The sequence below is a fragment of the Ylistrum balloti genome, unplaced genomic scaffold (assembly GCF_031769215.1).
Source record: "Ylistrum balloti isolate Yb309-2 unplaced genomic scaffold, AGI_CSIRO_Ybal_v1 Utg369874, whole genome shotgun sequence".
Taxonomy (NCBI): Eukaryota; Metazoa; Mollusca; class Bivalvia; order Pectinida; family Pectinidae; genus Ylistrum; species Ylistrum balloti.
The window spans coordinates 1,464,761-1,591,240 of NW_026782015.1; the positions used below are offsets into that span (position 1 = coordinate 1,464,761).

Here is a 126,480-nt window from a genome sequence, read left to right on the forward strand (position 1 = left end):
ACTCAAGGTGTAAGTACATTTCCGCTAGTCAAGGTGTAAGTAAAAATCCGCTACTCAAGGTGTAAGTAAAAATCCGCTACTCAAGGTGTAAGTACAAATCCGCTATTCAAGGTGTAATACTACTGGAGAGGCGGTATTCACGACCAAGCTTTTGACTTTTGCTTTATTTTATTTTCTAGGGAGATTTCAATAATTTGTTCTTCCTTTTTTAAGCTTCCCTAGCCCAAAGAGCCAAGTGAGCTATTGGCACACAACTGCATCTGTAGTTTATGTGTCAACATTTTCTACAAATCGCTACTAGTCATGAACAACTAGGCAAATTCTGACCAAATTTTGTCAGAAGTATCCTTTGGGGGAAGGGAAACAAAATATAAATGGTAAGTCTGAGCCCCTAGGGGCCTGAGGGGTGGGGCTCAAAAGGGGAAATAGAGCAAACTCTTTAAAATACAACTCATTCTGTTGGTCCAAAGTGTTGTCGAGGAAGGGGAATCGATTTTGTATAAATGATGAGTCCCGGCCCCCTGAGGCAGAAGGGACATGGCCCAATAGGGAACTGGAGGATAATAATGCATCTTTTTTAAAATCTTATTCCTCCTTAGGAATGATTAGACTTTCTCCAAAGGTCTGAAGTATTTTTGGAGGAAGTGGAATCAATTTTGTATAAACGGTTGGTCTCAGCCCCCTTGGGCAGGAGGGGCAGGTTCCAAAATGGGAAATTGAGCAAATTCTTTAAAATCCTATTCATGTAAGAATGATTGGGTTTTGCCCAAGTTTTGTCTAAATTAAGCCTTCTTGGGTGAAGGGGAATACATTTTTCATGAACGATAAGTCTTGTTTTTTTCTCACCAGTTCCAAAATTAAAATGCCCAGGGACCAATAATAGGCCTACATATTGCAATTTGAGATCTGTCCAGCATTTCTCAACAAACAGTGGTTATTGGTAAGAAGAATTGTTTACAGGTGGGCGGACATAGGACAAATTGATCATGAATAGTCCACCATCATCAGATGGTTTTAATATTAATTTGAATGAAATACATTTATTTTGCGAAGTTTTGTAACAACACAATTTAACACAGACTTTAGTATCTAAACCTGTGATTTTAATTTACACTACATTTATGCATTACTAGTAAACCAGAGGACATTTGTACTAGTTCGAATCCTAAGAAGCAGAGGAATTGAAATAAACAATGACCTCTGTTGCATGAATAGCGAGACCACAGTGTAGAATTTCCACAAGATGCCAAAAATGAAACTAAGATCAGGGCAAATTATGTAAAGCTGACATGGTACATGCTAAATGCTGTATGCAAATACCAAATGCTAAAAGCATAATGCCAAATCAAATATACTTAATGCGAGATATGTTTTGATAAAAAAAAATTCTTTGGGGTTAATGGAACTGAAAAAGAAACACAAAGCGTACCGGTGCCTGTAGTTAGGCATACATTTAGAGCAGCTGTACTGAAGTAAATGAGAGCATTCAGCATTTCAAATCATTGGGGTATATGTTTTCATAAAAATTACTTCACATCAATCATCCGTTTTTCACGTTCAGCATAACATATTAGGCATTTAGCATTTCCCATGAGGCGTTTAGCATAATAAATACAAAGAACTTTAATATAATGCATTTTGCATTTTGACATTTACTATAATGCATTTGCCATGTCTACCTGCTTTTCTTGTCTACCAGAGTTGTCGTTCCTTAGTTACCTTGTTGAAGTCGTCTCCCTTGTTTATTGCTTTTTCGTAGACGGCGCTGACAGCGTTTCTAGAACTTCCTGTAGTCGAAGGAGAACGAATTAGTTCGTTATAACAAAGTGGAAGATTAAACTTCATGAAGGTAAGTTTTTAATGGTATATTGGAGAGACGGAGACTTGAGTTATTGAAGTAGTAAATGAATGAGTCACAGCAGTTTTATAGACCCATTGTGCCCAAAATTTTCACCTGACGCATGACCTCATGATCGTTTTTTGATATGTGTTGCATTATCCATTCCGTGAAACAATTCAAATATTATATGGGTTTGAAACCTACTGCAAACATCTGAATAGTTGTAATATATTTAGAATATTCATTTTATTGGGAATTTTGGTCAGGACAGAAATTTAAAGAACTTTTAGGAAAACAAATTACTGTGAAGTTTGACTACTCGCTGGTTTTGAAGAAAGAAAGTCAGTGCGTAAGGATGAGAAATCCTTTCAAATTCTCACCAAGTCCAGAATAGCTTGGTGACAAATACATATATTTTCTAATTCCCAGCATCGTTAAACTCATGTTTGACTGTAATTATGTAGATCTTAAATTGGATCCACTGTAATTATTTAGCATTGTAAGGTTACTTTCGTTTGAAATATATTTTAAAAGAATGAAAATATGTCTCTATAATCCAGGTAGTGATTGGCAAACCCAGTGTTTACAATGCAGTGTCAACATACATAAAACATTAATGCTACCTCAGAAAGTTGCTTCGCAGTTTAACTTTGATAAAGCCTTTGAATAATTATGGACATTCAAGTTGAAATTTCTATTGATATTTAATTCAAAAGAATTTAACAAAAAATTATATAAAAATTGCTGCTGTACACAAAATTGATATATAGTGTCTCAAGAATGAGATTTTAATTTGAACATAATATTAATGATATAAATGTTAATTAATTGTTGTAATTGGTTACAATTGTTAAATACAATGGATCTTATCTTTATCATTTTCAGAAACATTTCTGCAAAATTTCTTAATTGCATTAACAAGTCATAATCATTAGACTCTTATAGGAGTAAAAGATATGAGTAATACACAACTAATCAGATGAGAGTCTGACATCTCATTATCTTCTGTTGATCACTTCAATAAAAAGTGTCTTGAGATAGGAAGTTTTCATACATAAAAGGTTAATATAGTGAGTTTCCATAAAGAAAAAGGAAGAACATTTTGAAAGTCCTATTGTCATTGGACTAACTTGGGATAAACACAAGATGCCAAACGATGTCATATGTTGAACTGTTAGTCAGCTGAACATTACAACAATCTTGAAAACATTCTTAAGGACTTGACTTGTATTAGATTGTTGTAATGATATCAGTTTTTATCAAATTGATAAATTCCAATGGCAAATGTAATAAAACAGGCTTTTCAACATACATGACCATGTACAAATGTAGGTTTGTAATTTATATAAACTATTTTACAGGTAACAGATTGTTTTATACACCTGTGAGAGAACTACTTGACCAACTAGGACCATGCCACCCAACAATCCATTGCCTATCTGGGGCAATGAAAAGACCATGAACATGAACCCACTGATATTAACAAATATACAGTCTTCTCCTTACTTCAAGGTCAACTTGTATGAACTGAAGACATACCATGAAGTTATTGATGAAATTTACTATAGAGTAAGTCATTATTGTATTGTAGATCCTGTTGTGTTGAGGGCATAACTTGTGAATATGTAAACAACAGTTATCAATGGCTCTAGTTTTACATTTAAAGATAATTAAAATTATTGACTACACTAGCTTTAGCTAATATATGTATATGATATCAATGGACATGTGTTACTGTATTACAGTAAAATAAAAGTGGTCACTGTAGCTATGTTCGTTGTATATTTGTATAAAATACTCTGTTGAAAACTGTTTTCATGATCAGTAGTTGGTTTCGATAAATGGAGTACAAGTGTATAACTTAATTAGTTGCTTAGTTGAAGAACTAAGCAAACAGGGAGTCAATTGTCAAACTCTGAACATGAAGAACAAAATTGGTCTATTTCAGGTGGAGCATTTAGAGCCTTGGGAAAGAGGCAGCAGGAAGACAGCAGGGCAGACTGGCATGTGTGGAGGGGTAGGTACATCAACAGTTTCTGATGCCCTGTTCACAAATATGATGTAAATATAGCAAATATTAAAAATGCTGACAGTATTACAGCTGTTTGCAAGGACGTAATAGTAGATGTTGTCATCAATATTTGTATGCACAGCGATGAAAAGTAGAAATAGAATATGTGTAATAAAGCAGTATTAGAAACATTGTATGAGCAGAATGGGTAGTGTCCAGTGAGTGTAAGTGATCAATACTATGTTGGAATGATCAATATAAGTAAAAGGTATGGGCTGGATGGATAGTGTCTAGTGTGTACTAGTATGTAGCATGCCTATAACTAATGTATCGTACCTGTATTGGAGTGATCTATATATGTACGTTGTACAGACTGGATGACTAGAGTCTGGTGTGTACTAGTGTACAATAACCTGTAACTAATGCATCTTACCTGTATTGGAGTGATCTATATAGGTATGTTATACAGATTGGATGGCTAAGTTTGGTGTGTACTAGTATACAATACCTGTAATTAATGTATTGTACCTGTATTGGAGTGATCTATATAGGTATGTTGTACAGACTGGATGGCTAGAGTCTGGTGTGTACTAGTGTACAATACCTGTAACTAATGTATTGTACCTGTATTGGATTGATCTGTTTTATAGGTACGAGGTGTAGGAGCTGGAGGGATAGTATCCAGTGCTTATTGTCTGCTGTACAAGCTGTTTACATTGAGATTGACACGTAAACAGGTGACAGGACTTATCACACACCAGGATTCTCCTTTCATACGTGGCCTGGGATTTATGTACATCAGGTGAGACTGATATTATGTTGTATCAACTGGCACCCTGTGTTGTCATACTCTCCTCCTGGGTTAATTACACGTCATAAACCAGTTTTCTGTTGATAAATTTAAATTTTCTTTAACATCGCAGAATGGTCACACTACAAGCTGTATTTATCAAGTGAATTTTAGAGGATTCATGAACTTACCATTGTACTCAAAGGATAAAATCTGTAAACATTCTACTTCAGTAACATAATTTGACATCCCGTGATTTCCTGTGGATAGGTAGAAATTGTCAGTTAGAATTTTAATTGTTTCATCAGAGAAGTATTATTAAATTACAGATACACACAGGACCCTAAAGAGCTTTGGGACTGGTATGAACCATACTTGGAAGATGAGGAGGTATGTTAAACACAAACACACACCCCTCCCCATCAAAGTCCAGGCCGCTCAAGCCTATTTTCTGGAACTTATGATATGCAATAATACTGTTAAAAGAATCATAGAAACTTTTATCTTTTATCAATGTGTGAATAAATGCCAAATAAGATGCATCTTTTGAAACAGTGATTTCTTATCTATATATCGTCACTTGATAATTTGATAGAAAGTAAAGTTTTTAACTGATCAAGAAATTTCTGTTTACATAAGTGAAGTGAGTAAGGTAATGCCCCTCCCCCTTCCCCCCCACACACATGAGGATCCTCTGGCTGACTGGAGGCTTTTGTATAGTGGTGAGTATAGTACCCCGCACTTTGTACTTATAACAAAATTTTAGTGATAATGATACTCTTGTGTCACTGCCTATGAATGTGTATTATCATACCAATTTCTTTTTATGTTCAGGAAGTACAACTAAAACCATATTCTTGTGTAAATCCTTGAGCTTACATCAATGTTTATTAGAGAAGAGCAACTCCTTCAAATGAAAAAGATCTCAGAAAGTGTTTTCTAATGCAAATTTAAAGGTAAACTTGAGCATTTGTAAGAAATGACTGACGATGCCTTCACTATAGACTTTGTTTTGTATTACTGCAGGGTGTTGCTCTAGATCCCGATGAGGGCTGGTCTCACGATAGCAAGTTCGCCAATTCACCGTGGATTGACCTTTGACCTCTGACTTGAGGTTATAATAACATGCATACACACACAAAATCACCTTAATCATATCACCAATTATCTACAGACAACAAAAAATCACTTTGTTGAAATTAACTATTACATATTTTATATGAATGTGGTATGAAAACATGCAGTATGTAGTAAAAACACATCTCAGTCCAAAGTTAATGTTCTGTTGTTTGAATTATACACTGTCTGTGCTCACTCCGTTTCAACTTTCAATAAATCATAACATTTGGTAAATCACACCTTTTGGTAATTGATACTGTGAAAAATGGAGTTTGTCATTGATATTTATAAACAAATACATTGTGTTGTGATTATGTTCAGAATAGACAAAATATCAAAGAAAGCTTTATACTTGTATAAAGTTGTTGGTGTGAGCTTGGACAGATTAGGTAATATCAATTGTTTGCAATAATTTACTGACTACCTAGGATTTTGTTTTTGCTTATTTATTCGAACCCAGTTACATTGAAATGCTTGATGAAATTCTTCAAATTAACCTAATTTTAGCTGAATCTGAAATCAACCATGATTCCGTAATAGGAGATAGTAATAAGAAATTTATTCTAGCACTGCTGAGGCTCAAACAAGTGATTTATTGCTCTCAAGGCAAGCACTTCTCCACTTCACTAAACGGGAAACCCCACAAGTCAAGGCTAATATGGAGACCTGTGCTCTTTCATACAAGAAAACGACAAATTACAGTGTAAAGTCAAAGAGTTTCTCATATGAAAGTAACAGAGAATAACAAGGCGTTTGGATAGGACTTTGATTTTACATGTGGACACATAACGATAAATCCATGTTCAAATTAATTGGGTTCGATTATTGCACAAACAAATTTTCTCTTTTTTTCTCTATATGTCAGTGGTTTGAAATGTATTTATGTAGTCAAGCATCTAGGAAATCTCGTAACTTCCTGCTGCCAGGAAGATTTACATGTCTGGCTCATGTGTTCTTAGTATAATATCATACAACAGATATTTACCTTTCAGCCCACTGGGACACTAGAGCAAACCCATTTAGTACAAGATAGCTAACATTTGTCCGAGTTTGTCACATGGTTCTGACATATTACTCATGTTTCACTTTTGGTCTCTCATTACAGGAAATAGATGTAAAGGCAGGTGGAGGTCATGTGATGCCAATCGGTGAAATGATTCGTCAGTGGATGACTAAGCTGGAATGGTACTCCACCTTGTTTCCGCGTATCCCTGTACCAGTACAAAAAGATCTTATGCAGAAGCTGAAGAATCATCAGTGGTCCTGTCCAGCAAAAGAGGAGGAAGAGCTAGTCACCACTCAGCCACAGCATATACCTGATGAGGAATTGAGCTTTGGGGAGGCAGAGAGAATGTCGCACAGACGAAGGTAGGTAGAGAGTAATGGGTAACCATTTCAGTCATTTGTTATAGTTTATACATTGTAAATGTCATCATTGAAAGGAAAAATGTCTATATCATTTTAGAAGGTAATTTATTTGTTTTGAATCTTTATGATATAGGTCTCCCGATAGAGGAACATCATCTCCACAATCACGCAGATCTCCACGACGATCACCTGTTCGACGATCACCCGTCCGACGATCACCTCATCGACGATCACCGGACCGACGTCGATCACCTCACTATAGGTCATCTCCTGATCATCGTAGACATTCACCAGATCATCATCGATCTAGGGGAAGGCGACCTTCACCTTCAAGAAGATCTGCACAATCAAGTGGGGGTGACTTTGCACGGGACCTGCAAAGAGAGCGTGAGAGACAGAAAAGGGCCAAGGACAGAGATACACGGCCAAGGAGTCGTGATCGCAAACGTTCACACAGTCGAGAACGGCACCTTAAAAAAAGTTCTAAACACTCACATCGTGATAGAAGATCAAGATCACGGAGTAAGGAACGACATCGAGACAGACATGGACGAGAAAGACACCGAAATGGAGATCTTTGATTATTTATTTCAGACTAATTTCATATGTTCATTAAGACATTTTCCATTGCAGTCAAATGATCATTTTCGAACCATGTAAAAATGTCATGATGATTCTTACCATAAAGACAGCTGTTGATTGTGAACTAGCTTGTTAATGTTACATGTACATAGACTTCCAATTCCCTTGTAAGTTTTTGCCATTGTACTACTTCATATAGTTGTTTTCTGTTGTCCACAGAATGTTCCTACTGACTTACTCCTATGACCAGAACTGGTACTACCAATGTAGAGTACAGATTACAACTTCATTTCTTGGTCTGTGCTTGTGTCACTGTCCAGGCATACAATTGATCAGGCACCTTTGATCATGGTACATCTCAGGACATTTTTATGATCTGTTATGATGATGTTTCTTATAATGACCATGTTTTGGAACATAAGACAGCTGTTAACAGTCACAAACTTCAGTTAGGTTTGCCTTTCAGTAGTTATGGCCTGTTATTCATTTTTCAATGATGAACACTTGTGATAAGACTAACTCTATATTACTAACTTTTACTTGTAACAGGTAAAATTTGTGGTCAGTGTATCTTGAAATAGAGAGTTTAATTGTTTAACGTGGTCAAGCTGAAGTCATGCCTATCCACCAGATAGACAGTAAAAGTACTGAAATCAGTTGGCGCAAGTCTCATGTATCAGATATGAGCAGTTACAGTGTTTTATAGCTTATTAAAAATAACTTTCTTACAGGTAAGTAATTCTAAATAAGTTTGCTTTCTTACAGGTAAGTAACCTAAAATTACTTCGCTTTCTTTAATGGTTTTTAGTTGAAATGAAGTACAATGGCAAAAACTCAGACGGGGAAAAGTTATAGATACTGTCACATGACCATAATCAGGTAATCATTATTTTGTGATATGATGTCAGTAGTACCACATACCTAGTAATATGAAAATGACTAATATTTTTACAGAAAAAAATAAAATGTTTGAGGACTAAAAAATCTTCTGACATATGGAGGCATGAATGTTGCCTCATTACACCTGAAGTGTGTAACATATTTAACGTAGCAAGGATTATGTGATGTTGATATGTCATATCAGCCAATCAGTAGTATAATGTATGCCTTATATTGTAATGCAGATGTTGTGTCTAAGGGACTAAAAAGTTCAATAAATTTACTGGTGTTGGTGCATTTGTAGTTACATGCAGACATAACAACACTGCATTCAAAAGCAAATATTTTAAATTGTCAATATAGTATGTAAAATTTTGAGATGTTTTTCTCTGTTTATGTAGGTAAGTGACTTTGGCAATATATGAAAATTGTAGTTTACTAAACAGAGACATGTATTAGATCTGTGGGTGAAAAGAGTACAACAGTAGAAATACCTTTACAATTTATCAGGTGAAAATAGAGCATTGGTACCAGAAAGTATCATGAACATATTTACAACATGATCTGCTTTTTTTATTTGCCTTGTTTATTTTTAGTAAGAGGGATTACATTTAAGGTAAAGTTTTATACATTATTGTAATGATAGTTATTTCAAGAGAATTGCTCTGATTTACACAAAGTGTAATGTAAATTTTTGTCAAAACATTACTTCACAGAGTAAATAGAAGGTTTCCAGCATTATACAAATAGACCTTAGTGGATATAATATTTATAGAGTAAGGAGAAAGGTTTCTGGAAAAGAATTCTCTGCTTTTGAATATTTATCATTTCATCAACCAAGTGTATGAAAGTTGAGGATGTTCATCTACGAGGGCATGCTTGTGTGATAGTTTGTTTTTATAAGGGTGTGTTTGTGTATAGATGTGCTTGTAGGAGAGTGTGCTTGTGTGATGATGTTTACTATTTAGTGTCATGTGTGTCTGGAAGTTAAACTTTTAGGATTATGCTCGGTTGATGGAACCAAATACTTAAGTGAATCACTGACTTAATTTAAGTTAATTTGCATATGTGTTTTGATTTTAAGTTGTGCTGTATAAGTAAACTGGGAACTTTTTAAACTTGCCATCTTTAGATTGTTAGCTTTTTAACTCGTCCAACATTTGTGGTCAGTCGTCTGCATGAAAAACAATGTTATCCCTACTAAGACTAAGTACTAGATGGAGCTTCCTCAAATTTCATGTGTCGTTGCCCCTTGGTCCCTAGAAATATACTTTTGATTTGGGACTGATCTGGAAACAAAATATTTGACAGGTGGCCATCTTGGATTCTGACTGTGAAAGTTTGTGATCACTGTTTCTTGAGAAGTACTGAAAGGATCTTTCTCAAATTTCATATGTAGGGTCTCTTGGTCCCTTGCTGTGGCTTTCTGACTATGGGACTGATCAGGAAAATAAAAAGGCCAACACTTGACCTTCTTGGATTTTGCCCTGAGAGATTTGATTATCACTTTTCAAATTTCGTGTCAGTAAGAGCAAAAACAGAAGAAAGAAGGGAACAAGATAAAACTTTTAAAGAGCAAATAAAAATGGGTGCCAAAACCTCTCTTGGATCTCCTGTTTAAGCTTGTTGTAGAAATTCCATTTGAGCTGGTTTGTTTTGTGAATGTCCTGTGGTTTCCGTATAGCACATATGATATTGTAATAACAAAATGTTTATAGCTTCGATATGTTGCGCATAACAATACACAAACTTTCATTCAATTATTTTCAATATAATACACTTGTTGTTAGTAATGTTTAAGTAACTTAAAAGTCAACTACAATACAACAAAGTATAGGAACAAGATGCCAATGTGAAGTGTATTTGAAATATTAATAAAAAATTGGAAAAAAAAACCAAACGGATTATGATAGAAGTCTTTCTTGCTTGCTATAGGGAATGTTTAAAATCATGCATGGCAATGCAATCAGGAGGCAATATCTTTAACAACTGGTGTGAGCATGTATAATTAATGTATTGAAATAACAGAAATATTGAACTAAAGGCTAACACCAAAATACATACTATGTCATTATGAAGTGTATAACTTGTGACTACCTCACTAGATATCATGCGAGGTTTGTCTCATGCTATTTCAGATCTCAACTTCCTGAGAAAGCAAACCAACCCAGGTAGGGGTAAAATCATGCACCTTGGATGTTTCCTCAAGATTGCATTTGTCTGACATTCTAGCAGCTCTCACAGCCTCCATAAATTGTGATTAATTTTACACTATATGTATATATGGGTATCATTACCTGGGACCAGCTGTAGTGATGACCTAAAATTGAAGTCATGGTTACATACGACTAAAGACTGACTGTATTGATGACCTTGGATGGCAGTCATAATTACCTGTGATGACCCTAGACTGAATGTAGTGATGACCTGAAATGGAAGTCATGGTTACATTTGATGACCCTAGACTGACTGTTGTGATGACCTGAAATGGAAGTCATGGTTACATATGATGACCCTAGACTGACTGTTGTGATGACCTGAAATGGAAGTCATGGTTACATATGATGACCCTAGACTGTTGTGATGAACTTGGATGAAAGTCATGAGTACATATGATGACCCTAGACTGACTGCAGTGATGAACTTAGATGGAAGTCATGGTTACATATGATGACCCTAGACTGACTAGTGATGATCTTGGATGGTAGGCAGTCCTGGTTACATATGATGACCCTAGACTGACTGTTGTGATGACCTTGGATGGAAATCATGGTTACATGTGATGACTCTACATTGGCTGTAGCAATGCCTAGAGTTTCCAGTCCTGTTACATCTAAGATCAGTTGTTGATATGACCTCAGATTAAGATAAGGTTACCTAAATACCAGTATCAGTGTGATGACTTAAAGAGAGTGGATCTATTTGTCACTTTCTTGTTAATTTTACTTCATTATTATTTTAGTTGTTGAGTGTGAGAAAGAATGAAAAATGTTCTTTTACTCCAGATTGATGCAGTAGTCACTGTCAACATCTTCTCATTAGCAGAAAATTTATATTGTATACAAGTAAGAGTGATGATGATGTATTGAATTACCATAATGTCGAAATATACATTGTTCATTGTGTTGTTCACAATTAAACATCATCTTGTTTTATACTCTAGATTCTCTCATTTTATTTCTATGAAATGGTAAGGTGCCATATAAAGTTTTCTGTTTGTTCACATTTCAAATATAATTAAGTCAATTTCACGATGATCGTTTGCACAGAGGAAAGTGCTTTCAAGTCCAACATTTAAATTATTAAGTCAGATTTAGAATTTGTGAACAAAAATGAGTACAGTACATGGCAGTATTATGTCCCTGTTTGTATAAACAAGTACTAGATGTCCCACCATCTCACTGTCTGTATTGACTGTAGTACTAGATGTCCCACCATCTCACTGTCTGTATTGACTGTAGTACTAGATGTCCCACCATCTCACTGTCTGTATTGACTGTAGTACAAGATGTCCCACCATCTCACGGTCTGTATTGACTGTAGTACTAGATGTCCCACCATCTCACTGTCTGTATTGACTGTAGTACTAGATGTCCCACCATCTCACTGTCTGTATTGACTGTAGTACTAGATGCCCCACCATCTCACTGTCTGTATAACTAGATGTCCCACCATCTCACTGTCTGTATTGACTGTAGTACTAGCTGTCCCACCATCTCACTGTCTGTATTGACTGTAGTACTAGATGTCCCATCGTGTCACTGTCTGTATTGACTAGTTCTAGATGTCCCACCATCTCGCTGTCTGTATTGACAGTAGTACTAGCTGTCCCACCATCTCACTGTCTGTATTGACTGTAGTACTAGATGTCCCACCATCTCGCTGTCTGTATTGACAGTAGTACTAGCTGTCCCACCATCTCACTGTCTGTATTGACTGTAGTACAAGATGTCCCACCATCTCACGGTCTGTATTGACTGTAGTACAAGATGTCCCACCATCTCACTGTCTGTATTGACTAGTTCTAGATGTCCCACCATCTCACTCTGTATTGACTTCAGTACTAGATGCCCCACCATCTCACTGTCTGTATTGACTGTAATACTAGCTGTCCCACCATCTCACTGTCTGTATTGACTGTATAACTAGATGTCCCACCATCTCACTGTCTGTATTGACTGTAGTACTAGATGTCCCACCATCTCACTGTCTGTATTGACTGTAGTACTAGCTGTCCCACCATCTCACTGTCTGTATTGACTGTATAACTAGATGTCCCACCATCTCACTGTCTGTATTGACTGTAGTACTAGATGTCCCACCATCTCACTGTCTGTATTGACTGTAGTACTAGATGCCCCACCATCTCACTGTCTGTATTGACTGAAGTACTAGATGTCCCACCATCTCACTGTCTGTATTGACTAGTACTAGATGTCCCACCATCTCACTGTCTGTATTGACTGTAGTACTAGCTGTCCCACCATCTCACTGTCTGTATTGACTGTAGTACTAGATGTCCCACCATCTCACTGGCTGTATTGACTGTAGTACTAGATGTCCCACCATCTCACTGTCTGTATTGACTGTAGTACTAGATGTCCCACCATCTCACTGGCTGTATTGACTTTAGTACTAGATGCCCCACCATCTCACTGGCTGTATTGACTGTAGTACTAGATGCCCCACCATCTCACTGTCTGTATAACTAGATGTCCCACCATCTCACGGTCTGTATTGACTTTAGTACTAGATGTCCCACCATCTCAATGGCTGTATTGACTGTAGTACTAGATGTCCCACCATCTCACAGTCTGTATTGACTGTAGTACTAGATGTCCCACCATCTCATTGTCTGTATTGACTGTAGTACTAGATGTTGCTCCATCTCACCGACTGTATTACTAGATGTTCCACCATCTCACTGTCTGTATTGACTGAAGTACTAGATGTCCCACCATCTCACTGTCTGTATTGACTGTAGTACTAGATGTCCCACCATCTCATTGTCTGTATTGACTGTAGTACTAGATGTTGCTCCATCTCACCGACTGTATTACTAGATGTTCCACCATCTCACTGTCTGTATTGACTGTAGTACTAGATGTCCCACCATCTCACTGTCTGTATTGACTGTAGTACTAGCTATCCCACTGTGTCACTGTCTGTATTGACTAGTACTAGATGTCTCACCATCTCACTGGCTGTATTGACTGTAGTACTAGATGTCCCAACATCTCACGGTCTGTATTGACTTTAGTACTAGATGTCCCACCATCTCACTGTCTGTATTGACTGTAGTACTAGATGCCCCACCATCTCACTGTCTGTATTGACTGTAGCACTAGATGTCCCACCATCTCACTGTCTGTATTGACTGTAGCACTAGATGTCCCACCATCTCACTGTCTGTATTGACTGTAGCACTAGATGTCCCACCATCTCACTGTCTGTATTGACTGTAGCACTAGATGTCCCACCATCTCACTGTCTGTATTGACAGTATTACTAGATGTCCCACCATCTCACTGTCTGTATTGACTGTAGCACTAGATGTCCTACCATCTCACTGTCTATTGACTGTAGCACTAGATGTCCCACCATCTCACTGTCTGTATTGACTGTAGCACTAGATGTCCCACCATCTCACTGTCTGTATTGACTGTATTACTAGATGTCCTACTATTTAAATCAATACAAAGAGGCAGTTGGACATCTAGTACTTCAGTCATTTAAATGGTGGTACATCAAGTTCTACAGTTAATCATATAATGAGACATCAAATACTAGTCAAGTACCCAGATTGGATGTCCAGTTCTACAGTTAATTTTGTGGGGTTTCTTTTTCATTCTAATTTCCCAGAGTTATTGCCCTTCGTTTTCACTCTGTCAGTACAGGAAAAGCAGCACTTTGATGTAATCCAGAAATTATCGCAGGAAAACCCAGAGAATGGTATAGCAATAAGCTTGACAGCCAATGGTGGAGAATGGTGTTTTTTATTGATCTTGAATTATGTATGACTATAATCTACAGTGGCACTTCCCACCTGCATCAATGCTTGAAAGATCCAACACTTGTAAACTTAATAATTCATCAGCACCCGACACACCCAATGACTCCACACAGAATTAATAACACACTGCAGTCTTGGTAGTGTTGAAAAATCCATTGTTAGTAAACTGTGTGTTAATTTTTAAATGGTATGTTGAAATTGTGATCAAAAAAGGTTTTTATACAATAGTTTTGGCCATTTCCATAATTTTGATAATTTCAAACTCTCAGTCCTTTGTTTTCAATTCTATCATTTTCTGATAGATTATTATATCCACTGTATTTATACCATTTTTTAAATACTTGGAAGCATGAATTTTGCCCAGTCAATGAAACATCATGTACCTTTTATCCAGCATCAGGCAGATTCTACATACAATAGTGAATCCCTAACCCTTAACATATTGTTGAAACAGTGTAAATGTAAATACATGACAATTCTGTTTGAGGCCAAAACATAATCAAGCAACAGATTTCAATTACACAATTTTTTTTTGGATGTAGAAAAATTTAACTCCCATTTTCATGCAAGAAATCAGCAGTGGCTTGTGAAAATGTAGCCTGCCTTAATGTTACCCTGTTTGTAAGGAATGAGATTCCCAAAGAAGCCTATTTCTTCATCTAAGAGAGGAATGATTATTTTTATCATACCCTTCTGAATTTCTACATAAGTAATGACATTGACTATCAAAATGCTTGTCATTGTTTATATCATCTCACAAGTCAGATACAACTGCCCATGACAAAAGGAATTTTCATCCAGGTTAAATTCCATGGATATCAGTACTGTTGATACCTTTGAAGATTTTGAAACAGTAATATATTAATACTCTTTACATATGATGTGCAATGACCACATTTGATAACACCTAACAGGACAGCGATTGACTGAAGTCTCCAATCAATCTCATCCTTGTCATTGTGATAAGTTGCTACTTTTACATTTTCTACAAGCCTAAAACCAGAGATCCCAGAGACAAGTGTATGTGCCCACTGTTTGGTGTTTAAAAAGTATATTTTCTCTTCTTTCTGTTTTTGCCATTGATTATATGGAATTTGCTTTCAAATCTCTTTTGGTGATGCCCTTGGCACCGTTTGTATAATTTTGAATGTCCACCACCTAGGATGCTACCAGTCAAAATTAGCAATAACTAGCAAGTAATTGGTATCAAAGTCAATTTTGCCCTGCCATTGTACAACTTGGTATGCTTACCACCTAACTATGCTTCCATTCAAATTATGTTTGATTACAATCCATGATTAAGAAGGTTCTAATTAGTGATTATGAAGTTTCTATGCTGTTGCAGCTATCCACTGGTCCACTATGAGGAAGAATATCAACTAAATGAAATATCACTTATATTTTCACACCATAAAAACTTTAAATTTCACTGGAAAAAATGCAACAACATGACAAATCTTTAGGAACTGATGACAAATCACAGATGCAGTGCGATTTGAACAGCTCACCATCTGATATGGTAGGCTAAGATAAAACCAAGTAAAAGAAATAATAATAATAAAAAAGACATTTTACTACAGCGTCTTTTGTTATTAAAGTTTTATTACACACATCTTCATTCTAAGTTTGACAATATGTCATTCCAAGACAGGAGTATTTCTGCAACGGATTCCGTTGATAAATATGAGTTGGATTTTTGCTATGTTAATGACTTTAAATTTTTAATATGTTGAGGCAATTCATGAAAAGATGCAGGTTAATATCCAGATCTTTATTTTTTAAATGAATAAAAATCTACAATTCATAAATTATCTACAGTCAATAAAAACATATATTACTAAAGTTCAGTATAAAACACCCGCCTCAGTCAACAAGAAAGACAACAGATGAATGAACAGTAATGGCTGGATGATGACAAGGCATTGAGGTGACATGGTGCTAGCTTCACTTCTTTGCTGCTTTCTTTCCCTTTACTGCCTTTTTTGCTGCCTTCTTTGCTCCTTTCTTTGCTGCTTTCTTTGCAGGGGCTGCCTTCTTTGTGGCTTTTTTCACACCTTCATAAAAGATAAATTCATACTCATTTGAGTTGTTAAAAATGATATTTTTTCGTCTTTACTTTTTACCTATCGTGGAAGAAGCACAAGCGTACACCTTTTTGATAGTAACTTTCAAACAGAACATTTACTATGAAAAATGACAAATTTGTTGTACAGGAATTCCTAAATAACTAATTGTTTTGTACAGAGTAAATGGAAGCTATCAAATACACCAAAGATTAAATACAAATATACCTGATGCTGAAAACCTTATTGTGATACTAAAATTGATATATGCTTATTACTCATTAATAAAGCAGTTTATAGAAAGTGGGTTTACTGAAAGCTTAAGTATTATCTATATTGCTATATGGGCTTTGACTTACAAGGTATGCAGTATGTCCCATTTTACTAATGCTACATTACACATAAAGCTTAAAAATTTCCAATATTTTACATCTGCTCTTGAGTATCAAATCAGATCAGAATCCATAACACTAAGTAACACTATTTTGCTAATAGTTTATGAACATACCTCCTTTCTTCACACCCTTCTTTGGCTTGGCCGCGGCCTTCTTTGCGGGAGACTTTGCTGCTGCTGCTGTTGAAAACAAATAAAATGAATCATTCAGTTTCACAGTATAATTACAACTCATTTTCATTTACTTCCGTTAAACATTCTTTCATCAAGATGTTATCAAGAAATCATCAAAAGTAGTTTTCATCATCAAGAAAAGTACATCCTATAAGCAACAACTGTCAACCGAGAAATGTAGGTCTTCTAGCTACGTATGGCTACAAATACCGTTCATGTATAAATTTACTGTTAAGGTGGTGTGTTTTACACTTTAAAGACTATACGATCACGACGCACCTACCACAAACTAAAACAGAAACGATACTAAAACTTGCAAACATTGACAAATTCAATTTCCATATGATTTATGCAATAAAATACGGTTTTCTGAAAATTTCTCTTACCTTTCCTTGCTGCCATTTTGAGCTTTTAAAAACTTTCAAGTTGCTGAAAAATAATGTAATAGAAAATTAACAAAATAATTTAGATACGGCATTCAAAGTCGCATGATATGTTGTAACTGGTCTAGGCCTAACTGTCAAGCAGCCATGTTTGTTTTGATAACGCCATTGATGCAGTGCCTTTTCGCGATGTTATTTTGTCACCGATTTCTTCTTCTTCTGTAATATGTATTGAATTAATCACTTAAAGTAATGCCAGTAAAATGAACATGAAATATACATCCATGCAGAATTTTCATCACTTTAAAACAGTAAATGAGCAATATGGTAACAGGCAAGCAAACTTAAGGCTCTCGACTCGTCAAAAACATAACCCGACATGACCCCTAAAAACCGAGCAAGACTTTTTTTAGCATATAATACCAAAAAGTCTAATACAAACACTAAAACATATATTTTTCAAAATAAACTTCATCGGAGACAACTTATCCATAGCTTTTTCAGTCAAGAAAAACTGTAATTACATACCAAGAAGACTTGTTTGTGCAACGGTAAACTTGCAAACCCGGGAGTAATTTTCAAGTGACGCTAACGGTTCAGAGCAGGACAGAGAATGAAAGCCGCGTACCTTAAATTTGACCAATCAAAAAAGATTTTACAACACACTAAAATGTTCTAACCAATCGAATATGTTGTTATAGCATTTCGGAAGACGCGCACGTTCTGACACGCCCTTTGACATCGAACGCCATTGGTGGATCAATATGCGCCAAAAATAGCCATCTTTGTTTACATCGACAGCGTGGACGGGACTTCTAGGTCATGTCATGGGTCATTTACCCCACTACGGAAAATTACCGCAGGCGAAAAAACGACGCGACTTGCTTTAAGAGGTCAATCACTCATCTTATCGATCAAGTCTTAGTATAATGAAGGAAAGTGCGAACTTACATGGGTAAAATCTACGACACGTGTTTTCACAGCAAACTGATCTTTTTTCTACTGCCTTTCGGCTAGAGCTGGAGATCTAGCAGATATTTGCCGATGGGTATTTTATTTATCATTTATGTTTAAAAAACACGTAGGCGAGTTTGTGGTTATGTCTGTGATGACCAGGGACATATGTCCTATGTAAATTATGTATGACATTGCTTTTAAAATATGAAATCAAAACATTCTAGTCAACTTCAGTTTAGCGATATGATCATTGTACTGTAGTGATCCTAATGATGAATTGCGATCATATTTTTTTCCAGTTTGATTTGCAATCTTGGGATATGTCGGAAATACCTCAACATATATTAATATAACATTAAACAAACGTTTTGAACCCAAGTGTATTACAATTCATTCTCTTCACATGAACATATAAAACAACACACCTGACCTCGACAAACGATTATCACCGTGTTTGCCAAGCTAGGCAGTCGATTCACGGATTTCGATTATCGCTTGTGATATTATGATTACGGATATCACCGTGGTCGTCGATAAAGGCAGATATCTTCTAAATAATCGTCGTGGTCTCCAGTTATTGATGATTATTGTTGTCTCCGTCCAAGACAGACAATCGATTATCATCAAGCCTGACTATACATTAGAATTCCGTGAAGACATAAAGGGTATTCATCCTCATCTGCAAATGCGTTGCCACATATATTTCTGCTGCATTCGGTAGTTTCGGAAAATATATGTATTTTTTAGCGCATGCATGAATTCCACAGAATTTCCTCTAAAATTTACTTAGATGACATTTGAAATATAAATAACTTGTTAAATGAGCAATTATACATGTTGTTAAGAACAAGTTACCATTTACGTAAATTCGTAAAATTGCTGTTACACCTGTTAAACTTAGGAACTATATTTCGCGCGGAATAATTATTTTGGCGTACATTATCCGGCAAGATTTACCATAACGTTAATGTCAAGTTATACAAAGATTAAATAACAAGTTTTTAACGTTTCGAAAACCTGAATTATCAATCAGTGTTTCAGTATAAATATAATACATGACCAGTGTCTTTATATATAAGCTGTATTTTGAATTGGGACAGAAAGACAAAAGTGACTCGCTTAAGTATATTTTAAGACACTGGCCATTTTTTAATGGTTTCCCGTTGAATATCACTTGTATATTTTACGAGTATGAAAGAAAAATATATATTTTTTCACAACTGAGAAATATTAATATATTCTGTCATCATACGAGAGAATTATATATATCGATATATATACGATATTTAAAGGCAAACCATATATTTTCCCATTTTAAAAGGTGAAAAGTTAAAAAGATCCGAAAATGAACTGCAGCGATGCTAATGATAATTTGGAAATACTAGCACACTCTTTGACGTAAGATAGTTTGACTTACGCTTGACAACAATACGACACCACTTGAATAGGCTGCTTTACGTTGTATTCTACCATTTTTATGCTGTTATCTGGTTGGAATCGCTTATATTTTTTCTTATTTATACAAAATAAGAAAAACAAAAACAAAAAACAAACAAAACAAAACAAAAACAAACAAACAAGCACGAGAAAAAATGTTGAGAATGCTGCTGAATTCCAACTTCGTTATAAGAACTCTAAGATAATATCGAGCGGTTTTATTATTGTTGTAATTATGTTAGCACCTTGTGTGCGAATATATAAGGTTAAAACCTGACTACAGAGTGTTGTTTCAAGTGACAAACTTCCGGGGCAAACTAACACAAGATCATAAAACAAAAACAAAAAAACACCTCTTGTCAATTTAGGGTGACACGAACTCCAAAATGCAAATATTTACCGTGCTCGTGAGGTAGATATATTCACCTGTATGATCGTATCCAAAGTATGATATTTCAGTTTGACAGCACTATAAAGACAACCGACCACCGTCCTTGTACTTCTTCAGGTGCCCTTGGCTGTTGCGAGGACACAAGACAAATTACATTGCCCAAAATTATTTTCATTGTCAAATCAAATAAAGTTAGCCACGTGCTTCGAAGTGTTGATCGCAAGCATCAGTGGTATAAGTTGTCAGATAAATGGCCAATTGGCATGATTTGATAAAATGATGTGGTTAGGTCAGACTTCCGATAGGAGGAAAAGACTGACAGGGCACTGGTGTATTACATCCGGATGACTGTGGAAGATACCATGTGTGTATGTGGTCCGAAGAAGATATTTCGAGGTAACTGCATAGGTACTATGAATCTAGGTGTTTTAAGACAATTGCGTCATACACTTCAGGCGTAAGCCGACTTCGGTCGACATTAGCGCATGAGTATGGGCTAGTATTCCAACTGAAAAGTGAATTGTTATCATTTTGACCGACCTTCATCAGAAATTCGCGCGAAACTAGTTGTAACTTTCCGTAAATTCAAAAATGTACAAAGTTATGAAAATATATGTATGGCAATTGAGTACTTAGCAGTGTGACGCTGAATGTTGTAGACTTCATTTTAACAATTCCATACCAATATCCATGATTTAAAGAGCTGACGGAATCATATGTCAACGGAGGGGACACAAATAGTCTGCCACTATTTGGAATTTCTGCTGAAGTGTCCCCTCCGCTGAAAAAAAAGCTTTCAAATTTTAACAAATTTGGCGATATATACTGTAAACTAGCAACATTTGTAGGTATACTCTGCATACTATCATTGCTCCCTGCCCGCTTTAAATTCAGTTTCAACATCCGACTTGGAGTCAATATTGCTTAAACTTTGAAGCTCGTTTGTACCCTTTTCACTGTAGATGATGGTGTTCAACTCTTCTAGTATTTCTGAGATATCCGTTGCTGAAAAAATCACAGCAACTCATATAGCAGTATTTAATCCCTATTCATAGGAGCTGTAATGATTGTGACCAGAATGTCGGTAACATCCTACTGTTCCGTAAGCTTCGTTGCCGCCATCTTGAAATATCCTCTCCGGACATTCAATGTACAGGGTCTATTTGATAGCGGTTCATTCCAAACTAGCTAACCTTCAATAGTTTCCTTCTTTCGACATTTTCTACAAATGCACCAATTATATGACCTGTAAACCTGGTCATCTGTGAAAAGTAAAGAAATATTGTCTTACTTTGCAAAACAAAACATGTTTCTAAAAACACTTTTTTCGTCGACTTCAAAGAAAAAATATTGATTCTAGTGAAAAGTTAAAGATCCTTTCAGTTATGGTTCGGTGAATGTATATTAAGTTAGTTTAAACCTATTTTATTGCCATGAAAGAGAAAACATGATTTGGCACAAGTTCGTACAACATTATTTATGCCCTCTCCGATACTTATATCAACTATACATAAATATTGGACTTGCGTGGTAAGATCTTGAACGAACTTAATACAGAGGCCAAGGTAGTTTTGGATTAATATTTATTTAATGATTGTGAAGAGAAGATTTCAAATCCATGTATTTCCTGTATTATTGCCGTAAAATTGTTGTCAATTGCTCTGTTTCAACCGGCGGACTAAGAAATAGATCTATTTTCAGTCAGTATTTTCACTTTCACAGAAGTCAAGGCTCCTCATCACTATTAAGGAACTGGCGTAATTTTCTATTTGCACGTCCTTACTACAATCAGGCAATGAATTTCTCCCTTTCATTCAGAATTGAAATATTAATTAAAACACTGACGGAGAAAAATTGAAATTTCTAAATCAAGATTTTTAAAACTATGAATATTGGGACGTGTATACATGAACATGAACAGTGACATTTTGATAATTTTCCATGAGCCTGTACAGTGGAACATATAATTTATGAAGGATTTTTTTTATTTGGTAACGAATTCAAGAAATTCAGGGTGACATAGCTTTTGAGTGGAAATGTGTTTTGGTGGCGATATAGGTCTAGATGGGATGTTATGGGAAATGAGGCGATAGTTTCCATGTAGCGAATCTCAAGACAGCCCACTACACACCAGTTACCTCCCCTGCGTGAAACTCTTCACACCGGGACCGATAACACCGTGAGATCTGACTCCAAGAGCGAAAGAAAGGGCTGTTTCATATTCGGTAAGAACAATACTAAGGGCATCTTGTCATCAAAATACTTTATTGCAAAGAGGTCAACCGCGAACTCTTGGGTCGATGGATCTAATTGGATCCTAAAGATGATTACGTGTGTTTAGTAAATAGATATCGGTCAACATATGCAAGGGTCAACTTCCATTTCCAAGATTTTCACACCCTGCTGAAATAAAGTAGCATTGATACTGAAATACGTTGGCTACGACAATGTAATTGGAGTTCACATTTATACTTTATAAAAGGAAATGCGAAATGACACGTTGACTGTCATGAAATTTCTTTACATAAAACACGTGTGCACAGTTGTGATCTTTGCCCTTGCATGTTGATGAGTGTCGGCTAAAATGAAGGAAGCAGTTTTCTAGTACGAGACATGAAAATCGCAGTGCTACTCATCCCAGTGCTAGATTTGTCTGTCTCGTCCATTTCGTTTAGTACCTCAATGTCATAATTAAAACAATGTTATGACCAGTAGTGTCTCTGACCTCTTAATAAAAAATGGAGATATATGTAATCTAGTGAAGTTGGAAATCAAGATTTTGTGAGTTTTACACAAAAATGTACGAGAAATAGGATCTTTTATCTGTATGATAGTTCAAGATCGATGTTTCTCAATCACATTCAGACATTCTGTAAAATCTTGTTTTTGGCTTTAACTCAGATGAATTTTTTTTCCACATATTTACATATAGATGAACAACATAAATTATCAAAACTTGTGCTATTTTCAGAAGTGACATGTAAAATCAATTGAATGACAAAATCATTTGTTCATGTATAATCACTAGAATGTAATTACACAGAAAATCACTGAATACACAGAATCACCACACTCAGAATAACTGCATATACGTAAACACTGCACATACATAATCACTGCACATACATTGCACATAAATAATCCTACACATACATAATCATCATACACACAGGATAACTGCATACACAGAATCACCACACACACACAATCACTACACATACAGGATCACTGCACACAAAAATCTTACTGCATACACCGTATCACTGCAAACACATGATCACCAAACACAGAATCACTGACCACACAAAATTCTTGCACATACAGGACCATCAAGCACATAGAATCACTGTGCACACATATTAAACATACATAAAAGGATCACTACACACACAGGATAACCAAACACACATGATCACTAAGCATTCAGAATTGCTGCATACACAGAATCACTAATCGAAGAGCATCACCAGGTATAGAATCACTGCTGACACAAGTTCATCGACAGCAGTCAGACAGAATCAGTGGGCAAATACAGAACCACCATGCACACAGAATCACCTCACACAGAATTGCCATACACTCTGAACCTGTTGGCCCAGCCATGTGTCAGGGGTTTGTTTGCAGATAAATGGTAGTTCTGAACAAAGAATTTCTGTTTTCTTAACTCATTCAGTAAGGTGTTTCTGATTTAAAACTGTTCTTTGACAGAATATGTTAATACATATTTTAATGGCGCCAGATGGAGTTTGCAATATGGCTGGTGAGCTTTGAAATTATCTGAATCACATTTTGATCAATCTACTTGCATGGTTGTGTGAAATTAGCATGCAGAATTGCCTCGCAAAAACATTTTGCTAACTTTTTAAAAATTTTATAAACAAAAGCTAAAAGTTAATCAAAATTATCAAAAATCAGGATATGAAACTAAAATTGGCATATGTTTGGTGCCTTTGGTTTTAAGGAACATGGATATTGAAGCTGTCAATATTTGGCCAATGAACACTAATAACTGTCATTCTGAATTGACCAGTCATATACTAAATAGTACTCCATGACCTCAGAGTTATATTAGTACACTATGACTGACTTACTGACTTCGGCCATAACATAGATAAAAAAACGGTCAACCTTCTTTCGAAAATACCAGATCATTCCATTTGATTTTAAACTGTAACTATGAATGTTAAGTGAGGTGGTACAGGTTACAACCTATTCCAACTCTTCCGCTATTAACCTGGCTGATTTACCGTAAGTCATCATCAGTTGACTTAACATGTTTTTGACAATTTCATTCTTTTTTCAGGAATTTGAAAGAAATGTCATTGATAATAGGTAAATTCATTGTTATTTTCCATATCAATACATGTTATGTGACTTGGAATATTTAGTTATGTTTTGGCTTCAGCTAAAAAGTGCTAAGGATTTACCATAAAGTGTACAGTGTATGAATAAAGTAGGCAATAGTGATTGAATAAAGTAGGTTACTGTATAGATAATGAAATTGGTCCATTATCAAAATATTTGATGGTAATGAAAAACATATTGGCTTTGAATCTATATATTGTTAGTATTGCTTTCTACATAAAATATACTTACAGAACAACATCAGAAATACATCCAACAGAAAAAGCTTTACTGAGATAAAAAATGAAATGAAATTTATATTTGAATTATTAAACAGTCTAGAGGGAATAAAATTTATATTCAAAACTTAGGATTGATCATCACTATTTCCTAATTGATCCTTGAGAGAGACAATAATAAAGAACCAGTTTACTAATACAACTTATAAAATGCTTATAAAATGCTGTGGTGAAATATAATGAATGATAGCCATTGCCTTGTCCATCGTCTTCTTTTGTATTAGAAGGTAGGGGGCTAAATATAATTGTAATTTTAATGACCTTGACCCACTTTCAAGGTCACAGGGGTTAAAGTATACAAATGACTTCTTCTCAATAAGCAAAAGTCCATGAGTGCTGATATTGGGTCTGTAGCATGCTTGGATGAAGGGCTACCAAGTTTGTTCAAATGAATGACCTCGACCCACTTTCTAGGTCACAGGGGTCAAATATGTTAAAATATACAAACAACTTCTCTTCAATGAGCAAAAGTCCAAGAGTGCTGATAATGGACCTGTAGGATGCTGGGATGACATGCTACTTAATTTGTTCAAATGAATGATGATTAAATATGTTAAAATATGCAAATGACTTCTCAATAACCAAAATGATTAGAGTGCTGATATTGGGCCTGTAGGATGCTTTGAGGAAGTGTTACCAAATGTGTTCAAGTGAATGACCTTGACCCACTTTCAAGATCACAAGGTTCCGATATGTTAAAATCTGTAAACAACTTTTTCTCAGTAACCAAAAGGCTCAGAGTGCTGATATTGGGCCTGTAGGATGCTGGGAGGAAGGGCTACCAAGTTTATTCAAATGAATAAAGCCCACTTTTTAACGGCAGACTCACTGTTGTTAGAGTTTGGCTTGCTTTTTGTCAGATGACCGTTAAGGCCCATGGGCCTCTTGTTGTTGACAAGTCTTAAAGTCTGTTCAAGATGTCTGAGTTTTCAAGTAAGCAAAGTTTGATTGATTGAATTACACTGGGCTTGATTATTGATAATCGGGTTAACATGAATCTCGATAACAAGACATTTTTTAAGACTGGATATGTTGCTGTACATTTAATGTGCAGCATAAAGAAAACTTGTTTTATGGAGATCTTAACTTGGTATATTGACAGAGCATTCATATCTGTATATCTGAGGATCTTCAGACGGCCACATTACACCCTGGAATGCTCTATGATTAAATAGTATAGACAATCTTTTGTTATATCCACTGCCCTTTTCTTTATTACACTACAAGCTGGCATGATAAAGTATATGAAGAGGGAAAAAAATACAGGTATATGATAGCGCTTGCATATAAATGTAACTGGTTCTTTACTAAATTGCCATCACAAGTCAAATGATGCAAAATTGTGGAGGATCACATGACGTAGAGTTGATATGGAACTGATTTGAATGGCAGCTTGTGTGTAAAATGCTGAAAACCTGAGCTTAGGGACTCTGGATACTACCTGCTGTTGACGAGCCTTTTAAGTTAAGATATTCCACTTCAAGCAGGTATAGATTTTGATGACTGTATTACTCCAACAATAAGCCCAGGTCTGGTGTTAAGTCAGTTGTTATCTATTGTTGTGATTTCACCGCAGACTTTGAGTCGGAGGTGGTTTGTTGACCTCCTTGCGTCCTGTGATAGTATGATCCACTCTCCTGATTTTGAGTCAGAAGTGAATTGTTGACCTTCAGGAGTCCAGTAATAGTTCCACTCCCCTGACTTTGAGTCAGAGGTGATTTGTTGACCTCCAGGAGTCTAGTCATAGTTCCACTCCACTGACTTTTGAGTCAGAGGTGATTTGTTGACCTCCAGGAGTCCAGTAATAGTTCCACTCCACTGACTTTGAGTCAGAGGTGATTTGTTGACCTCCAGGAGTCCAGTAATAGTTCCACTCCACTGACTTTTGAGTCAGAGGTGATTTGTTGACCTCCAGGAGTCCAGTAATAGTTCCACTCCACTGACTTTGAGTCAGAGGTGATTTGTTGACCTCCAGGAGTCCAGTAATAGTTCCACTCCACTGACTTTGAGTCAGAGGTGATTTGTTAACCTCCAGTTATAGTTCCACTCCCCTGACTTGGAGTCAGAGGTGATTTGTTGACCTCCTGACATTCTCGCAATCTTTTTTTTATATCTGTCAATAGAATGTCAGAATAATTTGAACTATTCTAGGACCTGCATGAACATGAATGCTATAGTAATCTTTGATGAATGTGGAAGCATTGAGACATACATATGATGTACTGCCAATGCTGTAGAAAAGTGGAATGTGTGTGTACAAGTATTTCTAGTTATATATAATGATGAGAAAGTTTTAACATGTGTTCAAGAATTTGGTGACCCTGATTGATATCTGTTTATACCTATGTTTTTCGATGAGACAGGACCATGCAGAGTTGCCTGCCCGGAGTGGGGAGAAGTCTGTGTTTGGCTTGCAGGCAATTTACACCTGTGAATAAAAATCTCTCTAGGTTACAACCGTTTGCCTGTATCCTAGCAACACAACAACATGTAAGTCACTGTGTGGACTGCTTGACCCGCAACTGAGGCAGAGATTTTCTTTTTTCCTCTGTTTAGTTGATCATTAAAAGCTAGGTTTGTTTATCAGGCTGATGCTAGTTGTTTGTTTGGTTCCTGTTCGGTAGTGACTAGTCATTGCAAAAAGGTCAAAGTTCGCAAGATATCTGATGAACCCTTGAACAGATTTTGTTCATATTCACACCATATAGTATTAAGACATCAAGTTTTATACAGATTTCAGTGGCCATTGGTCAACATTAAAGGGTCAAAGGTTGCACTTGACCACTTTTGAAATAAAAATATTTAGAGTAGAAAAGTATATATATATGTGAGCCTAAACTTACTTAATTTTCTTCCTATGACATCCAAAAAAAATAATATATTCATAAAATGCAAAGAATCCTCTCCTTGCTTAGAGAATTCCTAAACTGACAAAGACGGTAACTTTGATATAATGTTTAACCAGATATTCAAATAATTTGATAGTAATTGAATCTGTAAAGTTTGATAAGAACTAATATCGACCAATCGTTAGACAAACCTAGCTGTCATTGTTGCTCTGCATGTGTCTTTTGATGTAATTACTAACAACATTGTGGGGTTCTCCTTCACTGTTTTGGTTTTATTATTGACTTTTTTGCTGTGGTATGTATGGCTTGTCACTACACTAACTGTTCTATAGCTGTGGGTCCTTAGAATGGTACTAAGACCATGTCTGTCAGCTTCTTACTGGACATTCATGCATAGTTTGTAGACATGCTGTATGTAGACCTGTCTCAGAGAGAGCAACTGTTTTGAAGTTAAATCTCTTCAGTACATTTACTACTAGAGCTGTAGCTGTTTAGATATAGCATACTAGTGTAAATTGGATGATGGTAGAATGCTGTGTACAGTTGGTTCCTTTATAATCTTGATTTGCATGTTTCACCCCTTGTATCTTTTAGTATTGCAGGGTGTAAACTCTGATCTCCTGTTGATTGTAACTTCTTTCCTCTTACACAATCAAATGTAAATGACCTGTCAGCCTTTTCCTAAAACTAATGACCTTTGTCCTTTCCTGCTCTTTTTTTCAGTGTTTGTACCTAGCTCTCTTCGACTATATCATAAGGCATAAAACTTCATTATAAATGTCTGTTCTGAGAGTTTGTGAAAGTTTAAACAGCCTCCTTTTTTTCAGAACGCCTTTTTAAGAGGAGTCAAACTTTTGAATAAATTTGTCCCTCGATCTACAGCAGTGTAATTAATCTTCCATACTTATGAATTTAGTAGTGGTGATGTTCTATAGCCAATCTGTTCTGTATGACTGGATCTTGCCAACAATCATGATACACAATAGTCTTATGGTCTGTATTCTCTTAGAATGCCACCTTAATGACCTGTTTTAGTATATGAATGATAAGGCATGTTTCACAGACAAAACCTATGGTTTTACTTTGATGATATATATATATAACCTCTATTTCTGCTGTTATTATACATGCAGTTGCACATGGTTCTCTTGTAAAAATGGAAAGGGTCATTGTGCTCTTGCTATTGGGCACATTTTGTAAATTTTAAACACAAAATAGTGAATGTCAGTGGTTCTACTGTAAAAATATTTTATTTTGTAATTTTTTTTTCAGATATTTGACTTCATTTTAAAACATGACAGTGACAAAAATATATGTATCAACACATGTATGCATGCACACGTAGGCACGCACACACACCCCTACACACACACACACACACACACACACATATACACACCCACACACCACCACCACCACACACACACACACACACACATGATACACACAATCATCATCCTCACTGCACTCAATCATAATCATAATTATCACCTTTACTATTTATCATCCTCATTATCATCATTTATCATAATTAATCATCTTCATTATAACCATGAATCATAACCATGAATCATAACCATCATCATCATCATCATCATCATCATCATCATCATCATCATCATCATCATCATCATCATCATCATCATCATCATCATCATCATCATCATCATCAACAGCAGCAGCAGCATCATCATCATCATTACATCATCATCAACAGCAGCATCATCATCATCATTACATCATCATCATCATCATCATCATCACATCATCATCATCATCATCATCATCATCATCATCATCATCATCATCATCATCATCATCAACAGCATCATCATCATCATCATTACATCATCATCATCATCATCATCATTATCATCATCATCATCATCATCATCATCATCATCATCATCATCATCATCATCATCATCATCATCATCAACAGCAGCATCATCATCATCATTACATCATCATCAACAGCAGCATCATCATCATCATTACATCATCATCATCATCATTATCATCATCATCATCATCATCATCATCATCATCAATCATTGCATACATGTACATCGTTCACACTAACAACTCACACAAATACCCTCTTTCACCTCTCACCCACACATCCACTATTTATGCATTTCATTTGCTTACACAAAGAAAGACGATAGTAAATGTATTAGAGAAAGAGATAGACAGACAGACAGACAGAGACAAAGACCTAGGATCCATGGGATGATGGGAAAAAACGTCAGCATGAGATCACGATGAAATACTTTCAGTTTCAATTTTGACGAAGTTTTCCCATTTGCTCCATTCATTTGTAAATTTTAATCTGAATATATCATTTTCACTGTTAGAAATATACTTTGGAACAGAATAATGACTGTATAATCTTCACAAAGGTATTGATATTTAATGAACTATATAAACACCTTGTTTTATAGATATAATGTTTAATTAATAGAATTATTTCATTGTTGACTCTGAAACTAAGGCAATTGTAACTTGTAATTCCAAACAGAAAGGATTGTTTGTTGATGGAAAACGGTATAAACAGTGCATCAGTTTTTAGATCTTTAAGAACTTAATGGACTTTCTGACATTCCCAAAGAAGATGAGTGATTGATTCTCTTTCAGAATTGCATAGCTTGTGTAATGGACTGATGACTAGTTTTACCTTAAAAAGCCTGGAAGTTGTAGTTAGAATGTGGTGAGAAATCTTCAACTGGAGCCAATGAAGCTTGGTATTTTTGTTACCTGAAATGGTTTTTTATAGAAAGTTTACCAGTCTGTGTTGGTTAGTTCAAACTGTTCCCCCTATTTTGTTTTACCAGTTGGCTCTGTCTGACTGGTACTTTAAGAATATTATAGAAGTCTTTTGTCCCTTTGACATTTCTCAGAAAAATCTGAATGAGAACTGGTATAAGTGGCTGCACCACAGTATTCATTAAGATAATTTCATTTAATAAGATGTTTTTAATTGATGATAGTATCCCTTGATGTGTAAGGAAGTTGGTTGTCACATTCTATGTCTGTAGGAAATCTTCAACACTGAGAAAAGATTCACTGCTATCAGCCTTTAACAAATCAACTATTGTCACATTCTATGTATGTAGGAAATCTTCAACACTGACATAAGATTCACTGCTATCAGCCTTTAACAAGTCAACTATAGTTCATATTCCTTTCCTATACCGTTGCTTATAAAAATCAGATTCTTTTGATATGGTTATATTTTTATTAAACCAAATCAGTATTTCCAACAGTGACTTCTCCATTTCAATGGTCATTTCTCTACAGATATGTATTTTATACCACACTTTAAAACCATCTTTCCAAAATTAATTTTTACATGTCTTGTGGCAGTTATGTATAAATACTCGCCTCCAATATCAAGTAGGATGTCAGTGTTTACATGGGTATATCATATTGAAGACCACTTACCTGTATGTGGTTACCTATGGTTCTGCTGTAACTTGATGAATGTATGGTTACCCATGATTCTGCTGTAACTTGATGAATGTATAGTTATCGATAATTCTGCTATAATTTCATTTATATGTGGTGATCCATGATTCTCTTGTAATTTGGTTAACATGTGGTGATCCTTGGTTTTGCTGTAATTTGATGTGAATGTGGTGTTCCATGATTCTCCTGTAATTTGATACATGTTTACCCGAATGTCACAAAGTACATATTCATTAGGTAGGTTGTCTTGTATGAGCACATTTACTACAGTGTCCTATATTGATATTATTAATCCCTTTACTTATTGATTGATTAGAGTGACCTATGTTGCTTCCCACTCATTATTTGACCATGATCAGGAGATGTATAACTTCACACGTACCCCATCATATTGTCTTGTAGCATGTTTTATATGACTTGTTTTGCACTGCAGCAGTCATTTCGTACAAGGTACATACAAAGTGGGCACTATTGGATCAATGCATTTGCAGCCTGCTTTCTTGAATGATATTTATCATTGTTTGAACTTTGCTGTACACTGCAGCCATTATTTTGTATAAGATTCATACAAAGTTTACACTATTTTATTGTTGCATGATTGATATTTGTTTGATTTGATTTTGGATGAAGTAGTGGTTGGTGTGTGTGGGCATGATACATGTTGGTGTACTGCTGTGTTTGTGTCTGTCCACACGATGACTTACCATGTAAACAGCACTAAGCCTATTGTACATTGTTTTATACAGACATGTAACAGGTATGAGTAATGTGTAGACCGGTTAATAACTAATAGATATAAAATGTACTTTTCATTCTTATTATCATTGTCACTTTGTCAGCATTATCAGAGGTTCCTCGTTTGCTATTACATGTAATTATAAACACACAGAAGGAAAAAAAAAAAAACACAAAAAATTATTGCAAGTTGATTCTCATGATATAGGTACATAACATTAAACGTAATAAATATGCATTTAGAGGGGTGCGGAGTGAATTAATTTTGTCTACTGCTAAATCAACATAATGGTTTTCCTGTCTACAGTTTAGATGTCACAGAAAACATGGAATGATATATCAGTTAGACATATTGATAAAGTAAGATATATTAAACCAACTACGTCAGGTCTAAAATTAAACTGCTATTCCATCATTACCAGGGACTGCACACATTCTTGTTGAACACTGGTAGACATTATCACCAATTTTGTTGCTATTGGTAACACCTATATCATTGTTCTGGTAATGATATTGTCATTGTTATGGTAGATGTAATAAGAGCCTAGCTATATGGTGTCTCCGGTACTTAAGCAGAGGTCTTCAACGTGCTTAATGGTTCAGTGCTGCACAATATAGTTAAAGGTGTATCTGGTATCAAGGTAAATAACGACGAAGGTAACTGTGCTACATCCACATGTATATTATCTGTGTTTCAGAGAAAAATGGCGTCTGCAAAGATTGGAATGGCTAATAGACTCAAGGGAACAGAGAAGAACATATGGTGAGCTTATGATATCTAATATGACAATTGATTGTGAGTACTCACAATGGCTGTGTTATGCGGAGGGTTATTGTGAGAACTCACAACGGCTGTTTGGTGTGGTGGGTTATGGTGAGAACAGGAAGAGATTGTCAGTAACATCGCTAAAATCTGAGTTAAGAAACAAGGAACAAAATTAACAAATTAGTGAGTGACAGAAAAGTCTATTTAACAGTAGTAAAACTGTTGAAAGGTAACAGACTGCAAACATAGCAAACTCATTTCAAGTGAATGACATAAATTTGCTCAATTTAAAGATGTTACACTCCAAGTTTCACTTACTACCTTGAACACTTTCATTTACTCTTGTAACTACATTACATAACAGTGTTATGTACTTATATGTCTGTACCAAAATTTAAGCTAAATTTTTTACCATATTACAACTTCTCTATATATGACACATATAGTTATTAGATGCGAAATACACTTGTTGCGATACGTCTGTGATGTCAGGTGGTATCTAATTGAAGCAGATGAAGAAATGATGGAATATTTAAGTACCGACGAATAAAGACAGTGTTTAGACATAAAACATACATTTTCTGTTCAATTCAATGCTTAATTCATTACTGAGATGCACATGCATTGGAATGATCCTCATTTAGTCATATGATTTGAAAATCATAAATAGCATATTTTTGATGTTGAATGGAGGAATGCCCTTTCAATGTAGAGGGTTATTCTGAGTACTCTTAATGGCTGTTCAATGTAAGGGTTATGTGTAATTACTCACAATGCTTGTTTAGTTTTGAGAGTTCTTATGAGTGCTCACAATAGCTGTTTTGTATGGAGGGCTATCTGTGAGTACTCACCATGGCTGTTTGGTGTAGATAGTTATGGTGAGTACTCCCTCTCAATGGCAGTATGGTGTGGAGGAATATGGTGTGTACTCACAACAGTTGTTTGGCATTAAAAGTTATCTGTGAGCATTTACAAAAAACTGTTTAATGTGAGTACTCAATAGCTGTATTGTGAGTACTCACAATAACTTTTGTGTGATGGGTTTTTATGAGTACTCACAATGGCTGTTTTGTGTGAAGGGTTATTGTGAGTACTCACAATGGCTAGTTTGTGTGAAGGGTTATTGTGAGTACTCACAATGGCTGTTTGGTGTGGAGGGTTATCTATGACTACTCACAATGGCATTTTGGTGTGGAGGATTATTGTGAGTACTCACAATGGCTGTTTTGTGTAAAGGGTTATCTATGACTACTCTCAATGACTTTTTGGTGCAGAGGGTTATTGTGAGTACTCACAATGGCTGTTTTGTGTAGAGGGTTTTCTATGACTACTCACAATGACTTTTTGGTGTGGAGGGTTATTGTGAATACTCACAATGGCTGTTTGGTGCAGAGGGTTATTGTGAATACTCACAATGGCTGTTTTGTGTAGAGGGTTTTCTATGACTACACATAATGGCTGTTTGGAGAGTTATCAATGGCTACTCACAATGATTGTAGTCCTGCTGTGGAAAGCTATATGTGATAAGGAATATCAGTTTGAATGATTATATTTTATGTAACATTGTGACAGTGTAAGAAGATTCAAATAAAAGACATAATATTTTCAGGGTAGAGTTTGGCAAACTAGCCGCAGAACATCAGGCCCTAAACCTTGGTCAGGTAAGACATTTATAGTTAGATGATATAAAAAATGCTGTAAAACTGTTTCACAAATGGCAGGGATCAATTTTCAAGAAATTTACCAAATGAAACCTGTTTTAGTTCTATACATACTATTTAGTTTGATTTTTGGCCCTGTTAACAGACAGGTACATTTTTAGGCAGTCTTCTTTTAGAAGCTTGTGGCTACCTTGTAGTCCAATATATGTACCGTATTTTTGCTAGCGAGACATAACTTTTGTAGTTTGGCCAATGAAGCGACCAGAGTGGTGCTCTCTAGTCACAGTGTTGAAATTGACTGATTTTCCAGATGCAAATGAAGTGATGGTTGAACAAGTTTGGTTCCCATCAAATCTTTTCTGTAAACATTTTGTGTTTTCAACAATTTCGTGTTTACAAACAATTTTGGAAAAGACAGAAGCATAAAACTGTACCATGTAAATTGTCCAGTTCAAAATGGTGTTGTAAAGTTGCCAAGCATAACATCAAAATGTTTGACGTCAGAGCATATGCTAATATTTATCAAATGTTTTAGAGCATCAATTTAATTTGATATTTAGATAGACGTTTTTCTCTTTTCTTTTTTTTCAACCCAATAAATAGAAAATAAATTTTGCCATTAAGTATATATATTTTGCTCGAGTCTTATGGCAGAATATTTTATATTTTTCAGAAGTACTTTGCAAAGTACTTTGCATAGATTTGGATAGATATTTTATTATGCTCCTTAAATATATATGATATTGAACAGGAATACCATAAAATTTCTTCTGTTGTTCTTTGGTATTTTCAGGTAATGTTGATTCATGAAGTGATTTTCTGCTATTCAGGGCTATCTGACAGGGTTGTGTAGAAGAACCTTGTCTTACTCGTATTAATATTTTACAGGGTTTTCCTGATTTCAAACCACCTCAGCACATTATTGATGAGGTAGTTAAAGCTGTGAACTCTGATAATGCTCTTCTAGCACAGTACGCACGTAGTTATGTAAGTATCAAAACTTTTTATCAGGAAATTCATAGCATGTCAATGTTCCTATTTACTTCAACTTTATTACAAAATGTACTTTTCTCTCATACTGAGGCAATTTTCACACCTGTAGGACAAATTAAACCTCCTAATTGAGACAAAGATAAAGTGAACTGAAAAAACCAATGTTTGATATACATAAAATTATGTTGCTTACAGTTGAAGTATTTAACATAGTATGGTCTACCCAAACATCAAAAGTAGACTGTATTATCTACTTTTGTGTGTGTGTTTGGTAGTGTTGATCATTGCAAGCTACATGTCTGCATATTTTGGAAATTATATATAAAAATATATGTATATCAATTTGGCTACACACATATTAATGTATGTTTTCAAATTTACAGAGTTTAACAAAATGATGACTCATGAACTTACAATCGTTTTCTTCAGAGAATACTATATAGGGGTTTTTATATACACTGATGATTAATTACATAACTTTCATTGTGTTAATGTTTACATATTCTCTGTAGATATGTTTACACTTGACAAGAAAGAAGTAGGATACTTATATATTGTGTGATTACAGGGACACCCACGACTGGTCAATGTCTTGTCCAAGCTGTACGGCCCTATTATGAACCACACTATCAATCCAATGACAGATATCACTGTGTGTGTCGGTGCTTACGGTGTCCTCTTCTGTGCTGTCCAGGGATTGGTCAATCCTGGTGATGAGGTGGGTACAGTCAGATCTGCATGTTTTTTCAGGAAGAGTTAGGTGTGTTCAGACAAGTATACATTATCAAGGAGAGGTGACTGTGGTCAGAAAAGCATATATTATCATGGATAGATGGGTGTGGTCAGAAAAGCATATATTATCATGGAGAGGTGGGTGTAGTCAAACTAGTATATGTTAACAAGGAGAGGTGGGTGTGGTCAAACAAACAGATGTTATCATGGATAGATGGGTGTGGTCAAACAAACAAATGTTATCATGGATAGATGATAGTTGTCAAACAAGTATGTGCTATCAATTAGTGGTGATTTTGGTCAAACAAGTATATGTTATCATGAAAAGTTGAGACTGGTCAGACAAGCATATGTTATCAGGAGAAGTGGGTGTGGTCAGACAAGCATATATTATCAGAAATAGGTGGATATGGTCTGACAAGCATATGTTTTCATGGAGAGGTGGGTGTGGTCAAACCAGCATGTGTTATCAACAAGAAGTGGGTGTTGTCAGATAGAAAAAAAATCACATCTGATGTAGACCTAGTAGGATTTTGTATCACCAAACAGTTGACGAATGTGCTTTGTATAAATCAATTCATTTTTTCGATGGCATCTGACCTATATGAAGTTTGCTGATACATATATGATAAAAATTCTCTATTGTTAAGTCTTCTGAATGTGATGAACATGCTATCTATTTTGTAATTTATGCCTGATTTAAAGATGATATCATAATTGCTATCATTTCCAGGTGATCATTGTTGAGCCCTACTTTGACTGTTATGAACCCATGGCCATGGTAGCTGGGGCAACACCGGTGTTTGTACCTATCAGACCAGTGAGTATCAATGTAGCTTGTTGTGTGATTCTGTCTGCTCTGATGTCCTGTATATTTCAAACAATGATGTCCTGTGTTTGTGTATTTCAGTCTGTGATGTCCTGTGTTTGTGTATTTCAGTCTGTGATGTCCTGTGTTTGTATATTTCAGTCTGTGATGTCCTGTGTTTGTGTATTTCAGTCTGTGATGTCCTGTGTTTGTGTATTTCAGTCTGTGATGTCCTGTGTTTGTGTATTTCAGTCTGTGATGTCCTGTGTTTATGTATTTCAGTCTGTGATGTCCTGTGTTTATGTATTTCAGTCTGTGATGTCTTGTGTTTATGTATTTCAGTCTGATGTCCTGTGTTTATGTATTTCAGTCTGTGATGTCTTGTGTTTCATATTTCAAACTGTGATGTCAGTTTTCATGTTATTCAGACTGTTAAGTCCTGTTTTAAGTTAAAGAAACATGATGGAGGCTTGTGATTGGTTGATATTGAGATTATCTGATTATCCTAAAAAGGGATTTGCTGAATGGTGATTTAAGTGGTACTGTTTTCCAAAACATCTAATGTTATTTGATTGCCATGGTAACCATATAAATCCTTTGATAGACAGATTTTGTCCAGACTTCTCCTAAATTTAGAAACCAATTAAATGTAACTATACAGAAATAAAATGGCCCACATGAAGATGTGCATGCATTGGAGGCCTTGAAAACAAGTCAAAATTCTGTCATATTTTTGTAAAAGCAGATAGCTTTTATAATATGTACATATTGGTAAGGAGATGGGGCATGAAAACAGAATGGTATATATCAAGGGAAATTTGAGGTCATACATGAAATGTTTAGGTTCCTGGAGCTGAAACTAAAACAATTGATGTCCAAACTCTTTGTATCTACAGATGAGAGGTCTAAGTTATCCTCAGGATGACAGTTGCAGACCAGATGATATTGTCTTTCATTCAATTTTGTGTTTCAGAGCAAAACCGGTAGTATGTCCAGTGCAGACTGGAAGCTTGATCCTGAAGAGTTGGCCAGCAAATTTAACAGCAAAACAAAAGCTATTGTCATCAACAACCCTAACAACCCCATTGGCAAGGTAAGTGGTTAAGAGACTAAGAGGAGGTGCTTTTACCAGAATCTAAGGGAAGGTGCTGGTACCATAGTCTAAGGGAAGGTGCTGGTACCATAGTCTAAGGGAAGGTGCTGGTACCAAAGACTAAGGGAAGGTGCTGGTACCATAGTCTAAGGGAAGGTGCTGGTACCATAGTCTAAGGGAAGGTGCTGGTACCAGAGACTAAGGGAAGGTGCTGGTACCATAGTCTAAGGGAAGGTGCTGGTACCAAAGACTAAGGGAAGGTGCTGGTACCATAGTCTAAGGGAAGGTGCCGGTACCATAGTCTAAGGGAAGGTGCCGGTACCATAGTCTAAGGGAAGGTGCCGGTACCATAGTCTAAGGGAAGGTACCGATACCATAGTCTAAGGGAAGGTGCTGGCTTATTTTCTCAGGAAAGATGCTGATGTCAGTGTCTAAGGGAAGATGCTGGTACCAGAGTCTAAGGCAAGGTGGTAGTGCCATTCTCTATGCGAATAAGCTGGTGCTGAAGTCTGAGGGAAGTTTGATATTAAGTAAAAAATATTTTGATGTGTTACAGGCAAATTTTATTCTGGATGCACATAACGTGTTATATACAATGCCTTGAGGTAACATAATACAGTGGAAACCACTTAATGCCACTTTCCAGTTGATATGATGGTTTCTTGAAGCTATTATTTTTTCTCTACATATTCTTTGTAAGGCAACATCTGATAATGTCATTTATTTTCATGTGGACAATTTTTATTATCACTTAATATTGTTGATATCTTGTAAGAAGTGATCTTGTGTAATTTTAATGTAACTATTGCATGATAATTCACAATAATTTATGACAGCAAGTTATAATATTTCAAAGTATAAACAAACAAAAGCTAAGGAAAACTGAAATTGTGGAAAGAAGCAACTTCATCTTCATCTAAGATGTGTGAGAAACAAGTAAGTTTGGTGCATCAGAATGTTTACTTCAGGGTTTAAACATCAGAAAAATAAATTCAACTGTTAATGTCATATTCTGGTTGTTATCACATTTTCTCCTGATAAATGACACATGATATTAAGCAGTTATTAATTTACAATAACTTCTCTGACCTTCTGAGCAGTCTTGTTATGCTCTAATGTAAATTAATAAGATTCTTAATCCAGTTGATGATCTCAATAGTTTTTGTGACCTTTCACTAACCTTGTAGAATGATTTTTGACCTTGTGATGTGCTCAGCCGGCAGTTTCTATTAGGGCTCAGTGATGTCCGTGTCCAGTACTTTTATTCAGTAATGCAGCAGTAATTTTCCTTTCGATGACCTTGTACAACATGTTCTTTGACTTTGTGATGATCTTGTCCAGATCGTTGTCAAATATTATGAATAAATCAATTTCATGTTCAATTTGTGATGACCTTACACAATAGTGTTGTACAATAGTTTCCCTGGCCTTCTGATGACCATGTTCACTACTTTTCTCTAGGTTTTCCAGAAGGATGAACTCCAGGTGATTGCTGACCTGTGTATTAAGCATGATGTTATCTGTATAGCTGATGAGGTGTATGAATGGCTCATCTATGACAACTGTAAACATGTCAAAATTGGTGAGTAACATTTATGTAGTCTTCAGTTAACACTTATTATGTACTACCGTTCACGATACAAATAGATTGCCATTTACACTAAATATGGTCTACAGTTTAACTACATATGAATTTCAATTCACACTAAATTTCTTCAAATATTATAAAGCAGTGAAGAGGACAATTTGCTTTAGAACCCAATATTGCCAAAGATAGTCTTTTTTAGGTTAAATGTAAAGCAGTTGAGGTTTCAGCTTATTGTCAGTGATTGTGATGTGTCTTTAGACACTATAGCCTAAAATACTCTAAGCAATTATTGTAAATATGGTTATGATACATCCTGATACCTAGTATCATATTGATATTTTTAAAATTGGTTGAGTTACAGAGAGATAATTTTTCCTCAATCATCGATGTTACACATGTGTATGTGTATCACACTTGAGAGCAGTGTCGTCTTGTTCTAAGATGATTTATTAGCAAATAAAATCAATTACAAGAAAGAATACATCCCATAATCATTTATAAATTTTATCACAGATATAAATATAACGCATAAACATCTGTGGTTTAATATTCCTGGTCATGCAATAATAAACCAGGTAATTTTGATCCCCGTGTGTGAACTTCTATTTATGTTCCTTTGTCACATCTGATAATGAATAAGTAATTTGATAATCGTAAAACTCACAAACATGCTTTGTAAACACCAATGAGGCTGAATTTAATCAATAACAAATCTGTAGTCATAAGTCCCAATGCAGACTCAGCATATTAATATGTTAATGCTAACTTCTACTGATACACAAGCATACAGACAAGTGCACATGGCTTCTCTGTTGTGATATCCAATGTGAAAGAGAATGAAATGAATCCTGTCATCCTTTATCAGTTGAAAGTGGAAGTGTTTCAAAAGATAGTCATATATAATCAACATGTTTTTCAATATTCCACACAGGCCCCTGTCTGTTTCCCATCTTGCTAGTTGCTATCAGGTTTTTAAACTCTGCATCCTGATTTTGGATGATGTAGACTCGGATAGTTACCATTAAATTATGTACAGTATAATAATTTGAAAGTTTGGTTTTGTATAGTTTTGTTTTGGGTTCAGTATCCAATGCCAATGCCAGTGGCAATCTCTTGATTTCGAACTGTAAATTGTTTCTGCAAATTGTACATTTTGTACAAGTTTCTCTGATATGATGGAAATTATATTCAAAATTTCAAATTTAGCAATTGATGATCCTCCGTCCATGGTCCGTCTGTCTGTAAACAATTTTTGTTTTCGCTATTTCTTGAGAAGTGCTCAATGGAGCTTTCTCAAATTACATATGTAGGTTGTACCTATTTGGTTTTGGGACTGACCAGAAAAACAAAATGGCGGACAGACAGCCATCTCAGATTTTTTCAATGAAATATGTTATCACTATGTAATTTTAGGCCTGTTTGATTATGGAACTGATAAGAAAAGACAAAATGGCTCACAAGTGGCCATCTTTGATTTTGACTGCGAAAGTTTGCTATCACTATTTCATAAGAAATACTCTATAGATCTTTCACAAATTTAATTTACAGGATCCTGTGTGTCCGTAGTTGTGCCTGTTTGAGTTTGGGACTGATCAGAAAAACAAAATGGCCAACAGGCAGCATTTTGGATTTTTTACCTAGTAAAGATTGTTATCCGTATTTCTGATGAAGTACTGAATGGACATCTCTCAAATTTCATAAATATGTTCCCTTTAGTCTCTCCTTATGCCTGTTTGATTTTAAGATTGATCATAAGCAACAAAATGGCTTCCAGATGGCCATCTTGGATTTGGCAGGTAAAGATATATATATCTATACTATCAACATGTTAAGCCTTTCAGTATTTCAGTTCTTTAATTTCATCCTATAGTTTTATGGTAATGTCTGTTGATTTCAGCGTCACTACCTGGTATGTGGGACAGAACTGTTACTATTGGCAGTGGAGGTAAAACCTTTAGTGCTACAGGCTGGAAACTTGGCTGGGCCATAGGACCTCAGAAACTCATTCAGCCAATGCAGATCCTACATCAGAATTGTATCTACACGAGTCCAACACCATTACAGGTAAAACAATAATGTACTGTACCGAGTCAAGGTAAATTATCTTACAGGTAATATAGCCCTGAGGCAAGGTAAAATATCATACAGGTAATATAGCTCTGAGGCAAGGTAAACTATCATACAGGTAATATAGCCCTGAGGCAAGGTAAAATATCATACAGGTAATATAGCACTGAGGCAAGGTAAACTATCATACAGGTAATATAGCACTGAGGCAAGGTAAACTATCATACAGGTAATATAGCACTGAGGCAGGGTAAACTCATACAGGTAATATAGCCCTGAGGCAAGGTAATATGTCATACAGGTAATATACCACAAAGTCAGTGGTCGCAGGTCAGGGGTATGAGTTAGATCTGTATACTACATCTCTATTATTAACAGGAGGCTGTGGCTGCTGGTCTGGAGTATGAGCTAGATCTGTATACTAAATCTCTATTATTAACAGGAGGCTGTGGCCGCTGGTCTGGAGTATCAGCTAGATCTGTATACTACATCTCTATTATTAACAGGAGGCTGTGGCCGCTGGTCTGGAGTATGAGTTAGATCTGTATACTACATCTCTATTATTAACAGGAGGCTGTGGCCGCTGGTCTGGAGTACGAGTTAGATCTGTATACTACATCTCTATTATTAACAGGAGGCTGTGGCCGCTGGTCTGGAGTATGAGCTAGATCTGTATACTACATCTCTATTATTAACAGGAGGCTGTGGCCGCTGGTCTGGAGTACGAGTTAGATCTGTATACTACATCTCTATTATTAACAGGAGGCTGTGGCCGCTGGTCTGGAGTATGAGCTAGATCTGTATACTACATCTCTATTATTAACAGGAGGCTGTGGCCACTGGTCTGGAGTATGAGTTAGATCTGTATACTAAATCTCTATTATTAACAGGAGGCTGTGGCTGCTGGTCTGGAGTATGAGTTAGATCTGTATACTAAATCTCTATTATTAACAGGAGGCTGTGGCCGCTGGTCTGGAGTATGAGTTAGATCTGTATACTAAATCTCTATTATTAACAGGAGGCTGTGGCCGCTGGTCTGGAGTATGAGTTAGATCTGTATACTAAATCTCTATTATTAACAGGAGGCTGTGGCCGCTGGTCTGGAGTACGAGTTAGATCTGTATACTAAATCTCTATTATTAACAGGAGGCTGTGGCCGCTGGTCTGGAGTACGAGTTAGATCTGTATACTACATCTCTATTATTAACAGGAGGCTGTGGCCGCTGGTCTGGAGTACGAGTTAGATCTGTATACTACATCTCTATTATTAACAGGAGGCTGTGGCCGCTGGTCTGGAGTACGAGTTAGATCTGTATACTACATCTCTATTATTAACAGGAGGCTGTGGCCGCTGGTCTGGAGTATGAGTTAGATCTGTATACTACATCTCTATTATTAACAGGAGGCTGTGGCCGCTGGTCTGGAGTACGAGTTAGATCTGTATACTACATCTCTATTATTAACAGGAGGCTGTGGCCGCTGGTCTGGAGTATGAGTTAGATCTTAAAGACAAGAATCAGCTAGATGATTGCTACCTTTATTCTCTTGCCAAAGAAACTCAGCCTAAACGTGACAGATTGGCTGCCATGTTAGAGGACATCGGTATGGAGGTGACAATGCCAGAGGGTGGTTACTTCCTTATGGCGGACATCTCCAAACTTAAAGACAGTAAGTATCTTGGACAGTAAGTACTTGAATGGATGTTCTTCAATGAATGTTGATGGTAATCAGTTCCCGTCAATTATTTATTTAAGGAGGTGTCATTCATTAACTGCAAAACAGTTTGATTCCTTTATGAAAACATTGTTAATTTTTTAAACCATGAGTCATTTCCTACCTTGACCTATTACTGTTTACTGCTGATGTTGGTGTTGAGCAAACTTTAGATCACTGTAAACATTACCAAAACAGACAACTGTGAAATATATATATATATAAATATACCTGCAAAATTGACTTAAACACTTGCCAATCAGTTATTGCTGACATACACTGACATGACTTTGACATGTTACATTCACTGACAGTATACCGACATAGTACACTCACATGATTTGCAAAGACTGTACACTGACAAAGTACGATCACATGACTCACAAAGACTGTACACTGACAAAGTACGATCACATGACTCAAAAAGACTGTACACTGACAAAGTACGATCACATGACTCAAAAAGACTGTACACTGACAAAGTACGACCACATGACTCAAAAAGACTGTACACTGACAAAGTACGATCACATGACTCAAAAAGACTGTACACTGACAAAGTACAATCACATGACTCAAAAAGACTGTACACTGACAAAGTACGATCACATGACTCACAAAGACTGTACACTGACAAAGTACGATCACATGACTCAAAAAGACTGTACACTGACAAAGTACGATCACATGACTCACAAAGACTGTACACTGACAGAGTACACCTGACCCACACAGACAGTACACTGACAAAGTACACCTGACCCACACAGACAGTACACTGACAAAGTACACCTGACCCACACAGACAGTACACTGACAAAGTACACTCACATGACTCACACAGATTGTACACTTGACAACACACTGCTAACAACACAGACATACTAGGTTAGCTTAGTCTATGACTATGACCCTGATCAATGTTTAAGTTGGGTAAGCTAACAATAGATGTAGAACAGCTATACAGGCTTCTCTCTTTGTAAGATCACACTTTACATGTTCATTTGAAATTGTCTCATATTAGATAAAACTTAACATCATTAACATTTGGTTGCAGAATTTCAGGTACCCGATGATGGCAGTAGCGATCCTTATGACTATAAGTTTGTTCGTTGGATGACGGAAACCAAGGTTTGTGACAATTTTTATAAGAAGTTGAACTTTCTTTCATTCTAAACTGTCTTTGTGCATCAATGTCAACTTAATCTGGCATACTGTCTTTGTGTATCAACGTCAGCTTAAGGGAGGTGTGTCTTTGTGTATCAATGTGAACACTAGCTTGTTGTCTTTGTGTGTCAACATCAGCTCCGTCTTAGTGTGTCATGGTTTGTTTTGTAGAAATGTCATCTCGATCTATGTCTTGTTGTGTATTAACCTTGACTCAATCTAGATGTGTCTATGTATATCAATGTCAAATCAACTCAATCTAGGTGTTTCTTAATGTATCAATGTTGACTCAATTTTTGTCTTTACTAATGTCAAATTAAACTGAATGTAAATAAACCTGTGGAATATAACACTTACGGTACTTTGTTAATTCGATTACATTTCAGAAATTAGCAGCCATTCCGCCATCTGCCTTCTACTCCAAGGACCATAAGAATCTAGGAGAAAACTTTCTAAGGTTTTGCTTCATCAAGGTAGGCACGCTACAGTTGATGTGCTTAACACTGTAATAGAATGTTAAAACATTTTGTATGTCAACAAATATCTGAGTATTCGTTCGGTTGTGTTCTTCTGTGCTACATTTACAGACAGTAATGATAAGATATGGGTAATATGAATTATCCAATGGCATCTTCCAGCAGGTATTTTACCAGGTATTAGCTACGGTGACGATGATGTACTTCGGGAAAAATTATGATAATGCTAACGAATAATGAGAAAAATTCTTGTCAATTTCTTTATAAGAAACTGTTGTATGATCAGCCATTTAAATATTAGTTTTCATTCACATTTTCCTTTTCTGTGAGTTTGTTTTGGGCCAAATTATCACATTTCACCATCGTACCGCATGTGAATTAGATGTTTATGCCATTTCCGTAAATACAGTAGTAGTAGTAGTAGTAAGATCATTTATGTTATGAAGTACAGCGGCTAATTTTGTATTGAAACAGTTATTTATATACATTTTAAGAACAATACTACTTTAAAAGTTTTGGGATGTGAGAGGATCTTTTTATGTCTTCACATCTTAACATTTTCCATGACATATTTTCAAGTAATTTTTGCATTTCTAAACCTGAGTTCATGATGAAGACAAGTAGGCATAGAAATTGATCCTGTTTCTTACAACAGACATCTGCTTTTAAATTCTAGTTATGTGCTACATTTATCATATTGGAGTAAACATCTATTACACACTGGTAAAATGTAACTGATAGAGTAGTGTATTATGACTCCGGGTGAAAAGTTCATGTCTGCCATATTGAAATGACATGAAAGCAAATATTCGAATACGGAATCAGGAAAACGTTTGAATTAGAGATTTCTATCAAACTGACAGATATCTCTAGTGGAAACAATGATCGATTCCTCAGTAATAAATGGAATGCTTTGTAATTTTGTGCTTCATACAGACAATACTATTATGTTACCCTAAGTGTTATGGTGACAAAGTCCAGGCTGTTTTCAGCATGATTAATACCAATAGACCTAACTGTATGTTATTGTATGATGTTTCAGGACAATGAAACCCTGAGGAAAGCAAGCATTGTCTTTAAGGAATGGAAAGAGTCGCTTTAAGAGGCTGATGATACTGGAGTATACTCATCACTCCCTGAGGGAGGGACCCAACACCATTTATATGAATATACTTAATGGGTACAAAATTCGGTATATAAAGTGAACTTTAGGGGATGGTATAAAATGTAGACAGACAGTGTTCATTTCAGATGTAGCAGGCTTTATGAAATTTATTTTTCTGTTGGAAGTCATGAATGTTCAACCTTTTTTTGGTCTCTAAATAGTGTTAAACTTTAACAGTCCTGTGATCTGAGCAGTCATGTGACCTGTTCAGTCCTGAGATCTAAGCAGTCATGTGATCTGAATGGTCCTGTGATGTAGAGAAACTTTATAAAACATATCGTTGGCTCAGTCTAGCTTGTAGCAGAGGAACCCTTAAAAAAGGATGTGGTAGAAAATGGCAATACAATGTATTTGGTTTTACCAAGAATTGGCATGTACAGTGTATTTAGGCTAATGTTGAAATTTGTTGACAAAGGTGAGCTGGGCCCAGTATCAATGTATCACAGATGATATCAAACTTAAAGTAATTGAGATTATGCTTGTTTTACTCCAGTCTTGATGTGCCATGCTATTTCTTTGTCTAGAAAGTCATTAATTTTCCAATGTCAACTAATTTTGAGTAAAGTTAGAGTTGGCAACATTTGTACATTCACAGAAGTCTTCATAGTACACAGTGTTTAATAATATATAGATATGTTGCATCGTAATGTATAAACATGACAGGACGAAAGGTGATATGACATTACACATTTTATGGTAACTAGCAAAAGTTACTGCAAACGGAAAAAATTCTGAACATAAATTTTGCTGTGCATTTATTTTATGCATTTGTGTTTTTACTGATTTTGATATATGGTTTATAGAAGTTTTGCTCCCATAACTGGGTTGTTAATACATTTAAGTAGGGGCTGATGAAGAGCAATTTGGTAGCTGCTTCCTTAGCCTCCCTTGGATTTACTGCTGGTGAGGATGGGTTGTCTCCCCTACAATGAGATAACTTGCGACTGCCCGGTGTAAATGATATTGTTTTACATACTTCGAAAGACTTTTGATTAATCAGGTTCAACTCTTTGCTTATTGAATCATTTAGGTACTTCTCAGCACTCTTCTGTACAATGTACAGGATGTAGGTTGTCTATACATGAGTGTCTGTACCAAATACTATTAACTGTAATCTGTTGTGTACATTAACACAGATATATTTACTTATATCACAGAATAAAAGATATATTAAGGTACTGTTTTGGTAGTTTTCTTTTTGGGTTTCAGATATACCACATCAGAAAGAAAGTCTTAGCATTATATTCTTTACCAAATTTACCAAATAAGTCGAAAGATATTCAGAATGAAATTCCACACAAACAACAACCCATTTAGTCACAAGCCTTAGAATGAAATTTGCCTCGAAAAGCAACGACATAGCTCGCAATAAGTATAGGAAAACTTTTCTCTCAAACAACAACCGTATAAGTTGCAATAAGTCAAGAATGCTATTCTTCTCGAACAACCATACAGGTCCTATTAAATCTCTTATGGTATTCCTCTCAAACAACTGTAGAGGTCAAAATAAGTCTAGAATGATATTTCCCACAAACAAAAATTATAGGTCAAAATAAGTCAAGAATCATTCTCCTCAAGCAACATTCATATATATCGCAATAAGTCTAGAATGATATATTGCTCATCAAAGTTCTCAGTTTACAATAAGTATGGAATGATATTCCCTATGTATGTAATACAACAACCACAAAGGTCACAGGAAGTCCAGTACAATTATCCCTTACGACAACCACAAAGGTCGCAGGAAGTCCAGTACAATTATCCCAAACAACAACCACAAAGGCCACAGGAAGTCCAGTACAATTATCCCAAACAGCCAAAAACATCACAGGACATCCAGTACAATTATCCCATACATCAACCACAAAGGTCACAGGAAGTCAGGTACAATTATCCCAAACAACAACCACAAAGGTCACAGGAAGTCCAGTACAATTATCCCTTACAACAACCACAAAAGGTCACAGGAAGTCAAGTACAATTATCCCTTACAACAACCACAAAGGTCACAGGAAGTCCAGTACAATTATCCCTTACGACAACCACAAAGGTCGCAGGAAGTCCAGTACAATTATCCCTTACAACAACCACAAAGGTCGCAGGAAGTCCAGTACAATTATCCCTTACAACAACCACAAAGTTCACAGGAAGTCCAGTACAATTATCCCATACAACAACCACAAAGGTCACAGGAAGTCTAGTACAATTGTCTCATATTAAAACTATGAAGGTCACATGAAATCTGGTAAAATAATCATGTGCTACAACCACAAAGGTCACAGGAAGTCTGGTATGTTGGTTACACAAGGATCTAGGTGCTAATGCACAATTAATATGAAATAAAAACTGGTGTGTTAGTACCATTTTCAAAACAACCCTTTGCTATGTTTGAAATTGTCCTTTTCAAAAGTTAAAATGTTGCCAAACTTAATGACAAGCACGCCATGGGTACAATCTTGAAAAACAGTTTTTAAACTTCTTCTCCAGTTCCACCAGTGCTATTGAGCTAAAAATTGGTGGGAATGTTAAGGAAAGGCAACCAATAAAGTGTTGTTATTTTTCAACCTCGTCAAAACTTTGATAGGGCAGCTAGGGAGGTAATTTGGTAACATGATTGCGAAATCATGGTTTTCCTGTGCAACATCTATTTCAAACTTCTTCTCAAGTTTCACCGTTTGGATTGATCTCCAACTTTAAGGTAAAAAAATAGGTAACACTTGTTACAGTTACCCACTCTTCACCAAAACTACCATCTGCACCATGCAAAACAGCTTCTTAGTAAGATTTCATTTAAAGCAGAAAAAATAACCCTTCTCCCTGCTGAAATTGTTTATAGTCAGATGACCGTTAAGGCCCATGGGATTTTGAACAGATATATATATATATATCCACTATTTTTCAATTATTTCAATAATAGAAAAAAATATAAGAAAGGACACATGAAGCAGCTAAGATTTTCAACACCTTTGTTGAATAAGGGTACATAATTTGATATTTGTAAATCCATGCATCCTCATTGCATATATTAAAAATACCTATTAGTATCAATAATGAATAAATATATCAGAATCAATCCAACAGACTAGAGGCGGGTTCTAGTCTGTTGGATTGATTCTGATATATTTAAGCTCACCCCTTCTCATCAATCCCCTGCATACCTTCAGGTATCCAGGAGAAATGTGAATAACCTCAATGCCTCCATTAATGATACTACGGTGTTGGCTCTACTCTTAGCACAATAATAGATAAAAGTAATTGATACTTGGTCAAAATATTAGCACAAACTTATTTCAGTCAAATTCAACACTACCGTAAGGGTGCCAGCAAGCAGCACTAATTATGAACGTTATACATATTTATAAAACATGCAAAGGAAAAATTTTAGTCCCACACAATTAGAGTTGAATTAATTGAACTCGGCACTAAGAATGTTTTTTTTTTTCAAAACAGGATTTTTCAGAAGGCATATACCATAACATGAATACACGTTTTCTAATGCAACACAGTTGATTTCACTCGTTCTTTACTGTAAATGAGATGCAGCATCAGCATAAGTAAGCACACCATTTTGTTTATTTCTGTATCAGTCCTTCAGATGACTAAATCTAGTCTTTGTGGCGGTATTTCCTCTTTTTTGGTCTAGGTTTACCTTCAGTTGAAAGTTGGATCATCTTTGCTGCATCGATAACCTGAATCTTCTTCAGCATGTTGAAAAGCTGAGAGGATGTTTTGGTGTGCATGTTGACAGAGTTTGTTGACCTTGCTGTGCCATCCTTCAATATGATTTTGTTGTCGGTAGACCCACAGTTCTGTAACATAGTCCTTAAATTATGTAGTTTCAGGGCAGATATCATCATTGTTGTCAGGGACAGAAAACCACACATCCTCCACTTGATCAAGGGGCAATTATTGTAGCACAGCTGCATGTCTAACTAGTTCATCATCTTGTCTATAGCATCCAGCCACCTCCACATCCTTGTGCTTTCCTCCACAGTTTACTCAAATTGTCATCAGTAGCAAAGTGATGATTCTATGTCAATTATTGTTGGCATCATCACAGAGTAAATGTCTCTCCTGCTAGCATTTCTGACCAGGTAACCTGGAAGTCCGCTTTTGTTATGAAGCACATTTTGGTAAGGCCTTGGAACAGGCTCTGTGGTGGGATGCTTTACAGTTCTAAAATGTAGGAATTTTTGATGTTATCTCACCAACGTTGTAATCAGTCTCTATCACAGAGTTTGCCTAATGTCTTGTCAACAATAGTTGAAATAGCACAAACTTCTTCACTGCAACATTGCTTTACTTCATTAAGAAACACATCTGCTGCTAGTTTGATAGTATCTCCAGGACGGTTATGATTATGTCCAAAGTTAACAGGAATGTTGTTGAGTGTTGCAATTGTGGCTGGACATGGTCTTTGTATACATCTCCAATAAACTCTGTCACTACGTCTGGCTCTGACGGAAAACTTGAAGCTTGCATGAAGGAGATTGTATTCAACTCTTCCATTTTCTGTGAAGTTAACGTTAACCTGTGCATTTGCCATCATGGAATGAGAATGATATTATTTCTAATTTAAGTCGAGACCTTAGATATATTTTTTGTAATTTCAACCCAACCAAGCCAACAAGTAAGGGTAACACCAATCCAAGCTTTGATGACTTCTTTCATCACGTTTTAATTGATGTGAAATTATAACAACACTTGTATATCAGTTACACTTTTATAATTATTTCACAAAGAGGCTATCACATGATAAAATATCATTGAAAGCAATTAATGTAATCAATATCTAATTATATTCCACGATTCTATAAACAAGCTGTGTAAGCAATATGATGATTAACAGAATATATTTTATTTGGTTTTCTAAATCCGTCATAAAAACCTACTAAAAACAACAGATTTAAACAATAGTGTTTAAAATGTTTGTTGATACAACTCTTGTTGAAAAGACAATTAACAATCTTCAGGTGAAGGTTTCTTAATATATGTAGATTTAATAAAACTGGACATATTTTAAGTATTTATCGTAAACATGTAAGATTTATTGCCAACATGAATTAATTTAAATCTTTATATTATAAATCTTATTCAACTTTCATTTTCATATTTCACGTCACTGGAAGTAAGAACAGACTATAGCTTAAACTCACTCATGTGTAAAACTGGACTTGTTGGCCAGGTAGTATATGTAAATTTCAGAATGCTGGCTAAGTGAGAATTAACCGAGAAGTAATAACGAAAGTCATCTGTACGTAACACATTGCTAATTACAGTGTATCGGTCCATCGTACACACAGCACTTGGTCTCTCACGATTAATTACCAGTTTGGTTATCCAATTAAATGTCTGCTTCTTAACTAGTGTCGCCATGCTGTAGCATTGTGTTACCTGTACGTCAAAAAAGCAGTGCGTTTACACAAGACATGAAAACATTTAGTATAATAGAGTTTATATGTGTTGCGTGCATCTTCAGGAACGAAAAAAACGAAACCGTCAAAACCAGTGCGAACTTTATGACGAAATCCTAGTTCGGAGAGAAACTAATTTTGAGCTTGTTTATGAAAGTAACGTGATCGAGCACACCGCTAGGTTTAGTGTTTGGACAATTAAGTACTTGAAAGCATTTTTCATTGATAGAATTTTATACATGTCGACAATTTGTTAAGACTGGTGCTGGTATGTTTTCTATAACAGGTAAAAACTTTTTAATGTCGCATTCATATGTTTGTTTATTCATTATAAAATCATATTAAGATTATCTGTACCTTCATACATCGTTTCTTGTAGCGTATTGAAAGCAAGTTTTAATTTTATTTTATTGTCATTCCTTTAAATACATGATATGTACTTGGTCAGTAGAGTAGTGTACTCGTGTGCTGGACGGAACGACGCTAGTACAAATGTATTTGATTGGAGTTGTTATTGTCTTCTTGCTTGGATGGTTAAACAATAAAAGGAGAAAAAAGATATGTATTTGCCTCTGTATATTTACTGTCATTTCAAATAACATATTACTTACGCTGTTTGCGTGCTATCCTACATTTTTTATTGTTGTCCTACTTTGTTCAAATGTAATCAACGTCAGGAAACTGATATCGTCAACCTTATTTAGACACTTTGTTTGAGTCCAAATTCGGATATGGCGAAATATTTTCCACGATCCCTTGAATTTCGAGAGAACGAATTTCGACTGTAGTTCATTTGTCACGAGGTTCACCTCAAATTTTGGCGCTTTACAACGCGCATCTGTTGTTGTCCCGTATCATGAAATTTTCGTATCACAATGATAAAAAACACTAGATGAACATACCAGTACTATATTGATATTTTTTTCAATGAAATCACGATTATCTGATCTAAGTCAAAGAGGCCGGTATGAGACATCGGTACGTCCTCTCTGCGTTAATTTTCCGTACGAAACTACGCATCTGCCGCTGAAAATGTCCGCTTTACCTGTCATTTATAAATAGATATCGACGGAGTGGAACAAAACAAGACAGCATGCTTACTGAGTGTAAGCAGAACACACTGCCTTCGGATTGTGATACAGTCGGTCTGTACACTAGGTGCAATACATGCACAGGTCCCATGAAATCACACAAACAGATTTCTTCAAAATGAACTGAGATCAAATGAGGGTTATTTCATGGAGATTGCAAGCGAGACACTGCGCTGGCATCGCAGGAATCGTGGTGCTGGTTTCGTGTTTCATATGTCTGCATCTCATTGGAGAAGTTTCTCGCTTGGAGCACGCAAGGGAACGACTCGGTAAGTGATTTGTTTTAGTGTGATAGTCACACGTCTGCTGAATTATGTTGTCAACAAACATCAGATAAATTCTTATGTCCCCGTTTGTCCTACTGTAGTGACCGACACACGCCGTGGTAAGGGATTTCCCGGTCGGATGCCTCCCAGTACCGGTGTACCTACACTCGGATCGCTAAGGACGCTTGCTTCTGAAAATGTCATCGAGTTTCACAAAGAAATATTCATTTTGAAAATACCACCATATAATTTGAGGTTATGGGTACCGTCAAATCACCTTATTAAATATACCATCTTGGTTAGTGTTTTGAGTTGTAACTATCATTGTATTTCCTGTCAGGGACGTTTATAATTCAGAGAGATAAGATACTGCCTATATCTCTTTGTAAGGTTATAAAAAAGTCAACTAGCCTTGCCGTGTTTATAAACTATTTCACTCTAAAAATACATACATTATTGTAACTAGACCAATCTTTTCAAACTAATCAGCAGTAGAAAGCTTAATGATTTCAAAATAATTTTGCTTACTTTTGTGTCTGGTAATTTCTGATAAATTTTCATACAAAACAAAATACATGTTTAAGCTATTTACAGCTGAATACCACCTACTATTATATACCACTTTCAGTCTGAAATGTGAAGAAAATCGCCTTTAAATAAATGGCATTAAAAAGCTGAGTAATTTCCTATTGGCTCTATTAAGTTTTGTGATACTTTTATTTATTTATAAGTATTATATTTGTTTCAAAAATGAGTTTAACATCTGACTTGATGGCAAAATGGCTTTTGATCAGGCCAGTCAGTGCAGTCTACATGACTATAGTATGGGCACAGGTAGATAAGATTACATAACTGTGATGGAGAACCAGCTTTGACGACTTCATGGCTCAGTAAACCACCATAAAAGCTAACATCAAAGAAGTCTGGCTGGATGTAGTTTCTTATTCCTTTATATCAAAAGTCTCTGTTCCTTTGTAATGTAATTGTGTATATTTGTCATTGTTAAGGAAATTTCATGAAAAACATGAGAAGTATAAAAGAAGGGGTTTGGTGGCTTGTATAAGTGATGGTACAATTATCGGATACAACACATAATTGTTAAATGTTATCTTAAACCAATGAACGATTTTAATGCTTATTCAGTGTAACCTTATTATTGTCTTGTGTTTTAACAATACAGACAATTATTTAATTTATGAACTACATTAGAAAGTCGGTATGATTTTAACCGATATTTGATTATAGGTTTTAACCGACTTCTTGCCACTACTTTGTGCATAGTATTAATACTGTTACTGTGGTCGAGTGACAATGTAGTAACACTTGCCTTTCACCGAGGTGTCCTGGGTTGGATTCCCAGAATGGATATGGAAATGTATGGGGTGACTTGCCCCACCACATGGGTTTTCATCATGTCCTTTTGTTTTCTGCCACAGTAAGACCCCTCATGTGTTTCCATTTAGCCAACAAGAGTGATTCATACAAGTTGTGATAACTTGTTCAGCAATTGTTGCAAAATACATCAAATCTAACATATGTCATTATCACACAAATGAGAAAGCGTGCTTCTTTAGATAAGTTGACAGAGCCATGGATGATCACAGGGGAGGCCCAGGATCAATTTCTGTGGGGCACTTGGCAGATATATTGTTTTCTGCTCTATTGCATCTTTATGAAACAGAGTTGCGTGATAAAAAATTGACATATTTCTTTATTCACAGTTTTGGTATTACTTCTCTGATTTTATGTATATATGTAAGGAATATATATTTGATAAACATAACCTAGGTTTGTTTGGATGCAGTGCCATATTTGAACCATGTCATATAATTATCGTGATTACTCAGTCATGGTTCAGTTCATTCTATGGGTCTGTGCTATGGTTGCTTACTAAACCTTGAATCTTTACTATCATTAGAGTTCTTGGTCCTTGGATTCACTGAGTATTGGTTCAGTCCTTGTATTTTCCAGCTGTCAAAGTGGGATCTTGTGCTCAGCTCTTCTCTCCTGTAACGTCTTTGTGTAGGTACTTTTGAAACCATATGTGAGCAAACATTCATTTAGTTTTTTTTCCTCATGTATTCATTTCTACTCAATATTATGATTGTCTTTAATACTTTCAGTTTTGGAATAAACTTCAGTCCACCTTCTAGTTTTAATGCTAAATGGCTGAAGTTATAATTGTAAAAGATTCTCTGCATTCAGCATAAAAATCTGGACTATAAGTGTTGTTGTCTGTGAGTATCAACACTTGTTGGAGAGATGACTTAACAAAACTGTGACTAGGTTATCGAGGGTTTAAGTATAAGTGACATATGATGTGTGAATGTTGCTGTTTCAAGTTCCAGTTTGTTGCTGCATTTTCTTTGTTTCTGTTAGACATGTTGTAGAGTCAAGCTGTTTCACCGGAAAGACCTGAACATGACAGGTGTTACATGTTACAGGGCATGATAAAGATATGATGAATTAACTGGTGATACTAATTCACATTACTGTCATATTTATTGACTTTGATGATGTTTCCTGTCACGCTTGAATACTTTGGAGTTTACCAGTCAATATAACTGTCAGATCTTTTTTATAACAAAGTTAAACTAAAGTTATTTTACTATACGGTCGCTTGAAAGATAAACTGTTATATAGATGTAATGTTAGAATGGTATACGTTTTGTATTTAGTACATAACATGTATTGGACTTTGTAGATTTGTAAACATACCAGTAACATCCATAAGACAGTTCATGTGATAACTAAAAGATTTAAGTTCATGCACAGGGAGTCATTTTTCACTTCAGTAATACAACCTTTTTTTAGCAAGAGAAACATACTTAATCGTTTTATGCTACAACATGTTGTACATATCAGGTTTGTTGTTTATCAGCTGATTGTAGATACCATGTATCTCAACTTACAGATAAACTAACAGCTTGGCACTGACTGTGACATAGCATTTCATGTTTACTATTAAACTTAATCATTTTGAAAGGCTGATAACATATTTCATTTGTTATTTTGTAGCTGGTATAGGACACTGATTCATCCAATTTGTTGGCGAAATGGCTAAATGGGCGAAATTTTATCTGCTGTGAAAGTTTCTCTTCAATAAAGTACCCAAATATAGGCATAAATGGTACAGTGATATGTATGTTTGACCTGGTGACAACTGTTCTCACCACCTTACTGTTTGTGCTGCATGAAGTCGTATCCTCAATTGTACGAAATCCTATCCTCAAATGTATAGGGTTCTAAACTTTCCTTTACGAGGTCTTACCCAGTACCATATGATACAGTTCCTTCTACTGTATAGTGTTGTACCCTGTACTGTATAGTGCTGTACCCTGTACTGTATAATGCTGTACCCTGTACTGTATAGTGCTGTACCCTGTACTGTATAATGCTGTACCCTGTACTGTATGATGCTGTACCCTGTACTGTATGATGCTGTACCCTGTACTGTATGATGCTGTACCCTGTACTGTATGATACAGTTCCTTCTACTGTATGATGCTGTACCTTTTACTGTATGATGCTGTACCCTGTACTGTATGATACAGTTCCTTCTACTGTATGATGCTGTACCCTATACTGTATGATGCTGTACCTTGTACTGTATGATGCTGTACCTTGTACTGTATGATGCAGTATCCTGTACTCTATGATACTGTACCCTGTACTCTATGATACTGTACCCTGTACTGTATGATACAGTTCCTTTTACTATATGATGCTGTACCCTGTGCTGTATGATGCTGTACCCTGTACTGTATGATGCAGTATCCTGTACTGTGTGATGCTGTGCCCTGTACTGTATGATGCTGTATCTTGTACTGTATGATGCTGTATCTTGTACTGTATGATACTGTATCTTGTACTGTATGATGCTGTAGCCTGTGTTGTAGTATGTCTTACCTAATATTGTATAATATGGTATCCTGTACTGTATGATGCTGCACCTTGTACTGTGTGACGCTGTACCCTGTGGTGTATGGTGCTGTACCCTGTAGTGTATGATGCTGTAGCCTGTACTGTATAATGCTGTACCCTGCACTGTATGATGCTGTACCCTGTACTGTATGATGCTGTACCCTGTACTGTATGATGCTGTACCTTGTACTGTATGATGCTGTACCTTGTACTGTATGATGCTGTACCCTGTACTGTATGATGCTGTACCCTGTACTCTGTGATACAGTTCCTTCTACTGTATGATGCTGTACCTTTTACTGTATGATGCTGTACCCTGTACTGTATGATGCTGTACCCTGTGTTGTAGGATGTCTTACCTAATATTGTATAATATGGTATCCTGTACTGTATGATGCTGTACCCTGTACTGTATGATGCTGTACCCTGTACTGTATGATGCTGTACCTTGTACTGTATGATGCTGTACCCTGTACTGTATGATGCTGTACCCTGTACTGTATGATACTGTATCCTGTAGTGTATGATGCTGCTGTATGATGCTGTACCCTGTACTTTAAGTTGCTGTACCCTGTTCTGTATGATGCTGTTCCGTGCACTGTATGGTGTCTTACCATGTACTGTATAGGCTATATAAGACCCTACCCTGTACTGTATGATGCAGTATCCTGTACTGTGTGATGCTGTGCCCTGTACTGTATGATGCTGTACCCTGTACTGTATGATGCTGTACCCTGTACTGTATGATGCTGTACTGTATGATACAGTTCCTTCTACTGTATGATGCTGTACCTTGTACTGTATGACGCTGTACCCTGTACTGTATGGTGCTGTACTCTGTAGTGTGTGGTGTTTTACCCTAAACCTTATAAGGTTATATACATATAATTCTCTATCCTGTACACTATGATGCCTTACCCTGTATTGTAGTTAGATTTGTACAAACCTCCATATTTCCCTTAGTTTTTTTATATTCTGAGCATCTTGCTGCTTGGCCTGCAAGAAATTGCAAATCAGAATTTTTTATGTTACTGTTCAATCACTCTGTTCAACAGGCACAGTAGACTCACATTTCAACCAGCTGATGCATTTATTGTTGGCTATCAATCCTGATCAATATTAAAAAAGATAGAGCAAATATCAAACTTATAAGCGATAAGAGCTCGTGGTGGTATGAGAAAGGATTCCTGTGGGATTTATTGTCTGCTTTTTTTTACACCATTTTGAAAGCAAAACCTCGGCTTCACCAAAATGTGTCTGCTTCTGTGATATTGTGATGGAAATTACAAAAATAAATATCAAACCATTGCTAAAATAAGCTAAATATCATGGTTTTTTATGATAAATCAATAGGCTGGTGGTCTGCCTTGAGGGGTGTCGTAACCAGAACAAATGATGGCAGTGATAATGGAGACCATTTACTGCCACATCAGTGTGTCAGTAGGGCATATCTATGGATGTCTGTTCATCTGTCTGTCCCGTCTCGTCAGTCACCAAATTTACCAAATTGGGTCATTGCTTTCACTAATTTGCTCTTGTTTTCTGACTTTGTTTTTAATTATCTGCCCTTTATCACAAAAAAGATAGTGTTAATTAAACTGCTGATAAGCTATGTGTTACATACCTCATTTTCCGTGTTTTTAAGCCACACTCGTTTTCCTTGTGAGTCAGACATGTGGCTTGTATGTGGACAGAAAAAAATTGGCATGAAAAAAAAAACCCAGGAAGCGTACCAGTACACCAGTACAAGATGGTACTGAGTTATTCTTACGAGTACCTGCCCGTCACATGTTTATGACTGAAACAGATCGTCTGGAATTTTCATTTGCAATCGTATACAGGACAATTGGAAAATTGACATAGAAATAATATTCTTGTATTTAATTGATCATACTTTTTAATATGAATCACAACAATATCTTAATGACCTTCATAGTTACTTCGAAGCCATAGCAGAAGTTTACATCCTGGTATTGAAAGGTCATCAGGTTATAAATTCAAATTCTAGAATGACCATCATGCTTTTTTATGATATGAATGGCTCCGTGTAACTTACAAGAAGAAATAATATGGGACTATAAGAATTCAGTCAGCATGCAAGGGCCTTCGTTAATATTTAACAGTACAGACACCGATGGAGAAAATTGTTAGTAAATCATAGGTAATGCCAGGCCCGATATCTGTGCGTAGACAATCTGTGAAGGCACCCAAGCCAAACAAGTTCGATATTTGCCATTTTATGTTTTTTGGAGTACATCAATAGAATAATGGATTATTTATGTATAATTCATAAGTAAACTTTATTAAATGTTATGCTGTGGTACATGTAACTTCTGTTCCTTTAGGAATTCTGTGGTACATGTAACTTCTGTTCCTATAGGAATTCTGTGGTACATGTAACTTTGATCCCACAGGGAATTCTGTGGTACATGTAACTTTGATCCCACAGGGAATTCTGTGGTACATGTAACTTTGATCCCACAGGGAATTCTGTGGTACATGTAACTTTGATCCCACAGGGAATTCTGTGGTACATGTAACTTCTGTTCCTTTAGGAATTCTGTGGTACATGTAACAGGGAATTCTGAATTATATGGTACATGTAACTTCTGTTCCTTTAGGAATTCTGTGGTACATGTAACTTCTGTTCTTTTAGGAATTCTGTGGTACATGTAACTTCTGTTCCTTTAGGAATTCTGTGGTACATGTAACTTCTGTTCCTTTAGGAATTCTGTGGTACATGTAACTTCTGTTCCTATAGGAGTTATATGGTACATGTAACTTCTGTTCCTTTAGGAATTCTGTGGTACATGTAACTTCTGTTCCTTTAGGAATTCTGTGGTACATGTAATGTCTGTTTCTTTAGGAATTCTGTGGTACATGTAACTTCTGTTCCTTTAGGAGTTATATGGTACATGTAACTTCTGTTCCTTTAGGAATTATATGGTACATGTAACTTCTGTTCCTTTAGGAATTCTGTGGTACATGTAACTTCTGTTCCTTTAGGAGTAGGAGTTATATGGTACATGTAACTTCTGTTCCTATAGGAGTTATATGGTACATGTAACTTCTGTTCCTATAGGAGTTATATGGTACATGTAACTTCTGTTCCTATAGGAATTATATGGTACATGTAACTTCTGTTCCTATAGGAGTTATATGGTACATGTAACTTCTGTTCCTTTAGGAGTTATATGGTACATGTAACTTCTGTTCCTATAGGAATTATATGGTACATGTAACTTCTGTTCCTTTAGGAATTATGTGGTACATGTAACTTCTGTTCCTTTAGGAATTCTGTGGTACATGTAACTTCTGTTCCTTTAGGAATTCTGTGGTACATGTAACTTCTGTTCCTTTAGGAATTCTGTGGTACATGTAACTTCTGTTCCTTTAGGAATTCTGTGGTACATGTAACTTCTGTTCCTTTAGGAATTCTGTGGTACATGTAACTTCTGTTCCTATAGGAATTCTGTGGTACATGTAACTTTGATCCCACAGGGAATTCTGTGGTACATGTAACTTTGATACCACAGGGAATTCTGTGGTACATGTTACTTCTGTTCCTACAGGAATGATATGGTACATGTAACTTTGTTCCTTTGAGGAATTCTATGGTAAATGTAAGTTCTGTTCCTATAGGAATTCTGTGGTACATGTAACTTTTGACCCAGTAGGAATGCTGTTGTCTGCCGTAAAAGGATGTTGTAACCAGAACAAATAATAATGGTGATAATGGCGGCCATTTACGGTTTCTGTTACATTTAACTCTTGCCTCTAAAGGAGTTTTGTAGTACGTAGGTGTTATATCTGTCCCTGTAGGAATGGTGTGGTAACTCTTACGTCTGTCCTGATAGGAATTATGTAATATCTAGTTCAATGATCTATTTGATAGCAACTCCTCATTCTTCTCTTACATCTTCACAATGATTCCTTTGTTTTTATGGAATTTTCTAGACGTGTTGCCCATTTCAACTCTATTTGTTGTTGTCTATAACCGTGTCTGTTTTATATGAACCTGAAAGTAGATGGCAGTTCCGAGTCAGGGTTAATCACCCAAGGCATAGCCAAACTGTACAGAATGTTGATACTCAGGAACCCCATCAAAGACCAGAGACATTGTAGCCACATCTCTCCGATCAAAGCAGTATTTTATGCCTTAAGGTGTTTTTATCGTGACGTTATTACCATCTAATGAATACTGATTGACATTATGGCTGTGAGATTTTATACCTTGTTGGACATTCAAAATGGTTCTGAAATTCATGTAGAGTTTGTTTTGAATAAAATCCCATACTAATACACTAATACACATTCAGATTGAATTTTATTCTTATGCTATTTCCTGAGATATTGTCATTATACCAGTATGATGTTGTGATCTTCCAAGTCTTGTTTTGTTGTTTTGACAAACATCCTTGATAACATTCTGTTATTCCAGATAATATTTTGGTATTCTGTTCTGCTATTCCATTTGATATTTTGTATTCTGTTCTGCTATTCCATTTGATATTTTGTATTCTATTCTGCTATTCCAGATAATATTTTGTTTTCTATTCTGCTATTCCAGATGATATTTTGGTATTCTATTCTGCTATTCCATTTGATATTTTGTATTCTATTCTGCTATTCCAGATAATATTTTGTATTCTATTTTGCTATTCCAGATAATATTTTGGTATTCTATTCTACTATTCCAGATGATATTTTGTATTCTATTCAGCTATTCCAGATGATATTTTGTATTCTATTCAGCTATTCCATTTGATATTTTGTATTCTATTCTGCTATTCCATTTGATATTTTGTATTCTATTCTGCTATTCCAGATGATATTTTGTATTCTATTCTGCTATTCCATTTGATATTTTGTATTCTATTCTGCTATTCCAAGTGATATTTTGTATTCTATTCTGCTATTCCAGATGATATTTTTGTATTCTATTCTGCTATTCCAGATGATATTTTTTTATTCATTTGATATTTTGCTATTTCAGATGATATTTTGTATTCTATTCTGCTATTCCAGATAATATTTTTGTATTCTATTCTGCTATTCCAGATGATATTTTGTATTCTATTCTGCTATTCCAAGTGATATTTTGTATTCTATTCTGCTATTCCAAGTGATATTTTGTATTCTATTCTGCTATTCCAAGTGATATTTTGGTATTCTATTCTGCTATTCCAGATGATATTTTGTATTCTATTCTGCTATTCCATTTGATATTTTGTATTCTATTCTGCTATTCCAGATGATATTTTTGTATTCTATTCTGCTATTCCAGATGATATTTTTGTATTCTATTCTGCTATTCCAGATGATATTTTGTATTCTATTCTGCTATTCCAAGTGATATTTTGTATTCTATTCTGCTATTCCAAGTGATATTTTGGTATTCTATTCTGCTATTCCAGATGATATTTTGTATTCTATTCTGCTATTCCATTTGATATTTTTTATTCTATTCTGCTATTCCAGATAATATTTTGTATACTATTCTGCTATTCCAGATAATATTTTGTATTCTATTCTGCTATTCCAAGTGATATTTGGTATTCTATTCTGCTATTCCAGATAATATTTTGTATTCTATTCTGTTAATCCAAGTGATATTTTGTATTCTATTATTTTCAAATGATATTTTGGTATTCTTTTCTGCTATTCAAGATGATATTAAAGTATTCTATTCTACTATTCCAGGTGATATTTTGGAATGTTGTGTAAGACTGCTTCTCCAATTGATATTTTTTTAGCAATGTTCTGTTATTTTGAACTGATGACCATTAATTGTAAATAGATACCTATCACAAATATAAGTAAAAAAGATATGTAAATATCACAAGTTTTTTAAAATATATTTCTGAGTCATCATGAATTAAGTCTATATTGTATAGAAACTCTTTTTTTTTGACACTTATATGTGTAGGAGGGATAAATTATCATCTGCTGTTTACCTCAGCTAACATGCCATATTTGTTTACACAAAGAACAAGTGGTCATATCAAGTGTCTTTAGATTTAGTGAAACATATACCCGACAAAGTTTACCTTACTGTTGCATGCTGTTCACATTTATACTGCCTAATATGTGTTTTTGGTGTAATTTGATCAGATACAGTTACAATGAACAGTGAACTGTGAATATCGTAGTGGAGGAAGACACCTGTGATTTCTGCTGAAGGTGGATAACTGATGAATTATCACATAGAATAACTAGTAACTAGTAAACGATACTGTTAGCATTACATAGACACATTCCCTGTTCATAACTACACTTGTAATTCATCCCATTCTTTTATGGCCGAGATCTCGAATAATAGCGTTAATGTTTTTGTGACCAAGGAGCGTTCACAAATACAATAAGTAAATTTGTAGCTCGGATCCTAGATCGGAGATACAAGAATCTTTTAACATTTTCGTGACGAAGGAGAATTCACAAATACATTTCAGGTGGGAAAATCTGTTAATATTTTTGTGACAAGTCACAAATACAACAAACGCAGTTGTAGTTCTAATCCTAGATGTGAGAATCTGTAAGGTGAGGTTTTTATATAATCTTAACCTCCTTGTAGCTGTGTTAGGGATAATTTTGATAAACAGTGTTTGTAGATTAGATATATATTAGTTACATTAAAAGAGAGTTACACTGTATGAAGTGATTTAAAGCTGATGTTCACTTGGTATATGTAGTATTTGCCACAGAGTTGTTTCCCTTGCGGAGATATTCATCTCTCATTTTGATATAATTCATTAAAAAGTTCTAATATCAAGACTATTGAAGTATATGAAAGGCAGTACACTGTTCCTGAATTTGTCCTGTATTTTTTAAATGCGTTTTTCTACTTTCAAATAACATTACTGGTATTTCTATAAGGTAAATCAGAGATAATGATGTGAGTGATAATTGTACAAGTTATGACTTTTATCACAAGTAGCATTACAGTGATAAAATACATCTTTTAACTTTATGTACATGTAGTTCCCTTTACCTGCAGTGTGTGTGTTATCATACAAAGTCTTTCTTACTGAAAGAGTCAGCTGAGTACTAAGAAAAACATCTCTTACATCAACTGTTTTCTTTTCTTGTTATGTTTAATTCCTTTGGTTCTATATATAGAGAAGGAGTGCCTAGTTTTAAATAAATATGTCAAAGGTCAAGGCTACCACCCATTGTAATGAGAATGTGTTGTTGAATCTCCTCGTGATTAAGTATTGATGTGTGTTTAAACCTAATCAAACACTGAGTTTGCTTGTGCTGATTTGTTCTTTGGTGTATAAAGCTCAGTACCAAATTATAAAGACAATGTTCATGGTGATATACTGTTAGTAGTTATCATACAATGAATGTGTACAGTGTCTCTCCTTGTCCTACTGATGTGTCTCCCCTGTCTGGTGAATGTGTTTCTCCATGTCCAGTGAATATATCTTCCCTTGTCTTACTGATGTGTCTCCCCTGTCTGGTGCATGTGTTTCTCCATGTCCAGTGAATATGTCTCCCCTTGTCCTACTGATGTGTCTCCCCTGTCTGGTGAATGTGTTTCTCCATGTCCAGTGAATATATCTTCCCATGTCCTATGATTGTGTCTCCCTGTCTTGTGAATATGCCTAAATCTTGTCAATGTGTCTCTCACTGTTTAATGAATGTGTCACCCCATGTCCTTTAGATATGTTTCTTGTTCTTGTAAATGTATGATCCATTGTCCTATGAATGTCACCCCTATCGCTTCAACATATCTCCCACTGTCTTTTGAACTTGTCTCCCCTCGTCTTCTGAACTTATCTCCCCCGTTTTGTGAACTTGTCTCCCATTGTTTTGTGAATGTGGCTCCCCTTGTAATGTGAACTTGCCTTCCCTTGTTTTATGAATGTGTCTCCCCTTGTTTAGTGAATTTGTCTCCAGAGTTGTGTGCATGTGTCTTCCCAACTTGTGAACTTGTCTCCTCCTGTCTTGTGAATGTGTCTCTCTTGTCATGAATGTCTCATCTTATGAATGTCTTATCCATGTCCTATAGATGCGTCACTCCCTTCTCTTATGAATGCTTCTTCCATTTTCTTTTTGAATGTATCTCCCTGTCTTTCCCCCACTGTATTACCCCAGTGTTTTCCCTCAGCTATCTGAAATACTGTGTACTTGTTGTAGTGACTTTTTCTGCCTCACAGGTAAAATGAGATGTAGTATCTACATGTCTGTAATGCTTACAAGATCGTTAACTGGTTTAGATTTCTGGGGTGTTGGGTTGATTCTGCTGTTTTCACGCCATTTATATCAACTGAATCAATAGCAGTAGTGGAGTATGCAGGCACAATTTCACTGATATTGAATAATGTTCAATGTGTGCTTCCTACCTCATCTGGGAAGTGATGCGAGAGTAAGCAGCCAAAAGTTACTTGTTATGCTGGCGCGTTCTGATGTTAATTTGCCATTGCTCATAGTATGACCTTGAATTACAGAGAAATGGCTGTAATGGAAATTCAGATGTGTCACAGTGAGCCTCAATAAGTACTGAGTTATAAACAATGTTATACGATATTCTCAGTGTGTACCAATCACAATTAGATAACATGTGATGCTGTGTATCAGTGTTTTACAGTACATCTATAACTGTTAGTGGTATGTCTTCTATGGCTATGTTTTACAATGTAGCAGTCAATGTTTAAAATATCTGAGTTTATAGATATCTTTGTTATTGCTATTTGTGTAATAGCTGTCAGTTCAGTGTTATAACTGTCAGTGTTATAACTGTTAGTGTTATAACTGTCAGTGTTATAACTGTCTGTGTTATAACTGTCAGTGTTATAACTATCATTGTTATAACTGTCAGTGTTATAACTGTCAGTGTTATAACTGTTAGTGTTTTAACTGTTAGTGTTTTAACTGTCAGTGTTATAACTGTCTGTGTTATAACTGTTAGTGTTATAACTATCAGTGTTATAACTGTCAGTGTTATAACTGTCAGTGTTATAACTGTCTGTGTTATAACTGTCAGTGTTATAACTATCAGTGTTATAACTGTCAGTGTTATAACTGTCCGTGTTATAACTATCAGTGTTATAACTGTCAGTGTTATAACTGTCAGTGTTATAACTGTCAGTGTTATAACTGTCAGTGTTTTAACTGTCAGTGTTATAACTGTTAGTGTTTTAACTGTGTTATAACTGTCAGTGTTATAGTGTTATAACTGTCAGTGTTATAGTGTTATAACTGTTAGTGTTATAACTGTCAGTGTTATAACTGTCAGTGTTATAACTATCAGTGTTATAACTGTCAGTGTTATAACTGTCAGTGTTATAACTGTCAGTGTTATAACTGTCCGTGTTATAACTATCAATGTTATAACTATCCGTGTTATAACTATCAGTGTTATAACTGTCAGTGTTATAACTATCAGTGTTATAACTGTCAGTGTTATAACTGTCAGTGTTATAACTGTCAGTGTTATAACTGTCTGTGTTATAACTGTCAGTGTTAAGTGTTATAACTATCAATGTTTTTACAGTATTATAAATATTAGTTACCAGTGTTATGTTACACAACTGTCTTAGTTCATAACTATCAGTGTTATAACTATATGTAGTATGACTCATTGTAATAACTATCAGTGTTATAACTGTCAAGGTTATGACTATCATTGTCATAACTCATTGTTATAACTATGTGTGGTGAATCTACTAGTGGGGAACATTTAGGGAGAGGTGTCGGTAGGATGGATGGGGAACGTTTTGGGAGAGATTTGGGATGGAGGAATGAGAAACATTTAGGGAGAGGTGAGGGTAGGATGGATGGGGAATGTTGTGGGAGAGGTATGGGTAGGAGGGATGGGGAACACAGTGGGAGAATGGTGGGTAGAAAGAATGGGGAACATTGTGGGAAAAGTGTGGGAAGGAGGAATGGGAACATTGTGGGAGAGATTTTGGTTGGAGGGATGAGGAACATTTAGGGAGAGGTGTGGGTAGGAGGGATGGGGAACGTTGTGGGAGAAGTGTGGGTAGGAGGGATGGGGAACGTTTTGGGAGAGATTTGGGATGGAGGAATGAGAAACATTTAGGGAGAGGTGAGGGTAGGATGGATGGGGAATGTTGTGGGAGAGGTTTGGGTAGGAGGAATGGGGAACGTTTTGGGAGAGGTATGGGTAGGAGGGATGGGGAACACAGTGGGAGAATGGCGGGTAGAAAGAATGGGGAACATTGTGGGAAAAGTGTGGGAAGGAGGAATGGGAACATTGTGGGAGAGATTTTGGTTGGAGGGATGAGGAACATTTAGGGAGAGGTGTGGGTAGGAGGGATGAGGAACGATTAGGGAGAGGTGTAGGTAGGAGGGATGGGAAACATTGTGGGAGAAGTGTGGGTAGGAGGGATGGTGAACATTGTGGGAGAAGTGTGGGTAGGACGGATGGGAAATGTTGTGGGAGAGGTGAGGGTAGGAAGGATGGGGAACATTGTGGGAGAGTCGTGGGTAGAAAGAATGGGCAACATTGTGGGAGAAGTGTGGGTAGGAGGGATTGGAAACATTGTGGGAGAGGTGTAGGTAGGATAATGGGGAACACTGTGGGAGAGATTCGGGATGGAGGGATGGGGAACATTGTGGGAGAGGTATGGGGTGGAGGGATGGGGAATATAACTGGGGCTGGGAGAGGTTTGAGTGGAAGGTATGGAGAATACTGTGGGAAAAGTTTGAATGGGAGAAAAGGGAAATATTGTTGGAGAGATTTTGGAAGGAGGAGTGAGGAACATTATGGGACAGGTGTGGATAGGAGGGATGGGGAACGTTGTGGGAGAGGTTTGATAGGAGGGATGGGGAACGTTGTGGGAGAGGTTTGATAGGAGGGATGGGGAACGTTGTGGGAGAGGTTTGAAAGGAGGGATGGGGAACATTATGGGACAGATGTGGATAGGAGGGATGGGGAACGTTTTGGGAGAGGTTTGATAGGAGGGATGGGGTATATCTAAGGAGAGGTTTGAGTAGAAGAGATGGGGAACATTTGGGAAATGTTTAGGTAGGAAGGCCCTAGGGAAAAGGTGAAGACAGCATTAAGGGAGATCATGGAAAATGGAATAATTTGGAAATATTTTGGTTGGGGTTTTGGAGAAATGTGTCTTTAAAAGAGATGAGAACAAGCTTGCGGAAACCTATGGGGAAGGGGGATTTTGAGACAGAAAAATGAATAAGAATTGAACTTATTTGGCTATCTTTGTACAGATAGGACTTTTCATTTGGATTTGTGCCTGAAATGTCATGAAATTATGGCTGTGAGATGAGGTGGTTTTGTCAGATCTAATTTAGCTGACAGGGGTTATGACAGTGATATACCCATGTATCACATATACATGACCTGATGCTGGCTTGGGGCATGAGTCATAGACATAGCTCCACAGAGGCCTGCTGTAAAATTTGTCAAAATTGGTGTATGATTTGTGAAAGCCTCTCTGCATTACAAGGGAAAAGTTTACCGGGGACTTGGGTATTGATTTTGTCCTTCGGGTATGTCAATCACAAGTCTTACCATCATACAACTTCTTAACTCTGTAGCATCAGACTGGTGTACTTTAATACACATTTTAGAATGTACTTTATTGATGATTTTTAGTATGGTTTACCATCCTGGAACTCCAGACATACACTGCTATCAGACTCTCTAGATCATTCCTAGAGAGGTTGTCTCTAGCCTTGTGTTGTTTTCTGGAACTCTAGACATACAATGTAAACTGCTATCAGACTCTCTAGACCATTCCTAGAGAGATTGTCTCTAGCCTTGTGTTGTAATCTAGAACTCCAGACATACACTGCTATCAGATACATCAGATACTCTAGATCACCCCTAGAGAGGTTGTCTCTATCCTTGTGTTGTGATCTGGAACTCCTTACATACACTGCTGTCAAGCTCTCTAGACCATTCCTAGAGAGGCTGTTTCTACCTTTGTGTTGTAATCTAGAACCCCAGACATACACTGCTATCAGACTCTCTAGATCACTCCTAGAGAGGTTGTCTCTATCCTTGTGTTGTTATCTGGAACTCCTGACATACACTGCTGTCAAGCTCTCTAGACCATTCCTAGAGAGGCTGTTTCTACCTTTGTGTTGTAATCTAGAACCCCAGACAGACACAGCTGTCAGAGCTAATACAGACTGAAATATAGATTTAAAACACGATCTTAGAGATATACAAAGGTTAGTCATGGTGGCCTCCTCCAACTAAAACAGATGCTAAAAATAAAGGCTATGAAACGTTTTTTTAATTGGATTATTTTCATGACATCTTATCCCAGATATACTCATGAATTCTAATGTTAGCCATATATGGTGATCATATTAATTTCCAGTGGAAGCATATGTTCAGCACTGACATTTGAAAAACGTATTATGGTGATATGCTGAAATGTGTTATCCAGATGTGAAGTGGAGAATATGATTATGATAAACTTTGTGACATATTCCAATTAAATTTTTCTCCGCTTCAGGTGAATTTGTGCGGTAATTTCAGAATGTCGATAAAGACAATACCATTACAGTAAGTGATATTCTCAATCCAGGGATCAGTTAATGATACCACAGTTAAATGAAATCATATCACCTGGTATTGTCTCCTACCTTTTCTGGATAATTCTATAGAGAAGGACACATGAATCCCAATTTCTGTTGGAAAAAAAAACATACTGACAACTTTGGATGTATCATCTGTCATAATCTCATGTTGATGCCTTTCCACCATGTCTGTCGTGCTTTCAATTGACTTTAGTGAATATTGAAATATTTATAGGGAAAAACTAAATTGATCTGTCATCAGTTTCATAATAGATTCCTCTTTGTCCCTGATTTTGTCCATTTAATTTTCATTCTTTTGGGAGAAACAAAATGACGCCAAGTGGCCATCTTGGATTTTGACATTATAACTTTGTTGACTGTGGAGAAAAACAAAAAAAACTAATAGATGGCCTTCTTTTATTTGACAGTTGAATATTATTACTGTTTCTAAAGAGCAAGTCCCAATTTTAATATAATTCAGAGCAAATAAATGATAAAAAGAGTAGATCGAACATTTAAAGAATAAATGAAGATCAGCAATGCTTGGCACCAAGATCCCCATGACATCTCTTGTTTGGTAAGATCATTTTTCATGCATCAAAATGTAGGTGTTGGGGATTAGGATGATTCAGGACTGTTTGTCTATTTTGGAATTGTGACCAATAAAACTACTACCTAATGATATTAAGTCCAACCCTTTAAACGTCAGCATGCTTTACTGAAGCCAATCGTTCAAGCACAACAACCCTCAAATTCCCACTAAAAGTAACAGTACACCACTGATCTACTTCTTTGTCTTTTCTCTGTCATTGCATTCTGTCCATTGAAATCTACTAACCATTTGTTTCAGCATTTCATTGGTTTTTTATTGCTACACAATCAGTCGTGAGTGTGATGGGAAAACATTGGAAAAGAACACCATGTTTGACTCTACTTAAAAACTTGCTGTTGGGAAGATTTCTCTTTATTCAACTAATGTACACAGACTCCAGTTCTACTTGATCCCTGTAAACCTGCTTGTAGCAAACTTTAGTTCTACTATATCCATGTAAACAAGCCATCTTGAGTGTAACAGACACCAGTTCAACTGTATCTTTGTAAACATCAGGCATTCTGACTGTTACAGACACCAGTTCTACTGTTTCCCTGTAAACAAGCCATCCTGACTGTTACAGACTCCAGTTCAACTGTATCCCTGTAAACAAGCCATTCTGACTGTTACAGACACCAGTTCTACTGAATCCCTGTAAACAAGCCATCCTGATTGTTACAGTGTAAACAAGCCATCCTGACTGTTACAGACTCCAGTTATACTGTATCCCTGTAAACATCAGGCATTCTGACTGTAATAGACTCCAGTTATACTGTTTCCCTGTAAACAAGCCATCCTGACTTTTACAGACACCAGTTATACTGTTTCCTGTAAACAAACTACCCTGACTGTAACAGACTCCAGTTCAACTGTATCCCTGTAAACATCAGGCATTCTGACTGTAATAGACTCCAGTTCAACTGTATCCCTGTAAACATCAGGCATTCTGACTGTAATAGACTCCAGTTCAACTGTATCCCTATAAACCTTAGTATGCTATTTAAGTGTATTCAACTTCACACTACTTAATGCAATTTCTGAAATATTCATGTTGTTTCTTATTTTGATTATTGTTTGTAATGTTCCTCGTAATGAAATCCCACAGGAGTTGCTTGTACTACTAAGAAAGGAATAGATTCAAATTATTCATTACAATTTTTTTGAGGATCTTGATAACTTTAACATGTTTCTGATGGTAATTGGTGTTCTGCTGAAGCTTGATATGGGCCTGAAATGTTTATAATTGAATTTGAATTGTGTTACTGAGTTAAAATGTCTCCATTTTATGCTATATGGAGACATGGGGACAATAGTACCATGTCATTACAGGCAAGTCAGGTTTTCCCTACCTAGGCATTGGGAAATTGAGATTCTTGTTTATGCATGGACATGTGTAAAAGCGATGATTTTTTTTCTTTACACAGGGGCATGTGAAGGCGTAAATTCTGTTCTTGACACAGGGGCATGAGAAGGCATGAATTCTGTTCTTATTATAGGGACATGTAAAGGTGTAAGTTCTGTTCTTAAATAAGGATGTTTGAAGGTGAAAATTCTTGCATTCATGCAGGTATGAGTTTAGGAGTGAGTTCTGTCATTCACACAGGGACATGTGAAGGTGTCTCTGTATCAGTTGTAGAGGTTTTTCATGTCTGTTATATTTTATGTTTATAGAACCTTGGCTGGTTTAGTATATTCTGGTGTGATGTTTATGGCTGTGATGTAGTGCTTCCGTACTTTGATGTAGCAGCATTGTTAAGTTTTGCTATGTAATGTGTGATTAGTGACTGTTGGTCTCGCCATTGAGGAAATAAAGTATTGACATCCAAAGTCAGCCATAGAAAAATTACAGGGATCACAGAACGTCTCGGACATGCAACTATAATTTATATCTTTTTAAAAATTAATGAGGTCTTTGAAGGTTTTAGAAGAAATCAAAAGATACCATTTTTAAAATACCTATGAATGATCTAAACAAAACCTCTTACTAAACAATGGTTGATTCCTTGGTAAACTTTGCACAAACTTCACAGAGCTTTCATATGAAAGGCAAAAAACATGGTCATCTCTCACTGTAGGCTAAAGGCGCTGACAGACGGAAGGATAAAAAATTTAAGTCTTTTTGTGAAATCAGAAAAAAAAATATTGACATCAGTTATCTGTATATTGGTGTTTATTTAACAGGTATGGAAAGTATGCTAACTGTCGTTATGTGTTGTCATAGTCAATGTGGTTACTGTCAATGTGTGTGGCTACTGTCAATGTATGTGGTCACTGTTGATATGTGATGTCAGAGTCAATGTGTGTGGCTACTGTCAATGTGTGTGGTCACTGTTGATATGTGTTGTCATAGTCAATGTGTGTGGCTACTGTCAATATGTGTGGTTACTGTCAATGTGTATTTTCACTGTCAATATGTGTGTGGTTACTGTGAATTTGTGTGGTTACTGTCAATTTGTGTGGTCACTGTCAATGTGTGTGGTCACTGTCAATGTGTGTGGTTACTGTCAATTTGTGTGGTCACTGTCAATGTGTGTGGTCACTGTCAATGTTTGTGGTTACTGTCAATTTGTGTGGTCACTGTCAATGTTTGTGGTTACTGTCAATGTGTGTGGTCACTGTTAATTTGTGTGGTCACTGTTAAAATGTGTTCACTGTCAATGTGTGTGGTCACTCTTAATATGTGTGTCACAGTCAGTATATGTGGTCACATTCAAAATGTGTGTCACAATGTCACAGTCAATATTTATGTCACAGTCAGTATGTGTGGTCACATTCAATATGTGTGGACAAAGTCAATATGTGTGTCACAGATAATATGTTTGGTGACAGTCAGTGTATGCTTCACAGTCAATATTGTGGCTACAGCCAATATATTTGGTTATATACACGTACATCGGTTTGCAGTGAAAAACATGCATCCAATGTATTGGTTTTCCTTGTGGTATTGAAGAAGTTTGTCTTGGAAAGTTGTTAAAGAAAGGTTACTTTAAACTGTAGACATGGAATCAACATATTGATCGGTCGTACAATTCTAGGTGAGGTTTGGAAATACTGCTCAGTTGTGGAGTCTATTGTTACAAGTAGTTGCTACAAAATGTCAGATTTTCTCAATAGGACTAAATCAATGTAAAGACGTTTAAAGTCATTACACAAAGACACAGTCTCTCACTTTATTTATTATCTCACAAATCCAGTGTGATCAGTGTGAAGTTTTCGTGTTCAGAATGGCAGATATATCGATGTGATTAGTACGGTACTCTACCTAGCAACTAATATAGGACGTTCAGTGGGGCGGGTATGGTCTTTAACATATAACAAAAAGATTTAAATGATCCAGCCACTGGCAGTAAGCTTGCTTCCTTTACTGTCCAGTAAGATGATACGTGTATCGTGATTTAACATGAAAAACCATAATGGAGGTTCAGAAATAAAATTGGTGTTTCTGAGATTTGATGGATCTAGAATGGTTTTTAGCAGAAACAATAGCTAACAATTGCATTTGTGGAAATTTTTTAACAGAAAATACTGATTGATTTGTGTTGAATGGTTGTATAAACTATGTGTATGTGATGGGAGGGGAGAGATGTCCGTGTAACTTGAGAGTTGTGATTGCTCCCGAGTGGCCGTCACTCTAATTGTACGACACAATTAAGGACAAGGCAAGTACAAGCCTAATGGACTGGTTATCTGTGATTAATGATCATTGTGTATGACATTTAGTTAAAACACCTGATCATCGGAGAGAATTCTCAAGGTCACATTTGAATTTAATCATGATACTCATATGCTTTGATTCAAGTACTGATCTATACATGAGAAAGTATATATTTGTATGATATATAGACTTGTACACAAGTTCACTAATACTGTTATATGCTGAAATATGTATACAATGGACACTGATGTCTATCTGTATTCTCTAGTGTCACACAGAGTCTGTAGGTCTGTGTGTTTTACTGTCACACAGAGTTTATAGGTCTGTGTGTTTTACTGTCAACACAGAGTCTATAGGTCTGTGTGTTTTACTGTCAACACAGAGTCTGTAGGTCTGTGAGTTTTACTGTCAACACAGAGTCTATAGGTCTGTGTGTTTTACTGTCAACAAAGAGTCTGCAGGTCTATGTGTTTTACTGTCAACACAGAATCTGCAGGTCTATGTGTTTTACTGTCAACACAGAGTCTGTAGGTCTGTGTTTTACTGTCAACACATAGTCTATAGGTCTGTGTGTTTTACTGTCAACACAGAGTCTATAGGTCTGTGTGTTTTACTGTCAACACGGAGTCTATAGGTCTGTGTGTTTTACTGTCAACACGGAGTCTATAGGTCTGTGTGTTTTACTGTCAACACAGAGTCTGTAGGTCTGTGTGTTTTACTGTCAACACAGTCTGTAGGTCTGTGTGTTTTACTGTCAACACAGAGTCTGTAGGTCTGTATTTTACTGTCAATACAGAGTCTATAGGTTTGTGTTTTACTGTCAACACAGAGTCTGTAGGTCTGTATTTTACTGTCAATACAGAGTCTATAGGTTTGTGTTTTACTGTCAACACAGAGTCTGTAGGTCTGTATTTTACTGTCAATACAGAGTCTATAGGTTTGTGTTTTACTGTCAACACAGAGTCTGTAGGTTTAAACATTGTGTGTTTTACTGTCAACACGGAGTCTGTAGGTCTATGTGTTTTACTGTCAACACGGAGTCTGTAGGTCTATGTGTTTTACTGTCAACACGGAGTCTGTAGGTCTATGTGTTTTACTGTCAACACGGAGTCTGTAGGTCTATGTGTTTTACTGTCAACACGGAATCTGTAGGTCTATGTGTTTTACTGTCAACACGGAGTCTGTAGGTCTATGTGTTTTACTGTCAACACAGAGACTGTAGGTCTAAACAGTGTGTGTTTGACTCTTCATCTTATAGGGGAGATGTTTCCATTTTCAGCATGGCAACTTCTGAGTGAAGTGACAGAAAAAAGACAGCAAGCATGTTACCAGCATGTGTTCTGACACATTACTATGCCTTCACCTCCTATTTCCCTCTGGTAGGCTAATTCCCATTACACACTTCTCCTGATGAATGGATTGAGAAATTAAATTTATATTCTGCAAGTGATATATCCTAGATGGTTCTGAAACTGTTAAAATTTAATTTGGTAAGAGGCTTAAAGACATTGCTATGTTGGCATATATATATATTCATAGGAATAGTAGCCAATGTACTTTAAAAGGTCAGAATGTTTGTTTTTAACTTACAGTTTCCTTTTTATGTCTATATCAGTTTTGGTATGATACCCTTACTGTCATGTCTCCAGTTACCAAACATGTTAATAGTTTAGTGATGTGGGAAAACTTATTTGGGATGTAAATATGTCACTTGTATGACCTCTTAAATGTAAAATATGTAACCTCGCAATATATTCGTATGACCTCTGTCATATCAAATGTGGCATCATGGAAATGTTTTGGTTATATATGACCCTGACATGTCACATGCATTACTGTAGGTATGGAATGGAAATTTAGCCATGAAACAATAATCTCTTTAGTAACAAGCATGTACACACCTTTGACACATCTCTGCTCATAGAGTGGTACAGAAATGTTTTTGAGGTCAGGAGTCGATGAACTTTGTCTCTTGTCTATTGAAAAAACAAAGGTTAAGAAGGGTCAGGGTTCAATGACATTTGACAGAGGTCAGAAAAGGTCAGGGGTCAATGAAATATGTTTCTATCAGTTAAGGAAACAGAGGCCAGGAAGGATCAGGGTCAATAAAATGTGTCTCTGTCTTTTGAGAAAACATAAGGCAAGGAAGGGTCAGGGATCAATTAAATGTGTTTCTGTCAGTTAAGGAAACAGAGGCCAGGAAGGATCAGGGTCAATGAAATGCTTCTCTGTCTATTGAGAAAACTGAGGTCAGGAAGGGTCAAGGGTCAATAAAATGTGATACCTCTTTTTTGCTTTGGTTGTTTTTATGATGAATGTTTAGACATCTAGTATGTTACTCTGGCTCTACAAAGTGTTTGCCTGATAGGTGCTTGACTTCCTTTGGTTTGGTAGGATGTTCTGTTCTCCATAGTTTAAATACTCTGGCTCAGCAAAGCGTTTGTCTGATAAGGGACTCCCCTCCTGGGATCAAGGCAATTGACAACAATATTAATTAAACCATAAGGAAAGAGTTTCTAAATTGGTGCTGACTGGAGTCGGCTATTGTGACAGGGCAGTACTGACTGGAGTCAGCTGTTGTATGAGAGGACGGTGCGGACTGGAGTCAGCTGTTGTGTGGGAGGACGGTGCGGACTGGAGTCAGCTGTTGTGTGAGAGGACGGTGCGGACTGGAGTCAGCTGTTGTGTGAGAGGACGGTGCGGACTGGAGTCAGCTGTTGTGTGAGAGGACGGTGCGGACTGGAGTCAGCTGTTGTGTGAGAGGACGGTGCGGACTGGGGTCAGCTGTTGTGTGAGAGGACGGTGCGGACTGGAGTCAGCTGTTGTGTGAGAGGACGGTGCGGACTGGGGTCAGCTGTTGTGTGAGAGGACGGTGCGGACTGGAGTCAGCTGTTGTGTGAGAGGACGGCGCTGACTGGAGTCAGCTGTTGTGCGAGAGGACGGTGCTGACTGGAGTCAGCTGTTGTGTGAGAGGACGGTGCTGACTGGAGTCAGCTGTTGTGTGAGAGGACGGTGCAGCTGGAGTCAGCTGTTGTGTGAGAGGACGGCGCTGACTGGAGTCAGCTGTTGTGTGAGAGGACGGTGCTGTGAGGACTTGTGGTATATTGGCTTTATATATATGTAGCATTAAGTACAAGTGAAGGGAAATGTTGCACAAAGCTGTACTTGGTAATGCTGCTAAACGAATTACAATGTTTTATCAAGAAGAGACTTGTTATCTTTCTTCACCCTGCCCTCTGTGTACCATTAATACTCCTCAAACATCCGTTTACCGAGCTGATATTGACAAGGGCTTACGGTGTTGGACAACTCTACAAAGAACAAGAAAATACCACCATTTCAACATAGTCATAATTCATACTCAAATTCAATAAAACTTCGGCAATAAAAAAGGAACCAAAAACAACATGGAAAGACTCCTTTGACTTGTGTTGTGTTAGGATTCTGACACTGACCTTTGGTGCCCAACAGTTCTGGCAAAGACTTGTGGTGTGTTACAGTTCTGGCAAAGACTTGTGGTGTGTTACAGTTCTGGCTAAGACTTGTGGTGTGTTACAGTTCTGGCAAAGACTTGTGGTGTAGTACAGTTCTGGCAAAGACTTGTGGTGGGGTACAGTTCTGACACTGACTTGTGGTGGGGTACAGTTCTGACACTGACTTGTGGTGGGGTACAGTTCTAGCAAAGACTTGTGGTGTGGTACAGTTCTGGCAAAGACTTGTGTTGTGATACAGCTCTAGCAAAGACTTGTGGTGTGATAAAGTTCTGACACTAACTTGTGGTGGGGTACAGTTCTGACACTGACCTGTGGAGTTGTACAGTTCTGACACTGACTTGTGGTGTGTTACAGTTCTGGCAAAGACTTGTGGTGTAGTACAGTTCTGGCAAAGACTTGTGGTGTGTTACAGTTCTGGCAAAGACTTGTGGTGTAGTACAGTTCTGGCAAAGACTTGTGGTGGGGTACAGTTCTGACACTGACTTGTGGTGGGGTACAGTTCTGACACTGACTTTTGGTGGGGTACAGTTCTAGCAAAGACTTGTGGTGTGGTACAGTTCTGGCAAAGACTTGTGTTGTGATACAGCTCTAGCAAAGACTTGTGGTGTGATAAAGTTCTGACACTAACTTGTGGTGGGGTACAGTTCTGACACTGACCTGTGGAGTTGTACAGTTCTGACACTGACTTGTGGTGTGTTACAGTTCTGGCAAAGACTTGTGGTGTAGTACAGTTCTGGCAAAGACTTGTGGTGTGTTACAGTTCTGTCAATGACTTGTGGCAAAGACTTGTGGTGGGGTACAGTTCTGACACTGACTTGTGGTGGGGTACAGTTCTGACACTGACTTGTGGTGGGGTACAGTTCTAGCAAAGACTTGTGGTGTGGTACAGTTCTGGCAAAGACTTGTGTTGTGATACAGCTCTAGCAAAGACTTGTGGTGTGATAAAGTTCTGACACTAACTTGTGGTGGGGTACAGTTCTGACACTGACCTGTGGAGTTGTACAGTTCTGACACTAACTTGTGGTGGGGTACAGTTCTGACACTGACTTGTGGTGGGGTACAGTACTGACACTGACTTGTGGTGGGGTACAGTTCTGACACTGACTTGTGGTGGGGTACAGTTCTGACACTGACTTGTGGTGGGGTACAGTTCTAGCAAAGACTTGTGGTGTGGTACAGTTCTGGCAAAGACTTGTGTTGTGATACAGCTCTAGCAAAGACTTGTGGTGTGATAAAGTTCTGACACTAACTTGTGGTGGGGTACAGTTCTGACACTGACCTGTGGAGTTGTACAGTTCTGACACTGACTTGTGGTGGGGTACAGTTCTGACACTGACTTGTGGTGGGGTACAGTTCTAGCAAAGACTTGTGGTGGGGTACAGTTCTGACACTGACTTGTGGTGGGGTACAGTTCTGACACTGACTTGTGGTGGGGTACAGTTCTGACACTGACTTGTGGTGGGGTACAGCTCTGACACTAACTTGTGGTGGGGTACAGTTCTGACACTAACTTGTGGTGGGGTACAGTTCTGACACTAACTTGTGGTGGGGTACGGTTCTGACACAGACTTGTGGTGGGGTACAGTTTTGACACTAACTTGTTGTGGGGTACAGTTCTGACACTGACTTGTGGTGGGATACATTTCTGACACTGACTTATGGTGGGGTACAGTTCTGATATTGCAAACACACTGGCCGAGCGCCTTTATTCTGACCTGTACACAGAACCTTTGATTGGTTGATAACACTCTGGCGTTGGTAAGATCTATTGGTCTGGCTGGAGTTGGAGGTAATTACTTTAGTCATGTACAGGGGAATGGTGTCTATTGGTCCCAGGACAGATTTATTCTTGGCTCCTGTAGTTAGTCTACATGTCTTTAGTCCATCTCCAGTCAGGTCATAGTAATTACTGGTTACCTAATATGAGTCAACTGGTCTCCTCTCTATTAGCCCAACCCTGTATTTGAATGACATCAAATTTATTGATTAAGATACTTGATGCTAGTAGGAGGTAGATAGTCTTGTATAACTGGCCTCTTATTCCACACCATCTCTCTGTTATACACATAGTTCAAGGAAATATTGTGACAGTAATTAGATGTTCTACTAACCTTATTGACTAATTTCACTTAGACATTCTGTGAGGTCGGTCAGTTTGTCATAAACCAGTCTCCTATAGCTTTGTACAGATTGAAAGTGAAATGTCTAGTCAGATCACAACTCACCATCAGAGGAAAACAGAGTGTAAGATCAGGTCTTATCACAGGTTTGATGGGTGAGGTCAGATAGTGAGTATGAGATGAGGTCACATCACAAGGTCGATGGGTGAGGTCAGATAGTGAGTATGAGATGAGGTCTCATCGCCAGGTCGATGGGTGAGGTCAGATAGTGACTCACCTTGAGGACTCCCAAATTCCTTGACTTTTTTTAAGTTGAGCAAGTAACTCACCATCTGGATTTACCATCAGGTTAGCTTGAGATTAGGTTATCTCTGGAGTCATTGTGAAGTTAGGTAGTTGTTCACCTTCTGGACTTTATATTTGGAGAGCTCTCTTCAGTCACTATAGAATAAATAGTGTTCAACTCACCTTCTGGAATTACTATTAGAAAAACTGTCATGTCACTGACAAAATCCCTCAAATCATTGAAGTTAGGTAAGAACTCACTTCTGGATTTCTGATATGGGAGCTCTCTAATGTCACTTTGAAGTAATATATTGACTCAACTTCTGAATTTACTATTAGGGGTGCTGTCTTGAGTCAATGTTTAGCTCTTGCAATTCACTTAGCATTAGGAATTGACTTGCCTTGTTGACTTGATATTGTTTTTTTAGCCATCTGTTTGTCTATTGTAAACTTTAATCTTGTCCATAACTATTGCACCGTAAGAGGGAGGGCTTTCATATTTGGCATGTGTTTATTTTTCTGACGAGATCTTTTTGTTGGTACCAAACATTTTAACTATGTGACCTTGACTGTGACATTTGAAATAAAAAAAAACATTACCACAATAAAGACAGTGTTTCACAAAGTGTGCATGCAATTAACACATGCCTTTCACAGTACAGTTTTAATGTCCCACTTCAGAATTCAGTTGTAACCGGGGGCATAGTGTTTCATAAACACATCTTGTTGATGTATTAAAAACCGAAGAAAAAATATTGTTGGAAATAACTCACTACAAATGGCCATTTTCTCATTTATGTTCTTAAGTACTGTCATTGAAAATAATTCTTTGTAATGAGCAGAGATTCTCAAAAAAGTGATTATTTTGCCTGCACAACCATTCCTGTTTAAATCTTTATGTCTCTAATCAATATGTCTTTGATTTCCCTGCCACCTTTACCATAGAGTCGACATATCACTGAATATTGATTCATAACTTTCTCTTGATTCTGCTGGACTTTTTTGTCACCTACAATGTAATCCACTTTCCTAATCAATAGAACAGCTCAGTGGTAGAGACAGCTAATTATTACACATGATCAGTAACTGTGGTATGGGCTGCTGATGTTGATCACTACTCAGGTCATCTAGTGCTACATTATCAATCATGTGCCCTCACAGGTACTCTGTAGTACACTGTACAGCTTAAGGTCACAGGTGATAAATACTGATATATACACTGTATAGCTGAAGGTCAGAGGTAATATCTTCTCTAAAAATGTAAATCTAAAGGTCTGGGGTAATTCATACCTAATATACAATGATCTGAAGGTCAGAGGTGATACATACTTAATATACAGTGATCTGAAGGTCAGGGGTGATATCTTATCTAAAATGTAAATCTAAAGGTCAGGGGTGATACATACCTAATAAACATTGATCTGAAGGTCTGGGGTAATACATACCTAATATACAATGATATGAAGATCGAGGGTGATACATACCTAATATACAATGATATGAAGGTCAAAGGTTATACATACCTAATATACAATGATCTGAAGGTCAAAGGTTATACATACCTAATATACAATGATCTGAAGCTCGAAGGACATACAAACCTAATATACAATGATCTGAAGGTCAGGGGTGGTACATACCTAATAAACATACCTAATATACATATCTGAAGGTCAGGGGTGATACATACCTAATATACAATGATCTGAAGGTCAGGGGTGATACATACCTAATATACAGTGATCTGAAGGTCTGGGGTAATACATACCTAATATACAGTGATCTGAAGGTCAGGGGTGATACATACCTAATATACAGTGATCTGAAGGTCAGGGGTGATACATACCTAATATACAGTGATCTGAAGGTCAGGGGTGATACATACCTAATATACAGTGATCTGAAGGTCTGGGGTAATACATATCTAATATAAAATGATCTGAAAGTCAGGGGTGATATCTTATCTAAAATGTAAATCTAAAGGTCAGGGGTGATACATACCTAATATACATTGATGTGAAGGTCGAGGGTGATACATACCTAATATACAATGATCTGAAGCTCGAAGGTCATACATACCTAATATACAATGATCTGAAGGTCAGGGGTGATACATACCTAATATACAATATACAGTGATCTGAAGGTCAGGGGTGATATCTGATCTAAAATATAAATCTAAAGGTTAGGGGTGATACATACCTAATATACATTGATCTGAAGGTCTGGGGTAATACATACCTAATATACAATGATCTGAAGGTCAAAGGTTATACATACCTAATATACAATGATCTGAAGGTCAGAGGTGATACATACCTAATATACAGTGATCTGAAGGTCAGGGGTGATATCTTATCTAAAATGTAAATCTAAAGGTCAGGGGTGATACATACCTAATATACAATGATCTGAAGGTCAAAGGTTATACATACCTAATATACAATGATCTGAAGCTCGAAGGTCATACATACCTAATATACAATGATCTGAAGGTCAGGAATGATACATATCTGATATAGAATGTATATCTAAAAGTCATTTTGACAGATACTAATATGCAATGTATACCTGAAGGTCAGGGGTGAAAGTTTTGACTCCAAATTTTTAATGTTTTAACAAATGATAGCAAGTTTATTTTCACTGTAAGCTTATCTTTTTGCAGAAACTGCTGTCGCCAAACTCCAGAATAACCATGTGGACATAGGCCACCCACGACATCTTGCTGCCACAAATGACCAGGTGAGTGCTGCTCTCACATAGATAGACATGCTACCTTACTGTCCTCACAAAGTTTTCCATGCTGACATTTTGCCCTCATACAGTTAGACATATTACCTTACTGTCCTCACACAATTGGACATGCTGCCTTACTGCCCTCACACAATTGGACATGCTGCCTTACTGCCCTCACACCATTGGACATGCTGCCTTACTGCCCTCACACCATTGGACATGCTGCCTTACTGCCCTCACACAATTGGACATGCTGCCTTACTGCCCTCACACAGTTAGACATGTTTCCTTATTGTCCTCACACAGTTATAAGTATTACCTTACATGTGATGGGGGATGATGATCATCAAATGTCCTGCTGTGTAAACATTGCATGACACATTGATTCAATACAAAAGACACAGTAGCTATTTTATGAGTCGACCAACCATGGAGATTCGAGATCCTTAGTGCTCCAGGAGGATATTACAGATTTATTGGTTTTTTTATTGCCTTGGATTGAGAACATTTCTGCTGGTTCCTTTTTGCAAACTAAAACTGTTTGAACAAAAAATTACATTTTGTATAACTTCATTTTTGTCAGGTACATTAGTCTAACTGAGTTGTATAAAATGGCTGAAGACCTATCCTTGTGTTCTCTGACATAAGACATGACAGTAGACTGGTCCTTGTGTTCTCTGTCATCACACATGACTGTAGACATGTTCCTGTGTTCTCTGACTGAAGACATGGTTGCTGACATGCCCATGTGTTTTCTAGCAGAAGACATGACTGTCAACCTATCCTTTTGTTCTCTTTGACATAAGACATGACTATAGGCCTGTCCTTGTGTTCTCTGACATAAGACATGACTATAGACCTGTCCTGGTGTTCCCTGACATAAGACATGACTATAGACCTGTCCTTGTGTTCTCTGACATAAGACATGACTATAGACCTGTCCTTGTGTTATCTAACATAAGACTTGATTATAGACCTGTCCTGGTGTTCTCTGACATAAGATGTGACTGTAGTCCTGACTTGGTGTTCTTTGACATAAGACATGACTAGACCTGTCCTCTGGTGTTCTCTGACATAAGACATGACTGTAGACATGTCCTGGTATTCTCTGACATAAGACATGACTGTAGTTCTGTCCTGGTGTTCTCTGACATAAGACATGACTGTAGTTCTGTCTTGGTGTTCTCTGACATAAGACATGACTATAGTTCTGTCTTGGTGTTCTCTGACATAAGACATGACTAGACCTGTCTTTGTGTTCTCTGACATAAGACATGCCTGTAGACCTGTCCTGGTGTTCTCTGACACAAGACATGCCTGTAGTTCTGTCTTGGTGTTCTCTGACATAAGACATGACTGTAGACCTGTCCTGGTGTTCTCTGACATAAGACATGACTGTAGTTCTGACTTGGTGTTCTCTGACATAAGACATGACTGTAGACCTGTCCTCTGGTGTTCTCTGACATAAGACATGACTGTAGACATGTCCTGGTATTCTCTGACATAAGACATGACTGTAGTTCTGTCCTGGTGTTCTCTGACATAAGACATGACTGTAGTTCTGTCCTGGTGTTCTCTGACATAAGACATGACTGTAGTTCTGACTTGGTGTTCTCTGACATAAGACATGACTGTAGACCTGTCCTGGTGTTCTCTGATATAAGACATGCCTGTAGTTCTGTCTTGGTGTTCTCTGACATAAGACATGACTGTAGACCTGTCCTGGTGTTCTCTGACATAAGACATGACTATAGACCTGTCCTTGTCTTCTCTGACATAAGACATGACTGTAGTTCTGTCCTGGTGTTCTCTGACATAAGACATGACTTTAGTTCTGTCTTGGTGTTCTCTGATGTAAGACATGACCTTGTATTAGCTGATGTAAAACATTACGATTTCCCTCATGTAGTGGTGTTTGACAAAAGGTATAATTGACTTTAAGATTTTTTTCTTTGTTGTATCAGTAGTTGTATCATATACACCATGTAGATTGCCTGCCTGACCTATAGCATCAGCAGGAGGTATATTCATTTGGGAATAGGTTTTGCTGTGAAACGATTGAGTTCTGATATAAGAGGATAGATGGTGTAGTCAGCAGAAGGTGAAGTAGCTTATGTAGGCACCACTGTTTTGTTCTGCTGATGATCAAATTACAGTGCCCATTTTACAAAACTCAATATCTTTTGGCAAATTGCATATCTAAAATTGGTATCTTGTGCCAGCACCAAGTATGATTTACTGTCTCCAATCTTCCAGACTCTCACAGCCAAATGACCCCAGTTGACCTCCTGACAGATTACTGTCAGATGCTTCAAATGCTGCTGTCATTCATGAAAACTTGCTCAGCTGTCAGACTGACTTGGCTGACACCAGATTTATCCCGTGATACCAATGTTTTATGGTTTTTTTTCTTCCCGGTGTGTGTTATAGAATCAAACTATACCAGGCAACCAAGATGTAATTTTATGAAATTTTAACTTTTAAAGTCAGAAGAATATGATACATTGGGAGAAAACAACATTCTTAAAGTCTTAAGATTATGGCAACATTCCTGGATGAATATCACGTGATATTCAATTGGTATCCATCCAGGAACATTGACACAATCTTAGACTTTAGTGTTGGTATCATATTGTCCTTGTTTGAGTTTGTGGAGAGCCCCTGCATCCCTCAAGGGATCTACTGAAACCAACCAAAAGGAACTGATTGGAGGACTAGATTCTAAAAGGACTGCAAACCGGTACCTCAGGGGAGGATATCAACCCACCCCGAGATGAACCGAAAAAATAAGCTGCGGAGCGAATCGCCAGACTTTCAAGAAACGTACTGTGAAGTGATATTTGACGAACATTCTTAAACATTGACTTTATACAGTTTTATCACTAATTAGAGCCGCAGAAAATGAACCCGCTTGCCTATTATACTGCAGGCCAACTGCTTTGCAAAAAGATCATTTCCTCGATTGCAAGACCAACACTGGACACTAGAATCCTAAAACTTTGATGGATTTATAAACTTAGCACCATGATACTTTCATTTTCTATGACTGACTTCCAATAGGGTATAACTACAAGTTTATAAACCTACATTGTGTATCTAAAGTAAGTTTTTAAATTCACTTAATTAGATCAATAGTTTAACAATAAACATTGACTGAAGATTTCACACCCGAGATATTTGTTATGTACACTATTTAGGAAAATTACTAGACCACTAGATTTTCTATTGATTTCAATTTTATCCAGAATAGCTCAATTGTTAAAAAGACAATTTTCCTAATATTTATGTGCCATAATGTTAACTAGCTTTTATATGTGTTTGAATATAAGTTAATCAGTTAACAAGAATACACTGCTGCTGATAATGGAATAACACAGTTAATTACCTGGTAGTCCTTAGATAATTAAGCTGTCAAAATATATTATGTAACCATAAAATCTCCATGTTTAACATAACAACCGTAACCATCTAGAATGCAAAACTGTACTTCAGGACACACTTAAGTTGTATAAGACTTACTGATAACAGTCGCGTAGTAGTGGAAACATGTTGATGATACCGTCACCGTAATAAACAACGAAACTGCTCATGGATGTTGAGAATCCTTTGTCTACAACTTTAAAGCCTGTAAGAGGCAAAGACTAGAACAGAATTGTACATTGATCTTTAAAGGACTTCTTCATTAGGTATTGAAAGCGGACTTCCAACCTTATGTAGCGGACTTCCAACCTTATGTATTGGTTGTTGTGTAAAAATCATTGTTGCCTGAAAAAGGGTCAAGGGCCAGTTAGAGAAAATTAGGGAAGATCAATGTAGCCTGATGGCAGGCCATAAAGGGTTTAACTAAAGTGGACAGTGAGGCGGGGCAAAAATTGAGAAATTCATGGAAGGTAATTGTGGACAGAGAGGCAAAGCCAAAATTTAGAAAATTTGGGAATATCATTGTGGACAGGGGGCATATCAATATAGACAGAGGGGCTGGGCATATTAGAGAAAATAAGGGGATATCATAAATATATGGTTTGGCAAATTAGAAAAAAGTTAGGGGATATCATTATAGACAGAATAGCTGGGCAAGTTAGAGAGAATAAAGGTTAAAGTAAAGTGGACAGATGCAGGGCCATATTGAAAACATTCGAATAAAATCATTGTGGACAGAGAGACAGGACCAAACGGAGAAAATAATGGTTCGTTTATTTTTGGCACCTTAGCTTTATTGATGAAACCCTGAAGCTCAGACCTCTGTTTTTTAGGACCTATATATTGCTGCCTTAGCCTGTTACAAGGTGAGACTTGATAATGTGAGGTTGAAAGGCCAGGTTTTAAGGTTTCCGGGCTGGAGGATACGTTTGCAAAAGCTGTTAGTTTTCAGTCTCATTTTTGCAAGCTTGTGGACAGCTTGACAGTCTGAATTAAGTTCCTCACAAGCTTCATTACTAACCTGCATATAGCTTCCAAACAGTTAAATGAACTTACAACAAGTTTGTCACAAGCTTCATACTAACCTGCATATAGCTTACAAACAGTCAAATGACTTTACAACATGTTTGTCACAAGCTTCATACTAACCTGCATATAGCTTACAAACAGTCAAATGACTTTACAACAAGTTTGTCACCAGCTTCATACTAACCTGCATATAGCTTACAAACAGTCAAATGACCTTACAACAAGTTTGTCACAAGCTTCATTACTAACCTGCATATAGCTTACAAACAGTCAAATGACTTTACAACATGTTTGTCACAAGCTTCATACTAACCTGCATATAGCTTACAAACAGTCAAATGACTTTACAACAAGTTTGTCACAAGCTTCATACTAACCTGCATATAGCTTACAAACAGTTAAATGACCTTACAACAAGTTTGTCACAAGCTTCATTACTAACCTGCATATAGCTTACAAACAGTCAAATGACCTTACAACAAGTTTGCCACACGCTTCATACTAACCTGCATATAGCTTACAAACAGTCAAATGACCTTACAACAAGTTTGTCACACGCTTCATACTAACCTGCATATAGCTTACAAACAGTTAAATGACCTTACAACAAGTTTGTCACACGCTTCATACTAACCTGTATATAGCTTACAAACAGTTAAATGACCTTACAACAAGTTTGTCACAAGCTTCATACTAACCTGCATATAGCTTACAAACAGTCAAATGAACTTACAACAAGTTTGTCACACGCTTCATACTAACCTGCATATAGCTTCCAAACAGTCAAATGAGCTTACAACAAGTTTGTCACACGCTTCATACTAACCTGCATATAGCTTACAAACAGTTAAATGACCTTACAACAAGTTTGTCACACGCTTCATACTAACCTGTATATAGCTTACAAACAGTTAAATGACCTTACAACAAGTTTGTCACAAGCTTCATACTAACCTGCATATAGCTTACAAACAGTCAAATGAACTTACAACAAGTTTGTCACACGCTTCATACTAACCTGCATATAGCTTCCAAACAGTCAAATGAGCTTACAACAAGTTTGTCACACGCTTCATACTAACCTGCATATAGCTTACAAACAGTTTAATGAACTTAACAACACGTTTGTCACAAGCTAACAGCAAGCTGTTTGGGGATAGCTGTTATAACCGTCATAGTTTTTAATCACATACCATTCCATTTAATGAACAGATGGAAATGTTATTTCTGACTTTATCTTTTTTCAAGATGGAACTGACTGGCGCTGGACTTGATGATGGAATTCTGATTTACAACCGAATCCCCAAGACAGGCAGCACTTCCTTTGCTGGAATTGCATATGACCTCTGTAAACGCAATAAATTTCATGTCCTTCACGTCAACACTACAAAGAATGCTCACATCCTGTCACTGTCTGATCAGGTATGCCTCATGATCTTACTTTTTTTCTTTGGTTTGTGTTCAATTGTCATTATTGTGTGTGAAATTGTCATCATTTTATGTAAAATTGTAATCATTTCATGTGAAACTGTCATCATTTTATGTGAAATTGTCATCATTCTGTGTGAAATTGTCATCATTCTGTGTGAAATATTTGAGGGAGAATTAAGGTCTCCAATTTCAGATGAAACAATGAAGAAATGAACATGTGTTAGCTTGAGGGAGAATTTGGATCTTTGATTTCTTATGATACAAAGAAGAAATGAGCATGTGAAAGGTTTATTGAGAATTAGGTCTCCAATTTCTGAAAAAACAAAGAAGGAATGAACATGTGGAAAGTTGAGGGAGAATAGAGATCGTTAATTTCTGATGAAAAAAAAGATGGGTGAATATGTGGAAAGTTGAAGGAGAATTAAGGTCCCCAATTTCTCAAGAAACAAAGAAGGAATGAACATGTGGAAAGTGGGGGAAGAATTAGGGACTTCTATTTCTTGTGAAACTTCCTGTGGTGATAGGTGTCTAATCTAGATAAACAGAAAATCATTTGCTGATGGCAGAGCATTCATCTTTTTAGGTTACAAGTCACCATATTGAGCATGCAGTTGGTTTTGATAAAGGGTAATTGAGTTATTTGAAAAATTGATTCAATAATTACTGTGACTCACTTTCATGGTCATAGGAGTCGGAAAAAACCAGGAGACTAAAAGTTATGGTGTTGGATTTCTTGGTTGGTATGCTGAAGGAGTTTCAAAAATTTATTTCTCACAGAAAAAATATCAATGTAGGTTGTTATGTCAGACTGTTTCTATATGTTTCACCCCTTTGTTATGTCAGACTGTATCTATATGTGTCACCCCTTTGTTATGTTAGACTGTTATCTATGTTTCACCCCTTTGTTATGTTAGACTGTATCTATATGTTTCACCCCTTTGTTATGTTAGACTGTATCTATATGTTTCACCCCTTTGTTATGTCAGACTGTATCTATATGTTTCACCCCTTTGTTATGTTAGACTGTTATCTATGTTTCACCCCTTTGTTATGTTAGACTGTATCTATATGTTTCACCCCTTTGTTATGTTAGACTGTATCTATATGTTTCACCCCTTTGTTATGTTAGACTGTATCTATATGTTTCACCCCTTTGTTATGTTAGACTGTTATCTATATGTTTCACCCCTTTGTTATGTTAGACTGTATCTATATGTTTCACCCCTTTGTTATGTTAGACTGTTATCTATATGTTTCACCCCTTTGTTATGTCAGACTGTATCTATATGTTTCACCCCTTTGTTATGTCAGACTGTATCTATATGTTTCACCCCTTTGTTATGTTAGACTGTTATCTATATGTTTCACCCCTTTGTTATGTTAGACTGTATCTATATGTTTCACCCCTTTGTTATGTTAGACTGTATCTATATGTTTCACCCCTTTGTTATGTTAGACTGTATCTATATGTTTCACCCCTTTGTTATGTTAGACTGTTATCTATATGTTTCAACCCTTTGTTATGTCAGACTGTTATCTATATGTTTCACCCCTTTGTTATGTTAGACTGTTATCTATATGTTTCACCCCTTTGTTATGTTAGACTGTTATGTATATGTTTCACCCCTTTGTTATGTCAGACTGTATCTATATGTTTCACTCCCTTGTTATGTTAGGCTGTACCTATATGTAACTCATTTCTTTGTTTCCTTCCTTTTCATCCCTTAGACTCATGGTTTTCAGTTTTTTCTGGTAAACAGTATTTTTCATAGTTAAAAAAAGCAATTTAGTAAAAGTTACTACATAATTCCATTTAGTCCTGTATCAGTACGCTAGAAGGAAAATGTCAGAAAATAAAAATTTGTCATTTGATATGGAATAGAAAGTTTGACATGTTGATGATAGTGTATTTGTGCGTGGTTTATTTTACAACTTTGTGTGATTGATTTCTTCAGTCTACATTTTCTGAATCTCTGTTAAGTGATTTGGTAAGTTTCGCTTAATTTCCCTCTATCATGATCCTCTGCCTACGTAGGTAACGTAGCCAGTATACTGTTGTAGTATTAGCGTGTTTGAAACTCGTCCATTATGTTTGTCCTCTGTTTGATCTGTAAAACAGGCTACAGCCCTTACATCATGTTGGTGAAGAGTTTTATGTTTCTGAGGAAACACTTCCCCATTACTGCACAAGATTGTATCTGTTTTGTTCACTGTTAAAATGATTGAATTTGTTACATTATCATCTGTAGAAGGAAATGCAGTGAGTATCATCCACAGTCCTTGACAGTCCTCTCCACAGTCCTCCACAGTCCCTCACAGTCCTCCACAGTTCTCCACAGTCCCAGACAGTCCTCCACACTTCCCCACAGTCCCAAACAGTCCTCCAGTCCTCCACAGTCCTCCACAGTCCTCCACAGTCCCCCACACTTCCCCACAGTCCCAGACAGTGATCCACAGTCCCAGACAGTCCGCCACAGTCCTCCACAGTCCCTGACAGTCCTGCACAGTCCTCCACAGTCCCAGACAGTCCTCCAAAGTCCTCAACAGTCCTCCACAGTCCCAGACAGTCCTCCACACTTTTCCCCACAGTCCCTGACAGTCCTCCACAGTCCTCTACAGTCCCCCACACTTCCCCACAGTCCTCAACAGTCCCAGACATTCCCCACACTTCCCCACAGTCCCAGACATTCCTCCACACTTCCCCACAGTCCCTGACAGTCCTCCACAGTCCTCAATAATCCCAGACAGTCCTCCACACTTCCCCACATTCCCAGACAGTCCTCCACAGTCCCAGACAGTCCTCCGCAGTCCCTGACAGTGCTCCACAGTCCCTGACAGTCCTCTGCAGTCCCTGACAGTGCTCCACAGTCCCTGACAGTCTTCCACAGTCTCTCACAGTCCCAGACAGACCTCACAGTCCCTCACAGTCCTCCACAGTCCTTAACAGTTCCAGACAGTCCTCCACAGTCTTCCGCAGTCCCAGACAGTCCTCCACACTTCCCCACAGTCCTCAACAGTCCCAGACAGTCCTCCACACTTCCCCACAGTCCCAGACAGTCCTCGCCACTTCCCCACAGTCCCAGACAGTCCTCCACAGTCCTCAACAGTCCCACACAGTCCTCCACCTTCCCCACAGTCCCAGACAGTCCTCCACAGTCCTCCACAGTCCCAGACAGTCCTCCACCTTCCCCACAGTCCCAGACAGTCCTCCACAGTCCTCCACAGTCCCAGACAGTCCTCCATAGTCCTCCACAGTCCTCAACAGTCCCACACAGTCCTCCACACTTCCCCACAGTCCCTGACAGTCCTCCACATTTCCTCACAGTCCCTTACAGTTCCAGACAGTTCTTCAAAGTCCCCCACAGTCATCCAAAGTCCCAAACAGTCCCCCACAGTTCCAGACATACATCCACAGTCCCCCACAAACTCCTACAGTCCCAAACAGTTCCCCATATTATCCCATAGTCCCTATAGTACAGGAATGAGTTCCCCAGAAAGCTCCCAAAGTCCTCACGACAGCTGAATTTATTTTCACTCAGTCCCCCAGACAGCTGGACCTAATTTACTTCTGACTCCCCCAGAAAGCTGGATCTAGTTCATCCACAGTCTCCAGACAGCTGGATCAAGCTTTGCCCATTGCATCCCAGACAGCTTGATGTGGTTTTCCTGCCACATTCCCCCTGACAGCTGGACCCAGTTTTCCCAACAGTCCCCCAGACAGCTGAATCTAGTTTCCTTACTGTCCTTAACAGATTGCCACAGGTCCCTACTGTCCTTAACAGAACCACAACAGATCTCGACTTTCTTTAACAGATTTCCAACAGATCTCTACTGTCCTCAACAGATCCCTGAAAGATCCCTTCTGTCCTTAACCAGAGAATGTGACTAGATTGTCCCATCAGAGAATGTGACTAGATTGGTCAACCAGAAAATGTGACTAGTTTGTCCCTTTAAGGAATGTGACTAGTCTCACCAGAGAAAGTTACATGTTTGTCACAATGAAAAATATGTCTTGGTTTTCCCTGAAAAAAAACAGAACTAGGTCTTTTTTCTTCACTTTCAAGGTCACACAAGTTAAATATGATTAACTCTTTAAGGGATTTTTTCTCAAAAATTAGAAAAAACTAGTCATACTTTGGGTGAAGGGTTTTCAAGTTTGTTAATATGAATGACCTTGGCTCACTTCTAAGATCACAAGCATCAAATGAACTTTCTTTTTTATCTTTTTTTATGCTCCTCAAAGGGAGAACATATAGTTGCTGCTTTATCCATCTGTCCATACATTTATCCATCACTCGTTTTTGCATTATTTAGGAGTTATTGCCCTTTGTTATTTTTCATACTTAAGTTTTTAACTATTCGTGTAGGATAGCCTGCCTTTGACGGCCCTTGGTTTTTTTTTTCGAGGTCACTAATTACCTCATTTTTTATCATTTCAGATGAGATTTGTACAGAACATTACTGAATGGGATTCCATGAAGCCTGCAATGTACCATGGACACTTTGCCTACATTGAGTTTGGAAGGTAGGTTTACCTTATGTTCTATTGCATATGTGGGATTAAAAATTTGATGGACCATATAGCGGGAAAGTTTAACAATTATAACATTTAAATGATTTTGCCTTAAAAAAAAAAGAAAGTCAATATTGAGTGATGGGTTATATTTAGATATTTTAATTTCTCAACTAAAATGATTACCTGGTGATCAAATATACATTATATGGCCTCGCGAGAGCCTGTCAAGGCCTCTAGTCAGTGTCAACTGGAGGGTTATAAAGTCCTAGACTATATGAAGAACAAACACAGCAGCATGAATTGCATGGCTTTATCAGGGTTGTGAACACTGTTCACTGTATCTAGTTTACCAACCAGCATTTTCATCCTGGTGTTGCCAAGCTGCAGGAAAATGATTATTGTACCAGCTGATATTCTTGAATTTTTTTCCCATTGTGTATTAAGTGAAAATCAAAAGAAAATGGCAAAGGATGGAAATTTAGGTATGCTTGAAATGAACAACTTTTGTGATTTAAATTTTGGCGATCTATATGTTAACCTGCCAAGTCACTAAAATAATGCTGCATGAAAATTTCTCCCAATATGGTAACTCCTGAAACTTTCTGCTGCCTTAAACCATGAATCATATCATGAGATCACATACTTGAAAAGAAATTTTTTGTTATTCTGTTCTAAATAGATATTAAAAAAAAACATAGGTAATACTTTGGCGTTCCTATCCTACAACTCTGTGATTTTACTATTCAGGTGTACAGACTCTGTGTGGACGATGTATGCATGTTGAAGACACAATGCACACACAGTGTTACTGATGGGTAGTACAACTCTATGTCTGATGTACAATATAGAAGGCTGAAACAATTATATATAAAGTATCTGAGAGATTTAAGACTTTACCCAATTGTAATCCAGAATGAAGTGTTTCTTCCTACCCCAAAAACTAAATTGGAATGTCACATGACAAGTGATGCTTGATGGTAGCAGTGACAGCGTAGTAGTTAGCCAAGTTTTTATCGTCTATCTAGAATGACTCAAGAATCCATCTCAAAATTATCTCTCCAAATTACACTTTCCTGCTTATAAGAATCATCCATAAAAGGGAAACGCATGATTACAGTGTATATAAGCTGAGGGGAAAATTACATTTAATGGTGAGTTGCAAGTGTTGCCTTAATGCTTGTGAGTCTTAATGCTTGTGAGTTAGTTTATGTTGTGTAGGATTCTTCCCTCTGTTCGAATCTTTTAAACATTTTTTATGTGTCAAAAATTTTGACGGGACGTATTATGTTGTCGCATTGTCTCTCCATCCATACATTGTAAACTTTCGTTTGTGTGTCTATCTCCTCTCCTCATTTTCATCCAATCTTTTTTGAAATTGGTAGACTTAATCACCTTGATATGAACCTGTTTTTCCTGAAAAGCAGTTTGATTAGATAGTGTTTGGAAGAGTTATTGCCCTTTATTGTTTTTATAATGTTAAATCTTGTCTGAAGGTCTCCTCTCTCAGTTTTCAACCAATTTCTTTCAAACTTGGAACTTTTAATCATCATGACATGAAGTTATTTTTTCCTGAAAAGCAGTGTGATTAGATAGTGTTTGGAAGAGTTATTGCCCATTATTGTTTTTGTAATGTTAAATCTTGTCTGAAGGTCTGCTGTCTTAGTTTTCAACCAATTTCTTTCAAACTTTGTAGACTTAATCATCATTATGTTTTTTAATGGCATTGTGATTCTTGAATTTACAATTACAAAATGGAGATCAGCCTTTTTTGAGATATGTCTTCCGTCTGAGCACACGTAAGCAGAAATTTCTTTTAATTTGATCATATTTCAAACCGTTACACTGCCGAATTGTTCATTTTATCATCTTAATTTTGTGTAGAGATTTTTTTTCAGAGTGTTTCAATAACAGAATGAAATATTTGGTGAGAAGTATTCTCGGGTAATGCCATTTTCAAGTTTGCTGAAATTGAATACACTGACAGCCATCTCATTTCAACTACAGAACTAGTTAGCATACAGATCCATTGGGCCTATTGTACTCTGTTGTCCCAAGCTACACTGATAACATTTAAGGGATTGATGGGTACTGTAACGGCCACCAGGTGGCCATCTTGAAGTTTGAAATTTAAAGTAATTGCGTTAGTGTCTTTTCTGGGAATCAAATTTCATAGAAAGGTTTTCATTGTCTATTTATATAACCATAGATACAGAATTTATTGAAGAGGAAAAGAAGAAATATCACAGTTACATAGAACAAAAATATGATTATATGTTGGTGAGTACCAGAATCCCTAATGGATATCTTGTGTATTATGTCTACAACGAGTCGTACAAGACAGGTTTTCTGTGCACTGACATCAGCTATAAATTCATTCATTGTTCAATCATTTCGGTGTAAATTTATGAACCAAAATGTTGAAGAAAAACTTCATTTGTAACTGGTGCTTATAGAATGTGCAGGAGAGGGCAATTTGGTCAGGTACTTGATACAGATTGGCTTCTCTGGAAGAGTTAGATACAAGCCTGTCACATCTAATGGTCAACATTTTCTACAGACCAAGTAGACAGAAAGATTTGTTTATTAGCTGCCTGTACTTCAAACACAGTTGAAATGACAGGAATTCCCAATGCTGTCCACTTACACTACAAGGACATTCATGTCTTTTTGCAAATAGGCCACTTCAAACCAAACAGATTGGTTGAAGAGTTCCAAACTCACTAACCTAAAGTAAGGGAAAACAGTCAAATTCAGTATTGAATCAGGAGAGGTCAGAGATTGTATGGCCTTGTACAGGAGAAAACCTGTGGTCTGTCTGTTATCATTTGTATTTATAAGAGATGCTGGATTTGTTTTAATACTTAAAGGTGTATGAGTCCTGTAAAGGTAAAGATGCACTGTGAGATTAACACAGGTTAGTGGATAAATATCAATCATAGTGTCTAAACATTAACACAACAATAGTACTTCTGGGATATACTCTAATCCTATTCCTATGAATGAGCGAAATCGGATTATAGTTTCACCTCCATGATTGTATAACCTCTAATGTTGCCACCTCCATGATTGTATAACCTCTAGTGTTGCCACCTCCATGATTGTATAACCTCTAGTGTTGCCACCTCCATGATTGTATAACCTCTAATGTTGCCACCTCCATGATTGTATAACCTCTAGTGGTTCCACCTCCATGATTGTATAACCTCTAGTGGTTCCACCTCCATGATTGTATAACCTCTAGTGTTGCCACCTCCATGATTGTATAACCTCTAGTGGTTCCACCTCCATGATTGTATAACCTCTAGTGTTGCCACCTCCATGATTGTATAACCTCTAGTGGTTCCACCTCCATGATTGTATAACCTCTAGTGGTTCCACCTCCATGATTGTATAACCTCTTGTGGTTCCACCTCCATGATTGTATAACCTCTTGTGGTTCCACCTCCATGATTGTATAACCTCTAATGTTGCCACCTCCATGATTGTATAACCTCTAGTGTTGCCACCTCCATGATTGTATAACCTCTCCATGATTGTATAACCTCTAATGTTGCCACCTCCATGATTGTATAACCTCTAGTGTTGCCATGATTGTATAACCACCTCCATGATTGTATAACCTCTAGTGTTGCCACCTCCATGATTGTATAACCTCTAGTGGTTCCACCTCCATGATTGTATAACCTCTAGTGTTGCCACCTCCATGATTGTATAACCTCTAGTGTTGCCACCTCCATGATTGTATAACCTCTAGTGTTGCCACCTCCATGATTGTATAACCTCTAGTGGTTCCACCTCCATGATTGTATAACCTCTTGTGGTTCCACCTCCATGATTGTATAACCTCTTGTGGTTCCACCTCCATGATTGTATAACCTCTAATGTTGCCACCTCCATGATTGTATAACCTCTAGTGGTTCCACCTCCATGATTGTATAACCTCTAGTGTTGCCACCTCCATGATTGTATAACCTCTAATGTTGCCACCTCCATGATTGTATAACCTCTAGTGTTGCCACCTCCATGATTGTATAACCTCTAGTGGTTCCACCTCCATGATTGTATAACCTCTAGTGTTGCCACCTCCATGATTGTATAACCTCTAATGTTGCCACCTCCATGATTGTATAACCTCTAGTGTTGCCACCTCCATGATTGTATAACCTCTAATGTTGCCACCTCCATGATTGTATAACTTCTAATGTTGCCACCTCCATGATTATATAACCCCTAGTGGTTTCACCTCCATGATTGTATAACCTCTAGTGTTGCCACCTCCATGATTGTATAACCTCTAGTGTTGCCACCTCCATGATTGTATAACCTCTAGTGTTGCCACCTCCATGATTATATAACCCCTAGTGGTTTCACCTCCATGATTGTATAACCTCTAGTTTTGCTATCTCTGTTAGGGAATTTCATTGATTCAACACCTGCAGAGAGATTCTTTCTAAATGAATTTTATATTGGTTACAAGAAAAATGAGCATTTTACTGTCCCACTGATTTTAAAGGTTAGGTAGTACAGAGTTGGAACAGATTACAAGCCTTGTCTTCCTGATATAGACCAATCCTGTCTTAGATGTTTCAAATCAGATCAGATGATTGTGCTCTGAAAAGGTCTGCTGATTTGTCATGGTATACAGTATAGATGGAGTGTTAATGATTTCATATGGATGTCATTAGTTTTACGTTACACAACTCTATGCATTTATGCACTTTGTATGTGCTTTTTTTACATTAGTGTTTTAATGTAATGATATAGACATAGTTATGTCAAAGGTCAATGCAAAATACTCAATCATTTCTTTTCAGAGTGATGACTTATAAACTATTAATGCTATATTATCTCTGATACATAAAAAGTATCATCACCGGCCATTGTTTATTGTATTATAATTAAGTCTACTTTTGAGAAACATATGAAACAAAATTAACTAAAATCAAAATTATAAAGCCGCTTGACTACAGAACAAGGTAATCAGGTCAGAGGTCAAATTACCAAAGCCGAGGTCAAACTCAAAACTCAAGACCATTTAATGGTGAATAGTGGGTTGTAATCAAATGTGATTTAAGTTGCCTATTTACATGTAAAGGTCATCAGTTCAGAGGTCAAATTTCCAATGAAGAGGTCAAGCACAAACTCAATATTTCCTATTGAATATTTTGTTTTGACGTTATGAAGTTAAGTTGACCTTTAAATAAGGAGAATCAGGTGTGAACTTACCTACTACAGGTTCAAATATTCCTGTCGTCTTTCACCTGCAGATCTATCATGTTTTATAACAAATTTGGGGAGAGATGTGCATACCTGTAGTTTATCATCAATGCTATATGTGTACCCTAGGATGTGTTAAATTTAAATAGATAAACGAATACGAATGACGATGTTTCCTTCCAGACAATGATGAAGAGGTTTGAAAACTAGTTACTTAAATGGAGAATACCAATTTGGTCTAGAGTTCTGGGAGACCTAATGAAAGTGTCAAGTGTGTACTGTTGGAACATGGTAATGTGTTTTAGCTTGGTATACAATAAACACCAATTTTCCAGGACAATTTAGACTGTTTGTATGCCTGTGTTACTGTGAGGCCAGAGTCTGCACAAGCTCTGGTATTAGACAAGGCCAAATACAGCTGGAGAAAAGTGCATTATTGAACAAGAGCCCAACAAGCTAATGTGTGAGAAGACATGTTTCATGTTCTGCAGGTGTAATATGCAGGTTGATTTTTTTTTGACAAAAGACTGGTAGTTTTCATACAGTGTTTGCATAATTTTTTTCGAAAATCGATAATCATTGATGTAGTTAGTTTGATATATAGGAAGTATTTTAATGCTGACATTCAATCTGTGTTACTACCCATCATTAAGTCTGTTGTTTATTTCTCTATAGTACAAGTATCAAAAACCCTAGCATATCCTCACATACAGATTGACTCCAGTAGATCATGTCTCCAATAGATATTTGACTCCTCCACACACAGATTGGAGGTGATCAGTCCCCCAGTGTGATGGTCCAGTAGATATATGACTCCTCCACACACAGACTGGAGGTGATCAGTCCCCCAGTGTGATGGTCCAGTAGATATATGACTCCTCCACACACAGACTGGAGGTGATCAGTCCCCCAGTGTGATGGTCCAGTAGACGTATGACTCTGGTGTGATGGTCCAGTAGATGTTGGTCTCCTCCACACACACACAGATATATGACTCCTTGGAGGTGATCAGTCCCCCAATGTGATGGTCCAGTAGATGTATGTCTCCTCCACGCACAGATTGTTGGTGATCAGTCCCCTTGTGTGATGGTCCAGTAGACATATGACTTCCCCACACACAGATTGGAGGTGATCAGTCCCCCAGTGTGATGGTCCAGTAGATGTATGTCTCCTCCACGCACAGATTGTTGGTGATCAGTCCCCTTGTGTGATGGTCCAGTAGACATATGACTCCTCCACACACAGATTGGAGGTGATCAGTCCCCCAGTGTGATGGTCCAGTAGATATATGACTCCTCCACACACAGATTGGAGGTGATCAGTCCCCCAGTGTGATGGTCCAGTAGATATATGACTCCTCCACACACAGATTGGAGGTGATCAGTCCCCCAGTGTGATGGTCCAGTAGATATTGACTCCTCCACACACAGATTGGAGGTGATCAGTCCCCCAGTGTGATGGTCCAGTAGATGTTGGTCTCCTCCACACACAGATTGGAGGTGATCAGTCCCCCAGTGTGATGGTCCAGTAGATATATGACTCCTCCACACACAGACTGGAGGTGATCAGTCCCCCAGTGTGATGGTCCAGTAGATCATGTCTCCTCCACACACAGATTGGAGGTGATCAGTCCCCCAGTGTGATGGTCCAGTAGATATATGACTCCTCCACACACAGATTGGAGGTGGTCCCCCAGTGTGATGGTCCAGTAGATATATGACTCCTCCACACACAGTGTGAGGTGGTCCAGTGTGATGGTCCACTCCTCCACACACAGATTGGAGGTAGTCCCCCATGATGGTCCAGTAGATGTATGACTCCTCCACACACAGGTGATCAGTCCCCTTGTGTGATGGTCCAGTAGACATATGACTCCTCCACACACAGATTGGAGGTGCATGAGTCCCAGTAGATGACTCCTCCACACACAGATTGGAGGTGATCAGTCCCCCAGTGTGATGGTCCAGTAGACATATGACTCCTCCACACACAGATTGGAGGTGATCAGTCCCCCAGTGTGATGGTCCAGTAGACATATGACTCCTCCACACACAGACTGGAGGTGATCAGTCCCCCAGTGTGATGGTCCAGTAGATATATGACTCCTCCACACACAGACTGGAGGTGATCAGTCCCCCAGTGTGATGGTCCAGTAGATGTATGTCTCCTCCACACACAGACTGGAGGTGATCAGTCCCCCAGTGTTATGGTCCAGTAGATGTTGGTCTCCTCCACACACAGATTGGAGGTGATCAGTCCCCCAGTGTGATGGTCCAGTAGATCATGTCTCCTCCACACACAGACTGGAGGTGATCAGTCCCCCAGTGTGATGGTCCAGTAGACATATGACTCCTCCACACACAGATTGGAGGTGATCAGTCCCCCAGTGTGATGGTCCAGTAGACATATGACTCCTCCACACACAGATTGGAGGTGATCAGTCCCCCAGTGTGATGGTCAGGTAGATCATGTCTCCTCCACACACAGAATGGAGGTGATCAGTCCCTTTGTGTGATGGTCCAGTAGACATATGACTTCTCCACACACAGATTGGAGGTGATCAGTCCCGCAGTGTGATGGTCCAGTAGACATATGACTCCTCCACACACAGACTGGAGGTGATCAGTCCCCCAGTGTGATGGTCCAGTAGATCATGTCTCCTCCACACACAGATTGGAGGTGATCAGTCCCCCAGTGTGATGGTCCAGTAAATGTTGGTTTCCTCCACACACAGACTGGAGGTGATCAGTCCCCCAGTGTGATGGTCCAGTAAATGTTGGTTTCCTCCACACACAGACTGGAGGTGATCAGTCCCCCAGTGTGATGGTCCAGTAAATGTTGGTCTCCTCCACACACAGATTGGAGGTGATCAGTCCCCCAGTGTGATTGTCCAGTCCACACACAGTGTCCCCCAGTGTGATATGACTCCTCCACACACACAGAGTCCCCCAGTGTGGAGGTGACATATGACTCCTCCACACACAGATTGGAGGTGATCAGTCCCCCAGTGTGATGGTCCAGTAAATGTTGGTCTCCTCCACACACAGATTGGAGGTGATCAGTCCCCCAGTGTGATGGTCCAGTAGATATATGACTCCTCCACACACAGATTGGAGGTGATCAGTCCCCCAGTGTGATGGTCTAGTAGACGTATGACTCTGGTGTGATGGTCCAGTAGATGTATGTCTCCTCCACACACAGATTGGAGGTGATCAGTCCCCCAGTGTGATGGTCCAGTAGATATATGACTCCTCCACACACAGATTGGAGGTGATCAGTCCCCCAGTGTGATGGTCCAGTAAATGTTGGTCTCCTCCACACACAGATTGGAGGTGATCAGTCCCCCAGTGTGATGGTCCAGTAAATGTTGGTCTCCTCCACACACAGATTGGAGGTGATCAGTCCCCCAGTGTGATGGTCCAGTAGATATATGACTCCCTCCACACACACAGTCTCCTCCACACACCAGTGTGATGGTCCAGTAAATGTTGGTTTCCTCCACACACAGATTGGAGGTGATCAGTCCCCCAGTGTGATGGTCCAGTAAATGTTGGTTTCCTCCACACACAGATTGGAGGTGATCAGTCCCCCAGTGTGATGGTCCAGTAAATGTTGGTTTCCTCCACACACAGAATATTGGTGGTCAGTCATCGTTTGATGTTTAATTGCTTCTACAAGAGTGTCTATGTATTATCACTTTCCTACTTCTATGTTAAAACTCAATAGTTTGTAGTGTTTTCTTTGATGAGTTGTCAGATATGATAAGTTCTAGGGTTTAAGTCATGTCTGCCTCTTTGTGTTATTATGATTATGCCTTTAAACTCTTTAAGTTTTAAAACATATCTTTATGTCTTGATTGCCTTGTTTTCCTTTTGACTTCAACAGTTGGTCATCCTCTATTCTGTTCAGATTATTTCAGTGTCGGTATGTTTACAGGTATGGAACACGTAGACAGACACTTTACATCAGTGTCGGTATGTTTACAGGTATGGAACACGTAGACAGACACTTTACATCAATGTCTGTATGTTTACAGGTATGGAACACGTAGACAGACACTTTACATCAATGTCTGTATGTTTACAGGTATGGAACACGTAGACAGACACTTTACATCAATGTCTGTATGTTTACAGGTATGGAACACGTAGACAGACACTTTACATCAATGTCTGTATGTTTACAGGTATGGAACACGTAGACAGACACTTTACATCAATGTCTGTATGTTTACAGGTATGGAACACGTAGACAGACACTTTACATCAATGTCTGTATGTTTACAGGTATGGAACACGTAGACAGACACTTTACATCAATGTCTGTATGTTTACAGGTTTGGAGCAGGTAGACAGACACTTTACATCAATGTCTATATGTTTACAGGTTTGGAGCAGGTAGACAGACACTTTACATCAATGTCTGTATGTTTACAGGTTTGGAGCAGGTAGACAGACACTTTACATCAATGTCTATGTTTACAGGTTTGGAGCAGATAGACAGACACTTTACATCAATGTCTGTATGTTTACAGGTTTGGAGCAGGTAGACGACCACTATACATCAATGTGATTCGTAATCCTCTCCACAGACTTGTGTCCTATTATTACTTCGTACGACATGGCGATGATTTTCGGCCTTATTTAAAGAGAAGAAAAGCAGGAAATAATGAAGTAAGTTGTTTTTTATTACATTTATGTAGGAATACAGCTGTTTAAGAATAAATACCAATCACAGCTATTGTTCCTTTAATATTCAACACAATAGACCAATCACAGCTATTGTACCTTTCATATTCAACACAATAGACCAATCACAGCTATTGTACCTTTCATATTCAACACAATAGACCAATCACAGCTATTGTACCTTTCATATTCAACACAATAGACCAATCACAGCTATTGTTCCTTTCATATTCAACACAATAGACCAATCACAGCTATTGTACCTTTCATATTCAACACAATGGACCAATCACAGGCATTGTTCCTTTCACATTCAACACAATAGACCAATCACAGGCATTGTTACTTTCACAATCAACACAATAGACCAATCACAGATATGGTACCTTTAATATTCAACACAATAGACCAATCACAGTTTTTGTACCTAATATCATTGTGTGTGGGCTGTGACCTGGTGACAGTATAGTGGGCTATTGTAATTTTATGAGCCTACTGAAACAGCTTCCCATATTTCCACATTAGAACTATAGAGTTAAAGAAATGAGAGTGCTGAGTGAGGCTGTCACTGGAATCACTGACAGTTAACTGGCCAAATTGAGATAGACATGTCTGTTCCTAAAGTGAGACTGATACTAATTGTGATTTAGTTTATGTTAGGGCCCTTAACCCCAGCTGTAATAATTACACTCAGTTTAAGTTGCCATGTGAGGATTATTGATTGAGACAGAGAGAAAGATATATTTTGTAAGGTGAGTGTAAGGCTCCATTCTGTAATTGATTGGGATCAGTATTGGCTCACAAAGAAATTTAACAAATTTTAAACAAATGATATCCCCAGTCACCACTTTACTGTCCAACAACTGATATCCCCAGTCACCAATTTACTGTCCAACAAATGATATCCCCAGTCACCACTTTACTGTCCAACAAATGATGTCCCCAGTCACCACTTTACTGTCCAACAAATGATATCCCCAGTCACCACTTTACTGTCCAACAAATGATATCCCCAGTCACCACTTTACTGTCCAACAAATGATATCCCCAGTCACCACTTTACTGTCCAACAAATGATATCCCCAGTCACCAGTTTACTGTCCAACAAATGATATCCCCAGTCACCACTTTACTGTCCAACAAATGATATCCCCAGTCACCACTTTACTGTCCAACAAATGATATCTCATACCACCACTTTACTGTCCAACAAATGATATCCCCAGTCAACACTTTACTGTCCAACAAATGATGTCCCCAGTCACCACTTTACTGTCCAACAAATGATATCTCCAGTCACCACTTTACTGTCCAACAAATGATATCTCATACCACCACTTTACTGTCCAACAAATGATATCCCCAGTCACCACTTAACTGTCCAACAAATGATATCCCCAGTCACCACTTTACTGTCCAACAAATGATATCCCCAGTCACCAGTTTACTGTCCAACAAATGATATCTCCAGTCACCACTTTACTGTCCAACAAATGATATCTCATACCACCACTTTACTGTCCAACAAATGATGTCCCCAGTCACCACTTTACTGTCCAACAAATGATATCCCCAGTCATCACTTTACTGTCCAACAAATGATATCCCCAGTCACCAGTTTACTGTCCAACAAATGATGTCCCCAGTCACCACTTTACTGTCCAACAAATGATATCCCCAGTCACCAGTTTACTGTCCAACAAATGATGTCCCCAGTCACCACTTTACTGTCCAACAAATGATATCCCCAGTCACCACTTTACTGTCCAACAAATGATATCCCCAGTCACCAGTTTACTGTCCAACAAATGATGTCCCCAGTCACCACTTTACTGTCCAACAAATGATATCCCCAGTCACCAGTTTACTGTCCAACAAATGATATCCCCAGTCACCAGTTTACTGTCCAACAAATGATATCCCCAGTCACCACTTTACTGTCCAACAAATGATATCCCCAGTCACCAGTTTACTGTCCAACAAATGATATCCCCAGTCACCAGTTTACTGTCCAACAAATGATATCCCCAGTCACCACTTTACTGTCCAACAAATGATATCCCCAGTCACCACTTTACTGTCCAACAAATGATATCCCCAGTCACCAGTTTACTGTCCAACAAATGATATCCCCAGTCACCACTTTACTGTCCAACAAATGATATCTCATACCACCACTTTACTGTCCAACAAATGATATCCCCAGTCACCACTTTACTGTCCAACAAATGATATCTCATACCACTACTTTACTGTCCAACAAATGATATCCCATACCACCACTTTACTGTCCAACAAATGATATCCCCAGTCACCACTTTACTGTCCAACAAATGATATCCCCAGTCACCACTTTACTGTCCAACAAATGATATCCCCAGTCACCACTTTACTGTCCAACAAATGATATCTCATACCACCACTTTACTGTCCAACAAATGATATCCCCAGTCACCACTTTACTGTCCAACAGATGATATCTCATACCACCACTTTACTGTCCAACAAATGATATCCCCAGTCACCACTTTACTGTCCAACAAATGATATCCCCAGTCACCACTTTACTGTCCAACAAATGATATCCCCAGTCACCACTTTACTGTCCAACAAATGATATCCCCAGTCACCACTTTACTGTCCAACAAATGATATCTCCAGTCACCACTTTACTGTCCAACAAATGATATCTCCAGTCACCAATTTACTGTCCAACAGCCAACAAGTACATCTCAACACACATGACTAACAAACTAATCAAACAGACAGAACTTGTCCACACTTGACTGAATTCCTAACTAACCAATCATGACAGAATATCTCTCCACACTTGACTGAATTCCTAACTAACCAGTCATTACAGAATATCTCTCCACACTTGACTGAATTCCTAACTAACCAATCATGACAGAACATTTCTCCACACTTGACTGAATTCCTAACTAACCAGTCATTACAGAATATCTCTCCACACTTGACTGAATTCCTAACTAACCAATCATGACAGAACATTTCTCCACACTTGACTGAATTCCTAACTAACCAGTCATTACAGAATATCTGTCCACACTTGACTGAATTCCTAACCCATCATGACAGCACATCTGTGAAGACTTGTCTGAACTCCTAACAAACCAGTTTTACCAGAACACCTGTCTACACCTGATGTCCTTAGCTCATAGGACATTAGTGAGACAGAAATGTCTATATATCCATTCTGCTATATGTAGACTGTATCAAACTGTTCAATAGACCAATGGGAACACAGCTGTGCAATAACACAACTTACCAGACTAATAAAGATATTGTTTATTCTTGTCAAAATAGTTATCCTTGTTTATATTGTGTCTAGACAACATATTTATGACAGTGGTTTGTTTCAGATTAATAGATTTCTGAGAAATGCTTGAACTGCTGCTTCATAATCACTCTTTAAAAAGGCTATATAATCGTAACGATAAGATGTACTAGATATATTACAAACAGGGAACAAAATTATTACAGAAAGGTTGTACTAAATATATCACAAACAGAGTGTACTAAATATATTACAAACAGGGAACAAAATTATTACAGAAAGGTTGTACTAAATATATCACAAACAGAGTGTACTAAATATATTACAAACAGGGTACAAAATTATTACAGAAAGGTTGTACTAAATATAACAAAATATATTACAGTACAAAATTATTACAGAAAGGTTGTACTAAATATATCACAAACAGAGTGTACTAGATATATTACAAACAGGGAACAAAATTATTACAGAAAGGTTGTACTAAATATATCACAAACAGAGTGTACTAAATATATTACAAACAGGGAACAAAATTATTACAGAAAGGTTGTACTAAATATATCACAAACAGAGTGTACTAAATATATTACAAACAGGGAACAAAATTATTACAGAAAGGTTGTACTAAATATATCACAAACAGAGTGTACTAAATATATTACAAACAGGGAACAAAATTATTACAGAAAGGTTGTACTAAATATATCACAAACAGAGTGTACTAAATATATTACAAACAGGGAACAAAATTATTACAGGAAGGTTGTACTAAATATATCACAAACAGAGTGTACTAAATATATTACAAACAGGGAACAAAATTATTACAGAAAGTTTGTACTAAATATATCACAAACAGAGTGTACTAAATATATTACAAACAGGGAACAAAATTATTACAGAAAGGTTGTACTAAATATATCACAAACAGAGTGTACTAAATATATTACAAACAGGGTACAAAATTATTACAGAAAGGTTGTACTAAATATATCACAAACAGAGTGTACTAAATATATTACAAACAGGGTACAAAATTATTACAGAAAGTTTGTACTAAATATATCACAAACAGAGTGTACTAAATATATTACAAACAGGGTACAAAATTATTACAGAAAGGTTGTACTAAATATATCACAAACAGAGTGTACTAAATATATTACAAACAGGGTACAAAATTATTACAGAAAGGTTGTACTAAATATATCACAAACAGAGTGTACTAAATATATTACAAACAGGGTACAAAATTATTACAGAATATACTAAATATATCACAAACAGAGTGTACTAAATATATCACAAACAGGGTACAAAATTATTACAGAATATACTAAATATATCATAAATTGAGTGTACTAATTATATTACTGATAGGGTATATATGCTTGGTAAATAAAAAATTGGGTATACTTGATATATGACAAATACGATATCTAAATTCATTACATATAAAGTGTTATTTATATATTACAAATAGGGTATATTGAATTTATTACAAATAGTGTGCACTTAATGTATACTAAGTAGTGTATGGACTGGATTATTTAGCTATATCAACTTTTTAGCTATGGAATATATATAGGAAAGCAGTGTAGTGCTGTTGTAAGGTCTCCATTTAAATGTCTTATTACCTGGGTTATGACCCTTTATCTGTTCCATATAAAGAGTGCAATTATCCAGAGTTACAGCCCTTTATCAGTGTTATGTAATTCTAGGAAATCAGAACTTCAGAAACAGCACTTTAAAATTTTACAGTTTGTGCTGCAGTAATGTGTGCCGATTTTATTACAGTATTGAGCCATGATATTTCATTGTAACTATGAGTACATTGATGGTGTGATACCAACCAAGACTTTTATCAATAACATATTTCCTGACGTTCATACTGAGTGGCTGTGTTATCGAGGATGACACTCTAATAGACCTGGGGTCCAACATTTCTCAGGCTAATTGTATCAGGATAAGGTTTGGGTTTTAAGGCCTGAAAATCAATGACATTTTGTTAAGGCAAGTAGGCATGTTTGTATTGAGATTGATATGGTGGAAGAAATACTGAAACTCTACCTACTGCTAACATACATGTATCTGAACAGAACTTCAGATTTTCATGTTTTCCTTTGTCTTCCATTGTTGTATTGAATTGTTGTGTTGTCTATTGTTATGTTGAGTTGTTGTGTTCATTGTTGTATTTTGTGTTGTCCATTGTTGTGTTGTTCATTGGTTTTTTTTATTATGGTGTTGTCCACTGATGTGTTGTTGCATTGGTCATTGTTTTCTTGACTTGTTGTTTAGTTCCTTGTGTTGTCCATTGTTTAGTTTATTGTGTTGTCTATTGTTTAGTTCATTGTGTTGTCCATTGTTTAAATCATTGTGTTGTCCATTGTTTAGTTCCTTGTGTTGTCCATTGTTTAGTTCATTGTGTTGTCCATTGTTTAGTTCCTTGTGTTGTCTATTGTTTAGTTCATTGTGTTGTCCATTGTTTAAATTGTTGTGTTGTCCATTGTTTAGTTCATTGTGTTGTCCATTGTTTAGTTCATTGTGTTGTCCATTGTTTAGTTCATTGTGTTGTCTATTGTTTAGTTCATTATGTTGTCCATTGTTGTGTTGTCAATTGTTTTATTGAATTTTTGTGTTGTCCATTGTTGTGTTGTTCATTGTTGTGTTGTCCATTGTTGTGTTGTCCATTGTTGTGTTGTCAATTGTTGTGTTGTATTGTTGTGTTGCCCATTGTAGTATTTATCGTTATAATGCCCATCGTTTTGTTTGAGTACCACATTCAGGACCTGCAACTTTTTTTAAAACAAACTTATCACCTTTTGTTAATTGTTTTTTTCTGGAACATAACTTTGCTTTCATTTAAGCCAGGATATTGAAAACTTGGCTTAGATTGGTCATATTAGGATGACATGAAGGACACGCAACCCCTTAATTATTGCCCTTTGTTAAAATTTGGTGTCCAGTAAAGTTGTTTTCAGGGAGCATTCATTAATTTCTCTGATACTCTGGTGTGGACTGGTTGTGTTGTCCATTGTTGTATTTGGTTGCCATGGCATCCATTGTTATACAAAATGTTGTGTTTTCCATTGTTGTGTTAAGTGGTGCAGTAAAAGGCCCCTTGTATGTATAAAAAGACAGAGCAGGAGAAATCTGGGAACTTGCCAGACAGGGATGGAATATTTTAGAGAAATAAAGTGAGATAAATATCTGTGATTATCATTAATTGTTGATTCACCCAGTTTGTAGACAAGACCATCATCCTGGCTCATCAATTATTCTGTCCTGCACGACGTTGTATGTTCACATTAGTTGTGTCTGCTCTCCAGTATTTCTGTCTGTAGTTCAAGTACTTATTGACGGGCAGGTGATCTCATGTAATGAAGAGGCATCCTTTGTACGTCCATCTGTCTGTAGTCTTGTACTTACTGATGAATAAGTGACCTGATGTCCTGATAGGGTGTCCTATATCCCCATGTCCATCTGTCTGTAGTCTTGTACTTACTGATGAATAAGAGACCTGATGTCCTGATAGGGTGTCCTATATCCCTATGTCCATCTGTCTGTAGTCTTATACTTACTGATGAATAAGAGACCTGATGTCCTGATAGGGTGTCCTATATCCCCATGTCCATCTGTCTGTAGTCTTGTACTTACTGATGAATAAGAGACCTGATGTCCTGATAGGGTGTCCTATATCCCTATGTCCATCTGTCTGTAGTCTTATACTTACTGATGAATAAGAGACCTGATGTCCTGATAGGGTGTCCTATATCCCTATGTCCATCTGTCTGTAGTCTTATACTTACTGATGAATAAGTGACCTGATGTCCTGTTAGGGTGTCCTATATCCCTATGTCCATCTGTCTGTAGTCTTATACTTACTGATGAATAAGTGACCTGATGTCCTGATAGGGTGTCCTATATCCCTATGTCCATCTGTCTGTAGTCTTGTACTTACTGATGAATAAGAGACCTGATGTCCTGTTAGGGTGTCCTATATCCCTATGTCCATCTGTCTGTAGTCTTATACTTACTGATGAATAAGTGACCTGATGTCCTGATAGGGTGTCCTATATCCCTATGTCCATCTGTCTGTAGTCTTATACTTACTGATGAATAAGTGACCTGATGTCCTGATAGGGTGTCCTATATCCCTATGTCCATCTGTCTGTTGTCTTATACTTACTGATGAATAAGTGACCTGATGTCCTGATAGGGTGTCCTATATCCCTATGTCCATCTGTCTGTAGTCTAATACTGATTGAAGGTTAAGTGATGCTATGTCATGATTAGGTGTCCTGTGTCCATGTGTCCATCTGTCTGTAGTCTTACAATGATTGAATGGTAAGTGATGTTCTGTCATGATGAAATGTCTTGTGTCCATATGTCCATCTGTCTGTAGTTTAGTACTGACTGACAAGATGTTGTGTCATGATGTCTAGCATCCTAACCTCCATCTGTCTGACAACAATTATTTCCTTTCAACATCTTTTTTAAAAGCCAAATTAATTCATATTACAGGGAAAGTAACTTGTTCAAATCAGTGGTATCAAAAGTTTTAAAACTTCTGAATGACCCCAAATAACCATGGAGCCCATGGGTCATTCTGTTTAGCTAGGGGTATGCTGGGATGAGAGTCAAGCAGTTATTAAGATGAACTAAGAACATGACCAATAGACTACAGGTGTCAAACATTTTAAAGATCTGTAATAAAGTGGTAGTCAATGGGAATTTTCATAAACACTTTCACTTTCTTCATTTCACAACTTAAAGAAAAGGTGAGTGATACAGGCCTGTTGGGAGGCTGTCCTATCAAAACTTTATTTTCATATTGTTTTAGGACTCTCAGTCTCTTGGTAAAGTCCAAATAGGAATATGAAGACTTGAAGTTGTGCAGAAATGTTGTTGCTGTTGTTAGGATGATGTACTTGCCGGTATCTACACTGTCAAAATTCTGTGGGATCAGATTCCTTATCTAGTTACTTACATTGTTACAATTCAGTGATGTCAAGGTCCACATCCAGCTACTCACACCATCACAATTAAGTGATGTCAAGGTCCATGTCTAGCTATTCACAACATCACAATTCTGTGATGTCAGGGTCCACATCCGGCTATTCACACCATCACAATTTAGTGATGTCAGGGTCCACATCTAGCTATTCACTCCATCACAATTCTGTGATGTCAGGGTCCACATCTAGCTATTCACACCATCACAATTTAGTGATGTCAGGGTCCATGTCTAGCTTTTTGCACCATCACAATTCTGTGATGTCAGGGTCCACATCTAGCTATTCACACCATCACAATTCTGTGATGTCAGGGTCCACATCTAGCTATTCACACCATCACAATTCTGTGATGTCAGGGTCCACATCTAGCCATTCACACCATCACAATTCTGTGATGTCAGGGTCCATGTCTAGCTATTCACACCATCACAATTTAGTGATGTCAGGGTCCATGTCTAGCTATTTGCACCATCACAATTCTGTGATGTCAGGGTCCATGTCTAGCTATTTACACCATCACAATTCTGTGATGTCAGGGTCCACATCTAGCCATTCACACCATCACAATTCTGTGATGTCAGGGTCCACATCCAGCTATTTACACCATCACAATTCTGTGATGTCAGGGTCCACATCCAGCTATTTACACCATCACAATTCTGTGATGTCAGGGTCCACATCCAGCTATTCACACCATCACAATTCTGTGATGTCAGGGTCCACATCTAGATATTCACACCATCACAATTCTGTGATGTCAGGGTCCATGTCTAGCTATTTGCACCATCACAATTCTGTGATGTCAGGGTCCACATCCAGCTATTCACACCATCACAATTCTGTGATGTCAAGGTCCACATCCAGCTATTTACACCATCACAATTCTGTGATGTCAGGGTCCACATCCAGCTATTCACACCATCACAATTCTGTGATGTCAGGGTCCACATCCAGCTATTTACACCATCACAATTCTGTGATGTCAGGGTCCACATCCAGCTATTCACACCATCACAATTCTGTGTTGTCAAGGTCCACATCCAGCTATTCACACCATCACAATTTAGTGATGTCAAGGTCCATGTCTAGCTATTTGCACCATCACAATTCTGTGATGTCAGGGTCCGTGTCTAGCTATTTGCACCATCACAATTCTGTGATGTCAGGGTCCGTGTCTAGCTATTTGCACCATCACAATTCTGTGATGTCAGGGTCCACATCTAGCTATTCACACCATCACAATTCTGTGATGTCAGGGTCCACATCTAGCTATTCACACCATCATAATTCTGTGATGTCGGGGTCCACGTCTAGCTTTCACACCATCACAATTCTGTGATGTCGGGGTCCACATCTAGCTATTCACACCATCACAATTCTGTGGTGACAGGGTTAATATGTTGTTCTGTTTATGTTACAGACATTTGACGAGTGTGTAGAGAAAGGAGGCAGCGACTGTGACGCTGAACACCTCTGGCTGCAGATCCCATTCTTCTGTGGACAAGACGCTGAATGTTGGTAGGTATAGTATATAGGAGTGTTGGTAGATAGTGTGTACATGATGTGTGTTGGTGGGTATAGTGTACAAGATGTTGAGTGTTGGTGGGTATAGTGTACAAGATGCTGAGTGTTGGTAGGTAGTTTGTATAAGATGCTGAGTGTTGGTAGGTACAGTGTACAAGATGCTGAGTGTTGGTAGGTACAGTGTACAGGATGCTGAGTGTTGGTAGGTACAGTGTACAGAATTCTCAGTGTTGGTAGGTAGTGTGTACAAGATGCTGAGTGTTGGTAGGTAGAGTGTACAAGATGCTGAGTGTTGGTAGGTACAGTGTAGAAGATGCTAAGTGTTGGTAGGTACAGTGTACAGAATTCTCAGTGTTGGTAGGTACAGTGTACAGGATGCTGAATGTTTGTAGGTAGTGTGTTTAAGATGCTGAGTGTTGGTAGGTACAGTGTACAAGATGCTGAATGTTGGTAGGTACAGTGTACAGAATTCTCAGTGTTGGTAGGTACAGTGTACAGGATGCTGAGTGTTGGTAGGTACAGTGTTTAAGATAATGAGTGTTGGTAGGTACAGTGTACAGAATTCTCAGTGTTGGTAGGTACAGTGTACAGGATGCTGAATGTTGGTAGGTAGTGTGTTTAAGATGCTGAGTGTTGGTAGGTACAGTGCACAAGATGCTGAGTGTTGGTAGGTACAGTGTACAGGATGCTGAGTGTTGGTAGGTAGTGTGTTTAAGATGCTGAGTGTTGGTAGGTACAGTGTACAAGATGCTGAGTGTTGGTAGGTACAGTGTACAAGATGCTAAGTGTTGGTAGGTACAGTGTACAGAATTCTCAGTGTTGGTAGGTACTGTGTACAGGATGCTGAATGTTTGTAGGTAGTGTGTTTAAGATGCTGAGTGTTGGTAGGTACAGTGTACAAGATGCTGAATGTTGGTAGGTACAGTGTACAAGATGCTGAGTGTTGGTAGGTACAGTGTACAGAATTCTCAGTGTTGGTAGGTACAGTGTACAGGATGCTGAATGTTGGTAGGTAGTGTGTTTAAGATGCTGAGTGTTGGTAGGTACAGTGTACAGAATTCTCAGTGTTGGTAGGTACAGTGTACAGGATGCTGAATGTTTGTAGGTAGTGTGTTTAAGATGCTGAGTGTTGGTAGGTACAGTGTACAAGATGCTGAGTGTTGGTAGATACAATGTACAAGATGCTGAGTGTTGGTAGGTGCAGTGTACAGGATGCTGAGTGTTGGTAAGTACAGTGTACAGGATGCTGAGTGTTGGTAGGTACAGTGTACAAGATGCTGAGTGTTGGTAGGTACAGTGTACAAGATGCTGAGTGTTGGTAGGTAGTGTGTACAGGATGCTGAGTGTTGGTAGGTACAGTGTACAGGATGCTAAGCATTGGTAGGTACAATGTACAGTAGATGGCTAAATTTTATGACAGAAATAAAGATCAGATACTTCTTTTGTTGTCCATTCATGTTAACTAGGATGTTGGGAATGTTGATCTCCTGTACCACGAATAAGGTGATATTTTCTGATACAACTACATAAACATTTTTAATGAACAGGAATCCTGGAAGCCAGTGGGCTTTGGAGAAGGCCAAACAAAATGTGTTAGAGAACTACCTATTGGTCGGGGTCACAGAGGAGCTTGGGGATTTCATTGCAGTACTGGAGGCTGTGCTGCCACGATACTTTAGAGGAGCAGTCAAACTGTACAGCTTAGGTAAGTTACTGATAATATATCAGTCATGTGACATATTGTCAGGGACAGGGAGATGTAGTTCATCTCACTACGTTCAGGGACTAGGAGATGTAGTTTGTCTTCCTACATTTAGGGACAATATGTAGTTTGTGTCTTCCTATGTTTAAGTATTGTAAACTATTATTTGTCTGGAGATTAACTTCTACAGTTTTCAACTGATCTGTTTCAAACTTGGTAGGCTTTATCAACATGACATAAAGTTGTGTTTTACTGAATGGCTGTTTGAATTGACTGTATTGGGCAGAGTTATTGCCCCTTGTTGTTTTTTATGTCAATCTTCTCTGGAGGTGTCCTCCCTCAGTTTTCTACTAATTTCTTTAAAACTTTTATAGACTTTATTCACACCATAACATGTAGTGTTTTCCTGAATGACAATGTGATTTGATGGTTTAGGGAAGAGTTACTGCCCTTTGTTATTTTCATTATATTAATCATGTCCAAAGATCATCTCTCTCAGTTTTTCTTTCGAACGTCGTAGGGTTAAATCACCATGACATGAAGTGGTGTTTTCCTACACATCAGATTGTTTAAAGATATTTTGAAGGTTTTATGACCCCATTGTTTTTCCAACATTTTAGTTTTGTATGGCGATTTCCGTCCTTTCTTTTTTACCAATTTCTCTGGAATTTGGTAGACTTTATAACCATTACGTGAAATGATGAGTTATTGCCCTTTGTTTTTTTCTACAATCTATCTTGTCCAGATATATCCTCCCTCATTTTACAGCCAGTTTCTTTGAAACTTCATAGGCTTGAAAACCACAGCATGAGATTATGTTCTTGTAAATAACAGTTTTGATTCAACAATATTTTATTTCAAAGTTATTACCTACTGTTCTTTCCAGCATTTTAATCTTGTCAAGAGATTTCTTTCAGTTTTTCAACCATTTTTTTTTTAAACCTTGTATGCTTTAATCAAATATTAAAAGAAATAACACTGTTTTCCCTCTTGACATTTTACTTTTTATTACCATCTCTATATTTGTATTCTTTTTGATGCAACAAAAATCCTGAAAATTAATGTGAGATAAACATGTGTTGTACACCCAACCCCATGAAACTCTTGTTACATTTTAAACTTTTTTTTTTAAGTTCCATGAGTGGAATTCAGCAGAAACTTGCATGAAATGATTTTGAGTTGGTCAAGACCAACCAAGTGTTGTTAATGGGTCAATCCAAGATCCAACATAACTACATTCTTGAAATTCACATTTTGAAATTATTCTCGAGTTCCACTGGCACCATTGAGCTGAAAATTGGCTGGGATGTTATAGAAAGGAAGCCAAACATGTTTTGTTATTTTTGCCTCATCAAAGTTCATTATGGCAGCCATTTTGTAACATGACTAAACAAACATAGTTTCCAAGAACGATACTGATTTCAAACTTCTTTCGAAGCTCCACTACAATTCAGCCGTAATGTTGTAGGAATATGGAGAAAATGAAATGAGGAGAAGTTTTTGTCTTTGCTTCCAAAATATTGTGAATCAGAACTGTTTTAATTGCTATTTCTACTACTACTACTGTTATATCATATATAGGTCTTTATAACAGATGTCAGTTATAAGACTTCTTGTTTCTGATCAGAATGATTTAATTCTCACCCATCTATGCTGCCCAACAAAAAAATTCCTTATAAAAATCAAATGCGAAAATGCATGTCTTATCTAGCCCTGCAGGTATATTAAAACATCAGTTTTTTTTTTCAGGGAGAAAGTCGCACCTGAGACGTACAGCAAATAAGATCCTGCCTAAACAGTCGTCTACTACCAAAGTGCGCCAGTCCTTTATCTGGCGTATGGAGCAGGATTTCTACAACTTTGTGCTGGAACAATTCCACTTTGTAAAACAATCAACTTTTGACGTAGTTAATGGAAACTATGTGGAAAAGGGAAACAATTTTCATTACGAGAAAATTCGACCAAGATGAAGCTAAAGTGTTTCTTTTTCCATAAAACAATTCCAATATTGTGATATTTTTTGTCTCACTTCCTTATTGGAAGGCAAAGAAATAATTTGATGTGTAACAGTGTTGTGTGTATGTCGGTATAAATGAGTTGTCTACCCTTCAAGTGTGGAGAATCAGGTACAATGACATTGTTTTGTATAAGGGAAGCTATGGGCTACTAACGAGGAGTCGTGGGCTATAACAAGGATATAATGAACTACAGAGGGAGCATGATGACCTACTGGAGAGGAGATTGAATGATATTCGATATGATGTGGACTTAGCGGGGAGAATACGGTCTTGGGAAGGGGAGTGACAGGGTATGTGTCTTTATAAGAATCATGTTAGATCATGTTGAGATAAGCTTGATACCTGATGTGTTGTGTGCAAGTTCTCAGGGTTTATGAAATCCGTGCTGCTCTTTACTCTATGTTTACTGTTGTTGTATATTGTTTTTTGTTTTTAAGTTTGATACTGGTTCATTGATATCAAATATTAATAACATTCAAATACTGGGACCAATACAAACTAAATCACATGTAATGCAAGAGAATAAATAACCATTACTGGTGAGGTGTGTAGTGAGGACGGATGAGGTATGTAGTGAGGACAGATGAGGTGTGTAGGGAGGACAGATGAGGTGTGTAGAGAGGAAAGATGAGGTGTGTAGTGAGGACGGATGAGGTGTGTAGTGAGGACGGATGAGGTGTGTAGTGAGGACGGATGAGGTGTGTAGTGAGGACGGATGAGGTGTGAAGTGAGGACGGATGAGGTGTGTAGTGAGGACGGATGAGGTGTGTAGGGAGGATGGATGAGGTGTGTAGTGAGGACGAGTGAGGTGTGTAGTGAGGACGGATGAGGTATGTAGTGAGGACGGATGAGGTCTGTAGTGAGAATGGATGAAGTGTGTAGTGAGGACAGATAAAGTGTGTAGGGAGGGCAGATGAGATGTGTAGTGAGGACAGATGAGGTGTGTAGGGAGGACAGATGAAGTGTGTAGGGAGGACAGATGAGGTGTGTAGGGAGGACAGATGAGGTGTGTAGGGAGGACAGATGAGGTGTGTAGTGAGGACGGATGAGGTGTCTAGTGAGGATGGATGAGATGTAGTGAGGACAGATGAGGTGTGTAGTGAGGACGGATGAGGTGTGTGGTGAGGACGGATGAGGTGTCTAGTGAGGATGGATGAGATGTAGTGAGGACAGATGAGGTGTGTAGTGAGGACGGATGAGGTGTGTGGTGAGGACAGATAACATGTGTAGGGAGGACAGATGAGGCGTGTAGTAAGGACAGATGACATGTGTAGTGAGGACGGATGAGGCATGTAGTGAGGACAGATGAGGTGTGTAGTGAGGACAGATGATGTGTGTAGGGAGGACAGATGAGGTGTGTAGTGTGGACAGATGAGATGTGTGGAGAGGACAGATGAGGTGTGTAGGGAGGACAGATGAGGTGTGTAGGGAGGACAGATGAGATGTGTAGTGGAGATGTGTGGGGAGGACAGATGAGATGTGTAGGGAGGACAGATGAAGTGTGTAGAGAGGACAGATGAGATGTGAGGGGAAGACAGATGAGGTGTGTAGTGAGGACAGATGAAGTGTGTAGGGAGGACAGATGAAGTTTGTAGGGAGGACAGGTGAGTTTGTAGGGAGGACAGGTGAGGATTGTAGGGAGGACAGATGAGATGTGTAGGGAGGACAGATGAGGTGTGTACTGAGGACAGGTGAAGTGTGTAGGGAGGACAGGTGAAGTGTGTAGTAAAGATGGATGAGGTTTGTAGGGAGGACAGGTGAGGTGTGTAGTGAGGACAGATGAAGTGTGTAGGGAGGACAGATGAGGTGTAGATTTAGGACAGACATGGTGTGTGTTAAAGACAGGTGTGAAAAAGTAAGAAAATTTATGTATTGCATTACAACTGCCATCCAAGTTGGTATGATATTCAAAGTTAATAAAAAAATTATGATAAATCTTACGTCTGTTTTCTTTGCAAATGTGTCAAAAGATTTATAATTGTCCTGTCTGGTATGTTGTTTTTGTTGAAAGTGAAGTCAGCCTAAACTGTGAAAATAAGTAACCATATTGTTTTCCTATACATTTATCAGCCTCCCCCCACCACCCCATCATCATCAGGTGGGCTATTCAAATCTCCCTATACAACTATGGTCCATCTGTCTGTAAACAATTTGTTAATGCTATTCCCTTCATTCATAGTTGTCTCTTTTTGAATTTTAGACTTACAAGGGAAAAAAATCGTTGATAGGTGGCCATCTTGTATTTTGACAATAAAAGTTTGGCGTCACCTATTCTTGTGAAGTACTGGATTGGTCGTTTTCAGATTTCATAAATGCCTAGGTTCCCCCTGGTCCTTAGCCGTGCTGTTGATTTTGGATTAGTCAGCAACTAAATTGTCCGATAGATGACCAACTTGAATTATGATAGTTAAAGATTATAATGGCTAATTTAATTCTGAAGAGGAATTTTCAACTTTCATGTTGAAACAAAAGAAGAGAAAAGGTCCAACTTTTAAGGAAAAAATAAAGCTCAAACCATGGTGGGCACCAAGATCTTTGAATTCCTTTCTGAAAGGATCTAGCCATGTTTGATCAAAATCCATTTACTCATAATAAAGACAGAATGCAAAAAAAGTGAATGTTTGATGGCACTCCTCTGCTACTGGTCATCCTGACTCTCCATGTCAAATGACCTAAACATCTCATTACTGTTGTGGAAGGATTCTGTTTCTCATACATTTATCGTAAGTATGGTCCATAACAAATTTGGACAAAATCCCTTTTTCTGTGTAAGTCCTAATGCAGAACAATTACTTCCATTTCTTTTATGGCGTCAAACTACTCCTCTCCAAGAAGAACTATGTCTTCTGTTCATTATATCAAACATGAGAACTTTCAACCTTTAATAATTATACCAGACGAAATTTCATCCCAGTCTGGAGTTATGTATGTTTAGGTATTGATATATCAGTCCTTTTGATCAGGTAAAAATGAACACAACAAAAAATATAATTATCTGATTTTATTGCATTGCCAAGTGCATGATGATGACTTGATCCTCACCATACAAAAGAGAACATCTACAATAAACACTAATACTGCACAGGGCTGTTAACAGACAGGCCACACCCATCTCATAGCAGGCCACACCCATCTCATAGGTGTTACTCACAGACAGGCCACACAAATCTTACAGGTGTTTCCAAAATAAGCCACACCCATTTCACAAATGTCACCTACCTACAGGTCACACCTAGGTCACAAGTGACCAATCCAAGCGCTAGATCAAATTCCTCGGACAGGTCATGTGATATCCATCAGATAGATCAAACCATCTCTGATTGTCCACATCAGGGCTATCAATGATCACATATAGAACAATGCTCAGTGCCCCAGGCAATACATACAAAATACACAGAAATCACTGAGATCAGGATCCTACACAGGCCTGAAACCAAGCCTCTCTCCTCACAATACTGTTTATTTTTATATTGTAAGTTTCTAGGGATGAAGATTTCAAGGTCACAACAATTGATTTTTTCATTATATTATTTTTACAAAAAATAAAAAAAGAGAGAGAGAAATCTGCACTCAATATACATTTTTATCATAACTGTTTGTTAGTGTATGTTAGTCTATTATAAGGAAGAATGCACTGCGAACAGTGACATGACTAAACAAACCACGTTACAAGAACATTGCTATATAACCCAATGTTTATACTGGTAACTAGGTTTCAAAAAACAACGATTCAAAAAGACTGCAGAGTTTAAATGGCACCTTGAAATAAGATTGCTTTTGGTCCACTCTCGACAATCATTCTAACATTGACCCGTAACTGGATAACATAACCAACTTCGGAGTGACAGGGATATCCTAGGACTGAAGTAGAAAAACTATCAGATTGGTCGATTCCTGAAGTAAATTTAACACCTTTATCCCAGTAGTGAAACATACTGTCAGTCATGCCTCTAACCCCACCCACCGTCCCGCCCACCCCCCTCTCATCCTCTTCCCTAGTCTGCTCAAGTTAAACATGCCAGCAAAAGGGCCCCATAGTTTACAATAGGAGGCTGCATACAATACACTACAAAGCCTCTGGTTATGCTTGTTGCCTACCAAGCTGTTATGTACACTGTAACCTACATGATAATATATACAAGCAAATAGATACCAAATCTGGGCTTAAACTGTACAAAACCAGTAGATTTTACTACTGGATGACATGACCTTGACCTATTCTGTGAAATACCAAAAGATTTTACTACTGCGTGACATGACCTTGACCTCCACAGCAAATAATCACACTTACATAGGCAGCCCTATACACTATATAATCTTATTGTGTCACTTTTAAAAAACAGGATTTCTTTGTTACAAATGTTGACAAAAGGATTGCACTCTTCCCTCTGTAGCTGTTGGTTTGAGAATCAACCAATGCCTACTTTGTCCTGGAGTCAGTCTACACGAATCATGACAACCTCCAGCACCACACATGCTTTGTCTCCAGATCTTTCAATGGTACTGTACAAGTATTTACATATAGACTAATATTTGTAGAACTTCAATTCATATATATTATATATTGGTGATAAAAAAGTCTTACAAAAACATACAGATCTGATAACAAATGACTAGAGTTGACACTGTACAGCATTTACAGGAAACCATGATACCATACAGAACTTACAGGAAATGATTATGCATTACAGCTTTTACAGGAAATTGTAATAACATAAAATTTACAGGAAACCATTATTCCATAGTTTCTAGGAAACCATGACACCATACTGCATTTACAAATCCACATAGCATTTACAGGAAACAATTACACCATCCAGCATTTACAGGAAATGATTACACCATCCAGCATTTACAGTAAGTGATTACACCATGTAGCACTCGCTGGAAATGATTACACCATACAGAATTTACAAGAAACAATTACATCAGACAATTTACAGGAAACAATTACACCATACAGAATTTACAAGAAACAATTACACCATCCAGCATTTACAGAGAATTATAACACCATCCAGCATTAACAGGAAATGATTATCTCATATTTTCACTGTGACTAAGCAATGTTTTCTCGTTTTCTTCGCACTTCTCTAACAGGACATGAGGCCTGTTAGTTGATGTGTTGATATGACTGCCTATGCTAGACACCCAGTCAATGTTACAGCACAAGGCCTGCTCATCATCCTTTGATCCTAATATAATACTAGGAGAACATGGTTAGAATTTCTGTAACCAAGTATCATCTCCTAACAAGAGGACCAAAGGGCCTGCATCACTCATTTATCACTAACATAAGTTCTGTTGATTTTAATTAAGTTATATTCACTAGAATTATATACTTGTCTCGGAGGATGTCATAGTTATGAAGCTTTTGTAGAAACTGTCTTTTTCTAATTCAACAATTTTCAAAGTGATCTTGGTCAATCATGTTGATTCCAAATTTTCCTTTGATCCCCATTTTCTCTTTTTTATTTGAGTAGCAGGCGAACTATGACATAGAAAGTGGCGTAAGGTCATCCATTTGAACCAATTGTAAAGCCATCATCCCAGCATACTACTGGCGATATATCATGACAATTATTTTCTCCATTATTAAGAAGAAGTTGTTAAAGTTCAAAAGTTAGCACCCAATGGATGAAGGACACTTTACCATGTTATAAGCTTTATTGTCCTTAGGACTGGTGAAATTAAATTCTTACTATATTATATCAGCTTTATAGTCCTTCAGGCTGGTGAAATTAATATCTTACCATGGTATAAGCTCTGTTGTCCTTTGGACTAGTGAAATTAATTTCTTATCATGTTGTATGCTTTATTGAACAGATGAAATTAAATTCTTACTATAGTATATAGGCTCTATTGTCCTTTGGGCTGGTGAAATTAAATTCATGACACATTTAAGCCCTGTGAATCAAAAAGAGTCAAGGACATTGATCTGAAAAAAAACTTGAAAGCCCTACACTCCAGAATCTTACAACAGGTGAATCTCTTGAATTCAAAAATGTTGACCATTTCATTCAGATTGTTTGCTCTTTCAGCAAAAAAAAAAAAAAAAAAGTGAAAACGAAGGGAGTATTGAAGGTCACTACAGTTCTGATCGACCCTGCAACTTTATCACATAGTAACACATACATGATTACATTCACAACTGGTAAGGAAGCTCTTGACAGATTTGTTATAGATATATGAGTAGTAAAAAAAGATCTTTTCTAAGTAACCTTCAGTATATGAAACTTCTGTCAGATCAAAAAGTTCTAGACAAATAAGAAATCTACTAAGTACACTGACCGACCACATGTATAATCACAGACAGCAGCTAACAACCATAAACATTCACACTACAGTCATCACACAGTACAACCGATGTCATTCTTATTATGTACACACATATATCCACATCTGTGGATAACCATGTATCCACCTTACAAATTTACTTGATGAATATGTATCCACATTATCCACATATATCTGCACATCCTTGAAGATTACCAGTCACACTATTAAGTACAAACCAAGGATGTTGATCTTGAACTAACTGTAAACATATTTTGATTTATGTAAACTAACAACAAATGATATCAACTGAAGTAAATGTTGCTATAACAATGGAAATAAAGTGCTAAAATGACAGAAACAATGCAAACTATAAACTAAAAGATCCACCAACCTAGACAGCTCTCTATCTCACCTGTTATCTATCTCACCTGTTATCTCTCTATCTCACCTGTTATCTATCTCATCTGTCATGTATCTCCCTATCTCACCTGTTATGTATTTCACCTGTTATCTCTCTATCTCACCTGTTATCTATCTCACCTGTTATCTATCTCACCTGTTATCTATCTCACCTGTCATCTATCTCACCTGTTATCTATCTCACCTGTTATCTATCTCTCTATCTCACCTGTCATCTATCTCTCTATCTCACCTGTCATCTATCTCACCTGTCATCTATCTCTCCTGTCATCTATCTCTCTATCTCACCTGTCATCTATCTCACCTGTCATGTATCTCTCTATCTCACCTGTCATCTATCTCACCTGTCATCTATCTCTCTATCTCACCTGTCATCTATCTCACCTGTCATCTATCTCACCTGTTATCTATCTCTCTATCTCACCTGTCATCTATCTCACCTGTTATCTATCTCTCTATCTCACCTGTTATCTATCTCACCTGTCATCTATCTCACCTGTTATCTATCTCACCTGTCATCTATCTCTCTATCTCACCTGTCATCTATCTCACCTGTCATCTATCTCTCTATCTCACCTGTCATCTATCTCACCTGTTATCTATCTCACCTGTCATCTATCTCTCTATCTTACCAATCATCAATCTCTCTATCTCACCTGTCATCTATCTCACCTGTCATCTATCTCTCTATCTCACCTGTCATCTATCTCACCTGTCATCAATCTCTCTATCTCACCTGTCATCTATCTCACCTGTCATCTATCTCTCTATCTCACCTGTCATCTATCTCTCTATCTCACCTGTTATCTATTTCTCTATCTCACCTGTCATCTATCTCTCTATTTCACCTGTTATCTATCTCTCATTCTCACCCTCATTCTCACCTGTTATCTATCTCTCTATTTCTCTTGTTATCTTATTACCTGTTTATTATCTAACCAATCTTCAAATCTGTCTAAAATCTTTTTTAGAAGATATTTTTCTACATTCTATGTCACCAACAAATAATACCAAATCTAAGTATCTCTATCTCAAATATTTGAGTATTTCATATCAACAAAATACAAACCACATCTCATCACTCTCTACTCTCATTTATCAAATAGAAGTCTTTAAAAGCATCTTTAATCTCAACAGAGTCTATCATCACCTGTTATCTATCTCACCGATATCTCACCTGAAGCTCCTTAAAATAAAAAGTCACTATCTTACCTGTCTCTACAATGGTAACATCTCTCTATCAGACAAATGTACATCAATAAAATCCTGTGTAATCTATCAATTCTTGGCACGCTAAAGAGGAAGTTATCTTCAGATATAATTTAATATTTCACCATCATAATTTACTCATCAACGTTATAATCCACACACAAATCCTGTCATCTATCTCACCTGTTACTATCTCTCTGTCTCACACACACACTCTATATTTCACACTGTTATCTATCTCACACACACCTACACACACCTTGTTAACATCTCTCACATCACCTGTTAGAATATCTCAAATCTATTTTCAATATTCAAGCAATCACACTGTTATCTCTCTATTTCACCTGTTATCTATCTTTCTATCTTGCCTGTCATCTATTTTTCGGTCTCACCTCTTATCTATCTCTCTATTTCTCTTGTTATCTTATTACCTGTTTATTATCTAACCAATCTTCAAAGGTGGTCTAAAATCTTTTTTAGAAGATATTTTTTACATTCTATGGACCAACAAATAATACCAAATCTAAGTATTTCTGATCCAAATATTTGAGTATTTCATATCAACAAAATACAAACCACATCTCATCACTCTCGAACTCTCATTTATCAAATAGAAGTCTTTAAAAGCATGCTTTAATAGACAACAGAGTCTACATCACGATAGAAGCTCCTTAAAATAAAAAGTGACGCTTACAATGGTAACAAAACAGCAGACAAATGTACATCAATAAAATCCTGTGTAAAATATCAATTCTTGGCACGCTAAAGAGGAAGTTATTTCAGATATAATTTAATATTTCACCATCATAATTTACCATAACAAAACGAATGTATAATCCACACACAAATCCGGTCAATAAATTCCTACAGACACTTAGATCCACACACACACAATCCAGATATATTCCACACCCACATCAATTCACACACAAACTACACACACCTTGTAACATCTGATCACATAACCGAAGGAAGAATATCAACAAAGACGATATTTTCAATATTCAAGCAATCACACGTATCCAATTCCGCTGATGATGCTAGAACCTCTATAACAACAAAACTAATGCCATGTATCAATAACAAAACATCAGGGCAAACAACAAGTCCTTTAAAAATAACATACACAATGTATATAATGTATAATGAACTCTCTCTGGTAAAGCGAGATATGTGTTCACTTTGATGGGATAAAAGAATTGCATTGAGACATAAACATATAATCAATAATTTGTGAAATGCCAAGTTGATGAACAGCCTTAATATGTAGCCAATACAATGGTACAAACATAAAATGTGATGTACAGGCTTTATATCTAGTCAATACATCAATAAAACATAAAACATGATGTACAGCCTTCATATCTAGTCAATACATCAGTACAAACATAAAACACGATGTACAGCCTTCATATCTAGTCACGATGTAGCCTTCATATACAGCCTTCATATCAGTACAGTACACAAACATAAAATACGATGTGCAGCCTTCATATCTAGTCAATACATCAGTAAAACATAAAACACGATGTACAGCCTTCATATCTAGTCAATACATCAGTACAGACATAAAACACGATGTACAGCCTTCATATCTAGTCAATACATCAGTAAAACATAAAACACGATGTACAGCCTTCATATCTAGTCAGTACATCAGTACAAACATAAAATACGATGTACAGCCTTCATATCTAGTCAATACATTCGTACAAACATAAAATATGATGTACAGCCTTCATATCTAGTCAATACATCAGTACAAACATAAAACACGATGTACAGCCTTCATATCTAGTCAATACATCAGTACAGACATAAAATACGATGTACAGCCTTCATATCTAGTCAATACATCCATACAAACATAAAACACGATGTACAGCCTTCATATCTAGTCAATACATCAGTACAAACATAAAATACGATGTACAGCCTTCATATCTAGTCAATACATCAGTACAAACATAAAATACGATGTACAGCCTTCATATCGAGTCAATACATTCGTACAAACATAAAACACGATGTACAGCCTTCATATCTAGTCAATACATCAGTACAAACATAAAACACGATGTACAGCCTTCATATCGAGTCAATACATTCGTACAAACATAAAATACGATGTAAAGCCTTGATATTAATGTCAAGTCAATATGACAGTTCAAGGATAAAAGCACTGTACATACACTACGAATCTTATATAAGATTTCAGATTAGAATACATTTTTTTCAGTTAAAAAACAATTACATACCTACATTTAAGGAGAAAAAACAT

At 37.2% G+C, this 126,480-nt stretch overlaps 4 protein-coding genes and 1 long non-coding RNA gene across 6 annotated transcripts; 4 read left to right on the top strand and 1 right to left on the bottom strand.

The window, feature by feature from the left end:
• Window positions 1–1,779: 1,779 nt before the first annotated feature.
• On the top strand, window positions 1,780–11,744 carry LOC132546014 (pre-mRNA-splicing factor 38B-like). The gene is made up of 7 exons (XM_060209708.1): window positions 1,780–1,849; window positions 3,202–3,409; window positions 3,789–3,857; window positions 4,502–4,653; window positions 4,971–5,031; window positions 6,866–7,128; window positions 7,262–11,744. The coding sequence occupies exons 2-7, from the start codon at window positions 3,254–3,256 to the stop codon at window positions 7,707–7,709; spliced, it is 1,149 nt and encodes a 382-aa protein (XP_060065691.1). The 5' UTR covers window positions 1,780–1,849; window positions 3,202–3,253; the 3' UTR covers window positions 7,710–11,744.
• A 4,440-nt stretch (window positions 11,745–16,184) lies between these two features.
• LOC132546111 (uncharacterized) lies at window positions 16,185–18,212 on the bottom strand. The gene is made up of 4 exons (XR_009554062.1): window positions 18,145–18,212; window positions 17,620–17,662; window positions 17,174–17,239; window positions 16,185–16,656 (listed from the first exon to the last, which is right to left on the bottom strand). It is a non-coding gene; the product is annotated as an uncharacterized LOC132546111 (long non-coding RNA).
• Window positions 18,213–22,557: 4,345 nt separating this feature from the next.
• On the top strand, window positions 22,558–47,500 carry LOC132546130 (kynurenine--oxoglutarate transaminase 3-like). Of its 2 annotated transcripts, XM_060209827.1 has the most exons (14): window positions 22,558–22,626; window positions 27,408–27,534; window positions 32,795–32,859; window positions 34,472–34,523; window positions 35,412–35,510; window positions 36,085–36,234; window positions 36,982–37,068; window positions 38,030–38,149; window positions 39,611–39,731; window positions 41,635–41,801; window positions 43,271–43,472; window positions 44,575–44,648; window positions 45,071–45,157; window positions 46,203–47,500. In XM_060209827.1, exons 2-14 carry the CDS (start codon window positions 27,412–27,414, stop codon window positions 46,260–46,262), a joined length of 1,407 nt encoding a protein of 468 aa, XP_060065810.1. In that variant the 5' UTR covers window positions 22,558–22,626; window positions 27,408–27,411; the 3' UTR covers window positions 46,263–47,500. The 2 variants fall into 2 exon arrangements, with proteins under 2 accessions (XP_060065810.1, XP_060065811.1); XM_060209828.1 differs by lacking the exon at window positions 27,408–27,534 and having other exon boundaries at window positions 22,563–22,626.
• A 491-nt stretch (window positions 47,501–47,991) lies between these two features.
• Window positions 47,992–48,564, top strand: LOC132546089 (activating signal cointegrator 1 complex subunit 2 homolog). Its single transcript, XM_060209785.1, has one exon. It carries the CDS (start codon window positions 47,992–47,994, stop codon window positions 48,562–48,564), a length of 573 nt encoding a protein of 190 aa, XP_060065768.1.
• Window positions 48,565–52,963: 4,399 nt separating this feature from the next.
• LOC132546090 (heparan sulfate 2-O-sulfotransferase 1-like) lies at window positions 52,964–118,174 on the top strand. Its single transcript, XM_060209786.1, has 8 exons — window positions 52,964–53,099; window positions 82,354–82,430; window positions 88,122–88,295; window positions 92,744–92,829; window positions 102,572–102,710; window positions 112,465–112,562; window positions 114,116–114,273; window positions 116,020–118,174. The coding sequence occupies exons 1-8, from the start codon at window positions 52,964–52,966 to the stop codon at window positions 116,238–116,240; spliced, it is 1,089 nt and encodes a 362-aa protein (XP_060065769.1). The 3' UTR covers window positions 116,241–118,174.
• Window positions 118,175–126,480: the final 8,306 nt, after the last annotated feature.

What these genes read in the sequence shown, in the direction of transcription:
- LOC132546014 (XM_060209708.1), top strand. Translation starts at nt 3,254, where the DNA reads ATGCCACCCAACAATCCATTGCCTATCTGGGGCAATGAAAAGACCATG. An exon ending in AGACTGGCATGTGTGGAGGG is followed by an intron (nt 3,858 to 4,501) that starts GTAGGTACATCA and finishes TCTGTTTTATAG; the next exon opens with GTACGAGGTGTAGGAGCTGG. An exon ending in CATACTTGGAAGATGAGGAG is followed by an intron (nt 5,032 to 6,865) that starts GTATGTTAAACA and finishes CTCTCATTACAG; the next exon opens with GAAATAGATGTAAAGGCAGG.
- LOC132546130 (XM_060209827.1), top strand. Translation starts at nt 27,412, where the DNA reads ATGCAGAGTTGCCTGCCCGGAGTGGGGAGAAGTCTGTGTTTGGCTTGC. An exon ending in TCCTAGCAACACAACAACAT is followed by an intron (nt 27,535 to 32,794) that starts GTAAGTCACTGT and finishes TCTGTGTTTCAG; the next exon opens with AGAAAAATGGCGTCTGCAAA. An exon ending in CATCTCCAAACTTAAAGACA is followed by an intron (nt 43,473 to 44,574) that starts GTAAGTATCTTG and finishes ATTTGGTTGCAG; the next exon opens with AATTTCAGGTACCCGATGAT.
- LOC132546089 (XM_060209785.1), top strand. Translation starts at nt 47,992, where the DNA reads ATGTATGTAATACAACAACCACAAAGGTCACAGGAAGTCCAGTACAAT.
- LOC132546090 (XM_060209786.1), top strand. Translation starts at nt 52,964, where the DNA reads ATGAGGGTTATTTCATGGAGATTGCAAGCGAGACACTGCGCTGGCATC. An exon ending in TCCTGTCACTGTCTGATCAG is followed by an intron (nt 88,296 to 92,743) that starts GTATGCCTCATG and finishes TTATCATTTCAG; the next exon opens with ATGAGATTTGTACAGAACAT. An exon ending in GAAAAGCAGGAAATAATGAA is followed by an intron (nt 102,711 to 112,464) that starts GTAAGTTGTTTT and finishes TTTATGTTACAG; the next exon opens with ACATTTGACGAGTGTGTAGA.